A 144,179-nucleotide genomic window follows, 5' to 3' on the forward strand; every position below is an offset into this window, starting at 1 on the left:
AGCATCTTTCTTAGAGCTTATATCGAATTGTTCACTATGCGCTTCCTAAAATAAGACGCCACAGATGGGCTCCATGAACTTCATCTTCTGATCTCAGCAGCTGTTTACGAGAGTGTTTGTCACTGAGCACAGTGACAGGTGGCATTTGTAGACATCACCTTCATCCCAGAACCATGGGGGACATACACAGGGATGTTATGTGTCTGTGAAATATGTGTATACACACACACATAATGTGAATATATGTACACATTTACCTTGTATATGAGCATGTGCATGCAAGCATATTGGTATATATATATACACATAAAACAGTAGGTGCACATTTATATGCATATGTGTGAAAATATAATGCAATAAATATTAATGTTATGCATGAATATACATTGTATATGTGAATGTGTATATATACAGAAATAAGGGTTTACATATTATATGTAATATTTTCATGAATGCACAAGTGTATGGGAGGGTGTGGTATGCTTGTATGTGGTCTGTGGGTATGTGTGTTTTATGTGTGTGTGGTGTGGTGTGTGTGTATATGGTGAGGTGTGTATATTGTGTGATGTATGTGTAATGTGTGTATGTGGTGTGTGTATGTGTGGTATATGTGTGTTGTGTATATGTGGTGTGTGTGTGTGTGTGTGTGTGTGTGTGTGTGTGTGGTATATACTACTTCCCCATTCAGTGAGTTCTAGGCAACACTTAGGAATCTGTAAATTTGAAGGCTCCACACATGGTTCCTATTATCACCACTCAGGGGCTGATAAGTCCTGCTTTTTTTCCTTTAAGAAGAAACACAAGTCCATGGAGATGGTGCTTTGGTGAAGGCCACACAGCTGGCTGGGGGAGAGGCTGAGCCCAGCTGCCCTGATCCCAGCTCAAGGGGATTGTGGGAAGCCATGCATGTGACTTCAGTGCTCCCACAGCTGGATATCATACTGTCCTGCAGGCCCTTAGCTGGCCAGCTGTTGACTCCACAGTGAGAGCAAATGCTGCTGAGGGGCCCTGCATCGTCCGGGTGGCCTGAGTCCTACCTGATGCACCACTGCCCCGCCCCCAGGGCCAGGGGTAGGCTCAATGCCCTCCTTGGTGTGTGCACTCTCTGGGACATGTGCCCCATCTTCTTCGGATCCCAACCATGAACTGCAAAGGAGAGGGGCCGTAACAAGTGAGTCTCCCTTTTCTGAGGTCAGTTTGGTGCACAGTGGAGGAAGGCAGACTGAGGAGACGCCAAACACCACACACTGAGAGGTCTGAGAAGGGCTCCCTCAATAGTCCAGAAATAGCTTGCTTCTGTATCTGAGGTTAAGGGTAAGGGTCTGCCTGCCTGGCCTGCTGCTGGTGTTCCAAAGACCCATGCCAGAAGAGGGACGAGCAGGCTCACATGGATTTGAGCACCCAGAATGGCAACTCTGAATGCCAACTAAGTCTGTAGTGTCACCCCCACAAAGATCCTATCTTCTTAATTAGTTAACTGTAGTGAGAAAAGTACCTGGGTTCAATTATTGTCCCATTTTAATTTCATCAGTAAAAGTGTGTGGAGATGCATTTTCTCTATTGTTCCAGAAGGAATTGTATCAAGTCCTTGATTTTGCTTTCTGACCTACAACTCCTGACTCCTTCTCTGTGTACACACATGTGTGTATGTGGAATATGTGAGTGCTTTTGTTTATCTGTGTTTGCACATGTGTATGTGCAGAGGCATGAAAGTGTCCTCTCTGTGTCACTCTCTACCTTATTTATTTATTTATTTTCAAATTTTATGTGTATGGGTGTTTGCCTGCATGTATGTCTGTGCACCACAGGTGTGCAATGCCCACAGGGAATGGAGGAGGGTGTCCCCTGGAACTGGAGTTATGGGCTGTTTTGAGCCACCATGTGGGTGCTGGGAATTGAACCTGGGTCCTCTGAGAGAGCAGCCAGTGCTCTTACCTGCTGAGTCATCTCTCCAGTCACCCATATTTTTGAGACAGGGTCTCTCACTGAGTGGAGCTCACTGACTCAGCAAGAGCAGCTGTAGCCATGTCCGAGGCCTGTTGGATCCACCTGCCTCTGCCCCCCCCCCGCCCCCCAGCACTGGGAGTGTGCCACTCTACTATACCTGGCTCTTATGTGGGTGCTGGACATCTCCATTCAGATACGCACGCTCACTCACACAGTGAGCGCTTCCTTGACTCCATCTCCCTGGCCCTGCTCCTGGCTTCTGTAAAGCAAGTTTACAGATCTCCTCTTGGCTGTGGGTTCAGCCAGCTGGACTGCAGCATTAAGAGCTGGCAGAACAGAAACCATGACTCAGAGTTGATAGGACTTGAGACCACCTGATCCCCCAGACCTAAGACCTAAAACCGTAAGGGGACCAATGATCCAAAGGCTTCTGGGGCCACGAAGCTGCCATTATGGTAGAACAGTTCTCTTCGTAGGCCATTCTGGGCCCCCCCCCCCCCATGACCTGCTGTGTGGCAGCAGCCAGTTGACCTTAATGCACAGTGCTACATTCTACAGTTCCCAAATAACAGTATTCATTGGTCAATTATGTAGCCCATAGGTTTCCTGTCACCCCTCTCCCCCCCCACACACACACCTTCCTCATGACCATCGGAGTGGATCATGGTTGGCACCAGGAGTCAGGAGCTTCCCCCTGTTGCTCCCCTCATGACCAGCAGGCTGGCTCACAGCTGGCATCAGGAGTGAATAGCTTTAGAATCTCACCAGGTTTGGGGAACAGGTAAGAACTGGTTCCCCAGCTAGGGGAAAAACACAACAACTATTTTGGACTGAGCCACGTGAGCCCTACCTTGCTGGAGCTTGCAGGCTCCTTTGGAGGCTCCCAGACGGCTCTTAATTAATTGCTGGAGCCAAGTGGAGCAATCTGATGAGCACCTCCCCTCGCTGTTGCTAATCTGATCCAGCCGAGCAGGGGGAGGGGACAAAGCTGGCCCTGGATTGGGGATAAAGATGGAACAGACTGGGGCCTGAGGACTGAGTGGCCTGACCCTGAAGTTTGTGACAACATTTGGAATGGCCAACCTGTTGGCCAAGTACCTGACTCTTCCTCCCAAGCAGGGAAAGGCTTTCTCATAGATTGGAAAGGAGGGACCTGGAATCAAACTCCAGCTTTGCTCCTACCTAGCTCCTTGGATCGATAAACACTTTTAGTGCCATATTTTTTATACGCAAAGCAGACATAAAAATTCTACATCTCAGGACTACCAAGGAAACCAAGTAAGACATGGATGGTGATGTTCCAGGAGTCCAGGTCCTGCTCCAAAGGATGCTGATCAGTAGTTGGGTATGCTAGCATCCAGAGGCAGTGCTGACCCTGGGCCATGGGGAAGTCAAAGGAGAACTGTAGGCTGGACACACTTTCCTATGGACTGAACAAACTCTGGGTACCAGGGGCCGAGTGAAGCAGGGATGCTGGAGGGTGGAGCTGGGGCTATGAGCATCAGGTAGCGCATCCCTAAAGCATGCATGATAGTGAGCAGAGCCCAGCAGGGGCCATGGGTCCCCACAGGCATGGGACCCACCATCAGGCAATGAAGTGCCTCTCTTCCTCCTCTGTCTTTTCCTTCTTCTTTTCAACCTCTACTATACAAGCTTGTATTAACCATAATCTTGGTATCATGGCATCGTCTCGCCTTGACCCTCTTTTATTTAGTGATTTAGAAAAGAGATGAGAATAGTTATTTTATGAACCAAGCTGGACTTTCAAGTGCCCAAGACGGAGTTTTGTCAGTAGTGACCATTGGGAGAGGGCAGAGCCCATGGCGAAAGGCACCTACTTGGAGCCTCATACAGAGGTATCTGTGCTAAAGAGACAGTGAGGGGGTGGAGAGAGTGCCCAGGGGGGCTCTGTGGGATCTGAGAAGCGAGAAGCTTCAAAGGGTCAGTGTGATCAGGCCAGCTGTGCCTGCTAACTGGCAACTGCTACCGCTGGGCTCTTCCCTCCCACACGTGCCGGAGCCTGGGCTCTAGCTTCAAGCGTCGCAGGCCACAAAGAATAAATTTATTGTCAGCCACGAGCTTCCCCAGGCAGGCATTCCGAGGGGCAGGGTCACCTTAAGGATGCGGCCATGAACTATTAGGAACTAGGTTAGTATTTGTTTTGGCGTTATTGGCCAGAGTGAAATCTGGTGGGGAAGAGGGCTCCTAGGAGCCTGGCCCGGGTGATGATAGGGAGAGGGGCTTTGGTATCAGGAACCCTCTGAGACCTCCGTGCATCAGCCCTGCTGTTTCCTTGAATCCTTAATTGTCTTTCTTCTGTTGTCCCTATTCCCAGAGTAAGGACAAGTCCTGATGCTCTTTGGGCTTTGTGGGCTGGGCGCTGCTGTGGGTTGTCCCTTTTCAGACCTTTTGTGTTTTCTCATCAACTTCCCGTGGTAGCACATTTCAGAGGAACAGATCAGTGAGGCGTTCTGGGCTCTGCTAAGGTAGGGTGCAGGCACCAGTGTGAGGTCATTGCCTAACCACTGGCTGTGTTGGTGAGAGGAGAGGTGTGCTGCAACACCTGAGTCTGAAGCAGCAGCCAATGTCGCCAGCGTAAGCACACCATGGCAAATACTCAGTACCGACACCCAGCACTTCACAGAATCCCTGCAAATGTAACAGCGTGGACTGATGCTAACGAGCTTGCCTCTGGGGTAGGACCCCAGATGTATAGAACGTTCTGCACTTGAGTTTTCATCCCTCGGTTTGGGCAGATGTCACCCAGGCCCCAGTGCAAGGGTGGGCCAGATGCTAGGCTGTTCCTTTCCTCTGAATGACCCTGATCTGGGACAGGTTCATTGGGACCTTTACCCTCAAAAGTATGGCTCTCCTCTTGCAAATTATAAACCTTGACCTCTGGCCACATGTGGTGGTATATACCTGTAATTCCAGTACTTGGGAGGTAGAGGAAAGAGGGTCACTAGTTCAAAGTTAGCTTGAGATACATAGGGAGATCTTGTATCAAAAGAACAAAACAAAATTTACCTAAAACCCAAAAACACATAAAGAAAACAAGCAAACTGACAAAACCCCAAGAAAAAAGCAATAAAAAACATTTGATCTATTTTTGTATTGCTAGAACAACATATCAAAATATAAAGAAAAGAGGTTTAATTTGGTTCATAATGCTGGTGGCTGCATTGTTAATCCTGCATAGTATCAGTGTCTGGTAAGGATCCTCCTGCTGTACTGTAACACGGTGTAGAGGAAGCAGAAGGGAACTTGGTTGCATGCAGAAGGGGCCAAAACATCTGGGACAGCCTCACTCCATAAGGACTCACTCTCAGGAGACTCAACACAGCCTTGTAAGAACCACATCCATCTCTTCTGCAGGCAGAGGCCGCTTGACCTAATACCCTTCCTCCGGGTCCTACCTTTGAGAGGTTCTATGACCTTGAAACCATCACACTTGAGCTAAGACTTCTACCACATGAACCTTAGGGGATAGACCACATCTTGACCCTATCAGCCTGTGTGGGCCTTCCTTTGAGACCCAAAGGTCTATCTTGGGACCTAGGAGCGGTGAGCATGACTCTGCTTCCATATCCTATATTCTGTGGATCCCTTCCCATGACTGTGTGTGTGTGTGTGTGTGTGTGTGTGTGTGTGTGTGTGTGTGTGTGTCTTTAGGAACAAGGGAAGAGGGTTGGGGGGAGAATTGGAAAGAGCCGAGGGAGTGACTCCACCCCAGAAGGAGTCTGAATTTACTTTGTCTTTGTGTGTTTCTTGGTGGTGGTCTTAGTTTGCTTTCTACTGTTTTGATAAAACACCATGACCAAAAAGCAACTTCTTCTGGAGCAAAGGGTTTATATCATCAGAGAAGCCAAGGCAGGGACTCAAGGCAGTGGCTGAAACAGGGGTGGTGGGGGATGTCATTACTAGCTTGCTTTCCACAGATCGGTCAGCAACCTTTGGTACACAGCCTGCTCTGAGGTGGCACTGCACGGAGGGCTGGGCCCTCCCACATCAAACATAAGTCAGGGAAGTGCCCCCACAGACTTGCCTATAGGCCATTTTCTTAATGGAAGTTCTCTCTTCCACATGACTCTGGCTTGTGTCAAGTTGGCAAAAACAAAACAAAAACCAACCAGCACAGTGGCATGACATTGGTGTTGCATAAACATTTGTAGATACGATGCATAGCTACAATTATATCTTGCTGTTTAAATGAATATAAGGCATAGTCTCTGCCCTGATGGAGCTGTATAATGCAGAGAGAATAAAGAGACACCAAGTTGTGGTTCAGACATGATTTTTGAGTGCTTCCCAGAGGAGAGAGAGGATGACCTGGCTTAGGATGCTGAGAGTGCTCTTGGAGAAGACGGGATTGGTAGTAAGCCTTGAGGATGCTCCTTTTGGAATATCCCCAATAACAACTAATAGGAAACACACAATTCAGCATTGACAGCACACCTCAGGCTCACACAGTGCCAGAGGACTTCTTTCTGCTCTGTGCAGAGATGCCACCTGAAAGCAAGCTTGATGGATGAGTTCCCAAGACAACAGCTCTCCCAAGTGATCTACAGCTCACACTGGAGAATAATCACCTAAACCTGTGCTCGAGGAGAGAGATGCAGTGCCCACAAGATGTATGCAGACAGGTCGCTGTTGGCTGAGAGCTACTGGTGTGACTGGGAGGAGCCTGACATGCTTAACCAACAGACACATGAAGAAGATCAGGAAAATGCAAGTTGCCTGGTGCTGATGGTGTTATGGATCAGAGACCTAGAGAGGAAGAATATGAAGGGATTGCTGAGCAATGTCTTCCAGGCGCACCCATACCATAGCACCCTAATTCCACACGGACAGGGCTCCACCCTCCACCGCCCTCCTCACGGATATTCTACTTTGTTCTTTCCAGGGCTTGATGGTATAATCCATCACAGGGCTTCTTAGACTTCAGCCATTGGAGATTCTTTTTCATAGGTTTTTTTTTCTTTTTCAAGACAGGGTCTTACGTTGCTCAAGATGACCTTGAACTTCTCATTTCTTTGCTTTGACATCCTGCCTGCTGGAATTCCAGGCCTGTACCATTGTGCCTGGTTCACAAAATGCTGGAGATTGAACCCAGGGCTTCCAAAATGCTGGGCAAGCATTTTCCCAACTGAGCTATATCCCCATGCATAACTCCAGGTATATGGGTACATAGAATGGGCATACAAATAAAATAATTACTGATAATAAATCAGAGAGAAATTTACTTTAAAATAATTCTTTGATATACATATAATTTTACCATTTGTTAATAACGAAACCAATTTGCATACTATAGGTATTTCTGCTTGCCTAATCCAGTCCAACCCAAATGTATTAATTTGATAATTACACGCTGAGGAACAATCATAGCAAAAGAATAAATATTTTTGTTTCTCATAATTAGACCTTTGTGATTTCTTTAGGAGTAGAAAACTTTATATGTACAGTGAAAGCATTACAGTTTATAAGGCACAACTGTCTTGAAAGTCTTGAATCTGAGCCAAGATGTTTTAGGCTTTTTTTTTCTTTTTCTTTTCTTTTCTTTTTTTTCTTTCTTTTTCTTTTTCTTTTTCTTTTTGGTACTGTATGGAGTGCAGGCATGCAGAGAGGAGAGTTTTCAGAACCAGGGCTGAAGTGAAGTCACGCCATGCCACTCAGGCTAGCCAGCACCGCCACAGACACAGCGTGTTGTTATGTGTTGTTCGATTTTGAACTGAGTTTTGATTATTATATTTTCAGAAATCGTTAACTAGTGCCACTCTTGGTTTGTGACTCCACACGGGCTCATGACACCCAGTTTAAGACATTTTAACCTTTTGAACTGTGCAAACTGGAAATCTTGCTGCATGCTACTTAACATTCAGTTGCCATTTGTTCTTATTCACCTGTGTGTTTACTCATTTGCTGACTCATTTAAGCCGTGGGAGCTTGCTTCTCAGGAAGGCGGAACAGTGTACGGATCAAGAGCATGGGCCTGAGAAGACATCACTGGTGGGAGCCCTGTTCTGCTCTTCATTAGCTGGGTGACCAGGAGATAGCTGCACACGAGTTACTTAACTTCTCATAGGTTAATATGAAAATAATAACCATACTTACAATAGGACTGTTTTCAAGGTTAAATGTGATAGATAGTCCATGTAGAATGCTTCATAAAGGATTAGGACAGAGTTAGTGCTCAACATGTTCGCTGTTTATTACTGTGATTGCTCATGGCGGGGATGGGAAGTCATATAGCCTGTGCCTGTCTGATAGATGACAATGGGGAAGCTGGCCCACCTTCAGTTGCCTCTGCTGTGTTAGATCAGCCCAGAGACCCCTCCATACCTACTCCATGACTATTTCTAGGCTGGTGGAGCACAGGCAGGGCAGAGCCTGGGGTGGCTGGGAAGGAAGAATGGATGCCGTGTGACTGAGTGCCAGTTATTTCAGGCACCAGGCTAGGCATTCCGCAGGATACATACTTTTACAATAGCCCCATGAGACGGGCCTCATGTGTCCCATTCCTAGATGAAGGAAGTGACATCTTAGTGCAATGAACTGTGCCCGAAGTTCACACAGATGACATATGCCCGGCATGGACCCCCTCCTTCCCCAGATTTGATCTTACTGCAAAGCCTTCTGTGTTTCACCTACCATCCCCCAACTGAGTCATCTGATTTGAAGAAGTGAAGGGAGAAGAAGAGGGACGGTGTGGTCACGTCTCTAAGTTCACTGAGGTGGGCTGAAGGAGCCCTATTGAAGTGGAGGCCAAGGCAGGCCAACGTTTAACAGCCCTGGCTTGCTTAGCTCTCGGCTAACTTGGCTTTGTGCTCACGGCTGCATTTCCTAGAATGAGTCCCTGGTGCTTTCAGGGTCTCATTCTTCTCCCAGGTACAATGAGGGGCCTAATGTTACATACCTGTCCACCCTGAATGACCAAGTAAAGCATGGATGTGCTCTTCACTTATAAAACACTAGGGAATTTTAATTTGGTCTGAGTTGGATGATGAAGTCTGGGGTATGGAAGTGTCCTCATCCTTGAACCTAGCTCCACTATTCAAATCCATAGAAAAATGCATGTCACACTAGTGGTTTAGCCTGACATCCAGCCTCTGGTGAGGTAAGCCAGTGTATGTAATAAACACCCTTTATACATATGCACAGTTTGTGATTTCTGCTCCACAGAATCCTGGCTACTGATGCAGGCACAATGGCATTCCATCCCTGATAGAAGAGGTGGTCTGATGCAGGCGTGTACACTCTGTACTGATTTGGCGATTTGGCTAAGTCACTGTTGGGCACATAGTCTGTGGGCATCCATGCAACTCTGAGGAGAACCCTATGCCCTGAGGAACTGAGCCTTCTGCTCACAGCCTCCTGTCCTGAGTGACTTGCCTTGGAAGCCAGTCCTTCATCCTCAGTTAAATATTCCATCCCTGCCATCCTGATATCTCAACAATACCACAAGAGATACTAAGCTATTGCTACCCAAGGAAACTTCTGAACTCTCTATCCAAGAAATGGTGGCATACAGAATGTCTTGTTTTCAGCTGCTATGTTTTGGAGTAGTTTATTATAAGTAAAAAACATGTCTAAAACACATTCATTGCCTTATTTAAAAACACACCTTATTGTTCTGTTGCTGTGTTAAAAATTATATATTCTCAGGCCTAGAGAGATGGCTCCATAGATAAGAGTGGATTCTGTACTTGCAGAGACCCTGAGTTCAGTTCCCAACACCCATGTCATATGACTTACAACTGCCCGTACCTCCTGCCTCTGGCCCCGAACTCACTCTCTCTCTCTCTCTCTCTCTCTCTCTCTCTCTCTCTCTCTCTCTCTCTCTCACACACACACACACACACACACACACATACACACACACACACACACACATACTTAAAAATAAAATAAATTAAAAAATGGGTTTTTTAAAATCCTTTGTAGTTACTCTATATGGCACCATGAATCTTAGGTGTTCAAAGTCAATTAGAAATTTTCTCACTGCTGAGTAATGTAACAAGCACAGACACTTTACCACCATTAACTCCCCCCGCCCCCGCTTTTAAGGCAATTTTATCATATATTTTCATTTTTTCCTGGTTATTAAGTCCCACAAGAGACTTAATTCTTGACACCACAGTGCTTCCCATTGCCTTTCCTTGCTTCTTACACTGTATGTTTCTACATGGAATCATTTTTTTTTTATCATCAAAGATTATTTTTGTAGATGTTCTTCCTCGAAGATCTTTCAGTGACAAACTCTGTGACTTGCTTGAAACCACTTTTCTCGTGTCTTCCTTTAAAACTACATTTCACTGAGTGGAGTCTGAGTCTCAGTCACTTTCTGTCCTAACGTTGAAGAGAGCATTTGCTGCTATCTGCCTTCTACTCGCTCTGTTTAGAAATCATCTGTCCATGTTCTGATCATTCCTTCAAGGAGTGTTGTTTTTCTCTCTCTGGCTGATTTTAAGAGTTTCTCCTGATTTTCATTTCATTTCACTTTTAACCATAATCTTTAGGTGTGGCTTCCTTAGTATTTACCCTGATTGGTGCTCTTAGCAATTAATACAGCTGTATCTTAACTGCCGTCCATTAATTCCTTAGCAGTTAGCTCTTAGAACATTACTGTCTATTTCCTCTTTTCTTCTCCTGGAGTTTTATTCCATTTATAGAATCCATTATGCTCTTCACTTTACATATCTTATATCTATATGTAGCATTTTTAATTATATTTTGGTTTATCTATTCTTCTCCTGACTTGTCTTCTAGTCATAAATTGTCTTCTCAATATTTTATTTATTTATTTATTTATTTATTTATTTATTTATTTATTTATTTATGTGTGTGAATGTATGCTGATTGTGTGGGTGTCTGAGGAGGCCAGAAGAGGGTATCAGATCCTCCAGGGCTGGAGTTACAGGCAGTTGTGGGTTACCCAACATGGGTGCTAGGAGCAGCAAGTGCCCTTAACCACCGAGACATTTTTCCAGATCCAACTAATTCTTTCAGATGCTTTTTGTTTTAGATTAGATCTATTTATTAAGTTTGTAATTTTAGTTTAAATCTTTTTAGTTGTAAAACATGGGCTTTGTGCGTGGGTCCAGTACTCTGCCAAGTCTCAATAGTTAACTAATTTCTTAGACTTTTAAATCATATCCATTTCACAATTCATGTTGATAAATCCTGTGAGACCCTTCCTTTTTTTGGTTTTCTTTTAACTTGTTTAAATGTCTTGTTTGGGAATTTCATACATGCATGTAATGTGTTTTGATCAAATCTTCCAGCTGCCTCCTCCCTCCCTTCCTCTCTGTCTCCCTCCTTTCCATTCTAATATCACATGTTGTGTTCACTGGTTTTCTAAACCCACTGAGGCCAGTCAGTGCCACCTGGACCTGTGTGTGGCTGGGACTATCTGAGCATGGCTGTGCACCCCTGCAGGACACCAAGTCTCTGTCTCCCAGTAGTTGTCAACTACTAATAGCTCCTCAGATGTTGGTGAGACTTCTTGAAGCCCTTTCCCATCCATGCTGAGGTTTCTGCTGGACTGATCTTGTGTAGGTCTTATGCATGCAGTTCCAGCCATGGTGAGTTCATGTGTACTACAGTGTACAATGACCACACCTGGCAAATCCCCAGTGCTGGGGAGGCAGAGCCAAAGGATTGTGAATTCAAAGCCAACCTAAGTTACATAGTGAGAGTCTGCCACAAACAAGTAATAAATGAATGAATAAATTAATAAAAATCTATTTCAAAATTCACTATAGGATTTAAATACAAACTTTTGGCTAGCTTGAGTTTTTCCTACATGGACCAAGATCACCGTGGACCAAACAGGAAGACAGTGTGGAGAACAAAGAAATCAGGAAGCCCTCGGCTTAAATGATGCACTTACTGAAACCCTAAGTATGATTTAGGTTTTCAAAGGCCTTGTTCTAAGACATAGCTCAACAAGCCTGTTCTGAAATTAGCTATATGTTTGATTTGTGAAAACTATATTTTATAAGTTTTCTCCCTCCAGAGTTGTTGGGCTCCTGTGGTAGAGATCAATACACCTACTAGGACCAATTCTTAACACCTTCAAAAAGTGTGTGTGTGTGTGTGTGTGTGTGTGTGTGTGTGTGTGTGTGTGTGTAGTGTGCCTCCCCAGTGCTGGGACTACAGGTGTGTAGCATCACCACGCCTGGCCAAACGGTGAATTAAAAGATGTCGTCCAAAAGCGAAACTCAACAAAGCCCTGAGTAAACCTGGGAGGGCTGTGTCCATTCCACAGTGAAGCAGGGCAGGTTGGACCCCAGGCTACACATACCTTTAAGTCATTACATGAGCTTCTAGTCCAGGCAGCTCCTGCAGGAAAAACCATGCTCTGTGGGATCTTGCCTGTGTCCCGACGTTGGACGTTTTCTGTCGTCCACGAGACCAAACAGTTTTGAATGAAAACTACTTTACAAATCACACATATTCTGTCTCACTTGGACCTGTTCTTTTAAAATGCGGTGCTTTAAAGAGATGGCCCCCGGTCTTCTAATATGTTGGAAATGGAGCCGAATATTCTCCATTACAGGTACTTAGTTACCCAACTGCAGGATTCAGTGTGGAGACAGATTTGAAGGGACTAATAGAGCCCGCTGAGAGAGCCGCCCGCTAAGTGGTGAATACGGTATGTTTTAAACGGGTGACAAATCCACTGGCTGAGATGACTCTTTGATCTTGAAAAGGCTCGTAAACAGGGCAGTGTGCTTCAGCCTATATTTATGTATTCAAATATTGGGAGGGAAACCCAAGCAGAGTCTCAGGGCTGTAGGAGTTGGCGGTTTAGACAAAAAGAAGGGCAGTTACTTGGCCTTTGTACACACGAAGCAGGCGTTCTCCAATGAGCCAGGAGCTTGGAAGGCGTTTACTGTTTATGTGACACTTGAACCAACTATTGCACAGAGGTAGGACGTTTGTGAAGAGAAACACAGACAATGGAGGGCAAAAGGAAGAATGTTTTTGTTTCTGAGTTCCATCTGTGGTTGGTGTGGATATCATTTGCTTTGATGAGGGGCTTCTGACTGTCTCTTCGCTTCAGTGCCTCCCACATACACATACCCCCTACTTCTCCATTGACATCATGATCCACATCTGGACCTTTAATTTATGAATGGCTTGCTTATGGCCTCTTTCTCATGGAGCCACCAGAGCAGGGGCCTGGTGAGGCTTCGAGGGTAGTGGTTGTTAAGGACTCAGATATCTAGGTGACTCATCTGTAAATAGTTTCATGCTGGTGTTTTATCTTCTTCTAATGCAAAACGATCCAGTCTTTAAGAAGAAATATGCTCTACCTTGAGTGTAAGGGTCACAGATATCAAAACAGAAACCTCCGCAGTGTTGGCATCAGCCATGCTACCTTTTACCTGATTGCCACCGTGACCACAGGTGTGTATCAGTCACATGGCTGGTTGGCTGCTGAGGTTCCAAAGGAACTGAGGAGCAGAGAAAATTCAATGGGTCCAAATACAGCTTTTATCCCATTAGCACTTCATTTAAACCACGCTCTATGCATTATGATAAATGTGTAAATAACATGTGAGCAGAAAAGATCTCAGCCTGAGACAGGAAGCCAGAACAAATCCAGCGAAGGGCCGGGCTTGCTCTTTTATCAGGAGAACTCAGGAAGGTCCTCGGAGAAGAACAGTATGTCCGAGGGCAGCACCCCAGTGACCTACTTACTTCTCCCTCCTCTAAAGAGTATGGCCCTCTCCTCACCAGCACCTGGGGAAGGTGTGTCAAACATTCAACCCTTTGGAGAACACTCTAAAATGCTGATCACATTATAACACTGAGTAGCCTTATCATGACCTCAATTTTATGTCAACACCTGTGTGTATACACCCACAGATATGTTATCTAGTTCGTTTGTTTTGAGCTTCATATAGATGAAATTATACTCTAGGTATTCTGATAGTTACACACAATGGGCATCCATGTTCATCCCTATGTACTATTCCATGACAGGAATGCAACAACGTACTTATCCTTTCTTCAATCACTTCCAGCATTGAGGTGCTTGTGAATAGAAACTGTGAGCTTTTCCCCCAGTGGTGGAAATATTTGGACTTTGGACAAAGATGTGTTCATTTAGAAGTGATGCTACATGGTATCCCAGAGGTGGTTCCATTGACTTCTAGTCCCACGTGTGCTGCCAGAGGTGCGGCCATTCCTCATCCTCTGCGTTTCTTTACTGTGTTTCTTTTCAATTTCGTTCACATGTTTGTTATTTGTGGCAGATTGATACATAAACCCGTAAATTGAGTGACTGTTTGTTGCTGCTGTTTCTAAGTCTGGACTCCCGGAGATACACTGAGTAGTTGAAGGTGACAGATGACAAGTAGGAATGAGGCATTGGAAAGAACAAAAAAGAGGGGGGCAAGTTCCCCGAGCTATTCCAAACATCGGGCAGAAGGTGGGGGTGGGCGAGCACTGGAGGTACCACATGGGAGATTCCTGTGATAGCCCATTGCCTCCCCCAGCCATCCTGCCTTCTGTAGATGGTAGTAGTATAACATCCCGCAAAGCTCGTAGGAAGCTGGAAGGGCTCAAAATCCTAGACAGACCACTTCTCCCTCTGGTCAAAACTCCACGGACATAGGTTGCGGTCGTGACTCGTGTGAGTCAGCTAGGCTTAGGACTCTCTCTAGTGATGGGGAGCCTCATGCATATGGGAGACGTTTCGTTAGATGAACAAAGACATTGGCCATCCAGGGGTTGGAGGAGAGCTCTGCACAGACACTGTGCTGGGCTCTTCCTAATGCCATACCATCTTCATTCCTTGGGATGGGATGTTGGTGACCTAAGCATCACCCCTTTGTTTTAAGGAGGAGGATCAGGGAAGGGATAAAAGGTAAAGAATGGAGTGTGCACAGCGGCAACACATTTAAGAGAATTCCTGGAAGCGGCCACACCCTGATGCTTAGATAACACTGGCCAGAAACTCATCACGGGGAGCCATAAGGCAGAGGGAGGCCAGGACGTTTGGTCTTCCTTCCAAGCAGCCATGTGCCCAAGGGGAGGCTGTTGACGGAGGTAAACAGATATCAGACAGCTGGCAGTTGTAGGCCTCTGAAGTCGACTAACGGAAGAAAGGTGCAGATGTTTTAGCTGCACAGATCCCATTGCTTTGCAGGTTTGAACACGCAGGCCATTCTGTCTGACAACCAAGGCACAGCAGTCTTAGTGAAATCCTCTCTCTCTTCTCGACTATCAGCTAGTATAGAGAGGAGGTGGTGTCAGCCCTCAGGGCACTGCTGAGGGTCGGTGTACCTGGGAAATAAGGCCAAAGGAAAAGAAATTTTCTCACCTGTTAATATGGAAAGAGAAGTACAAAGAGGAGCGTGTAGGTTGCACCCTCAGAACTGACTTTGCACAGAATTAGCCCTAGGTCAGGGGAGGCCTTGTCGGGAGATGGGACAGTTTTCTCTCATGAGACCCAAGGCATGGCTCTCCATCAATATTCCCACTGAAGAGTCTTAACAGTTCTTGTTGGCCACTGTGCTTTCTACCTAGATGGAGCCTCTAGCATTGGATCTGGTTGACCTGGCAAAGAGCGTTTAGTCCAGTCTCCCTCTTTCCCTGGACCACTAGCCTGGGGTTGTGAGATAAACTTGTCTCTCCTCAGACTTCCATCCTAAGTGACAGCCACTTCATCACTCTGGTTGCCCACACTAAGGATTTAACCCATTGGCCAACCTTCTCTACTTTCAAAGTGAGTTCTGAATCCTACTTCCTACCTCCTCCAAGGGCAGCTTCGGACCACAGCAGCAAGGAACACAAAGCGTGGGATGGCGAAGGAACGAGGCTCAGAACGCATTCTTCCATAGAGTCCGCAGAAAGGGTTAACTTGATGGACACCTTGACTTAGACGTGTCATCTCAATGAATAAGTCTCTGTCGTGTGAAGCCATCTGGAGATACATCTGTCCCCGGGCATGTGATGTATTATCCATCAGTCTCTGTCTCATCATTAGGAGGGCAAAGATGTTCATGACCATCCCTCCTGTGGCTAGTGTGGTGATGGGCAGAGTAGACACCACAAATACCTCCTGGAAAAGAGAATAAAAATTGATTCTGCGGGGCCTGGTATGGAGGGCTCTCCCTCCCACTAACGCAGATGTTTTCTGTTGCCTCCTTTGTCTCCCCTGTTCACAGCGAGGGACTGTCTCATTTGTGGCAGAGGGGCTGCATTCCATTGCCAAAGAAGAATCTCGCTTCAGTGTCAGAGCCTGACATCATCCCGGGCTGCTGACAGGTCAGAGCCTCCCCAGGGGATCTTCTTAGGTTCTTCACTTCGGAGGTGTGTTTCCTGTCTCTGGGACTAGACTTAGGGAGGGTGAGAGTTACTCTAGGACATTATCTGGGATCTGCTCATGTTGGAATACCCCTTCACAGACACAGATCACCCCATAGACAGCTGCTGAGTGACTCAGTGGCATGCTCTCCCTGTGAGAGTCTTTCTAACACATCAGGCAAATGTGCCAACAGCCTCAGGTGCTTCCCGCCTCACAACAAAGTTACCCCACTTCCCACTTTTGTAGCTTTGTAAAAGGAGGCACAAAAGATACTTTGTAATTCTCCCCCAAGAACCCCAGGGAGCCTGTGGTGGATTCACAGTTGGATAGGGTGCAGTCTGTCTTGCTTTCTGATCGTCACAGATAGCAATGCTTAAAGAGCGACACAGAAGGAATCCACAGGGTGTGGTCAAATATATCTTTAGGAAGCAAGAAATTCAGGCAGAGTGTTGGAACAGTCCGCTCCTCTCTTTCCAACGCATCTTGCGATTCTTGTTTCCTTTCAACAGACTTAACCCTGTGAACTGCATTTAGCGTGGTATTTGCGTTTTCAGGACAGCCTGACTGATGGAGAGAGGTCCTTGGTGACAAAGGCAAGCCAGACAGTCAATCACCTCTGATTCAGTGGGTGGATAATCTACCCTGAACCCTGGAATTGGGAATGCTGAGATCACACTCCTTCCCAGGGGACTCTTCTTTGGAAAATCAAACAGGTGGCAAACAGAATACTTACACACTTGCATCAACTACATGGTACCTACTGTGTCCTTTTCAAGTGGGGAGTAATAGAAGGTGAAGCTCACAGGACTCTAAACAACCAGTCTCTGGTGTCCTGCTGTGGCCTTTGTTAGCTAATAGAAAGACAACGCCATTATGCATTCATCCTTGCGCCCTGTTCTACTTGCCTGAATGCATTTTGGGCCCCAATCCCCCCTCCCTGCGGATAGGATTGGATTAGACAAGTACTGTCATCTTTACCATATCTGTAGCAACCTCATTTCCCAGCTGGTCCACACACTAAGGCACTGGGAGTTAGGACGTTAACATTATGGTTTAAGAGAGAACACATTCAACCCATCATAGTGATTTGGCTACTTTCTCCCAAATGAACCCAGGGAGACACATCTCTGTGTGTCTGTTGTTGATCATGCTGCCTTGGACTATGGCTGAGGTAGCAACCTGAAGCCAGAATGCAATGTGAGGCCCCGGCATGGACTAGAGCAAAGCCTGGGCTTTGACAGGAATTTAAATCCTGAATTTGTAATTTTAACCTAGCACATTCAATGGCTCACATGACCTTGGTTGTCCTAGTCTGGGGCTCTGAGCAGCTGACCCGCTGGCCTGTGTGTGTATGTGTGCACACATAAGTATGTGCACATGGTATTGGACACAGCTCTGAGGATTGTCTCTTCAGACCTTCCAGATACATTTCTCCTCCTCCTTTAATTTCCTCTATTTTTTTTTTCATACAATATATTCTGGTCATGCCTCCCTCTCCCCTAACTCCTCCAAGATCTCTCTTCTCTCCTTTTTGACAGGGTCTCCCTGTGTAGTCCTGGCTGGTCTAGAACTCACTCTGTAGACCAGGGTGGCCTCAGATATACAGAGATCCACCTGCCTCTGCCTTCCATGTGCTGGATATTGATACAATTGTTCCTACCCTGACTGCTTCCATTATTTTTCATTTCCTCACCTCACATTTTCAGACACGTCCCCACAGGTGCACATGCAGAGAGCTTCAGGCTCAAGGTCAGCCTCACCATCTCCGGGATCCCTGGTTCCTAGGAAACGATGCTGCATTGGCTCATGCTCAAGTTCCATCCAGATCGCACACTCCCTGGTCAGCATAATGACCCCTGTCTGTCCGTGGAAAGCAAACGGCACTTATTAAAATCTTTCCCAGTGTCCTCAAGTTGAGCTTTATGAGTACTTAAACATTTTTTTTCATGCCTAACCATTGCCCCACCTGCTACACTTCGATGATTTGTTTATGTGTCTGTGGAACTGTCCGCAGTCTAATGTGTGGGTCTCCTGCACAATAGAAATGCAGGGTCTCTTATTACAAAGTTATTAGTAATTTCAAGATGGCAACAGAATAACCAGGTAAACATGTGGCTCCCCTATGAGTGCGGTCCTTACAGTTGACCTTGTCTCTGCCTGGTACACGGAGGTGGGCACCCTCAGGTCCTTGATGCTGCCTCTCAACAGACAGTGACCGAAGAAGTGAGTCAGCACAAGAATAAATTGATGAGAGACAGCCATTTTGCGAGAGACGGGGCGCTTGAACTGAGCCCTCCTCCTCAGTCACTAAGGTGAGAGGAAAACGTGGCGGTATGCAGTTATTTGTAATAACAAACAATCACACTTTGTGTGCATGTGAGACTGCTCATCTTCAAAAACACTTTCAAAACATTAATTAATCCTTACAAAAGCACCAATGAAACTGAAACCAAAAGGAGAATGTGAGGCATGCAGAGTTTAATTACCAATATTAAAATCTGGCACACAGCTAACACTCCTCCTAGTGGGACAGCCAAACACGTCCCATGCTGCCTCTCAGTCCAGAAAGTGTGGGGGCATGGGTCCTCATTTCTAATGTATCAGTGAAGAAGGAGGGGGGCTGTCTTTAGAGGGATCTGACTGTATGTGGGGTGTGTGTGCGTAGTGTGTGTGTGTGTGTGTGTGTGTGGTGTGTGTGGTGTGTGTATGTGTGTGGGTGTGTGGTGTGTGTGTGTGTGTGTGTGTGTGTGCAGGTGTGGTGTGGTGTGTGGTGTGTGTGTGTGTGTGTGTGTGTGTGTGTGTGTGTGTGTGTGTGTGTGTGCAGGTGTGGTGTGGTGTGTGGTGTGTGTGTGTGTGTGTGTGTGTGTGTGTGTGTGTGCAGGTGTGGTGTGGTGTGTGGTGTGTGTGTGTGTGTGTGTGTGTGTGTGTGTGGTGTGGTGTGCATGGGAGCCAATCATCTGAAGGAGGGTTGTACTCACTCACTTAACCTCTTACGTCCAGCTAAGGGTGGTCATGAGCAAAGGACGGGCTCATTTTGTGCAGAGATGTGACCAGTTCTGGGTAGTGATAAGTTCAAGCTCAGTCGTCAATTCTGAACCAGAATTTGTAAGATGCTAATAAACAGGGTGGGGTCTCTTGGAATCCGGAGCTGTATTTGGATACAGGAGAGGACTCTGTCTACATCACGGTGGTGTAGGAAGCTTGGACAGGACAAGGAGGGCTAGCAGGCACATTGGGACAGAGCAGTGCGTCTGCTCCCAGTGCGCTGAAGCAGGGGAGAGCATGTCTGTCCCCACTGAGCAGAGGGGCCTGCTGGTTCAGGCTCTCCTAGGGCACTCAGAAGGAGTTCTGTCTTCTGAAGGGAAGGGTGCTCAGCACCCCAGAGCGTAGGAGGCTGTGCACAGGGCTGCCCTTTAACTTCCTAGAGAAGGGACTTGTTGGCGACAACCAGGCAACAGAGGCCAACAGGGAGGTGGAGGTATCTCTGCCACCAGTTTATTTTGAAACCCTGGTGTGAAAACAGTGGTCCCTGGTCAACCCCATTCTTCTCATTGGAAGGCCCTGTTCCCTGTAACCCGGACTCCTCACCATACCCTGCCGGTGCCCCCAGGCAGCCAAGTCCCAGGCTACTCCTCACCACCCCTCCTCACTTAATTCCTGATGCTTTCTGTAGTCATCCCACAAACTCTTTAAGGCCAGTCACGGGTCTCACTGGTGGCAGATGTGCAATAGGCTTTCCAGAGCGGTTTGTGACAGGTTGGTCATCTGGGCCACGTAGAATCAGGACTGAAATGCTGATAACAGTTTGCATGGGGAAAGGGAAGAACTAGTCTTAGAAATTTCTCAGTCACCACCCAAGCCTGCCTTCCCCTGTTTGCATAAATGGAGGCAGAGGATGGTTAGAGGTCGGACACATATATTTTCCATGTCACGTTTGCAAATTCCAATTTTTTTTCCTTTTTCCATTGGTATGTATGACCATGGGTGTATGTATGTGTGTGTCGACCAAAGGACAACCTTGGTTACTGCTTTCCAGGTTTCTTCTACCTTCTGTTCTGTTTGAAACAGAGTCTCTCACCTAGCCCGGAACTTTGCCAAGTGTGCTAGGCTGGCTGGCCAGCAAGCCCCAGGGATCCGCCTGTTTCCATCCTCCAGCACCACACCCGTTTTTTTATGTGGGTTCTAGGAGTTGAAGTCAGGTGGTCCTCAGGCGTGTCCCAAGTGCTTTCCCAACAGAGCCATCTCTTTGCTAGCTCTTCTTGTGTGTTAAAGAGGAATTATAACAGGCCTCCCTACGCCCTCATACCTAAAGAACCCACCCTGGGTGCCTGGCTCCACTCCCCAGGCTGTTATGCCTTAGCAGTCAGGGCATGTTAGGAGTACTCGGGGAAGGGCCCAACCTTGAACCTGAAGTGATTTGTGGAAAGTGATTTGTTGCTGGCTTCGCTCGGCATTCATCTCAGAGACAGACGGAATCGATTTGCTAGGACCTGGGTGCTGGTCAGGTTGCTTATTTGCCATTCACACAGGTTTCAGCATCGGAGTCACAGAAGAAACAGCAGTACAAAGAAAGAGGACCCCAATGGCTTTGGGCCACCCTACACTGGCTGTGCACGGATCCCTCTGGAGAGGGGAGCTGGCTCACCCATTGAGTGCAGTGGCCAGTGGCAGTGGGATGCCTGCTTTCCGGGGCTCCCAAGAAGGGTTCCGAAACATTCTGTCTTAGCATGAGCTTTCAGACTTGGACCCGACAGGGCCCCTAAGGAGGTGTTCTGTATGCTACCACCAGGGATAAAGAGGCTCATGCCCTGGTTTCAGGATGCCTTGTACCCACACCTAACAACCGCCACTCGAGTGGGCAGCAGCTGGTGGCCGAAGGGCTGAATTTTCCGAGTTTTCCCCACACACGTGCTTTGCTGTCATTTCAATTAGGAAGTTTATTTATTTATTTTTTCCCATTGTTCTTTGTACATCCAGGGTAACAGGGACACCCAACAGTTCCTCCTTTCTTTCTTTTGCACATTCGTTTCTCCTAGAACATAAAGTGAACTTTAAAAAAAGTGGAGCCATGCTGTTTATTAGCTGTTTATAAAAGTGAATAAGAAGTTGCTTGTTCTTTTAAGTCTAAAATAAACAAGTGGAGAGAAGCATTTTTCTTCTACAATATTTAGCGAACGTAAGAAAAAGTCCTTAGAAACGCGCACAAAAAAGTGAAAGAAGTTATTACAGGCATTAACAGTATTTTATAATGAAGCTTGAAATCTATTTACATACATAAATACAATTGAGTTTATTGATACAACTTCTTCTGAAGGATAAAAAAAAAAAGGACAAATGATCAGCTTTGCCAATACTGACCTGGCAGAAAGAAAGAAGGCATCCCAACAAAGAACCAACCAACCAACCAACAAGTAACCAACCAACAAGTAACCAACCAACAGACCCAAATCCCCCAATAAATGTATACCGTAAACAAAAGGCGTCTTGTTCAGATGTGAAAAAAATATATTCTGAAATTGTTGTCAAACCATTTATTTTCATGTATAAAAGACCCTAAACATCGCATGCCTCCCCCCACAAACAAAATTAAAAGAACCCAAAAAACTATCAAAACCAGAAAAACCCTAGGACTGAGTGTTCCAGGGAAAAAGGTATTTTAAGAAAGAAATCTGCAGTCATCGAGTGCAGGCCATTGAGGGAAAACGTTAACCCTTGCCAGTCAGTCCGAGCATTTGTTAGCTACACAGGGCACTTGGGCGGCAGTGCGGCTACTCAGCCATGGACGGTGACTTTCTGAGGAGGATTCTGCTGCTGGATCTGGACAGCCAGCAGATCGAAAATGGCTGGCAACGCCTCTGTTCTGTTGGAAGTAACACATGAGCAAGAGAATGGCTGACTCACCATCTTCTTTATGCAAATGGAGAAGAACTGGACCATCTGTGTTCTGGACACTTGGTATGGGGTAGGGTGTGTGCGTGCGTGTGCGTGTGCGAGAGAGAGGGGAGGGGGGATATGCCTCCTAGAAAACATGCAGGAGGGGGAAGGTGGGGTTTGGAGGAGGGAGGAGAAAAGAGAGAAGAGAGATTGGAGGGCACAGACGGTGAGAAGAACAGAAGGAACCAAAGTGTGTGTTAAAATCATAAACAGGGGCTTGAATGAGCAGTAGAAATGGCTTATTCCAGTTTTCTTTCTGGACCAGTATTCCCAAACAGTTCCACTGATCTCAAAATTGTCTTATGGGTCTTACCTGAAGACAGTGAGTGAAGTCACCTTGAGGCACCTGAAGTCAGTGAATACAATTTCTCAGGAGAAAAATATGTGCCATATGGAATCTATCTCCAAGACAATGAGTGCCTGATTGATCTTTTTTTTTTTTTTTTTTCTGAAATGAGTAAATACTGTGTATGGTGGTAAGCATTTAGGAAGCCCTGAACGGCTAACCAGGCCATCTACAACAAAAGTGACAAGTTGTGATGCATGATTTCCAGGGCAAAGATTCGAAGTGTGAGATTATCTGGTTCTTCTCATAGGGCTAGAGTGCCTTCAGGTATCAGAATTAATATGAAAAAAAAATCTAATTCCTTTGTCTTTCCTTAGCATTTTCTTAGGCCAGATATGGCAACCTATGCTAAAAAGAACATCTACTTTTGGAGAAGTAAACTAATGGTCCTTTTCAGAAATTAAAATTTTATTTTTCTGGCAATTGAGGAAGCATAGCTGTACAACGTACTGTGGAATAAGTAGTGAAACTGAATGGTGGAGGAAGTTATGTCCTCTATGAAAATCTAGCCGAGTTTCTTCCGAGATCCCCTGGAGCTCTTCTCCAGATAGGAACAGCCTGACAGCACAGGCTGACCTCTTACCAAAGTGCTGCTGCTCCGTGTAAAACAAAGAATCAATATATAGATATATAGATATAGCTATAGATAACTCAAAAACAAGTTGTATCTTTTAAATAAGTCCAGCTGTTTTTGCTGCCTGCAGCCAAAGATCTAATCTGAATGCTTAAATTTATAAAATAATAATAATAAAAAAATCCAACACTGTTCTGAAGTCCTGCTTTCAAACTCTCTTCAGAATTGACCTGACATCATTTCAACTAATTTAAGAGGTACATTAAAAAAACAACCAGATCATTTTGAGCACACACTCGTCAAAATCAGCAGTTAGGATTTATAAGTTGCAGAACAACTGAATTTTGACCAAGCCCTCCACTACGACAATAAGGCCATTACAGTTACAGTGACCATGATTTACATGTGAACCGTACATAGCATGGACTGCAGAGACATGACGCTTAGCATGCTGGTGCACAGATAAAGTGCACACACCCCAAAGGTTGGGGGCTCAGCCTGGTGGAAGCAGCCCAGAGATGCAGCTGGTGAGTGAGCGGCTTCCGGTTAGCGTCCTGCAGGTTGACAGGGTATCTCTCACAACCAATCCCACTAAGGTAGGCAGGGAAACTAGCTCCCTCAGGCTTTGGGGGTACACTCTCTTAAAACAGCCACTGGGCCTCAAAGGCACCTGGTATTACCCCTTCTATTTGGATCTTTGGGGTGTAGCCACGAGTTTTGGTTTTCATCAAAGAACAGAAAGTATTAATGGGAGGAAATTAAAGATCACATTCACTCATTGGGGCCCAACAGCTTACCTCAGCTAGTCCTCTTATAAAGTTGCCTGAATCAGAAGGCCTTGGGGGCAAGCATACCTTCAGGCCAAAATAAAATCCTCCTCAGAGCTATACTCATTGGCACCTCTCTGAACCCTTTGGAGGACAGAATTTTACCTTTCTTTTAGAAGGGAAGGAGCCAGGTATGAGGCCCTTGGTTGAGTCTGGCAGAAAATTTTGTACTTCTCATCCTTGGAGTGACCCTCAGTGTCTAAAATCCAATTGAAAACATGGCTGCATTAGCTACCGACTTGTTTGAATAACATAAAAGGGAGTTTAATGTAAACAATATCTCTAGGTAACCAAGCAATCATGTAACCCATCCATGTTTTTCCAGCCATCTTCAATGCAATTACATTTAACTTTGGCCATTATAAAGAAAAATGTAGTACTTGATATTTTTTCTTAATATAAGTACATTTAAATAATTAAAAAAAGTATCAACACATATGTAAATGTTCAAACATCGAGATACATAAATATCTAGGGATTTCTTTGTGGAAATACAGTAGTTAAAAAATGACCCAAAACTGTAGCTGTCTCTTAAAAAAAAAAATGAAACAAAACAAAAAAACAAAACAAAAATCCCAGCTACAAGAAAGTTCAAAAGTTAAATAAAACGTACAGAGAAGAGAATTGTATTTCTTTCAGTTGGTCAAAGGCAGAAAGAAGCAAGCTCAAATCTATACATATTTAAAAATAACGACCACCCAGATGCAAACACACATTTTTTGCAATTGATAAGGTGTGGGAAAGAAAACTCCGACATAAGAAATAGATGCCAAACAGGATGAGCTACATCTTCCCCGCCCTGACCCAAAAAAAAAAAAAAAAAAAAAAAATCCCACACTCTTTGGAATAAACAACGTGGTTAAAAAGTGAAGTCAAGGGTATAAAATCTTTCTTTTATTCACAGCATTGCTAAATCAGAAGCATTCACAGTTTCCCTCCGGGAATCTTCCTGTTGGCCTCCGAGGGCCCTCCTGGCGGGGGTCTGTGCATGGACGGCAGGTGCAGCCGGCTCAGTCCCTCCTGGGGCGCTCAGTAGGGCCGCCACACCGCCTCCTCCAGGCGCGCGGGTGGCATGTTGGTGGGCGAGTTGCTGTGGCTGCCCTCGGTCTCCACCACGTCGCTCTGGCTGGGGAGGCTGGGGTTGAGCAGCGCGGCGCCAGTGGACGCGTTGGTGCAGGGCGGCAGGATGCGCGGGGGCGATCGCTCGCCTCCCACCATGGAGAACTGGTAGGAGCCGGCAGAAGCGCCGTAGTACAGGTGGTAGGAGGGCGAGCTGGTCTGGAAGGGCCCGGCCTGTGCCTGCGAGGAGCCTGGGTAGGGCGGCGGCAGGTAGGTGTGGTAGCGAGAGGCTGAGCTCATGGCCGACATGCCGATGCCGATGCCAGACGTGACGGGCGGAGAGTAGGTGAAGGCGCCGGGGTAGTGCATGCGCGGGTCTGAGATGGACGGCAGCGTGGGGAACTGGCGCGGGTCCCCGAAGGCTGTCAGGTCCGGGGCTGCTGTGGGTGGGTGGAAGAGATGGTGTCAGTCTGTGGTCTGAGAGGCAAAGGCTTCCCTTTCTGCCAGAGTGCTCCTGCCCAGGACACACAGGACTGCCCAGAGTGCTCCTGCCCATGGAGGGGGGGAATCACCAAGAGTGCTCCTGCCCAGGACACACAGGACTGCCCAGAGTGCTCCTGCCCATGGAGGGGGGGATCACCCAGATGGATATTTACCCAGAGTGCTGCTGCTTCCTAAGAAACACGGCTACTTGGCAAGAAGTGGGTTTCACCCAGCATGCTGTTATGACAGTGTGAGAACACATGGCCTGTGACATGAATCATGGCATGGTGTAGCCTGTGTATTGTATAAGTACCTAAATGCTACACACGCGCGGTGCTGCAATGTAATGTTTACAATATGTGTAAATGTTGGAGTCCCAGGTTGGCAAACAGTAGCCCATCAGTCAAAACTGGCTAGAGGGAATTTTGTGTGTCCCAGGAATTAAACATGGGTTTTACTTTTTTCATGGTTGTGAAACTGTAAAAACAAAACCACAAAATTGTTGTTCCTATTTTGATTTTTGAGACACTGCCTCAGTCTTCAGCACGGGGTGGCCCTGTGAATCAATCCTTCACCTGTGCTCCCACTACTATTAAGTGACCAGGACAACAGAGCTCTCAAAGTTAACCATTTCTCTTTGGCCCTTCACTGAAAAAAAAAAAAGCCTATCCTCTACTTATATTAAAATATTAACACTGATTAATATAATGGTAATACAATCAGTACATTGGCATAACAACATTAATATAACAATATATAATGAGATGACATTTCAGCAACTGAGGTAATGATGCACTTATATGTTACTAATAGACTATTAATATAACAACAGTGCTATGCCGCATACAGTATTCAGGTTGGACAATAGAAAAGTGTCATTTTTGTAGGCTCTGAACCCCTGAGGGTTGGCTAACTTCCTGTTATTGGACACGATGCACACTGTGGTAGTGACTGCAGATGTTGGTGATTGGCATATCCCTTGTCTCTTCATCTACCTTCTGATCTGTTCCAAATCTGCATGGCAATGGACACATGAGTTCATGTCTTTATCTAAGAGGAGCTTCACTGGCTTCTATTTTATTTTTGATTATGTTTATGCATGTTTGGATATATGCATGTGTGCATGCAGTCCCCACAGAGGCCGGAAGAGGGTGCCAAGTTCTCTGGAGCTGGAGTGACCCATGGTTGCCAGCCAACTTTCTTGAGAGCTGGGAATCAGACTCAGGTCCTCAGAAAGATCAGTGTGTGCTCTTAACCACCCAGCCATCTCTCCAGCTGCTGCTTTACTAGTTGAAAACACACACACACACACACACACACACACACACACACACACACACACACAAATGGATGTAAGAACTTGGTGTGTCAGCTTTTTGCACATGCTGGAATCTCCTTACAAGATTGGTTTTGTTGGGAATGATTTTACATTCATGCCATTGGACATTGGCTGTCCTCCCATGGTTCACCAGATCCCCCTGCATTTCGTTCATGTGCATGCTGCCTTTGATACAGACCGGGAATGAGGGCCAGCATGGTTCCCCTTGCAGACCAGTTTACCAAAAGTGGCCCTACCGGCATCCTTGCCCATCTTACTCCTTGAGACTTGTTTGGCAACATCTAGGTCCTTTACCCACTAGATGCCAGTAGTGTCCCCACCCCCACTGTGACATCCAAAAATATCCCCAGACATTGCCAAATTCCCTAAGAATGGGTGTAGGGGGATTCACACTTGCCCCCTGCCGAGAGCCACCACTGTGAATAGGAAGGTGTTTGTGCGTAGTTTGTGACCTTCAAAATGAGAGTCACCACACCCACAAGTCCCAAAGACTCCAACCAAACAGCAGAGGCAAGAACTGAACGTTCAGAATGTTAAATCGTCAAATTAACGTACAGACTGACTTTAAGCTCTGGTGGCATGTGGTCTGGGCCCTTTTGAGTCAAACCTGCCAGAGAGAAATGTGAGGGGAACTAAAAGCTTCCTTTGAAAGGAAAACTCCCGGGGTGGATTAATCTGGTTTTGGAAGGCATGGGCTGTGATCAACTTCCTTCTATTCCCAGCCTATTATTCCAGCTCGAGAGCTGGTTGGTGTTTGTGTTCTCTGTGTTTCTCCCTCTCCCTCAATAATCTTTTATTGCTCTAACACAATTTTACAAAAGGAACTCTTGTGTACCTTTGGGGTGAATGTGAGGGAAATGGACTCTTCATCAGAGAGGTAATTAGAGTTTATAGAAACAGCCCGAGTCTGCAGCAAATCCCTCTGCTAATGAGGAAACCACCAGTCTGACTTGCAAACAAACACCCCTGTTAATGTTTTCAAAGCCAGTCAGACATGTGGGCAGCGAGAAGGTTGTAATCGGACAGTGGTTCTGGGGGTGCCCTGGCTCAGCTGCCCTCTAGCGACTTCTACAGCCAGGCCACACCTCATTCCACAGGGCTCATCCCTGCCCCCTCGCTGGGGCCACTTGTGAGCAAGCTCTAAGTCACTTGTTTTGCTTACACAGAGAGCCGTGACATGTCTGAGAGTTAACAGGAAGTTTCACTCCATTTTTTCCCCCAGTTAGATTTATACAGTCTTGGGAGAAGCCGCGGTGGCAGGAGGGAGGGAGGGAGGGAGGGAGGGGGGCATTAGGCAAACACAATCCATTTGTTGTCATCTGGTGCAAAGCTCTGGACACAAACAAATGGCTCTGCCCACTATCCCTCTTGCTTCATCTGCCCTGAGACAAAAAGGTGAATCCACTGGAAAGAATGAATGAAAGGTCACCCTGTTTCACAGCCATGCCTGAACACGCTCTGCCAGTCCGTTCCAATCACTACACGGTAATGTGGGGATGGTACCAAGTTACTGGAATCCCGAGTGAGTCTGTGATTTGTCATGGGCATAAGCACAGGAGTGATGTTACAGTCTCAGCTGCTGGGGGCAGGGGCCACTGAAGATCTCAGATAACTAGTGGTGTCTTTGGACAGAAGGTCAAGTTCTCCCCCTCCCTCCATCCCTCCCTGTCTCATTTTTACCGTTTGTAATAAAAAAAAAGACTTAGGTCCTCTAGATATGTTCAAATTCAAGTGGTCTATTCAAATGCTTGCTTTCTTTCACAAATACGATGTTCGATTATGTGTTTGGGTATGTTGGTGTGTGTGTGTGTGTGTGTGTGTGTGTGTGTTAGTGCAGTGTGCTTATGGACACTGGAGGAAGAATTCAGATGCCCTGGAGCTGGAATTATGGGCAGCTGTGAGCCAGCTAATGTGGGGCCTGGGAACTGAACCCAGGGCCCCTGGAAGAGACGCAAATGCTCTAACCACTGAGCCATCTCTTCAGTTCCACCTGTTCTCATTTTGAAATCTGGCCTATCCTCTCTTATTCCAAATCACAGTCGCAGAACTTACCGATCCTCATACTGTGGCTCCTCTATCCTCTCGGCTGGCCTACCCCCACTTCAGTAGCAAACCTGACTGTCCTGCCCCTCCCCCATCCAGCTATTCATTGGGAAATTTTAAAAGTAGGAAGTCTGAGGATTAGAAGGTTCAGGTGTTTTCACTGGAAGCGTTTTGACGGTGCTAAATATCTGCCATGACAGAGCCAGTCTTGGCAGCTCCACGCCATGCCCCTCCCACTGCCCCCAAAGGATTAAACAACCTGAGCAGATAATGGCTGCCTTAAAAGGATCTTCTGCATGACTCAGATTAATGCACACTGTCTGTCGCCCTGGTTGGCAGCTAAACATTAATTAACAAAAAGAAAAGGGGGAAAAAGAAGAAGAAAAGAAAAAAAAGAAGAAAGGTAAACGTGACAGCTCCTTTCAGACAAGGTGTGGAGTCTGTCTGCAAGGGACAGACAGACAGCCCAAGTGTGCAGGAGAGGAAGGTTGGCTGGGGCTGAGGGTGGATGAAGAGGCAGGCACACAGAGTTGTTGATTGGAGCAATTAAAAGGTTCATCAGTCATGGAGCATGGAGCGGTCAAGTTTGAAAAGCCTTGGGCCCGGGGCCTCTTTCTTTCAAAGCTCCCAGCCTCCTGCCCCAGGCTTAGGACAGCACTCTCTGGGCCGGCAAGGCCTGCACTCAGGCCTTCATTTCTAGAGGGAGCTCTGCCAAGCTGAAGTTCACTCTCCAGTGCCTGGTCTCTGCCACCCACGAAAGCTTGCTTGTTATTCTCTGGTCTTCCCTACTGGGCAGCAGAGGTCACTTTGGGGCCCTGACATGGGTTCTCTGTCCCTCACATTCCTGTGCCAGAAAGCACCCTTCTTTCTAGCTTGTGTTGTTGAAGTCCACATCACTAGGAGCACAGCTGTGATTTGGATGTGTTACTTATTTTATTTTGGGTGACGGTGGCACTGATAGATTGCCCATACCACAGTGAATGACCCTACACCCATATGGTATGGTATATGGGCAGGGCTGACAGGACATAATTAATAAAAAATCAAATTATAAATTTTTAAAGGACATGAAGTTTTGAGGGAGATGCTACAGGGAGTGGAAGGGAGGGATGGGGGAGTGGATATGATCAAATGTATCACACTGATGTCTGTAATTCTCCAGGAGTAAATAAAAAGTAGTAAAAGCCACTCACTCTTACATGTGATCACTGGTCAGCTGGTCCTAGGTGCCCATTTTGGGTGGTGACCAAGCTAAAAGACTTACGTAATAAATCTCAAGGGACAGACCCACACTGGGGACATTTTCAAGGAAAACAGTAAGTGTTTTAGATGTAGGCTGTAGCCAGTGGACAGAGCAGTGTCACTGAGAGGAATGTGTGAAAGCTGACAGATGCTACTGGAATCAGACTGTCCCTGGGGGACAGGCTTTCACACACAGCCAGCTGAACAAATGCCATAATTCCTATGTTACCCTCCTAATTCCTTAGACCATCAGCTCCCATGGAAATGCTGGCACTGACGGCCTAAAGTCAGGTGAAAACTGAGTGAGTCAATGAAACGCCAAGGGCTGGTTGATGTTGAAGGTCCTCACTGCCACCAGCAGACACAAGTGGCAGTGTCTGGTGACATTTTGTGTGTGTGTGTGTGTGTGTGTGTGTGTGTGTGTGTGTGTATTCATTTATGAGTACCCTGTGAACAGGCACTTGTACATGTGTGTATAGAGACCAGAGGCCAGCCTTGGGTTTTGTTTCTCAGCAGTGGTCCAAACCTTTTTTTTTTTTTTTGAGGCAGGGCCTCTCCTTGGCCAAGAGCTCCCTGATTAAACTGTTCTGGATGCTCCCCTGTCTCTACGTCCCTAGTGCTGGGATTAGAAGCCTATACTTTACTTTTATACCTATGTTCTGGGGAATCATACTTGGTCCTCGTGTTTGAAAGGCAAGGAAGGGCTTTACCCACAGAGCCTTGGAGACATTTCTGAAGGGCAGGCTGGGGCATTTGTTACTGGCATCTAGAGGTCAAGGGCGCTTCTAACACAGGACAGCCCCCCCCCCTCCCAGTAAAACACGATGCAGCCCAAATGCCAGTACCACTGCTGGGCGAAGAAGACAGGCTATATTAGCCAGGTGAGTTGGGGGAGCCCTGATGGAGAAGCTGGCCCTCTGGTGGAACCTTAAGCAACCCGGTGGTTGTCTGGAAACAGTCTTTCACAACATTCAAGGTGGCAGTCCTGACTCCTCTGCCCTTCTGCCTGCCCCTCATCAGTTCTAATCAGCCTTCCAGAGCCCCAAAGCAAAACCCGCTCCCCTCCCCCAGCAAACACGCAAGTGCCTCCTAAGGGTGAAGCTCTCTGAAGTATTTCAGTTTGGTTCGGCTCCAATTTCAAAGCCCCAAACAGTAAGTTTCTTCTTTTGCCTTCAACAAAGGCATTTTTCCCTGTAACTCTGATTTCCCTGCCCAGGAGCGAAGGTAAGTGCCAAGCCCCAAGGGCTCATAGGTTAAATGACTAATATTTAATGAGCTCGTATTAACAACAATTATGCTAACCATGACACCTGAGCTTTCTACCTCGTTCCTAACCCTCAGTCTGAACAGCTCTTAGCTGGGAATGTTTATCTTGAGGCGTATTTGTTTTCTATTCCAATATGTACCCCATTGTGCTGTGCGCAGGAACTTCTGAAAATTCACCACGACTGGGAAGAGCAGCCATGGTCTAGAATTCAGCTGGGATGTTGACATCTTTGCCACAGGTATAAAATCCTTTAGCCACCAAACCTTCCCCAACAGACATGAGCAAACCCTAAATACTGAAGAGAAAGATTCAGACACTTCTGCCTCCTCATCAGTCATCTCTTAGCATGTCAAGAGAAATTAGTGCTCAGTATAGGATTCCTGCAGACGCAAGGGACTTTGCCTTTGAACCCTGTTCTGGTCTGTATCCGGCCACCTCCTTCCCTTGACTCTTCTGTTCTTCCAAAGCTTTCCCTCCAGCCCCACGGCAGATACGTTCTCTAGTGGCTTACTTGAAAGTCGACTGGAAAGTTCTGCCGAGAGGCTCGTCATGCCGCTGGCACGTCCAGGTGAGATGGGTGTTGCTGGGTGCACAGAAGAGGTGGTGATCGATCCCAGGTATTGGTAAGACTGATCATAGGACCATGGTGGGGACGGCTGGATCTGCCTCGCATCTGCAGAGAGACAGGGATGTTGAGAATAGACCGAGAGGGCTGGGGGTTTAATATGAAAGGGTCTTATAATGATCATTATTAACCATTATTTAGATAGGAACACATGGATGTACATAGCTTGTTCATTTGCATCTAATGGGCCTGGCAGAATCCAAGTATCTGATGGCCCTGTGGTACGACAACTGTCCTTAAAGAGGAGCAGTTCATGTTGGATTTGGGGAGAATTTTATTTGATAACTCTTCCTTCTATGTTTTCACATTAACATTGCAGGAAATTGTTTATACTGGACACTAGTAGTACACAATGACTTTGCATTCCAAACATAATACATTCAGCTTTGCCAATAATTATAATTACCACCACCAGAAACATTTTATAAACTTAGATGGTCACCTACATTCAGGAAACACAAAGAATACAAAGGGGATTTGGGGTATGAGGGAACCTTGCAAAATTATCCATGGGCTTCTAAATGTTTCCTACGTAAGCAAATACTATTCCCCTAAATGATCACAGAAACACTAGCAATGGTGATAATAAAGTGATAAAAGAAAACATATCCACAGGCACAAAAGCAGAGAGCAAAGCCCACTGGGAGTGAGCTGCTGTGACCAGGTCACAGGCCCACCAGCGGCTGCTCAGTCAAACCAGGCAGCATGGCGTCCTGAGGCTGGTGCGCTTTTGCTAGTTTGTTTGTTTTGTTCCTATTTGTTTTTCAAGACAGGGTCTCCCTACTCCCTCCTTCCCTCCTGCTGGTCCATTTCTTTCTTTTCTTGAAAACAAAAGAAAAACCTTGAAGATGTAAGTGCCACAAACCTGGTCGTTCCGGAACAAACACTGTAACTTGGAGTCTTTGGGATCTACTGGTAAAGAAAGCTCTTGGTTTCCTTCCACATGGTGGAGGATTTGAAGAGATGGCCCAGAAAAGGAGCCGATGCACATTCAACTTAGCAGACAGGGAGCGCTTCAACGCAGGTGCAGCCTTGTGCAATCTTACAGCTAACAGTGTAACAGGGCTGGAGGGGAGCAGAAACAACAGCTTGTCCTGCATCTCAAGTTACTTTTAAGTATCTTGCTCCAAGTCTGTGTGTGGGACAGAAGCCCATACACTCAAATATTTTCTACACAACATGCTTATATTCTCACTACATACACTTACCAAATGAACATATACTAATCAAATATTTTAATCACTTAAAAAGCAAACAAAGGAGGTTCTAGAATTGTCACAAAGGCCTCCAGGGTGTGAACTCTGGGGTAGCAATCCATGCCTTGTTGTGTAGACAGCCTAACACCCCTAGCCCCATGTCTAAAACCACACTAAGCATAAAGTGTTGTGCTATGATTCATGCTCTGTCATGTTTTACTGTAGTGAAAAAGTCATGCTAGACCTTTCTAAACTCATAATTAAGCCATGCAAACGTTGCGTAATATTTCACAGCCTTTTAAAAATATGCTTCGGTAAAATGACCTTTATGATTCCAGCCCAAGTTCTGTGCTTTTTCTTTTTCTTTTTTTAAAAACACAGGTTATAGATTTGGCGTCATCTTACTTTGCATCGTTCAGTGGGGACAGCTTTACAAACCCTGAAGCTATCAGCCAATCAGCCTTCATTTCTTCCATCACAAGGAACCTCCTGGGGTCCTTTGCCAATGGTGGGCCAGTAGGTGGTGGCGGTGAGCCTCTCCTTGCAATCTGGGTTGTTTCCAGTCTTTTGTATGAGCCCCCCCCCCCAAAAAAAAAACAAAAACAAAACAAAAAACCCCACCAAAACAAACAACACCAAAAAAACCCCAAACAACAACAACAACAACAACAACAAAACACCACCACCACCAAAACAAACAAAAATAAAAGAGCATGACAATACAGTGCCATTCTGTGTTTTATGTGAGAGCTCTCTCTCTCTCTCTCTCTCTCTCTCTCTCTCTCTCTCTCTCTCTCTCTCTCTCTCTCTCTGGCTCTGATGGGAGTAGAGGTAGGGCCAACATGAACACAAGAAAGCCAGAACTGAAATAGTCTTGTTGTTAGTTGCCTAGCAGGAAAAAAGTGAGCTCTAGGCCCATCTGTTTGGTGAGAGGTTCAGTAGGCCTGGATCAAACCTTCCTATGCCCCTCTGGAGTGAGATGGATGACCTCTAAAACCACCCAGTGGTGACAGGGTAGGGTCCCCACTCAAATAAATCTAACTCAGTACTGCATTTTTTAACTTATCTGTTGTAAGAGCCATGGAGGAATCAGGTAGGGTATGTGAGGTGAGGCGTGGTACTTATGATCATAACGGTGTGGATTCTGGAAAGGGCTAGAAGGGATTAAATGGGAGTTATCCAGAAAAGGCCACAGGCTGAGAGAGTCAGACGTTCTGCAAAGCCCAGGTGAAATATTCATTCTTGAAGGAGTCGCCTCTGGGAAGTCAATCCATCAAAGTGAACAAAAGTTTACTAAGCACATACCCTGTGCCAGGCTCGTGACAATGTGGTCAGTAACAGTGATGAGTAAGAGCTATATGGCCCCTGCCCCACTGGGACTACCAGGGAAAAGCTTCTAACTATGTAATGCTTCCTCCTGCACTTGTCCCACACTGAGTGTGGCTTCGTTCATGCATTCAAACAAACACTTGCATATTCATAGGCTGGTGAAATTATTCCCTGGCTCCTTCATTCATGTTTCCACAAACAGTTTCGCTTCACTAGGGCCCCTGTGTAGGGAATCACTAGGAAATGGTTTTATAGTCTCTGCCTTCTAAGAGCTGCAGCCACTGGAGGATCTAAAGGTTGTATAGAGACTGACTGCTAAATTTCATGTCTAATTTGGAGTTGCAGATGGCTATTTCCAAGGCAGAGGCAAGGAGAGTGATGATGTTTGGACATGCTGGTGTTCTGCTTTGGAGAGGACAGAAGTTAAACAATTTTGGGTTGAAATTTGCCTCTGCCATAAACTAGCTTCAGCAAATCTCATGTTCCTCTGTCTACCAAGGGTAATATGGAGGGATGAGCAAGCTACAGAGAGGAAGACATGTCACAATGTGTGCCCATCGAAAATGATCAAGGAGTCTGAGTGATTTCCATGATTGTATTGCTGAAGGAAATGCAATCCCACCAAGAGACTTAGCTGATGCTCAGCGGTAAGGCAACACACACTTGCACCCGGGTGGGGCCCAGGGGATACTGCTTCGCTTCGGGTTGAGGGTCTTGAGGAGAGAGAGAGAGAGAGAGAGAGAGAGAGAGAGAGAGAGAGAGAGAGAGAGAGAGACAGAGAGAGAGAGAGACAGAGAGAGAGACAGAGACACTCTGGATAGTAAATGGTGAATGAGTAAGGAAGCTGGAATTCTGTGATATAGAGAAAGCAGGAATTCAATATTTCAATCACTTCTTGCTTCTGTTTTTAAAAGTCTGAGATTAGAAAATTTAAACTTGAACCTTCGGTACACTGGTTGTGTTTGTTTTGTTTTTTCAGCACAAATGGTTTTAATGAGATCACATGACCAAAGCCACTTCAAATGATGGATAAGAGGAGCTCCCTTTCATGGTCCTGAACCCCACTCCCTTCCATTTGAAATGGAGGTCAGAGACAAGGGAGAAAGCAGGGAGACAGAACAAAGGTCCATGGCATATTTCAACAGAACACTTTTAAGGCAATAACATCAAAACGTCTTTATAGTCTATCATGACCCTATCAAATAAGTCATATCAGAGTAGCCTGCTTCTTCCACTTTCAGCACCAAAACTCCAAGAACTGAAGAGTTACCACCATTCTTGTCCTTAGAACAAGGAAACAGCCGAACAGAAAATCTGTGACCTTTCTGGATCTCCCAGGGAATTTAGCAGTAAAGAAGGCCTCCACCCCAAAGTCTTGGGAGGCAGGCAAGCATGGAAGACCACACCGAAGAAACAGAAGCTGATGGGAGCACATCATGGGGATGGCACATGTTGCTGAAAGCTGAATGTAGGCCGATATGAGAATATAAGTCTGGAGAGCTACAAGTCCTGCCCAGAAGGGACATGTTTGGGGTTCAGAAACTCCACTGGGTTCTCAGAGAATCCCATCTCACTACAGACTATTGATCGGAGAGCTGCAGAGATCATGGGAAGCTCAAAGACACAAGCAGGACAATAGCAAGGACACTGGAGGAGCTGGAGGCCTTTGTCAACTACAGCTTTGTAACCATTAAAACCAAACCAGCCCCTGCCTGCACGAACACAGAGAACTCACACCAGAGGTCTGTCTGTGCTGGTTCATGTTCTGGGTGCACATGCTCAGCTGTGAACAAATTACAAGATAGGGAAGAAATGTGTAGCCTAAAAAGACAAAGCAAGCCTTGTAAACAGACTCAGGTATGACACAAAATCTTGAATTACCAGAGAGGGAATTTAAAATGGAAATTGTTAAAAAAAAAAAAAAAAGCCTCAAAAGAAATTCTGGAAATGAAAAACACTGTAAGAGAAACAGGAAATATCTTATATTCTCTTTTGTTGACAAGCCATGGCTAAGGGAAGCCAGTGAACTTGAAGATATGTCAATACCAACTTGTCAAACTAAAAGGTAAGGAGGAAAAAAAAAAAGAGAAAATTAAGAAAGAAAACACCAGAAAACTGTGGGATTGTTTTAAAAGGTATAACACACATATAATTAGAATACAAGGAGAGCACACATCTGACATGAATGACTGAGACATTTTAACAAACTACAGAGCTGTGGAGCTGCAGCAGCGGAAAATCCATGTGAAGAAAAAATTCTTTAAATAGCGCGATGGAGGGAACATCTGTATAGAGAGAAAGAGGGATGAAAATGATGTCAGATTCCCTTCATAAACCATGCAAGCACAAAGGGACAAAGTGAAATCAAATGCTGGGATAAAAGTCACCAACCTAGAGTTTTACACCCAGCAAAATTAGTCCTCAAATGTGAGGGGAAAATCATTACCTTAGCTGATGAAACTGAAATTGAAGTCAATCATCACTCACAGACATGTTTAAAAGCCCTCAGACAGAAAGAAAATGACACAGACCAGCAACTTAGATCTACAGAGCAAAGGAGACCATCTTAGAAGGAAAAACTTAAAATGAAATCAATACTTTCTTTATTCATAATGGATCTGAAAGACAACCGTTAAAGGTGATAATAGCCACAGTCTATGGGACCATTACAATGTGGAGATCAGGAAATGAACAGGAGTCATGACAGGAAAGAAGTGATAGATAGGGTCAGAGAGGTGGCGTAGGCCACCAAACCCAACTGCGGGAGTTTGATCCTCAAGGTCCACATGGTAGAAGCAGAGAACCACTAACTCCTGCAAGTTGTCCTCAGACCTCCATACATACACTATAGCATGTACACACACACACACACACACACACACACACACACACACACACACACACACACGAGAGAGAGAGAGAGAGAGAGAGAGAGAGAGAGAAGCTAAATAAATAAACAAATAAAAATATTTAAAAAGTAACATATAACAATTAACAAACATTATTTGTGAACCTAGGTTTTAAGCTTTAGAACAATTACTAAAGCAAATTTTTAAAGATTTTATTTATGTATTTATTTAATGTGTAGAAGAGGGTGTCAGATTCTCCTGGGACTGGAGTCAGCAGAGGGCCCTGAGCCACCAGTGGGTGCTTGGAATCAAACCCAGGCCCACTGGAAGAGCAGCCAGTGCTTGTAGTCTCTGCCCCAGCCCTCTAGCCCCCAAAATCAATTTTTCAGAACTACACTTGATATGCAAATTGATGAGCTGAAATGAAATCATAGAAAATGTTACAGGGAGAGGAGACAGAAAAGCAGGGGCGGGGCGAAGACCCTTGTGCAGCCGACATAAAAGTCAAACCACGGCAGACAATAATCCAGCTCCATCTATGAACAGTTTAGATGGGAATTGTCTAAATCTACCACAGAAGTTGTTGGAACAAGCTACAAATAAAACTTAACTACCTGACACAAATGGCTCATTTAAATACAGACTCAGGTTAAGCGTGAAGGGGCGGAGAGAAATTATGCTAACATCGGTTCAGAGGAAGCCCAACTTGCTGTATTCGTTTTATACAAAGCCAATTGAAGATGGAGATTTTCAAGGATAAGAGATGAGTTACATGACAATAATATGGCAAACTAATAATACGTATTCCTTAACAGGTGCCCCGTGAACAAAGGGTGTCGAGAGGCACCTGAGGCAAAAATCAATGAAACACGAGGAAGAGCAGGCAAATCCATGATACGGTGGAAACTTGAGCATCCCTCTTCCAGTCACTGATACATCATGCAAGCAAAAATCCAGACGCCACAGCTGCCCTGACAGTACCAACTTGACCTAAGTAACACCTATAGACTACTCCACTCTTCGGAAGCCCACACAGAGCGCTCACTAAGACAGGAAACATTGGGGCCGTGAAATACTACTCGATCTTAAAGGCATCATCATGCAAAGTGTTTTCTTAGGCCACAGGACTTAAACTAAAATCAAACAACCCCTTCCCTTCAAACAAAACAAATCAAATCAAAAAGCAGTAACAGAAAGACTGTTGGGAAATCTTCAAAAACTTGGAGATAATTTGTAAATGCCAGGAGGACCAAATCAGAGATCTCAAAAGATTTATAATACTTGTCACTTAATGAAAATAAAAACAAACAACATTTAGGGAACAGAGTGAAAGCAGCGTTGAAGGAGACATTTCTAGTACTGGAAACATATTTGAAAGGAAAGATTCAAAATCAATAATTAAAGCTTATGAAAAGAGAGAGGTCCAGAGAACATGCTCTGGACCCAAGGCAAAGCCAAGTGTCGATTTTGTGTAAAGATCGACTACAGACGTCAGAAGAGGGAACACTACGGCTTTGACAATCCAAAGCCCATCAGTTCATCCTTGTGCCCTCTCCGGCCAAGGGAAGGACAGGCAGGGACATCCTGCCTTATTCAGATGAACCCTTGGTGGCCTGGCACCTGACTTCACAGCCTGGGTTTCCCATGACACTAAAGGAGCTGGGGTCACTTCCCAGCACCCGGGTCAGGTTGACAGGGTTCCATGACTCCGCTGTTGTCAGCACCCCTTTCCTTGACTGCTTGGCGGGCATGGCTCAAACAACAGATCTTTTTGGCCACCTTTGATCACTACAAATAAACAGTGGGCCATCCACTCGGGGACTACCTACTTTTTAAAGAGCAAAAACTGCCCCGTGAACATACAGACTCAAGGGGCCCATTCTGGACTTTTCCTTAGAAGACTTCCCCCTCTTTTTGCAAGGATGAAGGCAGAGTCATTCATTTGCAGGGTGCCCTCCCAATGCACCTCGGTCATGGGTAGCTGGTGTAATGCCCCCATGGATGCCTCAGAGCACACAACAGGATGTGAGTCAGGACTCAGGGATGTGAGTCAGTTTCCAGGGTGATGTGTCAGGGCGAGCCCCAGGGGAGGCTTGCATCTTCTCATCTGGGACCCTTGTGAAGAAAGACCCAGGCTACCTTGTTGTATATGGAAGAAGTGGTGCCCCCACATGCTTGGCAACTACCCCCCACCCAAATTGTGCAATGCCAGCTTTTACAGCCCTGGCATTGAACAGGTGACTCTTTCTGAAAGGCTATTTCCCTGAAGTATCTAGTGTTTTTGAGAAGCAGTGTTTCTTCTGGCTTCTGTGGTGGACATTAAATCCCAGCAGCACCAGATGTCAGAACAGCAGTTACCCTAGAACTGCCACCCCAACCCCCCAGGTAGCCAGCATTGGATTAGCACCGCCTCAGCATTATCAGTGAAACCCCATGATAACATGAGTCAGTTCCCACCAGCTCTGGGTTCTGGAAGAAAAGGGGGGTTGTGAAAGAGCCCTGGGATTTGCCAAGCATTTGTCTCCCACTGGCTGCAGACGCTTTGGTTAGTCATGTGCGGCTCAGCTGCAGTCACTGTTCCAGCTTTGAAGGGAAGCTTCCACAGAGCCAGGACAGAGACCTGCTTGGGTATGCTGTTCCAAAGGCCTTCAGGGTCTGGAGGGACCCGTTCTCCTGACATCCATGGCCCAGGAGGTGACAGGCTGTCTGGGAAAGGGAAGGCACTGTGTGGCTTCATCTCTGCTACCCCTGCATCCTGTACCCAAATTCCTCACTCCACCCAGGGAGACTTTGTGACTTTGAGGTCAGGATGCTACTCCTAACCCTGGTGGCTCACCCCAGAATCCTTTTCCTCTCAAACCTCTGTTTCCTCATCTTTTAAAATGGGGTGGGGGGGTGTAACCAGACTCACCTGCCTCACAGGTGTGAGAGTTAATTAATGTTTGTGGTACAGCTTTGAGATCCACAGATGAAAGGTTCTCTATAAATGCAAAGTGCTGTTCCTCATTAGAACTGCCAGACAGTTCCCAGGGGAAATAGTTCAGCCCTCACCACGAGGCCGCTCCCCTCGGCCAGATCAGTCTGAGACACGTCTGGAAAGGGCTCTGTATTTAGGCAGAGGCCTCCCTGTGCAAGGGTTCAGGGATAAGTCACCAGCTTCTAGAAAAGACAGTGTTTTCATAACATGTCTCATTCTCTTTTGGCACCATCTCTGTGGACAGAGAGTGGCCTTTGGTGTCCAGAGGATAGAGGGACTGTGGTTCTGAGGGCACCCGAGGCCCTGTCTGGTTTCTGAGGCATCCTTTCCTACAGATAACTAATTTCAGTGAATGTTGTTGTAGAAGCGTATCCCCCCATAAATGCCTCACCTGCAAGGACCGTCTACACCCCTGCTTTCTACACCTTCCTTCTGTGAGCCTCCTGCTCAATTCTCTTTCCTTCTCTTCTTCCTCCTCCAGTGCAGTCTGGAAAAGCTGAGGTGAAGATGTCTTTCAGGCCCCCAGCCCCGAGTGGCCCTTCTCCAGAGTCTCAGTCCTCTTTACTCCTTCCTCGAGTGGGGTGAGGGAGAATTTCGGTGTCAGGGGTTAGAGGTCCCTTTGCAACTTGGGGCCCAGCCGTGGGTATGAAGTGAGAAGACTCTCACTCAGAACAGAAGTTGTTGACGCCTCATGTGGGAAGCTATAAACAAGGGAACATCGTACTTCCCGGGGCTGCTCACAGAGTAGAATGTTCTGGGCAATGTCCACAGTAGCACACGCTGCACATTTGACTCCTGTGGCTCTGGTTAGATGTTAGAAGCGGCTTCCGGCTGGCTGTGAAAGACTGCTTGTTCTGTCCAGTGTCTGCTCTCTGCTCCTGGTGGGTCTACAGGCCACTCCCAGAGAAGTACCCACTGTGTCTTCTACTGAAAACTAGATGCGGTCAGAGCTGTCCCCTGGGCAGATCACATGAAGTAACATGATTGAGAGTTTATGAGGTCCTCACAATGCCTTAGGGTAGCAGTTCTCAACCTTCTGGTCACAAGCCCCATAGGGGTCACACAGTAGATACCCTGCACACAGATATTTACACTAGTGTTCATAACAGTAGGGAAATTACAGTTGTGAAGTAGCAATGAAATAATGTTATGGTTGGGGGTCACCACAGCATGAGGAACTGTATTAAAGGGCCACAGCATTAGGAAAAGGCCTTAGAATGATTGCAGGCACCAAGAAAGGATCAGCCATTTTCTTTGGAACTGTTGCAGAGGGGGTGGATGATGGACCCGCTACACACATGTTGTCAGCACATGTGAATTTGTGATTCCAGAGTGTAGCCTAGACTGAAGCCTGGACCTCTCCAGACTCTGTCATGCCATTGGTAGCCTTGTTTCCTCTGGGAATCACTGTTACCTCTGTCATCCCATGACCAGGGTCCTGATGCATTCTCCTTGGATCTTAAGTAGAGATTGCACATTACATAGCAGAATCTCAGGAGAAATTCAGATTCCTGGGGACAGAAGAGTCAAAACCATATCCTCTAGAATAATCCCACAAACAAAGCAGAAGGTGCTTAGCTGTGTTATGGTCTGTGCAGGCCCCAAGCATCTCTAGGATTTGGGTGCCTCACCTCTGTGCTGTCCCCTACCCCCAACCAACAATGCTCGGGCAACCATAGAGCAAAGGCATGACTTTCAGGTCTTAGCGATTGGGATGGAGACCCTCATTGGCCGGTTTCTCACTGTGTTGAGGCACCGTGTTACTCCCTGGGGACATTTCCCCCACCTGCAAAGAGGGCTGATTGCCTCAGTCTGTGAGGTCACTGGAAGGGTGAAACGGGACCTTGGATGTTACTGTCAATTCAGTTACTTGTACCAAGAGACAAGGTAATGGTGTCCAGAGTGAGGACTGCTTGGCCGGTGCCCAGCAGAGATTCAGCCACACGGCTGCTGCTCACGCAGCAGAGGACAGCCAGGCCCCAGGGGGCGACCAGGAACGAGACTTGCCTCAGCCAGCCAGAGTTCCAGGGTGCAAACTGTGGTTTCCATAAGGATGTGTGTGTGGTTCTGGTGGCTGAGTGCCAGCACCGAAACACAGTGCAAGTCCCTCCTCATGGGCCAAGGCTCCAGAGGGAGTCCGTCAGCACTCCGGCAGCAGAGGCTCATGGCAGGGTGGCACAGTCCCTGCCAGGACACAGGATCTGAAAGCTGAATTGCAAGTCAAAGATTCATTGTTCTTTGTCTCCTGAGGTGTGAGTCATGTCAAAGGGTTGTTCCTTAAGAGCTTTCATTCCACACTCCCAACTCACAGAAGAACATTCCGACACAGGAAAACAGAAAAAAAATTCCCAAAGATCAAGTACCTAGCCCCCTTTGAGAAATGCTTGCAAGAGAAATCCAGTCAGTGCCTGGCCCCATGTTTTCCTCATGCTTTGTGTGGGGGGTGGGCGTAGGGTGGCAGTTCAGGTCTGGTCTTACAAGACTGTTCTCCTCCTGTCTTAACCTGGCTGCTGTCAGTTTTCCCTTTTCGACATACCAGACTTGGGCTCTTAGAACCAATTCCCTGAAGCAAAGCCAGGAGAGTTGTGGATTGGGAGTGGGGTGCTCTCTCTCTTTTGTCCATTGTCTAGCCTGGCTATGCACAGGTCTCTCTCCCTGTATTAATGGAGTCTGCTAAGTCCAGGATCTGTGTGATGAGCAAGATGAACCCTGCATGGTTCCTGGCTGTTCTTGTCTAAATTGTTCCAACACATCCATCCTTTCACAAAACCTGTCCTGTCTGTACGGTCTAACGGACATTGAACACGACACTTCCGTTTGGTCCTCTGTGGCCTCTCACTATGCTAGAAATAGTGGTGAATCTGAGAAACATATTCACATTATGTAAGGGAGGGTCTTGTCCTCCAGCTGGAGACATGTAACCCTCACATACCTTACCATCCCTCCTGCTGGTGGCCTCAAACAGACTGGGGATGTGTGGCTAGAATCCCAGAACTGACTTTCATTCTTGAACTATGATGACCCATCCTATGGATCCCCCAACTCTAGCCCATTTTCCACAGACGGGTCTTCTGGGGGAGTGGTGCTTATTGCTTATCATAAACACAAGGCTCCTCCTCCACACCCGGCGAATGTTCTCAGAAAAAAGCTCTGTGTCAGAGACTGCTAAATTACTCAGATACTCACCATCAAGAATAGGGTTGGGAAGAGGAGGCTGAGCACCCCCCCCCCCCCCCCATTGCACATTTCTGTTCTAGCTCTGGGTTGTTTAGGGTTACTGAATGTCTTTACTTTACTATCAACTGCCAAGGCACCAGCCAATTCTTGCTTCTCAGCTGCCCGGATGTAATCCCTCTTTCCTTTTCATGGGAGAACCACATGAGGGGGACTTGCTCATTTATGTTTGCGGGCCCTTTTGCACACCCCAAGTAATTGACCTTGATGTGAACTAATTGGGATTGCAATAGATTAATAAGGCGGGTTGGTGGGGTGGAGTCTACCAGGCAGAGGATACCTTTGAAGATAAGAGCCATGCACGCTTTCATAAACTAATCCCTGGTGCTCTGAACAAAGGACATAAACTAATAAAGGCCGACTCATCTGGGGGCAATCTCCACTCACAGAGGAATTCCACCCTGTGCTCTGATTCAGAAAGGCAAACGGAAATCTGCCAGAATTCTTTTAAACTCTAACACAGATCTCAATAAAGGAAAAAAAAAAAGACACATACCATACAGAGGAAAACTCTTGGTAATAAGCAGAACTCTGATGATCTAAAGATTCACAGCCTCATTTATTGACTTAGGGAGAGTAAATGGCATTTCAAATACAACCTTCATACTTGAATAGCTGAGGTCACCCTGAGAAAGATGATGCCAGGCTGAGCCCAGCAGTGGGAAACCTCCCTCCAGAGAGCGCCTTTGATTTACAAGGTCAAGGCAGCACTTCACACAGGAGCGATAGGTCTTTTAGCGACTTGGCCGCAGATGGAAGAAAAGGAATGTACAGGTTGAGATAGCAGGCTGTCCCCGAACAGTTGCTTGCACGAAGGGAATGGCCAGTGGGGGACGGAGGAGCCAGAGCTCTACAGATGCCCACTGACTTCCCTTTGTTACACACATTGACATCTTGTATGTAGGGACTAAATACTTAGGGTGCTCCCAGGCTGGTGTCAACCAGCAGCGAACCCTCCTCTGGAGAATTTTTAGCCATGATGGGAGACAGGCTTGATTAAAGTCAGGAGAGGGAGAGGCATTTAGTGGATGGAGACCGGGGGTGCTGCTTGGTATCTGGGAGTGCCTGAGAGGGTCCCATAACGGAAATGGCTCAGCTCCCAAAGTCAAGGGTAACTAAAATATCAAGGGAAATCTGACCCGGAGAAGGCCAGACTGATGCGGTAGTTTGGCCAACTTCAACGACGAGGCAGAAAAGGTGACTTGTAGAGGCTGCTCTGACTGTGGGGGATGGAAATTAGCACTGTGGCCTGGGTGGAATACACATGAACTGAGGGGTAGAAGGTGGGGGCAGCTGTGGTTGGTGAGGCTCCACCCACACTGGAGTGTGGAGCAACTCTTTTCTCAGTCCCAGGGCTGTTACCCAGACTTGGCTCTGGCTGAGTCTAGCCCTGGAGGGAGCCACAGGTGTAAATGAGGGACAAGATTGCTTCTGAGTCGACCTCTGGCTTTGCCACCTTGGAAGGAACAGGCCAGCACTTGCCTCTTCCGGGCTTCCTGGGCATGAGTCAAATGATGCAGATTACTGTCAACCGTTCTGAGGTCTCATTCTCAAGTCTCATGGGATGATGGAGCAGAAAGCAGCCCCAGAGATTCCCTGTGCCAGCTCCAACTCAGAGAACGCTCAAGACCCCACAGAACGCTTCTGTCCCCTACAGAAGGTTGGTGGTAGGGCCAAGGCAGATCTCCTGCTTAACTGTGGACTGTCACTTCCAGAAGACTGTTTTCTCACAGGAAACCATCCCTCCTTCTATCTAGGCATCGTATACCGGCAAACTGGAAAGGCTTAAACTTCAAAAACTAAACAAGTAACTGCCAAGTATGGTGGGATGGGCACTGAGAAAGGATAGCTCTTCTTGGTCACAGACCTGGGGCTAGTCAAAGCTTTTGACTTCCCTCAGAATTCTCTCTTACATTTGTATTTCCTTTTGTACCCTGGAAGCAAACCCAGACCTCAAATAAAAGTTGGTATCTGTTGCTATCATAATTCACAAACCATCCAAAATCAAGGACAGGACAGGAAGCGACCACCCTAGGGTAGTCACAGGGAGGAGCCAGGCTTCCTAACACAGGGGACAGCAGCCACCGTCACCCTTTGCCTTTTCTTCTAATGGCTTTAAGCTGCCCAGCACTGCGCTGACTTGAAACCCTTTTATAGCAAGTGCCATATTCTTTCTGTTCACATCACTTAAAATAATGAGTTAGCTGCTCTTGTATTAGTCTGTCTTTCAAGTGGATTAGATTCACAGGCTCGTTCCCCTCGTCTCGCAAGCTTTGGCCTGGCTGTCTGAACCTCCAGATTAGACTGATGAGCACAGGCCAGACAGCAATGAAACGCAATTACCTAGGCAAACTTTTGAAGGATTTGAGCCCTGGGGCACAGGCTGTTTACCAGAGACTGAAAGCACCGTTTGTACTGAGCAGGACCAGTTGCTGTGGTCGCTTGGATCCTGCCTGCCACTGGACTCCAGGCAGGATTTCTGGGGGCTGATAACATCAGCCCCTGTCCGCACCTCAGCACCTCAGGGTCTTTCTGTTTTTCAACAGGAAGACGCAGGCACCAACAAAGGCCTATTATAATATTTCCCTTTGTGTTTGCTGACTCTCTCTCATTGGCTTAGTAGGTTTTTTCCTTTCTTTCTTCTTTCTCTATGTATTGTGTACCATCTTGAGGGAAAAAATCCAGAAGTCATCCTATGGCTGACTGACTCTAACTTGGTTCTTTGGAGGTGAACAGCCTTTCTAAAAAACATGAACTTCCTGTCTTCTTAAAACAACAACAACAACAACATGCACACACATACACACACACATCCCAGCAACAACAACCACCACACACACACACACACACACACACACACACACACACACACACACATCCCAGCAACAACAACCACCACACACACACACACACACACACACAACCACACACACACACACATCCCAGCAACAACCACCACACACACACACACACACACACACACACACACACAACCAGACACACACACACACAACCACACACACACACACATCCCAGCAACAACAACCACCACACACACACACACACACACACACACAACCACACACACACACACATCCCAGCAACAACAACCACCACACACACACACACACACACAACCACACACACACACACATCCCAGCAACAACAACCAACACACACACACACACACACACACACACACAACCACACAACCACACACACACACACACAACCAAACACACACACACACACAAACACACACACACACACTCACCAGCTCATCCAAAGCACTTTCTCCTTGATTTGAACAAAAGAGTTTCCAAGAACACCCAGGGAAGGTGTGTCCCAAAGGGGACGAGGGGGCCAGAGGGCTTCCTCTGCGGGGGGGCCACAGGCTGACATTGTTTCCCACAGATGCTGGGTAGGAACACAGCTAGAAGAGCACTGTCCTGATCAGAGGAAGGAGAATGTGAGGGAGAGGCCAAGGTGTGTGTGGGGGTCCCTGGCTTCCCAGGTTGGTGGGAGACAAACAGTAATGTCACCAGAATGTGGGGGTGGGGCCCTGAAGGCCCCCCCCCGACTTAGAAATGGGTCAATTATCTTCAAAGAAAAGATTTCCTGTAGCTCAGACTGGCCTTGAACTTGTTATGTAACTGAGAACTATGTAGCTTAGAGTGAGCATAAACTTCTGATCCTCCTGCCTCCACCTGAATGCTGGGATCACAGATGTGCTGGGGATCAAATCTAGGGCTTGCCCATGCTAAGCCAGTGCTCTCCCATCTGAGCTACAGCCTTATCCCTGGAAAGGGGCTTTATTAGGTTGGAAAGGCAAGAGGGATAGAGAGCTAAAGAAAACGTTTCGGAGGATGGATTTGAAGAAGAGTCGAGGAATGTGGTCTGGGAAGGAAGCAACAGGCAGACACACCTGAAGGGCAGGAAGCAGGAGCCAGGCTGCAGTGGTGTGGTAGGGGCTGGCATCCCTAGGAAGTTGTGGGTAAATAAAACATCTTATTTCAGGGTCTAGGTCTCTAATTAAGCATGCAAAGCAGGTTCAAGTATGTGAAAGGCTGCACTGGGTGAGGCAGAGCTGCCTGCAGAGGAGGAAAGACAGGGAAGGGAGAGAGGAGTATTCAGTGTGTTGCAGGAGAACTCCATGGGTTGCCGGGGTGGTGTGGAGGGGTGGGGGAGGTATCCAAGAATGTCTTGGCCTTTGCGAACACAGCCACGGAAAGTCATGGACCAGAACATCACGAGACAACGGGACTTGACATTCTCCTCCTCGCATTTTTCCCTGCCTGGGCCTCTGAAATGGGTTCCGACCTACAAATGGTCTACTTAGACTTGTATACCTCAGATCGACAAAATGCTTCTATAAAGACTGCCGCTGGCTTCCTGAGACCCAGAGAAGTGGGAGAGAGGATTCAAGGCCACTTAGAACTCAGCTGACCCTTCCGCGGGTCTCAGAGCCCAGATGTATGTGTGCGGGTGGTGCTGGATCACATGGAGCCCCTCCTCCTGCTAGCAGACCACCATCTTTGACTGCCCTGCAGCACACACAGAAGGACATCTGACACTGAGAGGGACTGTCAGGGTTATCTAGGAGGTTGGGAGAGGATTCAGTTTGGTCCTTGGGGAGAAGATGTCCTAAAGGATGGGGCACATGAGGTATGCTGAAGAATGGGAGGGTATGCGGAAGTGGTGGGGACCGGACGGAGATAGGGCTGGCCACAGGTATTCGCTGGCCAGAGAGGAAGGCAAGGAAGAAGCAAGCAGCCCATATGCACCTAGTGCCTCTTCTCCTCCCTGCCCCCTGCTTGAGTGTGAGCCATTCCAGAGCCTGGGTGGGCTAGGGAGCAATGGAGAGCCCCTTCTGGCCTGGAACACCACAGGGAGGTGCTGCTTGAGATGGGACCTAAAACAGGCAGTGGACACAGACTCTGGAGGCCAAGACTTTGGCCTTCAACTGGCTTGAAAAGGCAGGAATGGCTTCCTCAGCCATGGCCTTCTCAAGGTTACATGGTCCGACAAAGTCGGCCCAGTCGGTGGCACAGGACTGAGAGAGGTTTATAACAGTCCCTGGACACCCTGAATGCAAGGGCGCCAATGGGAAGCCACAGCTCTTCACTCAGGGTGACCCACAGAGTCACAAAGGCGGAATGCACATTGAGGTCAGAGGCCTCACTATCCCTGTACACTTTGAAAAGCTGCCCCCCTGGGATGCCCATGGATGTCCACCCGTATAAAGATGCAAAGGTGGCTGAATTAACAGTGATTCAGGCTACAAAAAAGATGAGCCCAACTTCAAGTCTTGTGAGTGAGTCCTCCGTCACCAATGAATTAAACAGTGTTTGTATTCCCCTGTAGTGCCTCCAAGGAGGGATTCCAGAGATGGGCTTCCTTTGTAAGTGAGTTCTTTGTAGCTCTAAGAAGGTTGGCCACAGGTACCTAATCCTGGGTAGGTCACTGGGAGACTGGTGAGTCCCCAAGGCATGGTGGCTACCTGTGGGACAACCACCAAGGGTTCCTATATGGCCTCCATACAGTGGGCTCTTAAGTCACAGAATGTCTGGGACAATTGCATAACCCTTGCTTTGTGCCTATGCCCTGTCTAATTCTATGAGAATGCGTCTGTGACTGATTGACTAATACACCTTCAGAGACATCAGCCTTGACGGTGTCAACCTGGACCTGGAAGAGTCTCTACCTGTACCTATTGCCATCAGAGCCTTGTGGAAGCTGGCTTTGCAGCATTCATGCCTATGACCACCTCAGTTCTGTTGACCTTGAGGGACAGGCTAGCTGAACTGGAATGTGGTGGTCCTGTGTCTTATCAGTGAGTGATTACAGGGCTGGGGGAGAAGATTCCCTGTCACTTCTGTCCCTCACTCGTGTCAGCAGAGGACAGGAGGGGGGGTGGGGACATAGCCATGAGAAGGGGGATGGGCTCAGGTTCCAGCACTGGGTGGGCAGGCTAAAGGTTACACACACTCCTTCTTCACGCTGCCTCTCTATTGGGCTGCAGGTCTCACCACGGCTAGAAATTGACTGTCTAAGAGGCCTCTCTCTCCTTAAGCAGTAGGTTGTTTTTCATAAGAGGGCTGCTGTTGGTATTATTATTTGTTAGCTTCTAAATATAAAGAAAAATTTATAAAATGGGAGGGGAACAGGAGTGGGCAGGGTTCGGGGGGGGTGCAGGGGAGAAAAGGCTCTAAGCATCAGTCAGCTGATCCCAATATTTCCCTTGGCTTCTGCAGTCCCCTCCCCCCTCCCCACAACCCCTCCTACAAGTTCTGAATGTGAAAAATAAGCAGCCTGGGCTGGGGATGCGTCTAACAAGGCCCTCATTGTCCTAGACAGGTGTGAGATTGGACTTGATCTGGGGCCAACACCTCCAGCACCAGAGCCAGCCATGTACGCTGCAAGCGTGCACCAACCCTCCAGTAATGCCTCTGCAGCCAGCCAGAGACTCAACAATTTAAGGCTTAACAGGCAGAACATAAATCAGAGGAGGATGGACCAGCCGACCGGCAGCTTCTTGGGCAGGTGCCTGCAGACTGTCTGCAGATCAGACCCTGCCTGTTTGGGTTATTTGAGACTTTTTTTTTTTTAAATATAATATAAAGATGAGAAACTGGGTGGAGCTGTGTGCACAGGCACACTGGGGTTTGCCCTATCTTGTCCCAACAGCCCCTCGTTTGCCTGAATGGTGTTTTGAAGGGACTTCTCAGGACGGTTCCCTGTGTTACTTCCAAACACTAGGAACGTGTTCCAGCCTTCGAGTCAGGAGAGATGGGAGAGGAAGCCAAACACCACTTGGATAACAGTGTGTGCCACCCGAGGTAAGTCACTTGACCCCTCCAGGCTCCCGTTGCTCATCTATTTAAGGAACAGGCTGGCCATACCATTTTGACTTCTATGACACACTCATCATCTCTGACAAGTTCAAAGTCTCCATAAGTCTACCCAAATCAGGTGAAATCACTAGGGGTGGGAGACGAGTTCACTGGATGCTAGGGTCGGGAGAGATCCTTTGCATTTCCCAGCATACCCTTCATTGAGCTAATCTTATCTTCTTCAGAGGCTTGTGTTTCTCAGACTGTGGAGGAGGCAAGCCCAGAGTGCAAGTCCCTTGGGAGTTCGGTCATGACTTGTCAAGAGCATGCTCCGTGGGTGGTGAAGGTGGAGACGACAAGCCTTCAGGGCTAATTAGTGAAGGGAGTCGAGTCCCCATTCTCCTTTAAAACCTGGTTAACCATTAACTAAATATCATTTGAGAGCCAGGATGCTGGAGTCTCCTTCTCTCTCAGTTAAGGAAGGGAGCCAAAAGTTACCCATCAATGCAGGACCCTGCTCCCTGGCATCTAAGGGAAGATGGTGGCTGGTCTTTAGAAACTCCAGGGCAGCGACTGACCCAGTCATTCAAGACCTGACTCTGAATTCATGGACAAAGACTTGGCTGTCACAGGGGCACCTCTGGACCCAGCTCCCAGGTCCCTCCCTCTCATGGTTATTATTCAGTCTTCTGGTTGGCAGCAGCATTCTGAACTGGACTGAGGGGACTGTCACTCAGCACCTCCCGCCCCTCCCAGCCCAGGGCCTGCCAGAGTGGTGGCGTTCCCACAGCTGTGGCCCTGTCACCCCACACACCTGTTTGCTGTCCTCTGCTTGGCCTGACAGCCTGGGCCACAGGCGAGAGCAGGCTTAAAGGGCGGGGCTTCCAGTGCTGGACTGGGCAGAGGGAGGAATTTATTTAAAATCACACAGGGAGATGAAGCCTCCTCGTTCAAAAGAAATCCTTTTGTAGATGGTTCGTGAAAAACACAGAAGAGCCAGGCCATTCACACAGAGTGAATCTGTCTAATTCATGAGCGAGCAAAGGGAAGGGGGAGGGGCACCCCCTGCCCACTGCCCACGTGGGCCCTAGGGTTCAGGAAGTGACCTGTCAGCTTGCTGCAGCTGTTTGTAGGACTGGGAACCTCTGGTGGGACTGAAGAGGATGAGAAAGACTGTACCTTTATTCATAAAAGAAAAAAAAAATCTCTATTTTAAGAATAGAATTCAACATTAAGAAAAGAAGAAAAAGGATCATAAGAAACTAAATCCTACCCTCTCCCTGAGCCAAAAACACATTTCAGGAAAAGGCTGAGAAAGGCTGAGCAAGCATTGGGGGAATGAGCTGTTCCCATAGGGCAGGCTTAACTACAGGAGGACGAGCTGGTGCTGGGAGATTTCAGCTATAGATGGAGCCCACAGTGGAAAGTCTCTGGGCCTTCAGGGTGTTGGGAGGGGGGGGGGAAGAGGCCCTAGGCAAAGAAGTTTAAGAGTCCTTTCAACGTAGATATTTTATATTCTCATATGGCCTTGTGGGATAGTCACCATGGATTGTACCATCTGAGTCCATCCAAGGAACCGAAACTCAAAGCACATTCCCTTCTCTTCTCTCCAAAGCTAGCACTGCTTCTGAGGACTATGGGGAAGGGAAAGTCATTATCTCGGAGTGGCTGCGGCCCTCATGGGGCAGCACTGGTGTGAAATACCCAGACATCCATCCACCAGAGCCAGCAGACAGTTGTAGTAGTATGAGAGTTACTGGAGGACAGGAGCTGTTCTTAAGAATTCCAAGCACCCTGAGTGCCGTGGTCAGCACATCCCAAGAACCTGTCTTGACCTCAGAGAAGGGTTTGCGCAGGACTGAGAGGGAAGACTTAACTGTGCCATGTGCTGGGCATCCGACACTCTATGTGTGTTGATTCAGTCTTCAGGAGCATCCCATGAGTCAGTCACCATGACCCAAGTGCTTCCTGCAAGGTCCTATGTCGAGGAAGGGCACAATGTGGGGTTTGGATCCCAAAGCATCAGGACCTGCATTAGGCTTCTCCAAGGAGCCCTTCGTTTGTTCTGGGTCCCCTCTGATGGCCAGGGATGAAGATTGGTTCTTTGCTGGCCAATGCGATGGATGGACAGAGGAGTTGGCATTTTGCCTTGCCATCTCCAAGATCTGGTGTCCCTCAGAGGATGTCAAGAATAGCCAGGAAGAAAGTTTGACAGTAAGAACAGACTCTCTGTGGCAGTGACCCTCAACCTTCGGGTTGCGACCCCTTTGGAGTCACCTAAGACCATCAGGAAATATGGATATTTACGATTCATAACAGTAGCAAAAATCCAATTATTAATAACAATGAAATGATGTTATGGTTGGGGGGCGGGTTACCACACCATGAGGAACTGAATTATACCACACCATGAGGAGGGTCACAGCATCCGGAAGGTTGAGAACCCACTGCTCTATAGTCTCTTCCCTCCCCCAGGGCGTGAAAGAATCAAATGAGGAAATCTGGAAAAGAAGCTGGATCAGAAATAACAAGGTTTCCTTCCCCTTCCACCTGAACTGGTTATCCATAATTTTACACAAATTCAATTTCAAAGTCATGCTTTGTAATTTATGGAAAATCATATTAAATTAGACAGATCTATGTCTGTGCAATGACTTCTCTCATTTAGTAACATATGGTGGCTCAGAGCCTCTCAAGGCTTGACCACACAGCAAAAAGTACTCCCCCAAACCATCTGTCAATCAGAAGCAGCAACGTGGGGGCTCCAGGGCGTCTGTCAGTTTCTCTGAAAGCATTAGGGGTGACTGTAATTCCTTCAAGATACCGTATTCAGGATTACAAAATGCTTAGGACCAACAAATGACTCACTTGCATGACAAGGAGGCCTAGGACTTGTGGAAAACAGTGCCAGAGGCAGGAAGGTGTTCAGTCAGCCAAGTGCTTGCCTCACAAGCGTGAGGTCCCAGGTTGATCTCAAGAACCCATATAAAAAGCAGGGTGCGGCAGCACACAACTGTAATATCAGCCATGGTGACATGGGAAGTAGAGAGAAGAGGAACCCTGGAGTTTGCTGGTCTTCTAGCCTAACCTATTTGGCAAAGTTCCAGGCTAATAAGAGACCCTGTCTCCAGCAAATGTGGCAGTTATTTGAGGAACAATGTCTGAGGCCATCCTCTGACTTTTGTACGCACGTGTGTGTGCATATGCCTGCCTGCTCATATGCATCCTACGAGAAAGGCATACACAGAGAGAGGAGGGGAGGGGAGAGAGAGAACAGTTTTGGTAATGTGGAAACAAGGAGCAGACCGAATTGAACCTTCTAGATCTGCAGTTCTCAACATGTGGGTCTCAACCCCTTTGGAGAGTTGAAGGACCCTTTCATAGGCATCTCCTAAGACCATCTACATATCAGATATTTGCATTATGGTTCATAACAGTAGCAAAATTACAGTTAGGAAGTAGCAACGAAGATAATTCTATGGTTGAGGGTCACCACAATGTCAGGAACTGTATTAAAGGGTCGCAGCATCAGGAAGGTTGAGAACCACTGTGAGGTTTCCTCTGTCTGTGACCTAAGCCAGAGTGCTGGTGATGGGTAGTCACTGGCCTACCACTCCCAATCCATTCTATCAATATAAACTGAGATCACTTTCTTATCACCTTCCTTATGATAGTCTCGTTGCCTCAACTACTCTGGTAATCATCAAGCTGCAGATGTGGTCACAAACCCATGGTGCAGTTTTAAAATCGAGGGTGGAGGTGCAGTAGGATCAAGCCTGAAAAGCTCTGGGCTCATTCTTAAGATTCTATCCTTGCTGGAAAACCCACAGAAGGACATCCTCCAACTTGGGCAATTCGGGTTGGTTTGTAGAGTAGGCAGTTTACGGCGAAATACAGACGAAGATGAATTGACCTTCAGATGAGACATCTAAATAAACCACTGAGTGGGCAGAAAGGCCAAGGCAAGCCCTTGAGCCTGGGCTGACTTTTACAGATATTTTAATAACTTTATCATTCTATAATTTGCCATCTGATATGTGCGGAGAGATGTGCTAATGGAGAGAGAGTGGCCACAGCAGCGTGGTCGTCCCCTGAGACTTCATAAAGCAACCGAGTTCTCTCCCTGTGTATGAGCGGCAACTCCAAGGAGTGCAGTTCAACAGCCTCCACAGCTCTTGTTCTCTTTCTACCTCAAGACGCTCTCTGAAAACCACCGGAGAAACCCGTACACCACACAAAGAGGACAAGGCAAAGATTTAGCTCTGCACCTCGGATCTGGCTTTGGAATTACTCACAGGGAATGTGGGAAGCTACAGGAAGAAGATTCCTGCCGAAGCGGGAGTGGAGAATTTAAGAAGCTAGAGACTGTCCTAATGGGTGAGCCACTGGCTCACAGATCTTCCCTGGGGAAGTTCTGCTTTGATTCCACCAAAGGTGTCTCTCCTCATCCCCAGAGCAGAGGGATTCTATCACATCCTTTACCACACTCCCAGGACTGCCTGGTCACCAGAGTGCCCACATCTTGATATGCATATCTGTGTTAAATCCTGGAACCGCAAATTCAGTGACCCAAGTCAAACTGTGTGAAAGAATTAAGATATTGCGGAGTAACCAGTGACAGACCTGGTGTCCTCATGTCTTCCCATAGCTGTTGGACGACATGGAACGTGCATCCCTCTCCTACCCACATGACTCCCTCTTAGAGGAAAAGCCTGGAGTTTTGTATTTAAAATGAATACCCACCCTTCCAAAACCAGGAGGTCATGATCCATGGAGGTCAGAATTGGACAGTGATGGTTCAAATCTTGCAAATATATCTCAAAGATTCCAAACCTTGTACATGCCTAGAGGGAAATACCAAGTAATATTGATGCCCAGGGCTGCAGCATTTCAACCTGCGTCAGAGAAACAGGTCCCCTCTGGCCAGCCTCTCTTACCAATGGCTTAGTGGTTCATCCTAGCACTGGGACCATGGTTCTGTTTGCTCCCGAAATGCTTCTACTTTTAAAATGGTAAGCACTGCTCAAAGGAGCCTGGATGGGCTGGAAGGCAGCCTGAAGACCCCCCATCACCTGGTAACAGAAATCAATAGGACAAGGAAGTAACCTGGTCCCTGCCCCCCTTCTTTCTTACTCTGTTCCCAGGCGTGCATAGAGGCAGACCATACACATGACTGATCAGTGTTTGTTTTTAGGGTGAGTCCTATTCTATTTTTCTCATTATTAGTTTGTCCTATTGACTGTGGCTCATAACTGAATCACTAGCATTGACACACAAAATGTCCTGCCAGAAAGGGATTATGGGAGGAAAGTCTATGGAGAGATGCGAGGTTTGTCAGTGACGATCAGTACTTGCAGGCTCTCTGTGATCCCTACCTTTAATCTCCTTAACAATTGACCGTTCTGTTGCTCTGCAGGCTTTTGTTTAATAAAAATATCAAAAGTCTGTGTGGGGCCAGGAAGTGTGGAAACAGGATAGAAACCAGGCACTAGGTAGCTGCTGGCTAGAAGGTAAGCGACACCCCATGCCTCAGTCCATAGTCCCTGAGAGCTAGAGGGAAAGACAGAGCGCTGAAGCCTCTCATGTCATATGTGTTCAAGAAAAACCACAATCCCCAAACTGGAGCGGGCCTGCGCTCACCAAGTCCACCACTGGGAGAACTCCTCGGTGACCAGGCTGTGGTTCACTTCAGCTTTACACCAGTCTCTTGGGCCAGACTTCTGAGAAACTTCGTAGGACTTCACAGTTACAGTCAAAAACTCTGTCTTAAACCTCCAAACTTGAAAGGCTACCTGCAAGTGATTGGTGACTCGGCCGATGAAAGACTCACACTAAATCAGTGTCCCTTTGGAATGGGTGTCTAGTTGACAATACCCTGTGCTGAAACCGCTTTGTTGCTTCAAAACAACAGGGACATGCCTGGCTCTGGCCTGCCTTTGTCTGGGAAGGCAAATTCTTGAGCCCATCCCACCTGGCTGGCTTTGGTCTTCCTGGCATTTTTTGTTTCTCTGCTCCCTGCTGTTTACATGGTCACTGGATTTTGGAGGCTAGAGTAGGAGGACCCACGTCTCCCGCATTCTGATCTGGAAAAGCCTCTCTTCTCCACCACAGTAGAGCCTTTGGTTCCATCTGTATAATGCTGTGAAATAGCTGATCTTGTCTAGAGAAAAGAAAACGTGCTCTCCTGCCTGGGAAATGAAAGGATCATGACCCTGGGCCCCAGAAACTGAAGGGCTGAGATGCCAGTGTCCAGATGAAAAGACTGGGCATGAGCTCATATTTACCTGGATAGCAGGTCTGCTCTGGGGGACGGATGGGGACACTCTTATTGGACTCACCCAAATCCACTGGCTAAAGTTCTGGTAACATCTGTACTTTGGTGTTGATCTAAGGCACTGAATGGTGGCATCAGGAAAGACAGGGCCATATTCCAACCCCCAGATTGTGACCAGAATCTCATTTGGAAAGGGGAGGTCTTTTATATATGTAATGGGGTGAAGGACCTTAACCCCCTCATGAATGACTTGAGTCTAAATCCAATGACACCTGACCTTTTAAGAAGCAGAGGGAGAGGGCTGGAGAGATGATTCAGCGGTCAAGAGCACTGGCTGCTCTTCCAGAGAACCTGGGTTCAATTCCCAGCTAACAACGGCCTGTAACTCCCAGATCTGACACTCTTACACAGACATGCCGGTAGAACACTAATGTGAATGAGAAAAATATGAGTAAATTCTCTTTTTAAAAAGGAAGAAGCAGAGGGAAAGACAGAACAGAGAAGGTCAGGTAAAGAAGAGAACAGAGTGGAGAGACACAGCCATGAGCCAAGGAGTGCCCAGAGCTGGAAAGGATTAGAGGAGGCAGGAAGACCCTCCTCGTGGGCCCTCAGTGGAAGGGCCATCTCGTGTTGCCTTAATGTTGGAGCTTGTAGCCTCCAGTTTTGAGAGAATAAATTCTCATTATTCAAAGTCACGAAGTTTGTGGTCCATGTGTTGTGCCAGTCACAGAAAACTAGCAGACTCAGTATTGTTGACAGAGCTCGCAATAGTGATCACTCACCGAGGACATTCCCTGTGCTATGTTTCTGAGTCCTGAAGACCGACGAGAACCATTCTTGTTTTGTCGGCGGTAAGACTGACTATAAGAGGTTAGACTTCTTGCTAACAGTCCTGGAGTGCATGCAGTCACCAGGTTGTGCCAGTTTGTGGCCCTGCTCCTCCTCCTGAGCAGCTGAGAACTTGGGCCTTTCAAAGCCTCAGCTATTTAATGACACTATTGAGTCAGTGCACAAATGACCACTTTGTAAAGTCCCAAGGACACCGTTTAATGTACCTGTGTGCAGCCTGCAAGGTTTATTAGCGTCAGGGAGAGTTTAAAAATCTTAGCAGCCCTAGAAGGAACATTCGATCATTGAGACCAAGACCCAGAGTAAATTCTTTCCCTTGCAATCAGGAAAGGTGTCCACCAGGGACTAGCAGGATCTTGAGAATATGGGCAGACCTCTTTGAGCAACAGTCAGGAAACAATTTGGAAACCAGGTCCTATTAAACTGTGGTTTTGGATTACAATGATGGTGTCAGTTTAAGTGGTAAGTGATTCTCTGAAGGGCTGATTAAGTATTTGGGGGCAAGGTCAATACATAACACATCAAGGTCATGCACACTGTACTGTTTTAGGGACCAGTGGTGCTGTACCTGTGCCTGCCCTTAAGGTGACAGGCTGTGTTAGCCACCTCATGCTCAAGAGCCAAGGGGCCCAGGTGGAGAGGACAGCAAGGCCAGCTGGCTTTCCCCCTCCCCCTTCTCCCTTCCTCTTCCTCCCTTCCCTTCCTTCTGTCTCCCTGCCACCCTTCTTTCTTTTTTCTTCAGTGTCTACAGTAGAGTTAGTTCTCTAGTTTGAATTTTTGCACTTTCTTTAGACTTAGAGTTTGTGTTGTATCAGCTAAGAATATGCAGGTGGCTGAGGGGTCATCAGCTCCTGCCTTAGAGCAATTCCTTTTCTATGAACTTGGCCTTCTCATCCTTCCTGGCCACTGCGGGGTGAGGGAGCAGGAGCCAGCACCCAGCATGTGACATGGGCTCCCTATTCTGCACTCATCTTCAGAGTTTTCTTCCACTCATTTCTTCATCATGTTTCTCCCCATTTCCCTGTCTATTTGTGAGAACATCTGGTTCAGGCATGTTGTCCATGTACAGTTCTGATGCTACAGCTCTTCACGTCTTGATGCCTGCTGTAGACAGGAGTTATTTTGAAGGAAAAGTCTCTTCATGCAATAAGCAGGTTGTATGAGTTGATTTCTAGTACTTGGAATTCTTTACGGTGTGTACATGACATGGCCATTCATAGTTTACCACGGAAATCAACAGGCTCATCCCATGTTGATTTGAAAGGCACATGTACATGACAAAGGTACGTGTGTGAGAGAGGGCTGGGGGCGGGGGAACAGAGACAGAGAGAAAAAGATCAACTCTGAGCAGTTGCATGCTTTGTCCAGGGTCGGAAGGGTTCCAGGTTCCCTTCTCAATCTGTTTATGCTAGCTCTGCTGTGATGAGTGGTGGTGGCAGGCAGGACAGGAGGCACCCTGGCCTCTCACATCCTCTTCTGCCATTGCTCTGTGGACCCAGGAGTTTGCCCCTTCTTTGGGAAGGTGGAAATGCTTCCTTCCTTTTGCTCATTCTGGGGATGGAGAGAATTGGACTGACATGGTAACCCTACCTCTCAGAACCACAGACAGTAGCAGAATATAATGTTTCCAAAGGGATTTTGAAGGAGCCTAACCAGTAAGACAATCCATTCGAAAACAGGAAATCTGGGGGCAATGTGGGAGCATATGGCCTTCCTTGGCTATGTGGAACTTCCAAACTAGGGCATCTCATCCACTCTCATGTAGGCTGGTTAGATGGTACTTGGGAAGAAAGCCTTAGTTGGAAATGGCCACACAAGACAGACTCATACACACAGGAGGTAGTTACTCCAAGAAAGTGTAGAGTGGCTGGAGGTTCTCTTACCCCACTATCCCTTGTCCACACATTCCCCTTCAGAGGATGCTCAGAATTTCAGTATTCTAATTGGCTGTCTTTTCTCCCCATCTTTAAAGATAAAGTACCCCCAAAAGATGAGTTAGTGAGGTACCCAACACAGAGCCTGATGTTATTATTAACATCAATACCAGCATCAACTTCCAATTTCAACGGAACACATTCAATCCAGGTCTTCTATGTGAGTGGCTTGTCCAACACCTCTCCATGCCTGTCTGTCTGTCCCCAAGCCAGGAGCCCAGTTCATCCTTCCACACTACCTTACTCCACACAACCCTACTGCATGTGCCTTCAGAAAAGTCTGGATTTGAGTTCAAGTTCATCACTTACAATGCCGGAAGTGGTGGGAAATCTTTAACCCCTGAGCTGAGAGTTCTGTGGTTCTGTCCATAAACCACACCATAGGTTTGCAGAGAGAAAAGAACAGGGGAAGTCTGAGCTATGTCCAGATACTTCACTGTGAATCTGCTTTATAGCAAGAGGCTGAGCATGCTGGTCTGCTAACTATCTGGTTTGCAGGGTTTCTGCCTGGGTGTCTTTACACCTCATCCTCATCTCCAGAAAGGCAGACCCATGCCACCTTCACAATGGCTCATTGGTAAACCGGAATCTAAGACTTAAAATGACTCACTTGGGTTGCCCAGAGCCATCCTTGAGTGGGAGGTATGAGGGAGCAGGCATCATGACCCCAGAACTCTGTAATCTGTTCCATCCCCTGCTGTAAAAGGAACACAGAAAAGGCCTGGAACCTGGCAGGAGGCATTAACAATGGTGTTCTGACTTGCGTAAACATGCAGCCATGACAAAATGGCTTTCTGTTCCATTTGTAGACCTGCTCAAATAGGAAGTTGAAATTAACCTCAGCTCCTTCAAAGTTAAAACCACAACAAATAAACAGTGGTTTGGTGGCATGGCAACATGCCCCCTCTCCATCTGAATCCCATTGCAGATCACTAGAGATGTCTATTTGGTCGGATAAGGAAAGGTGATATTCCATACCCATGATCCTCTGCTGGAAGAGTCTAACCTGGGGTGGCTCCAGCCTGACAATCCCCTGCCTCTCCATAGACCCCCTGGCAGTCAATGGCATCTCTGTAAAGCTGGAAATCATTCCCGTGTCTGTGCAGTGCTGAGAAACACAGCCCTGACTACTTCTGGGATCATTTTCTTAAAACTGTGATTGCCATTTAAGAGAGCCAGGAGCCCATGCTGTATTGCTTAAATAGACATGAGTACTCTAAGGCTAAGCCCAGGCATTAACTGTCTTTAATGCCAGGAGAACTTGGCTGTTACATTATCTCTGTTAATGTTTGAATTGGGGGGGGGGATCATTTAAGTGTCTACTCAAAACTAGATTTATATAAAATAGCATTTTCTCATAGGAAAAAAGAGAGAGGAGAGGAAGGGGGAGAAGAAGGAGAGGGGAGAGAAACAGGCTGGGGATGGAGAGAACACAATACAGTGAAACAGTTTTACATGCTATATCTTGAACACAGTTCTGAAACTGTGTCTGCCATGGGCCAAGTAAATCAAATTCATATACTGGAGGGGGAAGTAAACATCCACAAGACAGTCCACACATCTTTTGTGAGCAGCAATCAGGCCCCTAGGACACTCTAAGATCAAGTTATGATGCAGAGAGCCACAGACCTCCACCACCTGTCCATGGCCATGCCTCCCATGCTCCAGGGGGCGGCTCCAAAGGCTCGGGATGCTCCGAGCACCCCACCGCCACCCTCTACTTTTCTAGGGAATGGGCACAGAAGAGGCCAGACTTCCAACGCAGGCAGAGGCGACAATTTGAATTTACTCCCACATGACTGGTTTTGCACTGGCTTTAAAAACCCTTTCTAGTTTGGGTTTGGCTTTTAGCAAGCAAAAGGCAAATCTCCTTCCGAGCTCACAAGCGGCTAGTGCAGTGACAAGAGGCTAAGAGAACAGAGCTTTCTCCTCGGGTTTTTACACATGGACTTCCAGAGAAGGCGTGCATGAGCCTAATTGATGGTTAACACAGGACAGAACAGACCATCCATCTCACTAAAGTGCCATCTGCCCCAATTCACCACAGAACTGCACTGGGTGTTCTTTGGATTTGTGGGGCCTTTTCCTAAACACCTAAAATGATTTGTTCCATTCTTACGAAAGAGAGGTTTACTGGACAGTGGTGCTGACAGGGTCCCATGTGTCTTAGGTTGTCCTCAAACTAGCTATACAGCCAAGGCTGGCCTTGAATCTTGATCCTGCTGCCTACACCTTCCCAGCGCCGTGAGAGCTGGCCTATACCGCCATGCCTGGGGGCACAGGCTTTCTATTTTACACTCTGGGAAGTGTGAGCGTTTGTGAGCCCTGCATGGAGAGGAAGCACATCTTTGCTTTCTGTGAAAGGCAGAGTCTCACTTCTGCTGCTGGCCCTCAGCCCCTTTCTCCAGACGGGCTGCCTCTTTTCCTTTGGGTTGACTAAGCCCGCATCTCTGTGGAAGGAGTATTACCCTAAGTGTATCATATACAGCTGTGTCCCACCTGGCAGAGAAAACTGCCTGTCAGTTATTATAATGGTATCACTGAGCAAACAGCCTCCAACGTCAGCGGCTCTACTGCGGAAGTGCCCTGTGAGTACTATCTAACTTGTCACTGAGGGTTTGTGCAGCGATGGCCTCTTATGGGGTTGTGCAGTTATTGTATTTTACAGCGCTTTTGCAGTTGGTGACTGTCCCCCCACCCATCGCGTGCGCCCCCGGAGTGAACGGAACCCACAGTACTGACCTGAAAATACTATGCTTGATACAGCCACACACACATACCTCCTTTTCCCTCATATTTTGAAAAGAACAGATATTAGATGCAAACTCCACACATAATCTGAAGGCAACAAGAACTTGAAAATCCCTCACCTTTACCTTGCTGGTTGTGTATATATGTGTGTGTTTATACATACATACACACAGACATACATACAATTGTATGTACGGCTTTAAGACTAAAGGTAGGTAAGAAAACAACATACTAGAAACCAACACTTAAAAAAATACCCTCATCTGTTTATATACAGGTGGCTCTTTGTATCTACAGGCTCTGTAGCTAAAGATTGAACGGATGGTGGGTTGGCAATACAGTTTTTGTTTGAAAATGTACACATACTGAAAATGTATTTTTGTTTTGAACCCCTAAATAATATAGTTCACTGATGGTCACCATAGCATCTACAGTGTACTGGATGACAGCAGCAATGAGGAATGACCTAGAGCCTCCAGGGGGATGTACACAGGCTCACGCAAGTACCTGGACATATTATATAAGGGGCTTGGGCATCTGTGGACTTGGGTACCTGGAACTGATACTCCACAGGTACCAAGGGACACATGTCATTCCCACTTCCGCATACGGATGGGTGTCCATAGTGCCCGCCCTCCACGCTCAGCAGCCACACGCACGTCTCGGTCTACAGATACTCAGTAGGTGAACGCTGGGGCGGGGTGGGCTCTGTGTCTAGGACTCCAGTGAGGACAGAGGGCAGTGGGCTTCATGGGGTACTTACCCTGCATCTGACTTTGAGGCTGAGGGTTAAAGGCAGTAGAGTGGTTCAAGGAGGCCCGAGGGTTGGGCGTGGGGGCTGGGTGGTGCGGGCTGACCCTCATGGCCGTGCGCCGCAGCTGCTCCAGTTCACTGAGCCGCTCGGAAAAGGACAAACTCCCCGGCTTGGTTTCATCTAGTTTCTGCCGATGTCCTAATGTAGGGACCGGGAGGGGAGGGGGGAGGAGGAGAGGGAGGGAAGAGATCAGAAAACGCATTGTGGAGGGGGGCTTTTCTTATCTTTTCCCTCCCTCTCCCTTCACCCCCAAGGTGAACTTGTTGGGAATTGCCCTTTGGGCTGGTGGCCTGTGGGACCCAGGGCCATTCTTTCCATGGCAGCTTGAGGGAGGCTCCTTCATCACCCTGGCCCCTGGGTGTTCGTTAGTCTGGGACTCAGCATGCATCCGGCTGTCTGCACACACCTCAGTTGCTCGGAAAAGAAAGATACTAGGGAGTGCAGCTGAAGAGGGTGGCCTGGGAAAGAAGCCCGTTGCTTGTTGGCTGTTGGCCACAGGCTGAGAGCTGAACCATGGCAGCCAAGATAGGTGGCCTCCCCTGGGGCCAGGAACGCCCTGACTTCTTGCAAACCTGACCAGAAGCAGGTCTGAGAGGTACCAGAGTGGGCCCTGGAACTCAGCAGCATGCCCCTTCAACAGGAAATCGGGTGCAGCTGCAAACCCACAGCCTAGAAGGGAGATTTCCTGTTACATGCAGGCAGGCACGGGGCAGCCCTGTCAGGCCCTACTCTCCCAGGTCCCTTCCTCCTTCATACAGGCTCCTCAGAAGCGTCCTTTCTTCTCTGAAGCCCACTCCCTGGACATATCCCCAAGAGGGAACATGCAGAAAGATGCAGCCTCTTCCTAGTGGACCAGGCCCCTTGGAGCCCAGAGGGCGTGGCCAGCAGGCCTGCTGAGCTTCCCCCCCACGGAGGTGTGGGGGGGCGCCTGAGGAGTGAAAGCAGGGTGGAAAGATATCTGTGTGGGAGGTAGATGTCCCTATTACCAGGAAACAGGAAGCAAGGACATTCACATGGGCCAGCCAGGAGGCCTGGGCCTCCAGCTTTTCCTGGTTATCCCTTCCAAATTGTCATTAAACTAGAGATTGTAGCAGAGTCCAGCCCCCCCACATAGAAACACAGTCCCAGGGGACTTGGGAAATCCATTCCTCTTTTAAAGAGGCCAGCTCACCCTCAAGGTTTGTTTGACTGGAACCCTTGACTGAGATACAACTCTCCCATCAGTGGTCACACAGCCTCAGAATAAGACAGGAGAAGCCACTGGCTTCTGCCCATAGCAGACGCTGCTTCTGGTATCCCTTCCCAGCCAGAAGCTAGACAGAGGACCCTGGATACCATTCCCCCAGCACAGGGTAGGAGCAAGGCTGTGAATGGTCACCCCCCTGCCCACCCCCCAGTTCCCAATTGCTACAATTATAAAATTAAGCTGTAGAAGTCGTGTTATGGTTTCAAATCCCCGTGGCTTGCCGTTTCTTCCTGCTGCGGGCCCCCTTGGCACCGCGGACACGGTCTCAAATTCCAGGCCAGAAAAAGGGCCTACTATATTGCAGTGATTTTTATCACTAACAAGACCTGTTTGGCTCCGAATGGAGGGAAACTGCCTAAGCATAATATTTGTGTAGTTCACACGCAATGTTCCCGCTTTCCACGTATCACCATGGCAAATCTGGACTGTCATTCAGAGCTGCAGCTCACAACACTCAAATACAAACACCCTGAGTCACGCAGGCTCAGCCAGCGCACATGTGAGAGGCCTCTCAGAGGCTGAGTATTTTAAGCTCTGTGGACAAAAGAGGCCAAGTCCCCGGGCCGCCTCCTTCATCCTTTTACCAGCAGAAGTACAAACACTTCTTTTTCTGGAACCTTCTACTTCAGTCAGCCACAGTACATGTAATTTGGTGTGCAGCCTTCTTCGGCTCTTCCCTCCTCTTGTGGCTGCGACAAGAGTCCCAATCCTCACCACACTGAAAAACCTCGAGCTTTCTCACAGAGAAACAACCCCAGCTCCAGAGCCATTTTCAAGCATGATGCGGCCCCTTTTAAGTGCTTATCATGGCCAGTCAAGGAAAGAGAATGGTAGGAAACATGACTCTGGAGAACTGTGTGGCCTAAGAAAGAATGCGGGCCAACAAGGGCTTCCGGCAGGGTTTGCCCATGTTTCATCTTCACATTCCTAAGGCACCCAGTGGCTTTTTTTTTTTTTTGGAAAACACTGTGAAGGACAGTGTGTGGATGATAGATAGATAGATAGATAGATAGATAGATAGATAGATATTCATTCTGAATTCAGAGTATCCAGTGTTCTGGTGTTTCTGGCCAGCCTTTGATGGGGGGCTGTTGGAGTATCTGCCTCTGTAAACTTGGGGACATAGTCACTGAGAACCCAAATAGGGATAAGCCATTTGGGACAAGCCACTTTGTGGCCAACACATGTGACATTATTTATTTTTATTTCTCTCCCCTCATTACTCGATGGTTTAAAAAAAGTTCTAATATGTGAGCTGTTTTTGTACCAGCCGACACCTGCCAAAATTGTAGTCATTTACAGAGATTAACTGATGACTGTCTCCTTCGGCAGGAATGCCCAGGCACAGCTCTCAGGGCTGCTGCCTAAGCCCTGACAGTCTCCGCTGGGTCTAATGCTCGGGACTTGGGAATAGTTCATTCCACACTCTCTCCAAGTGCATTCTGGGAGTCTGTAGGAGAGGTGCTATCTGTGAAGAAACTTGACCCCCATGTTCACAGGGTGTTAGCGAGTTACAACACCAGGCCACTTGTGAAATGAAAGGCATCTTCAAGTTCAAGGTGTGGTCCTGATGCATTTAGAATCGAGAGGGCCAGGAACACCTATTCTCTCTTGTAACCATCAGGCTTTGTGTGCCAAGCAGCAATATTTTCATGTAATGTAGGAGCTTCCGAAAGAAATGTTCAGGCTGGGGGAAAATGAATGCTTTATATCTCCAGTTTCCTGGATCTGCGTGCTATTAAAATATCAATTTGCCCCCTGAATTTTAAATACAGAAGCATAGAAAATGCCCAGTATGAAATCCACTCTTCACTCTTACTGATTACTGGGCCCTGGAGGGAAGCAGGGAATTCAATACTGCATCAAACCACTGTAGGAGTGTGCAGACCTAAACCTATACATGCTGGTAGCCTGGTTTTTTTGAGTTCACAGGGAGCCAATTGTGAAAGTTTCCAGAGTGGGCCTTCAAGCTGTGGCTACCTCAAGACTATGTATGGGTGCATCTTACTGATATTCACACAGAGATAAAAGAGACCCACAAATCTTCTGTTATTACTTTTACATTTTTTTTTTGGAGAAAATGCTCCTCAAAATGTTATTATACATGCAGAGTCATAGAAAACAACAAAAATGGAAAAAAATACATAATATACAGAATAAAGCAAACAAGTACCATTTGGCACATTTGTTTCTTCCTAAGCAGATCTCTGTAGTTCTCTAAGGTGGCTGCCTAAATCAGAGCATGCCTAAATGTTACCATATTTTATGGCAATTGTTGCCTTCCTTCTGTTAAAACTGAGTGGAATAAGCATGCAGAGCTCGATAAATCTCAGCTGCCTTTCCCAGGATGTCACTGTGGTCTGTGGCTGTAACTAGGATACAGCATATGATCCTCTATCAAAGGCAACCAAGTTAAATTGCCACCTTTTCCTGGAAACGTTTGATTAGCCAGTCAATACCTTAGCTCATGCTTCTGATAGGAGCTTACTGGGGTTCTTGATGGATTACATGGCATATATTTAAAGTCTTGTTATGGTGATCAGATGGGAAAAGTCTATGCAAAATGACAACACTGAAAATTCCCCCCCTCTCCCTCCCTCTGTCTGTCTCTCAGTGTATATGTGTCTCTGTGTGTAAATTGTTGTTCTCCTAAAAGGAAAGGTGAATCTTATACATTCACCTTTAAAATGCCATTTGCATTTCTGAAAATATCTTTCAGTCAATCCAATCAATGCTAGCTACATGATCTGGGTATAAAAGCCATATTCTGTTTTTGATTAGCTGCAGTTTTATGACTGGGAATAAGAAAATGAGGTAGAGCAAACAGCACGCCTTCTTTGTGTCATGGTCAGTGGCTAACTTCTAGGGTCACCAGGATTTTAAAGTGGTGGTACTGCACGCAATGGTGGAACTGTCGTGCAGGTAGCCAGACAGGCCTTCTGACCAGCAAACCAACCATCTCCCAGCTAATTTAAATGTTGAGAAATACTGTCTAATATTGCATATTAATCACATATTACAAAGCACCAGGGATCTTGCTCAGTGAGAGACCACTTACTAGTGTTCACAAGGCCCTGAGTTTCATCTCTAGCACTGTAAAAAGTGAAAGAAAAGAAAAATTTCCAGTTTAGCAAACATTTAAATTAATTCACATACTATACACGAGATATGTAATGATATTGTCAAATATATGCTACTATAGATCCTAATGCATTTTATAGATGTATGTTTTTATTGTCCAGTGGTATATGAACATAGATAGTTTCATCCCCCCTTAATCTCCTCTCATGTTATTATGCTAAGAGAACACGATTGCTACACTGAAGATCTAGAGAAGGGACAGAGAAATCTGTCATGTGTTTTAAATGACAGCTGACAAGCCAAGTTCAGAGAGGTTATGTCATGTAGCCCATATCACACAGCCAGATGGAGGAAGAGACTGGGTCCATAGACATCCCCAGTTCCCCAAGACTTCCAACTCACACCCAGAACTCCTAGAATTGTAAATTTGGTTTTGATGGCCCCATCCCTGCCTAAGTGAAGTAATACAAGTGATACACAGTCCAACTGAGTCTGGATCACAGGCCACAAGAGGCCTGGGCTTCTCCACTCTGCCTTTGTCCCACTTCCGCCCTCCAGTTTGCCCAAAGAATGAGGAGGGCCAGGGTAGAACGGTGGTCTGCAGCCAGCTGCCGGCTCTCCACTTGTGGAGCAGGTATCAGAACCACCTGAGGTTCTTTCTGCTGCTGGTGTTGCTGGTGTCGGGTGTATGTGTGAGAGAAGGGAGGAGGGGCTCCCCTGACGGGCCTGTGAACTTCCTGCGAGCACCACTATTCTCTTCTCTTACAGGCTTCTGATTTGCTGTGGGCTGGGGGAATAAAATCCCATTACAGTCTGCTCTCAGTATCTCTGGGATGTTGATTGCCTGAGTCTGGTAGATTTCCAAGCCTGTGCTTTTCAAGCTCTTGATCTGAATGGCCTACATTGATACCTAGAGCCCATGCCCATCTTCCTTTCAATAGTCTCTAGGCGATCGCCAATACCTAAACAAATACAAATGATGGGAAGACTTTTTAACGTTGTATCTTTGGGGGAATGACAAGAAGAAAAGTCTTCGTGCTTAATACAGATGCATGTTTCTTAAAAGAACATTTTTCATCCACTGTTGCATAAATTAGCATATGTAGAGCTCATGGATACTAAGGCTGTAGTCTAAGCTCAGGACACTTGGTGATGGATGATGGCCTTGTTTGGTATGAAAACTGCTGGTCCTTTGGTTTATTTTAAAAAGTTCTTCAACATATACAGAGAAACTCTTCCCTGATGATGGCCATGAGCAATCATCTTCCACCATGGCTAGATAGCTTGGGTTAGAACACTGGTTCTCAACCGTCCGAATGCTGTGACCTTCAATACAGTTCCTCATGCTGCTCTGACCCCCAACCATAACATTATTTTCATTGCTGTATTTTTGCTACTGTTATGAACAGCAATGCAATTTTTTTGAGGTAGAGGGTTGCCAGAGGGTCACGACCTACAGGTTGAGACCCCTGTGTTAAATGCTTGAGGAAGAAGCAGCTCCTGCCTTGCCATAAGAGGGAATGTAAGAACAGCAGGGATGGTCACGTGGAGCTTATACTATTCTCGAAGTGCAGCAGGTAAGTCCTGAGTGCCCCTGAGGACCAGGGTGTTAATGTAGCACAATAATCCTTCTCCCCCTGAGAGGCAGCCTGGCACCAGGAGACATCACTGCCTGTCTGGCATGCCCCATTGCCCATTCTAAGTCTGTGCTTCCTGCAAACTCCGCTTCGGGCAGAGTAAGTCTCTTCATTGCTCCGGCTCCTTATCTGAAAGCCTGGAATTAAAGGACTAAGGTGGATTACTCCCAGGGGCTCTAAAAGCACCCATGGCAATTACATCTGCTGCCATTATCTACTCAGCCAGGTCTTGTTGGATGACTCCAAGCATGGTGTTTCTTCACAACTTCATGGGATGCCATGACTCAGTTTTCGTAGTTTCTTTCAGGCAGACACCTTTCAGGCAGGTCTTTAGAGCCTGTCCCCAGTCTGACCATTAAGATGGTCTTTAGAGATCTCCCTCTCATATGTGTGTGTGTGTGTGTGTACACATGTACTTGCACAACAGATTACCATGTAACCCATGCTTGCCTTGAACTCACTATGTAGCAGAAGATGACTTGAATTCCTGCTCCTCCTGCTTCACATTCCCGAGTATTGGGTGACATGTGCATACCACCACACCAGGTTTATACACCGCTGGGAACTGAACCCTGGGCTTCATGCATGCTAAGCAAGAACTCTCCATTGAGCTCTGGCTCAGCTCCTGGCTTCTTCCACAGCACCATTGTGTCCCTGTGGTGTGTCTGTGCCCACTGATCCCTAAGGCCATGGAGATGCAATGTTGCTTCCTGTCTGAGTACCTAAGGTGTCCATCACACACTCAGCTGGGCTAAATGCCAGCTAACAACCAGCGAACTCAACAGAGAGAAGCCCGGAACTTTCACAACCAGCGCCACCCACCCTTCAGCCCCTAGACTAGAGGAAAGTAGAGTTCATTTGGGGCAAAAAAATCAAGAACTGAAGTGTGACCACTAGGAAACTACCTGTTGAGGCAGATTATCAGACCAAACAGGGGAGCATCCTGAAGAACTGTCCTGTTAGAGTTTAATCACTCAGCAAAACCCATTCACTTTTCCTTTCTTCACACTGAAAAGCAAGGCAAGTCCCTTGTGCAGAGCTGGGTGTAGCTCCCTGGCATGAGCCAGCAGAAGTGGCTGATGCCTTTTCTCTGTAGTGAGTACCACACACAGATGCATACACCACACATGCATATACCACGTACTTATACCATGTGCACTGTATGCATCTATATACACACCTGCACAATGCATGCCTACATATTTCTATCAACTCATATATTCACCATGCCTGTATACAGTACATACTCCTATCACATCATACATATCTGTCACATACAAACACATATAATCTGTTTATATATATATATATATATATATATATATATATATATATATATATATCACATGTCTACCACATAATACATACAATAGCACATATATGTTATATATATATGTGTATATTCCATGTGTATATGTGTATATTCCATATCACACATACATATACACATAACACAGTACATATATACATGTTCTATATATGCACTATATACATTACATGCAATATTATACATATATAAACACACACACCTTCACACAGACACAAAGTATCCTGTGATCCACACATGGAGCAGTAAAACTAGCAGAGGCCAAGTTGAAAGAAAGAGCTAACACAGTCACAAGTCACAGGCTGACAGGGCCTCCCTCCCTCCCTCCCTGAGACCCAGGACTCCTCCCTCCCTCCCTGAGACCCAGGACTCCTCCCTCCCTGAGACCCAGGACTCCTCCCTCCCTGAGACCCCAGGACTCCTCCCTCCCTCCCTCCCTGAGACCCAGGACTCCTCTCTCCCTCCCTGAGACCCAGGACTCCTCCCTCCCTCCCTGAGACCCAGGACTCCTCTCTCCCTCCCTGAGATCCCAGGACTCCTCTCTCCCTCCCTGAGATCCCAGGACTCCTCCCCCCACCCAGCTCTCAGGATTCAGGGGACAAAAAGCAGCAGCAGGGATCATTGTCCATTCCAGGCTCAGAGGAACAGACTTCAGGTGTGGTGGCTCCTATTGGTCCTGGTGTCCTGGAGCTTCCAGAGAGCAGAGCAAAGGCCTCTGCTGTCACCCTCCATCACCTCCTGCTCTGTCTGGTGACTAAGGGGGTAATTGAAGCTTAGAGGAGAAGCTGTCTGGTTATCTTGTGCCTTTGACCAGAAGTGGTCCTCTGTGGGGGTGGCCGGCAGGGGCAGCCTTATGGGAGGGGTGCAGGGAATTCACACGCAGGACTGTCTCCTCTGTCGGCCTATAATCCCAAGTGTTATCAGCTCTCCTTAATGTATTGTCTCGGGACCCCTCCTTAAAGTATAATTAAAAAGCAGCCTGATGTAACTGTCCATGTCTGTCTACCAGAGTAGCTCTGACCCGACAGACTTCAGGAAAGGCGGCCACAGAAGACTAAGTCTGGGCTCCCAGGCAAAGGCAGCATTGGGAGAGGAATATGGACTCTAAAATGTGCCTCAAGAGTCTGACCTGGCTTTGGACTTGTGGCCTTCAGCAGGGTTAGTCCCGGGATGCACAGGCCTGAGAGGAAGGAGACAACATCCCAGAGGCCCCCACCTCTGTCTCCATGCTTGGTGCATGGCCTGAGCAACTCTGCGTCTCCCACTTCTCTGAGGGAGCTGCCCTTCCTCTCCTGTCCCAACAGTGGCTGCCTGTGATCAGCAGTGGTGCTGAGCATGTGTGCACAAACCCAGATAAACTGAGGCCCTTTCAAGGCTGAGTGGTGTCTCTGTAGAACCTGGCTGCACAAGTCAGTGAGTGGATGTCCTTTCTCTGGGATCCTGTCAGCAGCATCAACAATGATCTCTGCCCCTCTGTGCTGAGGGAAAGGGGTAAAGAAATTCTCTCTGGCTAGCCCAAGAACTACCCAGCAGTAGTGCCCTGGGATTGCTCAATCCCTAGACCTGAAGAGAAGAATTGCCAACTGGTGTTCTAGGCTGGCCTCAAGGAAGTGGCCAAAGAGCCAGCACATAGCCAGATGCTAGGTAGAGTTCTCTAGGAAGAAAACCAACAGTTCCCCCTTGTCTTTTGACAAATCACTGGCTTTATGTCACAGTTCCAGAAAAGGCTATTTTTCAAGTTGTTTAGAGATTGCCGCCAAGTTTCAGCCACTGTGGACAGATGGACACACATACAAACAAAGAGAGAGAGAGAGACAGAGACAGAGGCAGAGAGAGAGAGAGAGAGACAGAGAGAGAGACAGAGAGAGACAGAGACAGAGAGAGACAGACAGAGAGAGAGAAATGAAGACAGAGAAGCAGCTACCAGCCAGGAAGGGGTGAGTGAGCAGAATCCTGTCTACCAGTCACCCCAAGTATCCATCAACAAGTGGCCATGTACCTGTCCAGAACAGTAAGGAAAATGTCGGTTCTGTATTGGCCTGGTGACATGGGAAGAGAAAGTTCTAATCATTACAAGACCCCAGCACCCCCATTTGCCCTGCGGCCACTGCATCTCAGGGAAGGACGAGGGAGAAGTATGGCTACCTCCCTAGCAACCCTGGGCAACATTCTCCCTCTGAGCCTTTCCCAGACTTGACAGTGGAGGGTCAGGGTCTCGTCCCTGGTCACCTAGGGACTCCCTTATTGGAAGTTGGTCTGGTGGGACTCAGCTCCTCTCTCTTTGTCTTCAGTGACAAAAACCACTTTTAAAATGAGCTTTTGGGCCCTTCCTCTTTAACTGCCTCCCTTCCGAACACTCCAGTGTGACGGGACAGACTTCGGAGCCCAGCTAGAGAGCCCCAGAACTGGGCTGACTGCACTGTGGTCTTTTCCCAGCCTGATGGGGCCCCGCCCCACTCCCTTCCTGTTCTCTCCCACCCCCAGCTACTTCTGCTTCCTTCATTTTCTCTACAGCTGCGGCTGAGATATAGTAAGGCTACTGTACGGGACTTTGAAAGCAGGGCTGCGCAGGGCTTTCCAGACTCCACACAAGCCGGCTATTCTCCGCCTTGTTTTCTTTGGCTTCAGGTGAGGCTGTTCCGAATGAGTCAAACAGTATTAACTTTCAATAGGGAAGTGGTGTGGTCAACCAAAGCTGTTTGTGGCTAGATTGTGAAGATAGGTCGGGCAGGTAATGAGGAACAGCCCAGAATACGTGAGGAGGCGGAGCGAGGCAGCTCCGACGCTCAGCAACGCTCTGGCAATTAAGTCAACAGAACTCACACCACCATCTTTTTATTTTATTATTATTTTTTTTCAGTTGGCTGAGGAATTAACGCCAAGGTCTCTGACCGGGCAGCTTTGGGAAGTTGGGCATTAGGTTTGGACAATTGAGCACTTTGTGGGTTTAGGGATTTTTTTTCCTTTCTTCTTTTTTTCTGATGCTGCCAAAGTCATGGGAAATATGGTTTTGATGGTTTCCCCTACTTCAGCCGCTCCACTCTGCATGGGCCTTTCTTCATGCCTCTTTGCAGCAGCCTGGGGTGGGTGAACTGCCTCCCTCGACCCTACCGCTTCTTGCTCCCCACTTGCCCCCCCCCCCCCCCCGCTACTCCCAACGTCCACCTCTTCGCTATCTCCCCTTATGGACACAATCATTAGGGCAGGTCTCAACCTGTCTCCTGCTGGAGGCTGGAAGACAATGCTTTGCAAGTTCAAGTGCTCCTGGGAATAAACCCCGCTTTCAGGGGCTCTTTAGTACCTCAGTCCTCACTACACTCCCTCCCCACTCTGTAGATGAGAAAATCAAGGTTCCAGGAGCAGCTAAGGCAGGCAGCAGGTCTGAGGACCGTCCACTGGGCACTGCCGCTGCTGAGGGCCCAGGAGCAGTGCAGAGGACAGCCCTGCCCTCTAGACTCCGGTTGCAACGGTTCCTAGCTCTTTCTCCCTGCACTCTGCCACTTATTTATTTTGAGAATGGCTCAGTCACCCTCAGGACAGAAACGATTCTCTGATCCTGCCCCAGCCAGTATGTCAACAGATGGACGGGGGGGGGGGGGGGGGGGGGGCAGTGGCCACCAGAGCCTCATCACTAAGGAGCTGCTGTTTTTGAAACAGGCATTGAGTATAGAGTATACCATTTCACCTCCCTGAAACTGAATCTCAGACAAATGCCATCTAAGGAAGCCGCAGCCACAGTCACAGCCACACACACACATAGACACACACACACACACAGAGCCACAGACACACATATAGCCACACACATACCAAAGCCACACACATACAAACACACACACACACACATTGCCACAGACAGACACGCACACACACAACCACACACACACACACACACACACACACACACACACACACACAAACAAAGCCACAGCCAAACACAGCCCCCGCCCCCAGACACACAGACACATGGAATATGGACTCAGAAACGGCAGCCTGCACTACGTGAGAGCTATAGAAGAAAACTCGTTGGTTTTGGAAAAGAAAATAAATTAAAATAAAACTCTGAACTGTCGATCAAAGTTACATCATCTGTATCTCAGTGTCTTAACGAGCTTACAGACGGAGGCAAACGGCAGAGGTGAGCTTTCTAAAGCACAGGTCCACAGTGGCGGCCGGTTTAAATGCCAGTTTTCCCTGTGTTCTCACCAGTCTGAAAAGATAAGATGAGGTGGAGCCTATCTTTCAGGCTACAGAAGTTTCTGCAGTTACCAGCACTCATTGCTCTTATAGAGGACCAAAGTTAGGTTCCCAGCACCATTAGGGCAGCTCAGATCCAATGACCTCTTCTGGCCTCCAGGGCATCAGGCATGCATGTGGTACACATACATTCACGCAGGCAAAACATTCATACACAGAATATAAAACAAGTAAACCTAAACAAAACAAAACTATCTTTAAGAAAGTAATCATTATTTTCCTTATGCTCCCTGAGTGTCTTGTGCGATACCTGTAGAACAGTAATGGAGGTTTCCAGGTGTGTGTGTGTGTGTGTGTGTGTGTGTGTGTGTGTGTGTGTGTGTTTGTTTGTTTTTGCGGCTACCTCATTCACATCTACTGTATTTCCATTACTAAGCCACGCTTTGATATATACCATTTCAAACAAGGCAAAGCCCTGTACAGCAGAGAGAGCTCACTTGATACTCATAGAGGATCTGGTAGACTCTCTAGATGCTAGGAGCTTTGGCTGGTCACAGCCACGTGGGCGGTTAATGTTCTGCTGAGAACTGGAGCCTCACATGACACAACCTTTATCTGGAAACACTGTCCTGTTGGCTGAAGACAGGGAGTGTGGACTTCCCAAGGCGGTGCCTGGAAAAGGCCCGGGTTTGTGGGAGAACCAGTGCTTCTGGATTCACGGCGACCACCAGGCAGAGAAGGAGAAAGGGCTCTTCAGTGTCATGTCCCAAGGGACCAACTTGCCAGGCTTCCCCCTGCCCCCATTTTAAAATAACTTGGCATTGGTACATAGTTGGCACCCATTGGAGCAGAATTCCACGTGATTCCTTGTTAAATAAACCGTTGGGGGATGAAGGAGAGCGGCCGCCTGTATTCTTGGCATGTGCTTTTACTGTTTAGAGGACACCTCTGTGCAGGGCTATGTGAGGCACCCTGGTGTGCATGTTTCCACTTGTCCAAGATGGGGGTTTTATAACGGCCTTGTCCGCAGGGGAGGCAGAGTCAGGCAGCTCGCCTCAGAGCCTCCATTCCCATCTTATCTATCTCATTTAATTCTCCCATCTCTTTGGAAGGTGGACATCTGGAAGACCCTTCTACAGGAGAGAAACTGAGGCACACAGCCAGGAAGTAACAGAGGGAAGACCTGAAGCCAGTCTGGTCTGGCTCTGGTTCCCTCTGCCACTTCCTGTGGAGACCTCTGACTCTGTTCTGAAACGCTGGGCCATACCCAATGAGCAATGTTAGGCAAAGAGAAAACTGACCCTCTGCATGCTTCTCCTAGCTTTTGTAAAATGAATGCATCAGAATTACCATGAAACCACTCACAGGTGAGTGAGAATGAGATACCTGGAAAAAAAAATCCAAAAAGGGCCTTAAAGTCATCCTGCACTTAAGAAGGGACTTACTTCAAGTGTTTACATTTTTGCCTCAGATGACCAGAATATGACTTACCAGCCGGAGCGAACCAAAATGAAAACAAGACCCAGCAAATGAAATAGCCAGTGTTCGACATTTCAGTGGAGGCAAGCACACTGAACTTTTTCAATAACAGTGTGGGCTTTAGTCAATACTTGCTTTAATGGAACCTGGGCATATGGAATTCCTAGGAGCACGAAATTAATGTATCGCCATTAACTTACTTCATAAGGGTCTGGGGAGTTACAGATTAATTCCACTGTGCTACTTTAAGGGAGGCTGGGGGTGGGGGAGCCCACAGGAAAAACACTTCCTTTTGGGTACTTAGATATTTTTTAACCTTGGCTTTCACTTGTGGGCACAGATTGAGAAAGTTTGATACTTATAGCAAGTTTTCCCAGGAAAGCCTTCAATACACTGAACTCGATGAAAAGTGACCTGTGAAGAAGGCGCTTGGCACCCGAGTAAAAGCCAGTGCTTTCATGGCTCGTGACAGCTGCAACACACGCTGATAGATTATACCTAATTTACCTCTTTCCTAATGGCACCATTTAATCCTGTCATAGCCCCAAAGCAGGCTGCCTTACAAAATGTTTTCAGATGCAAAACACATGAAAAGAAGAGGCAGACTCAAATCAGCTCCAGTGATCCCAAATGAGGAGATGGGAATTACTTATTTAATCAGAATTTTGGAGGAAAAATCCGTGTGTGTGTGTGTGTGTGTGTGTGTGTGTGTGTGTGTGTGTGTGTACGTACACTGACAGTCTTTGAGACACTGTGTATCAGCCTTTTACTAATGGCCTTTCCCAGCTACACAGCTTACAGGAAAACCCAAGCCCTTGGGAAAACTCAAGAGTTCGTTCAAAGTGGAGAGGGGAAAGTGCTAAGGCCATGAAAAAATGGCAGTTGCCCTTGGAAAGGGGAGAGGTAGATGTGTTACAATGCACTCTGACCACCACGGTGGCGGCATGGGCTGCCAGCCACAGACCTTCAACAAGCTGCCGGCCACTTGTCTCCCAGGAGAAATGCATAAAAGCAGAGTGTTCCAGAGGATGGGCTGCAACATCCAGCTAGCTGGAGGAGGAGGAGTGCTTTCTGTCTGTCTGTCTGTCTGTCTGTCTGTCTGTCTGTCCGTGTGTGTGTGTGTGTGTGTGTGTGTGTGTGTGTGTGTGTGTGTGTCTCTCTCTCTCTCTCTCTCTCACACTCTCACACACACACACACACACACACACACACACACACACACACACGGGGTGGAGGTGCTCACCAGACACTTGCTTTAACTTCAGACAGTCAAAAGGGTGGCTAGCTGCTTCCTGTGTGTGCAGAACTTGGGTGTGGCTAGATATTACAGGCATCCTCACGTGATAAGCCCAATACAGTCAGCCTCCATCTCTGTGGTTGATACACTCTTGGATTCAACCAACTTCAGGCTGAAATACTTGAGGAGGAAAAGATGTGTCTATAGGAATGTGTATAGACTTCCCTTGTAACTCAGTCTAACAATTATTCATGCCATCCTGTATGAGTATTTCAGTAACCCAGAGATGACTGACAGTCTACAGGAAGACTCACATAAGTTATCTACAGACAATCTGCCATTTGATAGCAGGGGCTGGAGCACCCTGTGGCAGAATCTGTATCTGAGGTTTTGGTTCCTGGAACAAGTCCCCTAGGGGCAGCAAGGGCAGACAGTGCCAAGGTCCTCTCATTTTCCAGAACAATGTGAGATTCTTCATCAACTGTATTGTGCACACACTGAGAAGGGCCCAAGGGTTAGATCTTGGGTATGAGGCAGATCTCTGCTTCTATGCTACTGGGACAGAATTTGTCCTTAATTTTTTCACAAAATACAACATTTGGGGACAAGTTTATGGAACCATGAGGGACTTAGGAACAGTGCCCGGAATATTTTAAGGGGTCATAATATGCCAGAAAAGAATTTACTGGGCCTAAATACAAAACAAAAGCTGAAATAAAAAAAATCAAAATGCATAAATGTTTAATCACATCTCAAAAAATGTAACATTAAGGCAACTTCATGAATTTTTAAATTTAGGATTCACAAATCCCCTTTTTTTTTCCTAGAGTTTTTGAATTTTCCAGAAGAGTTCAAGACTAACTACGGATAATAGCTGACATCTTCTGAATGCTTATTGTGGCCCAGGAAAGGTTCTCAGGGGGTCCATGGAGGTAGTCTATCATTCAGCCTCTTGGCCCCATGATACTAAATGGCCATTGTCCCTGTTGGACAGATAGCCAGATATCAACACCCCAAAGTTAGTTAGGGCAAACATGGGAGTCTCAGCTCCTACTCATTGTCTCAAGCTGAATGGCAGAGACATAAGGGCTGCAGGACATTGTTATTGTAGCTAGAGAATCTCATGACAATGACAGAGCCCTTTCAAAAATGGAGAGAGAGAGACAGAGTCAGACAGAGAGGGAGAGAGAGAGAGAGAGAGAGAGAGAGAGAGAGAGAGAGAGAGAGAGAGAGAGAACTAATGTAGAAGCCATTGTTGATGGGATGGAGGATGGTGATGTGTGGTTGGTGGCTTGGGGGTGGTGGCCTCTAAGGGGCCCCATTTGTGAGGAAGCCATATATCTATTTTGCTGACAATATTTTGTTACCCCTTTGAGTGAGAACTAATTTAGAGATTATCTCGTCTCATTGCCTAGTTCGACCCAAGAGGAAACCGAGGACTAAAGTACTTAAGATAATTGCCCAAGTTCACACCCACAGGTCTGATGGCGCCAGGGCAAAAGCTGAGGTCCCGGAGTTAAGGATCCCAAAATCTTTGTACACATTTTAAGATTAAGGAACGGAAGCCTCCCTGTAGACAGTATTATGTTATTATTATTCTTTTTAGCACTTCATACAGTCAGTTCTAACAAGGACTGCACATTAGCCTAGACCTCTGCCTCCCTGGTGTGGCATTCTCAAGAGCAATACAGCTTTCAGTGATCTGATTGGAGAGACACCTTCAAAGAAATGGCTTTCATTCATCACCGGTTCCTTCTTGCTCCTTTTTCCCTGAACCAGACTGCGAAGGTGTCCTGACCGTGCCTTTGCATTTCCACTTCCACTTGGAAAGACCCTGCTTCAGGGGGCAGGTGCCACCTAAACCTTAGACTTCTGTGCAGAAGCAGGGCATGGACCAAGAACTCACCCGAGTACTGTCAAGGTCGACCGTTGTCTATCTGGGGAGTGTCAAGGTGGATTACCGCTGTTCCCAGAGTCAGACGCATGTTCCCTTCTGAATCCGCTCACATCCCCTTTGCCCCGGGGATGCTTGGTCTGAATTTGAGAGTCAGGGAAACCTTGATGCTCACAGACTCTCCTAGGCCTAGTTTCATATTACTAAAATAATACACAGGAAGCGATTCTAAGATTTGTTGGAAACACGTAGGCGTGGTTATTATTAATGCTTTTGAGAACCGCCTTTCTAAGTCTCCAGGTAGTAAGAGAGATTAGCAGAATGGGGGGCAGAATACCAGGGTGAAGCCCCCCTCCAGAACCCCTGTTTGCCTGAGATGCCTTCAGAGTGGGAAAGCAGATACAGCATGCTCCCCTTTGGCCCTCTGACTTCCTTCTGCTCTACATCCAGGTTGGAAGGAAGGAAAAACTGACTTCATTTTCCTTCATGTACCAGGACTATAGCTTGACCTGATATACATGTCTGGTATTTGAACACTCCTAAACTGAGAGGAAATACATCATGTTGGTGACCAGGGAGGCGCACTTGGCACAATTCCCTGTGGGCACAATGACAGTCCTAAGAGCACATACTACTAAGTGTCCAAGCTTTATGTGGCACCCTTTGCTAAAGGGGGATCCCCATTAAGACACCTGCCCTGGAAGCTGCTTTGGTCACTGTATTAATATTTTCTGGGAGAGCTACAGATTCTCCTTGATTTACACTCTATTGATGCCAGGTCCCCAAGCAGACCTCAGTGACATGCACAGCCAATTGTTGGCACATGTGGCAGTGGGCAGCATCTGTGCATTGGGAACTGCCTGGGAAGTAGGTGGGTAACTCACTACACCTACTTAAAGGAAGACTGACTCCCTTCAGTCAAAATGGCAAAGACAGCTGCAAAGCTACAGGGCTTCGATCTCCAAGAAAACCATGCCTAGTCACACCCACATTGATAAGCTCTCCTTATCAAAGAAACAGGAATCACAATACAATGAGGCTCAAATACTATCATCATTCTCAGAAGCAGACATTGGGTGTCCTTGGAGCCCAACATCTGGATTCCTCAGCTTCTATTCTGGTTGGCTAGATGAGTGACCTTGGATCCGTTTCTTAATTAGCTTTTGCTTCAACTACCTTGCCTGTTTCTTCCAAGATTTTATAAATGAATATGCCTGCAGCACTTTGAATGGTGCTGGGCAGATGATGATTACTACATAATGTCAGTCATCATAGTTACTGGCTCTTCTTACAAAGAGAAAAGAATGTTTTGAAAAAGATCTACATTGTTTTGAATCATAAGAAAAAGCCATAAACACTCATATGACACTGTTCTAACAATCTTGATTTTAAGTCCATTGTCACCATAAACTTACAGATATCCTTCATACATTTTGCTTTTTCACTTGAAAATACTGGTCAAATATCAAGAGTCTGCTTAACCTATATGTATGCATACACATGCATGTTAAATACTTTTGTTATTTCCCTTCAAAATCAAAGAAGAAATACATATTCATGAGGTTGGGAATACAGTTCAGCTAGTAAGGTGTTTGTTGCCCAAGTGTCAGGAACTGAATTTGGATCCCAGCATCGATGTATAAAAGCTAGCCTTGGCAGTGGAAGCCCGCAACCCCAGCACTGGTGAGTAGAGACAGAAGAACTGGACAGACTCCCCAGCAGCCAGTCTAGCCAGAATTGTAAGTTCAGTAAACCTGGTAGACTCTGGGTTCAGTGAGAGACCCCGACTCAAACAAAAGGGTGGATGGAGAGCATTGGAGGAAGACACATGACATCGACCTCTGACCTCCATGTGGGAGCACACGTGGGTACACGTACACAAACATTCATATCCCACATCTCACACACACACAAGCATGCACACACACTTATAGCCACATGATGAGGTCAACAAAGTTCTCTAAAAAGCAGTTGATTGACAAAGAGGCCCTTCAGTTGACCTGTTCTCAGGGTGATTTCATCTAGAAGAGATTAGTCGGTGAGACTGGCCTCCTGACGGTTTCAGGGATGGTTCCACCTTGCTCTCATCACTGAGTCTCAGAGCTCCAACACTGACTGCTAAGGGCAACCCTACAGCTGGGCAGACGCTGTCCCAGACACAGCATTTGTTTCTTGACCTTTTTGAATTGTAATGGAGTCTTATTCCACATATCACAGGGACCTGGCCCAATAATAAAGACTGCTCCAGCCTCATCTCCAGGATGGATCCAATACATCAGACCACTGACCTCCACTCTCCTAACCGCCTCAGCAAAATGTCTCCTGTCACACCAAACCAAGACATGCATTTAAATCACAGCATGGACTATGTATGTAGAGAATGTATCTTGAAACACATATTCTCATATCTTAGCATTCCCATGGTTTCCTAAATTACAGACACAGGGGTTGATTGAAAGCTAGAGTTTTCCATTAAGTTTCTAGAACTATCAAAGCTACAGAAAACAACTCTTAAAATTCCTTTTGTGAAAAACTCTTTTATGGGGCAGGGAGAGCTGGGGAGTGCTCAGTCAGTAAAGTGCATGACACCCCAATATGGAGACTCACATTCCCATCTATCCTACCCATGAAAATCGCCGGGTGAGGCGGTATGCATGCAGGAGTAACCCCAGTGCTGGAGGATGGAGACCTGCAGATCCCTGATGCTTACAGGCCAGCTAACACAGCTGAGTAGATGAGCTACAGGTTCAAGGAGAGACCTTGTCTCAAACAGCAAGGCAGAGATCAGAAGAGGATGGTGGCTGATGTTGACCTCTGACCTCTGCACACACATACCACGACCATCATCCTTTTAACATATCTTCTATTCTGAAACTATCTTTCAGCATGTTAACAAGCCATTAAATGCTCGGCTTACTCACTGAAAACAAACACCTGCTGGCACTCTTTCTCCCTGGGGAATTTAATTCCACTATGCTCACTAATGTCTGTATGGGCTGGAGATGCAGACGCATCCCATGGAATGTGTGAAGAGCAAGTTTTGACTTACTCAGGTTACTGAAAAATGACCACCTGAACTACAAAAAGGCTGGTGACTCTCTGGGGACACAGTCTACCACAGTTTTAGTCCGACCATGTCAGCACTGAGGTTAGTTATCATGTACATTTGCTTTACAGCCTCAGAGCTGGGTCCCACATGAGAAATCATAAGTGCCAGCCCCACGTTTCCCATACAGGATTCCAAAGCCAGGAGAAAGGGTTCCTAGGACATGAAGTGCAGACAGCTCGGCATGGATGGAACTGACGGACTAATGGATGGACAAACGGGCAGCTGTGTGGGTGGATAACAGTCCAAGATCCGACAACAGTGAGAAATCTTCCTTCTCCCTCGGGCTTCATCCTATTTAAACCTGGACAGGTGGCTAAGAAGACAGAGTATGAGATGTGGTGGCACAGGCCTTTTAACTCCAGCACTCAAGGAGTTCGAAGCCAGCCTGGTTCATGTAGCAAGGTCTAGGCTGACCAGGACTAGCTGAGCAAGAGCCTGTCTCAACTCAAAAGACTAAATAAACAACTAGAAAGAGAATGGTAAAATTATCCACTAATGGCCCACACTTGCTTTTGGAGTTGGCTTTTGTTCTAGAAGCTTCTTGCGAAATGGAAGACTGCCTACCTGGGGCTACAAGAGCTCTTTATGACATACTTAGCCCTACTTCTCCCTTTCACTCTTCCCTTGACATCAAATCCCACCTGAGAAGAAAGGCTGGGTACAGAGGGGGCTCTAGGACCCTCCTCCCAGTGACGTGTATTCTCATAACTTATAGAATAGCAGAGATGGCAAACTCTTTATCTGAACACTTGATCCTTAGGGTGGGCAGCTGTACTGATATGCGGGCCATTTCTGTTCTCCGTACCATATGTTTTTTAGGTTCTGAGTGCACTGAATTTCTATGACTGCAGGAAAGGATACCATAGCCACAGTGACCACTGGATAGCCATAGAGAGTCACATGCCCAAGGGCTACTACCTCAGAGCCCAGAGCATCTGCCACTTTAGCAAGGTTGCCTATTGAGGATCACACCCCAGGGGCCTACTTCAGATGCCCAATGGAACTACCATATTGGAAAGGTCACCTGGAGCAGACAAGGGAAGGAAGCACCACTGGGATCCCTGACATTTCCTAAGCTCATGCCCTGCACCAGGCACATGGCATCATTTAGTGAAGTCTTGTGAAGATGCCATCATTGTTACATATGTTGTATGTATAAAGATGAAACTGGAGTTCCAGGAGGTCCTGAAACTTCCTGAAGGCTGAAGAATTCTAAGGGTCACGTTCTTAAGGGCTTCATTCTTAACACCTAACCTCTTTCACCATAGCTTCTGGGAGCAGGATGGACCCCACTTTTCAACACCCCAAACTCTGAGGGTATCATTTCCCAGGGACACTTGGCATGGTTTGGAGACAAGCTGGTGTCCATCCAGGGCTCATCTGCCTATAGTCTTGGAACTCTAGTCCAACCTCAGCTCCTGGGCCAGGGTGTGGTCCTGGAAGACTGTCACTTCCGTGTTTACTCGAGGGTAGTCATTAAGTCACTGTGAAGACATCTTTCCTTCAGACTAAACAACCCTACTTCCTTTTTAAACACTTTGCTCACAGGAGCTCTCCTCCGAGACCATCTTTTTATATTTACTGGTTCCTCCCGCCCTCTTCTCTAGAATAAGACCTGAGTTGGGGAAGAAGAAAGGACTGTTTTCACCTCTGACCTTAGCAAATTAACACTGGCATGGATGGTCAGCCTCCTCTTCCAGTCCACTCTGACCTCTGGATCTGTTGTTGCATCCTGTATGTGGCCAGTCTTCTCTCCACTGTTTGTTTCTCATCCCACTGAACTTTGCTGTACGCTTGAGGGTCTATCCCTTGGCCCCACAAAGCCCCAAGCTGTTCTGAACTCATTTGAATTGGCCTAATTTCCCTTTGAGGTCCAAAACAAAGCTTTACAAAACCCAGGACCCAGAAACAACCTTTGAGAAGTGAGAGGTTGACAAGGACACCCCTTCTGTCTGCAGGGGCCTGGCATCCCTTGAGGAGAGACACTGAAGCTGCAGACAGGTTCGTAAGACCCAGCGGGTCTTTGAGTACACCAGCCCAGAGAGTTACTGGCCCCAAAGGGGCCCACTTACTTCGGGGTTCTCGCGGGCCGTCCACTGTGATTTTGATGGCTCTATGGTAGGTGGCGACTTGTGGGGGGTTCGTAAAGACGGTGATGGTCAGAGTGAAGCTCTTGCCTGGAAAGACACAAAACAGAACAGGACAGAGTGAGGGCTGGTCTGAGCATCTACCCACTGCGTTCGTTAATCTAGGCTCTCCAGCCCCCAAAGTGGGAGGCGACAGAGCCGCGGCAGGAGGATGTGTTCTCCTGGTAGTCCTATGGGTCTGGCTTTGTCTCCAATCTGGAATGGACACAGTGGGTTCACTAGGTGTGACACACTGCCTAGTTATGTGGCTTTAATTCAATCATTAATTAACAACAGGATCAGGAGAGATCAGAATTTACGCCCACATCAGGACTTTGGGACTTGCCAGCTGGGATTCCTAGCCATCTACTCCCACCCTTTGTCCTCCCATCCCTACTGTCTTCTCTGGGTAGTTATAAAATCCAGGCCAAGAAGGAGGAGGAGGAGGAGGAGAAGGACGAGGAGGAGGAGGAGCAGCAGCAGCAGCAGCAGCAGCTACCCCCATACTTCCCTTCTATCTCTGTACTTCTGAGGATTAGAAAAGATTGACTTTCTAGGTCTAGGCTGAGGGTAGCTCAGAGGGTACAGTGGTTGTCTAGCAAGCAGGAAGTCCTGGGTTCTATGCCAGCATAGCATAAACTGGATGCAATGCTGCACATCTGTAATCCCAGCACCCAGGTAATGGAGGCAGGAGGATCAGAAGTTCAAAGTCTCCCTCGGCTACACAGGAAGTTTGAAGTTAGCTTGGGCTACGTGAGACTCTGTCTCAAAACAAATAAATCAACCAAGATTGAATGCCTAAGTGTGAAGACATGCTAAATTAGAAAATATTCTCTGTAATATTAGAAGTTGATGGTTGATATTAAATACCATTCATAAATACCAGATGACTAGATGTTACACAAACACTAATTGGGTAGGGCAGAGCAACGGTATGCAGCCAGCAAACTGAGGTTTAAACACATTGTTCATACAAAAGTGTGCCTGGCTTCTGGGCCGGTGGTGGCGCACGCCTTTAATCCCAGCACTCAGGAGGCAGAGGCAGGTGGATCTCTGTGAGTTCAAGGCCGGCCTAGGCTACAAAGTGAGTTCCAGAAAAGGCACAAAGCTACACAGAGAAACCCTGTCTCCAAAAAAAAAAAAAAAAATTCCCCCCAAAAAAAAGAAAGAAAGAAAAAGAAAGAAAGAAAGAAAAATACAAAAGTGTGCCTGGCTCTCTCTGTAATACTTAAATACTGTAATAACGTCTCTGTGAAAGGTCAGCTCAGAGTTCAATCAAATACATTACTTCTTGGTCTCATGGCTTCAGGGAATGGATTCTGAGTTTGAATTCCCACTGCTTTACCCTGATAAGCCACAATATCTAGACTTCTCTGTTGCTCAGTGTTCTTACCTGAAAAATGGGTAGAGGCAATTTTCCAAATGTATACAGTTTTGGACTGAGGGAAGAGTAAGTGAGGTGAAGCATTACAACAGTGTCTGTCCCTAGTGTCCAAAGGCTCTATGTCCATGTGTTCCCTCTACTTCTCAGAGCCCTGAATGGAATCCTAGTATTTGGCTGAGAGTGATATTAAGTCTTCTACCTGCATATTAATTCTTCAGTTAATACAATTTCACCTGTTACTCACTTAGTATCAACGAAATGCAAACAGAAGGGAGACAAACCATGCCCGTTGGCTCCGAAAGGCACTGGCTACTTTAAAACCCATCTGACCTGCCCACCCTCCTTAGGAGGAACATACTGTTTCCAGCTGACTTATGTGTTTTAATGTGGGTCAACGCCACTGAGAAATTCCCCAGGATACAACCTAAGGCCATCAAGAATTGAATGTTCTTGAGAATACAACCTATGACCACAGAAAGCTGAACTCCTAATCCTAAAAAGTGTTCCCTAATAATCCTGGAGTGTCTGTCTGTAATCTATCTGCTGAAGTCTGTGTCAAAAAGAACAACAGGGCAGGTAAGGCTAGTGATGGAGCCCATTTTGCATCACGAGTGGCCCAAGGGAGCAGACAGAAGCGGTTTTTAGGAACTGGGGTTCTATGGCACATGAGGCTTTGTTACCTAAATTCCTCCTACCTCCTCAGTCAGCCTCCTCCCCACAGAGAATGCTGCCAGGCTCTGGGGATTTGTCATCATCAGATAGCTGCAAATATCATCAGGGGATATTACAAGGGGTTCTCTGCTTTAGCATCTAGATGACTCTTGGAGAGACGGTCAACAGAAGCCCAGGGTGGGCATGCTGAGAATGGTGTGCTGATGTGGAGGTCTGAGGGAGCTGCCCATCATTCTCCCTCATTTTCAACTGTATAAAGGGTCACATGGCCTGCTGCTGTGAGCAAAGCTCACAGTGGGCCATCCTTCCTCAACAAGAACCCACTATGGGCTACCCCTTGTATCATCAACATGGAATCTTAGAGTCAGCTTCCAGAATCTTCTCCCTAGAATCTTAAGGCCCATGAGCTCAGCTCTTGAGCTAGGCCTTTGGGTCTCTGAGGTTTCTGTACCAACTAATACTTTTCCAGCCCCCATCCTCAGGTTCACTTGCTTGGGTCTTCCCATCTTCAAAGCCCATCCAGTTGCTGCTGACCTGCTTCTCAGGTGACCTTCCCTGAGGATGAGTGTGCTTGCGATCATTTCAGAGAGGCCCCAGACATCACTCTTCCCCTGGATTAACTGAAATGTTTGCTTTGACAGCATTTGTGACTGTCCAAACTTAAAGTGCCTGAGGGCAGGGACCACTTCCCCAAAGCCTATTACTATCCTTCAGCAGTATGAAAGGAGGAGAGCAGCGAGGCTTAGGGGCAGCAGAAGATAGTGACGTGAGGGGGCTAGAAGGGAAAAGTAGCTTGAAGACACCCGCCATGGTGACACAGCTTAGTTCTGGGCTGGCCTTGTGTGTGTGTGTGTGTGTGTGTGTGTGTTGTGTGTGTGTGTGTGTGTGTGTGTGTGTGTGTGTGTGAGAGAGAGAGAGAGAGAGAGAGAGAGAGAGAGAGAGAGAGAGAGAGAGAGAGAGATTCTTTCACGTTTTTGCCTCCCTTGGTCCCAGGTCAAGGGATATTTGTGGTGTGACTCATAGCTCTCTGACACTGTCTTCTGAGCCTGAGGCAGTAGGATGCCTGCTTGTAGCTCCCCGACTGCTTCCTTCTCAGTTCGAGGCTGTGGGATGCCTGGAGCATCTAAAGTTCTCTGATAGTGGCTTCCGAGCCACAGGTTCAGCCACAGTTGCCTGAAGTGTGTATTGTAGCTCCCTGATGAGGTCATCTGAGCCTGTGACTATCCAGCATGGTGTCCCATGAACAGACCCATGTGGTCCATGTCCTGTGTTGCTTACAGCTTCCGAACTGCAAAGACCTCAAGGAACATTGAGTTCAAGCAACCTTGGGGCTGATGCAATACAGTACTACGGTTTAATGCACTCAGATTCCTTCTCTCGTTTTTTTCTGGAGCCACAAGGCCAAGATGGAGGTTCTGTGGGACTGCTCCCTGCACTGGGGGTGGCCGGCTCCCTCCTTCTCCTCCTGACTTCCTTCAATTGCCAGCAGCATCGACCTGTAGGAATGTGTGCTCTCTGACTCCATCTCTGAATGGTACCTTCCTATATAGAGTATAGCTCTTGATTCTCCCTATGCTTAGAAGGCCATCATGCTAAGACTTAGAAAGCTAAAGTTATGTTCTCAAAATCACTCAGTTTCGGTTGGCAAGATGGCTTGGTGGGTATTTGCTGCCAAGCTGGACAACCTAAGTTTCATTCTTGGGATCTACACAATTGAAGAAGAGAACTAATTCTCACACGTTATCCTCTGACCTCCATCTTCCATAGATATGCCCTAACACACACACACACACACACACACACACACACACACACACACACACACTCCAAAACAATTAATCAACTAACTTAAACACAGAGAAATGAATCCTAAGCTTTACAGTCAACAACCTCTGTGTTTCTGTCACTGGTGTCAAAAGTGTCCATCTGTGCCAAATCTAAACTCAGGAGCCTTCATTCACCCCCTCCCACCATCCCCCAAAGTGAAAAGTGCCCCTGTGATTCTAATGCACAAACTGTTTTAGGCAGCTGCCCATGAACCTGGGTCGGGGCTCAGTGGCAGTCTCCTGGAGGGCACTGGGACTTTCTGAAGGTGAAAGCTTGTGAGAAATCCCAGGTAACTAGAGTAGCTGACTTAAGAAAGGAATTCAGCTGCAGTGGAAGGTGGCAAGATCATTGCTCATCTCCATGACTCTTACTACTTTATGCTCATCCGTTTATGTGCAGATACAGGAGTTTCCACTTAGTGATGGCTCCCAGGTAGGGAGAGTTCACATCAGTAAAGCAACTCCCCTGGGAGGAGATATACTGTGTTTATCCTCTCAATGGGCTCTGGTTACAGCTGGTGTGTGGTGACAGGTCAATTGTGGGTGTCATCCCTCAAATACTGCCCATCTTGTTATTTAGACGGGGTTTCTCACTGACCTGGAACTTGTGGATTCACCTAGCCGGCTGACCAGTGAACCCTAGGGATGTGCCTGTCTCCACATCCTTCCCGGGATGGATCTCAGGTCCTCATGCTTGTGAAGCAGACATTTCACCACCTGAGCCATCTCCCCATCCCTGGTGAGAGCTTTGAGTACAACAAGGACATCTGCTTACTATCTGTAGACCATGGTGACCTTTTTCTCACAGGTGAGTGTGACATTTTTCCCCTGGGTGAAAACCTGAGCTCCATTCTTTTGGATTTCTTCCAGCTGGCCCTGGCACGTCATTGACAACGGCCCCCAGGTAGCCAGAAGCACATCTGAGGGTGCTCTGAATTGCAGGAACCATGTGCTCTGCTCTCTACCCACCCAGGCCCGGGGTTGCTCAGACAAGGCCCTGCTTGGCCAGCACCTGCAGACGTGGGAGCTGCAGCCTCAAGCGCACATGTGTTATTAGCCAAATTCCCTTATTAAAATGACCTATGGGCTTGGTATTTTAAGTGCGTGGGCGTGGAGAGGGAAAGACTTTCAAGTGTTTTTCTCAGCAAGCTGCAGCCAGAAGAGGAAGGACTCAGAGAGGACCAGAGCAGCAACAAAACACTAGCCTTCCTGGGCTCTTCAGGACCAAGGGGAGGCAACGGGGAGGGCCTTAGCTCATGTTCCAGTGTGCTGCCTTCCCAGAAGCCCTCTTGGCCCAGGTCACAGATAACCCTGGGCTGATCTCAGGCACCGCTTGGAGGCAGAGGTTTTTGGCACTAGAGGGACAAGCTATAAGTCACAGATGCCCTGAATGTGAGTCACATGCCCAGTGGGAGGTGCTAGGGAGAGAGAGAAGCATTAGAATCTTCACTGCTCCTGGTACTGGATGCAGCAGGGCATGAGCTCCAGTGTGTGGCTATGACTAGGGAGGGGAGCTGTGTGATAGAGTAACGTGAGGGCTGAATGAGGAAGAGGACAGACCAGTCAGACAGAAAGGCCCAGAGAAGAAGGGGCTGCAGTCTGGACTCGCACTCCAAGCATCAAGAGACAAAGCTCGCTCATAAGGCTCCAGGAAATACCCAGGGAGAGGCCGAAGTGTGGCTGCTCGGCCAGTGTTGGAATCACACCTGTTGCCTGTGCGATTGCGGGCGAGTTTCTTAATCTCTCAGGGCCCTAGTTTTTTCTTCTGCAAAACAGAAGGTAGTAACAGCCCTTCTGTCTCAGAGTCTTCTCATGTAAGCTAAAGGAAAAAAGGAATATGTGGGCGGGGCAACCAGCAAAGTCTTGGTAAAAGTGACAAAGACATCGGGGCCCCAGAGATCCTGTGAGGAGGGGTTAGGATGAGACAACCAGACACCTGATTGTGGGCAGGACCTGTGGAAACAGAGGAACGTTTAACAGGTGACAGAGTTGGTGCTTGGACTGACTTCAACTTGAATTTAAAGTTCAGGGCTGTGCCACGGGCTGGCAACCTTTCTTAAGGCAGGACTGTGAGTGGCTGATCCGCTATAGAAACAAGCCAAGACAGCAACATGTGGCGTCTCCCTCGACGCCAGGCTGTCCATCCACGGGGCAGAACAAAATACGAATGGCTTTATTTAGTCAGAAAGGTCACGGGGTGAGCCTTCCTGGACACTCGCTGCTGTGATGTGGCATGCTTTCCAAGGCCAGGAAGTTCCAGGGCCTCAGGGAAGGGCTCACTGGTGAACAGGGGCAGTTCTGAGGTCTAAGAAAGCCTTGGCTAGACTCTGTCTCTCTGTCCAGCCTGAGACACACTGTGCTTCTCCTCACATCTAGCAAATGACTGGACCACAGGGTCAAGACACTATAAAGTTGTGTTCCGCCTTCCTCAGGAGGGCTGAGGCCGGAAGTGGAGAGTAAGCAAGACTATGGATGGCTAGAGAGCATGTCCTGCCAGGTTCTAAACACCATACATTCCAGCCGGACCCTCTCCCCCAAGCCAGCTGGAGCCAGGGGTGGCCCTCTGTCTCTTGCTGGGAGCATGCAGCCCTTTCTTGGTCTGTGGGTGCCTGTCCCACTCCATCGTCCCTCAGTGGACTGTAAGTCATTCTCCTTGGTGTAGGTTGGGACGCATGAGTCATCTTCTCCTTTTGGGGACTGTTTCTGGGGATGTGAAACTTGCCCTTTGTCACGAAAATGAAGATCACACATACAAAGGATATTCTGCCCGGGGATGTGGGGTGGCCATTTTCCTCAAGCTGTAGCCATAACACCCCATCCACGTGTGTAAGGCTTTCTCTACTTAAAGCACCCAAGAACATGTGAAGGGAAATATTTTTTTTTAAACTTTGCATTTGAAAAATCAAGGCAGCCAGGAAGGTCCTCACAAATTCAGGAAATCCCCGAAGATTCTCAAAGGCTGCAGGGAGAGTTCCCCTTGGACGACAGATTATGTTGTATCTAATTCTGGCCACAAATAACTGAGCATTGAAATGGGTGCACCCAGGCCAGCAAGACGGCTCAGTGAGTGAAGGCCTGCTGCCAAGCCCAGCCACCTGAGTTCAATCCCTGGAACCCACAAGTTGTCCTCTAACCTCCATACATAAGTACATGAACACATATGCACGTGCGTGTACACACACACACACACACACACACACACACACACACACACGGGGGACTTGGTTTTAAAGGAAACAAATGCCAAATGCTCCCTCAGATTCCGGGGACGACTTCCATGTTAACAATGTCATTCTCTGTGTGCTCAAAGCATTTTACCTCTGGCTTTCCCACAGAGGCTCCCGACAGCCAACACTCAGGCCTGTCTCCCTTCCTCTTTCTTTTTCCGCTGTGGTGTGTTGACAACAGAGCTGCATAATTAATTTATTTAGGGACTTGTGAGCAGGGCACAAATCATGAGACGTGTGTGGAGTCTCCTGGCTCCTCTAAGCTGAACTGGAGGATGTCTGTGTGTATATCTTATCTTGTGCAAAGAGCCCCTGTGTCCAGCTGGCCGGATTCAGCCCCATCTATGTCCATGCAGGCACAATGCAGGTCAGAGTTCCCTACTCCTGGCACAAGTTCAAGCCTCCAGAGCCTAACTGAAAAACATGAAATACAGAACTCAGTCTTCCCTAGAAATAACCTTTGCCTGGTTATGTGGAGTGACCAGACACTTGAGAAAGAGCCATCTACTTGGAAAATAGGAACGCTACATCTTACGCTGAAGTTCTCTGGAAGTGAGTCAGTAGAGTTCAGGGGCTTGAATCATATCTGTGTTTTCTGTTCCAGTGTTATTTAAAAAGAAAAAAAAAGGGCTGATGGGATAGGGAGATGGCTTGGAAGGTGAGCCACCATGTGGCGCCAGCATGAAGACCTGAGTTCGGATCTCCGGCACTCATGCAAAAAGCCAGTGGGCAACAGGCACCTATAACCTATTCCTGGGGGTTGATACAAGTGGATTTTAGGACCTTGCCAGGTGAAACAGTGCTCTGGGTTCAGTGAGAGACCTTGGCTCAAAAAAATATAAGTGGTAGAGAAATTTGGATACCAGTCTCTGGCTTCCCCACACACCTGCACATACATGTACACACACACACACACACACACACACACACACACACACACACAAATAAAGTGAATCAATGAGTTCTGCTGAGTCCCAGTGTAGCAGCTGCATCTGCTTGGAAAGCCTGGCTGTACTTTGGGTTCTGGGTTAAGTACAGCCAGAGGAAAGAAATGGATGGGCAAAGCTCTCCTTCGCTGGGCACGCAGGAAGTCCTGCCTCTCTGTCTCTGAGGGTCCAGCCTGCCACAGTTTAAACCTACCTGGCAAAGATAATGCATCTTTGTGTGAAGTAAATATTGCAAAAGAAACAAGCGTGCAAGCTGCTTGTACCCAAATGCTGCACCGATGTTGTTTTTTAGTAAGTATGAGAACGTCTACGGATTTTCGTCTATCTTACGAAAGGTTCTAGAACTGGATTTAACACTTTATATCACTTGACATCCCCCAACCTCAAGGCATCAAGATAGTCCCTGGGGGCTGTTTTCTTTCCCCAAGTTACATGTTTCCTTCAGTCTTATTTATTCATTTGGAATCCGAGCCCCACATGATCTCAGATGACGAGCCAGACAGGGACGAGATTCTCTTTAGGCTAAGGCCACATGCGTTCTGTCCTTCCATCCAGAGAGACAAACCCAGATTCCCCAGGCTCTGCTGGTCTGGCTTGTGTAGTCCAGCCAAGGGCCACACAGGGGAAAAGCCCAAAGTGACTTCCCAGGGCTGCCTGACTCATCACCCTCCATGTACCTGTGGCCTAGAGCCTCACACACAGCCCGGCACAAACCTCCTGCACCATATGTGGGAGCGGCAGGGAGGCTGGGGTCTGGGTGTGGACATTCAGAAGAGAAGGCAGCGGTGGCCCTGGGGTCCCCAGTTTCTGCTCACCGGCTTCTTGAGCCTCTGCTGTGATGAAGGGAGGAAGGGCAGGTGGATGCTGGAGGCCAGCCTGAGCTAACATCCCCTGGCAGTGACAGTACTAAATAGAGGTGTTTGCAAGCTCTCCATGCACAGACCCGAGGGTGCGTGAGAGGAGAAACGTGCCAGGTTGGTCTCTCAGTACCCCAGTACCCTCCAAACGCCTTCCCTGCTTCTCACACTGCATTCTAAGTTTGTTGAGTATGTGTGTCTGGGGATGCAGTTCTCTGCTGAGAACCTGTTGGCAGTTGGCCATGTCACTGGCATCAGACCCAGTGCCCAGGGTGGATGTCAAGGCCCTTACAACATCCTCATCCAACTCTCCTCAAGGTCCTCCAGAGCAGACTACCCTCGTATCTCTTAGTTCTTCAGCAGGCTGGGTGCCCCCCCCAAGCCCCCAACACAGGCATGCTCTGTTGCCTCCCATAGGTGTCAACAGAGATGACAAGCCCTCGGCCTTTCACTAGGTTGTGTACATTTGCTCCTGCTGCTCCTGTCCTTTGACACAGAGACGTCCACTCAGAACAGTGAGGGCATGCTTCACTGTCACCCCTCATGAACCCCTGACCTTGATAACGAACTGCTCTTCAGCTGACTCATGACTCTCCCGTGCTAGCCTAATGGCTGACACCATACACAATACATATGCGATGAATCAATGAATAAAGGCTGAGACAGGAGGATCACTGTGAATTCCAGGCCAGCCTGGGCTAACAGTGCTGCTCTGTGCCAAAAAAAAAAAAAAAAAAAAAAAGAAAGAAAGAATGAATGAATGAATGCTCTCTATAAATGACTTCATGGGACAAGATAAGTAAGCAAACAGATGTAACAAGGAGAAATGGACAGGATATGTCTAACACAGTGCTCCCAAAAACGATTATTTTATGACTGTCATGCATGCACTTATTGGTGAATATTTATGAAGCTCTATTGTGTCCCAGACACCTTCATTTTGCCAGTCCTTAGAAGAACAAAGGGATAAGAGTCTCTGTCACAGAGGAGGGGCAGTGAGAGAGGGTGCCACCCTCTAACTTCCTGATTCCACAGGCTGCTCCTGCCATCTCCTCCTTCCTTCCCACAATTCCCACTCCAGGAGGAAGAGCCACCATACCTGGTCTTTGGAGTCTCCTCATCAGGGTACCATCTCATTTTTATCATCCTAACACTGTGAGGCCCAGACGAAAGGCATTGCCATGTCTATTACACAGGAGGAAAAACCAAGGCCTGTACCTCTCGGGGAGTCCTGACCACTCCTCAGACATCCTCACATTGTCTTCCGAAGACCCCGCAGAATCATTCTCAATAGATACGTGTTTCTGTGTGAGGAACCGTAAGTGAGGCTCAGTGGCTTTAGTGTAATCCAGAGCCCAGGAATTTGGCCAGAATGCAAGACAAGAGCATAGTCAGAGGCTGCTGCAAGCAACAGATTAAATCAACTCTCTGGGTTCCCTGTGGCCACCAGAGAAAACCCACGTGTGACTTTTCACTTGCAGTTTATTAAAACGCTGAGATAAGAACAGCTTCTGGGGAACAGCAGGATGGCCTGGGGCACCGTCCAAAGCAAGCGTGGGTCACACAGACACAAAACTCCCCGAAGCTTGGGTGGAGACAGCAGTTACCACTCAGGAAGAATGCGCTGGTGCTGGGTGCCAGCATGCACAGCTCTGCTACGGACAAAGGGATTATTCTGCCTCATTGTCAAAATGCAGTGTTTATTGTTAAAATACACTTGGGAATTAAAAGGGGCATGTATGAATCATAAATATTTGCATGCTATTAATGTTTGGACAAAAGAGTTGGACAGGCTAAGTTGGGAGAACTCCTTTTCCCATGAAAAACAGTGCTTCGAATTACAGTCCATATTTAATTTCATCTCTTCCATTGCTAATCTGAAATCCCAGTGCCTGCTGGGCATAACCCTTTCAGGCCCTCAGAGCTCAGGGAGGAAGGGGAGGCCAGGAAGCTTGCCCAAAAATCTACCAGGAGCAACAAGAGATGGGCCTCTCGCTGACCTACTGAAGCCAGCTGCTGCACTCTGCTTGCAATTGCCACTGTCTCTTGCAGGGACACTGTCCCTGAAGGGACCTGACCCAGGTTTGAGGCTTCACCCAGGTTTTTCTCATCTAGGGAAAGCAAAACCTGCATTTTATCTCAAGTAATCAATCCTCACTGCACCTCCTCCTCTCTTTGGACAAAAGGGGAATAGATCTCAGATAGACACATACCTTTAAGTTGTTTTCAACTTCCCCACCCTCAGGGGAAGGCTTGACAATGTCTGCAGATATTTCAGATAGTCACTTCTAAGAAGGTGGGGGAGGGCTTCATCGGTATGCTGTCAAATATTCAACAGTGCATATCACAGCCACTCCCGTATTTTCCCCTGAATACCCCCAAAAGGGAATGGGTGGCTCTAAGAGTCAATGGGGACCTACGATCTGCTCTCAGTTAAGAAGCTGGTAAAACCCATCGCCCATAGTGAAAACAGTCCTGTTAGAGGCATTCACTGGCGGGGATTTAAGGAGTGGGTGACTACATGTCACACAGGGACCGCAGGGATCAGATGACATCAATGGGCAAAGCTGGATTTTTGGTTTTGGGGACACTCCTCAGGGCTTCTGGATACATTCTTATTTATTTATTCCCCCACTCCCACCCCAAGGCATGGTCTCTTTAGACCAGCCTGGTCTGGAACTCAACATCTAACCAAGGATGACCTTGAACTTCTGATCCTCCTGCCTCCACTTTTATCTTCATTGTGAATGTCACAGATTTAAAGTTTCATACATTTTCAAGGAAGGTAAAGAGTGTGAGGGAGGAGGGGCAAGAGAGATACTTAACTTTTGAGAGTGGTGGGCAGCCAGGTCAGGGTTTCCCCCATGTTGGTATAATTTAAGTTTTAGAATTGGTCTTTTCTGGGGGGTGGGCAGTCTGTACATAATAGGGTGTTTAGCAGATCTCTGGCCTCAATCCCTGGGTGCTATGGACCACTCCCCCAGCCCAGTATGTGACAGTCAAAAGTATCTGCAGACCTCATCAAATGTCCCCTAGGGGTCCAAACACATCCCAGCTGTGAACCACCAAGTAAGAGACTCACCAAAACTGATCACCTACACAGGCCATAGAGTGAAGGGGACCTGCCCCCTGGGTAGCAGTTTGAAGGATGAAAGTGGGGACCTTTATTGTAAGTTCTTGAGATGTCATTTAAAAAGACAAACAGCTTTCTCAATGATCCTGGTTCAGATAGCTCCTGCATAGAAAAATGAGAGATGCCGAACACAGTCCATATGATGCCAAACATACTCCATACAATGCTGAACAACTCCAAGCAATGTTGAACACACTCCATACACTGCTGAACACATCCCATACAATGCGGAACACACCCCATACAATGCCGAACACACACACACTCCATACAATGCCAAACATATTCCATACAATGCGGAACACACCCCATACAATGCCGAACAAACACACACTCCATACAATGCCAAACATATTCCATACAATGCTGAACATACTCCATAGGATGTCAAGCACAGTCCATACAATGACACACTCCATCCAAAGCTGAACACACTCCATACAATGCTGAACACACTCCATAGAATGCCAAATATACTCCATACAATGCCAAACACACTCCATACAATGCCAAACACACTCCATACAATGCCAAACACACTCTGTACAATGCTGAACATACCGAATACAAAGATTTCAAATAGAAATACAGAAAAATGTCTGTGAAGATCCATGACCAATACTATGAACAAATGCTGTGAGCTGAATCCTATGCACGCCATCCACTGTGAATGGAGCCTTTTGAACTCTCAAGGGCCCCTCCCTACTTGCCTGTCCATGAAGATCTGATAAGGAGGCAGATGAACACTAGACAGTTCCTTCCTTTGCATAAGGTGACTTGATCAGAGACACACACTTCCCTAGAGGACACTGCCCTCCCCCCCCATTCACTGGACCTGGGCTTCCTGGGGTCATGTGTTCAGGAGAAAGTATGGTTAGGCCCATGTGTTCATTAGGAAGGTCTTAAGTCTCTAAAAGCAGGGAGTACGCCAAGTCGGAAAATAAGCTTCAAATTCACTTACATCCTCTATGAGCAAAGCAGAGGTTAAGTGGCTCCTGAGTGACTATTTCCTCCTTTGCTGAGGAAGCCGAAGGAAACGCACTGGGACTCTGGAGTTATAGCATAAGCCTCTCGCAGGCGGCTGCTGGGATTTCTTTACACTCTATGGACCCATGCAGCCTGGCATCCTGGTTGGAGTAAGTTCAGGCATAGCAAATGGAGTTCCAATATAGGCTAATAGAGGCTGGGCAGTGAGCTGGAATCCCAAAGCAGTGCAGTGCAAAACTGAATGTTAACTCCATTCTCCACACAGCCCCCGAACACGAGATTCACAGCGGACCCAGCCATGGAGGACAGGCATTGCCTGAAACTCACTAATGGGTGTTTATAAATACAGGCAGAATGTGAGTAGCTTACAGGCAGCTGGCACACGGGGACATTTTCACAGACAGACAGCTCATTAATTCTAGTTAATTGCTTGACTGGGGCCTCACATGAGAAGATGTTATCAGCATGGATGGACTCAATCTTCAAGAACATTTTGGTCCAAGAAGTCTCTCAATGGAAGTATAGACACATGACTATATACCCCCTGGATAAGGGCCCCCAACAGGGCCTGCAAACTGCACACCACTCTACATTTACATTAGAGTAAGCCCCACGTCCATGGGTCCCACATTCGTGGATTGAAGGAATCATAGATGACAGACACGTGGGGAAAAACCCATTTGTACTGAGCCTGTGGACTTTTATTTTCTTCTCATTATTATTCCCTAAACAATAGCATGGCAACTACTTATGTGTAAGTGATATTCTATTAGCCATCGTAAGTAATCTAGACATGATGTGAGTTATATTAGAGGGTGTGTGGGGTTCTTTACAAAGGTTTCCCCATTCTGTACAAATGGCTGGAGCAACTGCAGATGTCTGGATGGGAGGGAGCGGATTCTGGACCAGTCTTCCATAGACACCAGGGGTAACTACACACAGTCATCATTCTTAACTATCCCTTGCTGCTCTCAGCTCATTTTTATAGTCATCAGCAGGAAGGCAAAACTCCACAGACATTACACCATCTCTCTGCTTCAACAAGTAAGTTTCCTTAAAAAAAATTCCTGAAAGACAGAATATATTCTTCCATAACTAGCCTCCTCCACCCTCTCCCTTGTACCTCACCAACCAGCACGCATGCACACACACACACACACACACACACACACACACACACACACACACACACACGCATGCTGAGTGGCTAGCTGGATCACTGTTTAGGTCTATGGCGAGGTCCTAACAGGAAGCTCTACAAGTCACTCAACCATTATTTCTCTCCAAGGCACTTTCTGATCGATGGTCTTCAGTCCTGACCAAAAGGAGCTGGCTCACCAAAGGACAGCCCTTCTGCTGAGGAAGGGCGGAGGGCGGCTCCGTACAAGGGCAGCTTCTGCCCCACAACTGAAAAATCCTATTCATGCAAATAACCTCAACCAAGAAGGGCTGTGTGACACCATCCTTGATGCTTGGCACTTTGTGAAACCCACCCACAAGGAAAGTCTGGTAGAGTGGAGCATGACACCATTGCTTTCCAGCAGGGACAGCGTGCGGTGAGCTGCTCCTGCCTCTTACTAAGGTTCTGGCCACGCCAGGCTTTAAGCCGGACAGGGAGAAGCTTGCTTGAGGAAAATGTCACTAACTCTTTTATTGTCAAATATAAAAGAGGAGGGAAGCCTGGTCCTGGTCCGACAGGTCACATTCTACATCAGTTCTGGGTGAAGCTCCTGGCCTGCCAGGACAGGAAGTATTCGCTGGGGCCAGCAGAGGCTTGTTTTCTAAGAGGCCCTGCCCTGGTTTTGTTTAGTTTTGTTGGATTTTATCTGTTTTTTATTTTTGTTTTGCTGTTTATCCCTATGTGTTCACGGCTAAATCTGAAGAAAACAGATTTTACTAGATGTGCTACTATAAACAGTAGACGGAAAACCAGAAAGAAAAAGGGAGAAAATGAACGTTTGAATGGCACACAAGTCACATGGTTTCTTTCTATTTACTCTCTCGGAGACCCAACTGCCATGTCTATCGCTTACCCAGAATGCTCTCCACGGAACATCTCTGGGGCTGGCAGTTGGATTTTTCCTTCTTCTAGTAAATGAATTTGCCATCAAATAAAGAATGATGTGGCTCCTGTAACATCGTGAGTCACTAAGACCAACTCTCGGTAAAAGCCACTACAGAAAGACACCCCTCCCTGTTCGGAGTCTAAGTACAGCTTTTCCTTCCCTAACTGTGTCTCCACCAGAGGCTTCTGCTGAGCTGAGAGACAGCCTCCCCGTGCTGCACCCTGAATCATGCGGAAGGGAATGAAATTGTCACAAGGAACGACATCACACAAATATGAAAGAGCCCAGCTTGTGACAGCATAAATATTATGTCTGGGAAGACATCCCCAGCAAGAGTCTAGGAAGGAATTTCACTTCAGAAAAGCACTATTTTCAAAATGGGCAAGTTCCGAGCTGCCAGGAGGTCAGCGTAAACAGCAGATTCCATCGAGAAGTGAAACCCTTTCCTGACAGACCACAGGACACTTGGCTTCTTGGGCCCTGAGTGTCACTGCAGGTAGGGCGGATGACACTCCTGAAGAGACCTACTGTCAATGACAGAATGGCCTCCAGTCCTGCATAAGTGATTACATCCACTCATATACCTAGTGGTTTACCAAAGGCCTGGATTGGCATTTTGAATTGATCTACTTTCCTAACCCTACCAATCAGGCCCCCAGTCTACGGATGTCACTGTCATCAAAACATCAAAACAACAGAAGGGCGCCAGAAAATGTCCACCTTGTGGTTCCCTTGGTTATTTATTTTCTGGGTATTTGGTACTACTCTGGCGCTCCACAGTTCCAGCTCAAAGCCATGTTCCAAATTTGCACATTTTGGCACCCACACATCCCTGAAGATCTATGAGCAAACTCCAGAAACTTTACGCTGCACACAGAAACCTTTTGCACTTCTTCCGTTCTTGGGGAAAGTCTTTCAGCGGATTTTCAGAACTATCTATGACATCTCCCAAAGATTAAAAGTCACATTCTCAGAACAAATGGAACCCGGCCATTGTTTCCCTCATTACAACACAGCTATGGGTATCTTTGGTAGCTGGGTGCTTTGGTTTTCTGTGAAATCATTGAAGCTATACTCTCTGACCGGTCAGTTCATTGGTAGCTAATAAAATACTCTAGTAGGGAAGAAACATTTGCAGACATCACTGCTAAAGTTTCTTAAATGTCTGTCACCTCACGCTGTGGGGAGCTTTCTTGTCATCAGAACATACTGATTGCAGTTATAGACAGAAAAACAAAACAAAACAAAACAAAAAACCGCTCAGTTAATTAACCTTATGAAAGAGTTCTTGTTGACTCTGAACTTGGAAGTGACTGAAAGTCTCAGGCCCTGCGATTAAAACAATTGTCCTGAATAACCACTTGTGTGCCTTCCTATTCTCTGGACTTCAGTGAGTCTCCCTGGATTCCCTCTTCTCTCCCCGACCCCTACCCCAAAAGCAGCTCTCTCTTTGGTGAAGGCTGTCACTCAATATGCAGATCAGGAGTCAAAGGGAGACACATTCCTGGCTGAGATACTTGGAGGAGATCTAGACTACCCAGAGTGCAGGGGGAAGCCAGGGGCAGGGGAAGCCTGAGCTGCCTAGGCCTTCACCAGTGTTCACAGGGGCCTGCAGGCAGCCAGGCCTTAGAAGCCAGACAGGCAGGTTCTCCCAGTCACAGGCTGAACCCGAGGTTAGGAGCTGTGGCCCTGGCCATCAGCCAGCACCAGACAGATCCATTTCTTGGAAGAGAGAAAAATCCTTCCTTGGGTGGCTCTTGTAGTCTCTGGGAGGGTCACAATCCCCAGAGTCTGGCATCTGGAACAAGAAAGGGAGCACCCTTACACTTCCTCTCTACCTTCCTTCCACACTGAGCACCCAGGCCCCGTGGAGAATCCATCATTGACTGCACTCAAAACTGACCTTAAGATGTGCGCAGGGATGAAAAGCCAAAACCTTCTGGGTTAGTCTGTGAATGTCAAGGGCATATTTTTAGGCACATTTAAAAAAAAGGCAGAAAATGAAATAGGTTGAGTCTTACGATCGCTTAATAAAACATAATGAAACTTTTAAAGGATAAAGCTCAGCCAGGGAGATTTGGACTAATTTTGTTAGAATTAGTGAGAGCATCTATTCCCTTTCTAATGGGAAGCAACCTGTGAGAGGGAGGAGGGGGGTAGAGGGGAGAGAGGAGGGAGAAAAAGAGAGAGGGAGAGAGAGAGGGAGAGAGAGAGACAGACAGAGAGAGAGAGACAGAGAGACAGAGACAGAGACAGAGAGAGAGACAGAGAGAGAGACAGAGAGGGTGGAATGTCCAGCAAGCTTTGATGACCACGAAAAAGCAAAATAAAATTATATTTTGTGACTACAAAGTGAAAATATGAGATAAAACCGTGTTCAGTCTTCTGACAGCTTATTTGTCTTATATTATTGACATAAAAATTTAAACCGTAAAATCTCAAGACCAACGTTATATACGGTAACCGTAACTGGGTCAAATGGTCAATTAATGCTCCTGAGTTTTAATTACTCTCTATCAGGCATGGAGTGGGGAGCCTGTTCCAATCAATTATAATCCTTTTTGTGCATCTGATTAACTTTTCCATTCCAGGGTCTGAGAAGACAGCCTGGCCTTGGGTGCTGCTGTTTTCCTTTGGGGGTTTATGCAAACTCAAGTGCACACAGGCACGAATCAGGTAGCAGAATGCAAACAGTCCACACCTTGGGGAAACAGTCCGCCGTTCCTCAGGTAAACACCAGCACCTATTAGTCACCCACTCAAAACAGAGATGGCCAAAGAGAGATGGGGGACCAGCCCTCAGCAGCACAAAAGTAAGCATGCTGCTTTCAAAGCTCCATTCCTCGTCATCTCCATCACCTTTCTGTGACGACTGTCAGAAACCACCCTGCAGCTCCCTAATGGAAACTGTCACTGGAATGGGCCATTAAACAATCTCCAAAACTTCCATAGCCAAACAGGACGGAAAGACCCACCTAGATGCCGAGGAGCACAACCACACTTTCTCTGGCAACCAAGGGATACTCAGCTAGCCATTCCTAAAAGTGGCAATTCCTAAGAACTGATGGAGTTCATTGCTAGGCAGGTGGGGAGGCCTGGTTGTGGGTCGTTATTTCTTCTCGGCTTCCCACCCACTCTGTCCGCAACTCATCTGAACCCTTCACAGTGTTTTCTGAACACACGCCTCTGAACCATAATGCGAATTCCATTTGCTGAAAGGCAGACTTTCAATATAACAAGTGAGCCCACTTAATGACATGGGCTCTCCCAGCATCCCTCAGGCTCTCAATAAGTGGAGAGACTTTTCTTTGAATCACCCTATTATTAGCATAGTAGTGTGAACATGCAGTTTCAATCAGATTATATGTTTTTTATTTTTCTCTAGGTGTGATTTCATTATGAAAATGCCCTGGACATCTAGGCTCACCAGCACAACACCCCAGACACACATACACTTACCCTCTCCCCTCTTCCACTGAGAACCGATTTTCGTCCACAGGAGTGATGGCCCCTCTGCCTGGCCTTTTCTAGACTTGCCAGTCTGCTTGTTTTGTTTTGTTTGCTTGGCTCTGGGGACCAAGCAGAGGGCCCTGAGTATGCTAGGCTAGTGCTCTGCCATTGAGCCGCAGACTCCACTAGCCCCTTCCTGCTTCTTTCCTAACGCAAGAACCTTATTGTTCCTTCGCATGTATCCTGTCTTTTGGTTAAGCGAGAAGCAGCTTTGACGGCCAAGCTTATTCACTTCGACATTACAAAAGTGAAACTTTAGACCGAGTCCCCTTGCTCTTCAACCTTCCCTACTTGTCGATCTTTGTAAAATACGCTTTAGGTCCCAGACACAAAGAGACACTGCAAGAAAGATAATCGGCAAATGGGGAAGTCCTCAGAACCAAGGTTCCAACACTCGCTGCTCCAACACTTTGGAAGTTGGCTAAGGGTGAGGGACAGTCAAACTGCACATCCACCTGAGCTAAGGGAATAGTTTCTTTGAATAATCCAGTCTCTAACATGATTAACATCTAAATGTTAAGTGAGCCCCACTTCTCACCAAATAATAATAAATACATCATGAAGGTCACACTGTTCTCGACTGTACTAATAGGATTCCATTTTTATCCCAGGAATGTAAGCTTGCTTAAAACCATATCACAGACTGTAAGGATTTCCCCCAAATTATTGATGTGAGCAGTTGAAACCCTGTCGCTTGTTGTAGAAAGTACAGATACCATCTGCTCAAGGCTCTCAGTGTTCAGATTGCCCAATAGTGAACTCTCATTACATAATCTCACTTCTCATTGTGGTGAGGCTCACTTTTCTCGTTTCAGAAAAATGGTGAAGTGTTTTATGGAAATTTGCAATTCATGCCCAGCAGTGGTGGCGCACGCCTTTAATCCCAGCACTTGAGAGGCAGAGGCAGGTGGATCTCTGTGAGTTCGAGGCCAGCCTAGTCTACAGAGCTAGTTTTAGGACAGCCAGAGCTACACAGGGAAACCCTGTCTTGAACCCCTCCCCCACAAAAAAAAGAATTCATTCATGTATTATGTGTTCCGAGTCAGTCTTAAGCCAATTTAGTTATCAAACATGATAATAAAAAAAAAATGAGACTCTTGCAGAAGTATTAAATTATATCAAAGTTTGATGCGGCATCAATAATAAGAAACTACTACTGGCTGGAAAAACCTGGGTTTGCTCCCAGGTAAATACTCAGCATTTCAAGTTCATCCGTGATGGTTACGCACCTCTACCGCTCCGGCCGACAAACCTGAGGTCATTGAATCTTGCCACCTGGTTCTTCATGGCCGCTGTGGCGTTCCTCAGCTCTGCCGAGTAGTTTTCATCGTTGCCCGCCATGACGGTGACCAGAGTGCCATCCGGAACGTCCCCCAGAGCCACCACCTGGACATCAGCCAAGGGACAAAGGCAGACATCAGAGCTGCCATAGGGACACTTCTATGTCATTTGCGCGGCAATCGCTCTTAAATTAAAAAAAAGCTTAACGACACTTTCTGGTTCTTAGGAGAATCATCATAACCTGAGCATCATAACAGAAAGACTTGCTGTTCATTCCACAATGCCTAGATGGATGTAGATTTTCAAGTGAGGAAGGCACCGACAAAATTAAATGACTAAGGTCACACAACACAGTAGGATCAAGACAAAAGGGAACAGGGACTCTGAAAAGCTACTGATTCTCATCAATATAGTCACCCCTTAAGACATATTTGAAAGACAGAAAGTCTTATGTGGTAGGTTTATAATCTAATCCACCTTTAAAAAAAAGATACATTTTATTATTTTGAACTAAGTAGATGTGGGTGTACGTGTGCATATGAGTGTAAGTGCCACAGAGCCCGGAGACATCGGAACACCCTGTAACTGGAAGTATAGGCAGATGTGAGCCACCTGACACGGGTGCTGGAACCAGAAGCCGTCCCCTGCAGCAGTCTGGTGTGTCCTTAACTACTGAGCAATCTCTCCAACCCCATCTTTACTCGCTTGGGCCTCTGTTGGTGTTCCTAGCAGGATCTGGACTTAGGAACTTCAACTTAGTTCTGCTAAATTTAAATTTGACTTTTGCTACTGATTGTTTTTTTTGTTTTTGTTTTTTGTTTTTTGTTTTTTGTTTTTTGTTTTTTGTTTTTTGTTTTTTGTTTTTTTTGAGACAGGGTCTCCCATAGCCCAGGGTGGTCTCAAGCTCATTGTCTGATGGATGACCTCGAACCCCTGATCTTCCTGTCTCCGACCTGCAAGCTACAGGTACGTGTGCCATCATGTACGCAGCCTCCAATGACTCTGGAAGGGATTTAAACTGCCCATTCGAAGCTAATCTCTGGTATCTCTTTCCTCTGTTGGAGTCTCATTAGCAGTGAACTCTGGCACTCAAGGAGAAAAACCAGAAATGTGCCATTTATTCTAAAAGAGATGACTTCAGAACAAAGGGAGTCTCAATAATCATTCTCAAATCAAAGGTGAAACCAGGCTGCATTTTCACATCTGTGAGCCCCAGCATACATTAACTGTGTTCTGAGGTATTTCTTTACTGCCATGGAGAAGGTAAGGGCTTATTATATTTTGAAGACAATTGGTAGATAAACATATTTCATATCCGGAAAAAAAAAGCAGCAATTTTAAATTAAAGTACTTTGAAGTACATGCCTTGAAAATGCTCCACCAAGTATCATCCATCACTTGGCTGCTGTTTGATTCTTTTAATTTTATTTTAGAGCTAGGGTCTCACTAGGTAGCCTAGGATGGCCTTGAACTCACATCCTCTTGTCTTCACTGTGAGGCCAGGGCTTACAGGCATGTACCGCCAAGCCGGCGTCTGACTGCAGCAGCGATTTTAAGTTTTGACTTGATTACGGCTTACATCTGCTTTGTTCCAGTTTCAAAGTGGCCATGGAATTCAAACCAAAATGCCTCAAGTTCAGTTTTGTTTTTTCAATCATTTCTGACATACATGGTCAGTCTGTGGTGAGATTTTTGTTATTTATCCTGATATCATGGTCATTGTTAGGTGGATGTTCTCAAGTTGGTAGCAGTAAAGCACTTCTCAATATATTGCTACTGTGTTTTCATTTTTTTGCATACTAGTTGATACATAGATTATTGCAGGAATATTTCTCTGTCCGTATGTATGTAAATAAGGATGCCACAGATTCGCTGATCGAATACCAATATCCAATCCCTCTGCTCGGCATCCTCACTGCACTTAATCATGTCCCTTTCTGCTGTCCTTTCCCTGCAGATGACTATCTGGGTGATTTTTACTCTTTGTGGCCGCTCCATCTCTAGGTTCTAAAGAACATGCCAGGAAATGACTCCAGCTGCCCGGGGAAGTGGACAGATGAGACCCCAGGACATCACCAGGACACTTTGCTCTGGGTACTGGGTAAGTATCTCGTCAGCTCTTTAATTTCATCTGTTTTTACCAACTTGCTTTGTGAGACAAGGACAGAGTCTCTTGCCTCTTTTAACCCTTTCATTCCAATTGTTGGACATGTTTTCTACAAAGGAGATTTAAAAACATTTATTCTCTAAGCAGTCTGTAATTAGATGTTTATATCCCACCACAAGTGTTTGATGGCCTTTAATTAAGATTAGTAATATGACAACTCTTTTGTTTCAAAGAAGACCATTGCAATAAATCCCCCTGATCATTATTAACCTTTCTTTCTACTACAAAATTCTACTATAAATTCTGCTGGTTTTAGTCTCTTTATTTTTTCTCTGTTTTCACTTCCCCCTCCCTGCACAATCAGCTCACAGTGTTGAAATGTCGTCCATGAAGACGCTTCACTTCCTCACCCTCATCTCACTGTGGAGAGCTAGGCTTTTCTAGTTCAATTCAACACCCACCGGGTACCCAGGGTACCGGATCTACCACTGGGCTTCCACACTGAACCCCTTACCGTTGGGGCCCATATCTCTTAAGAGGTTAAAATAAATACATCCTGTTCCACAAGTGCCTGAAGGCATGCTGAGTCACGGCTCTCCTCCTGCTGTGTCTCAGTGTACCTCAGTTTACCACTATGGCTCCAGTGCTGCTACCTCATTAGTGGGGGGCCAACCCAGGAGGCCCTCATGGATAGATGCAGACAGTACGAAAGGACCAGGGTGGCTAACTAGGAAAAGGCTGTTGATGCTGGAATTCAAAAGTCTAAAAATCAGGATTTTAAATTTCATCACTCTCATTTTTAAAGGAAGTGGGAATGGGGAATCTGGGGACTCAGTTATTACTTCTTTGACTTTTTGGTTTATCTCCCAAGAGTTTTGGTGGTGAAGGGCAGGAGACAAATTAAATCCAGAGACATTTAACACTATATTTCATGCAATGACAAGTATACTTAGGTTAGGTTAAATTATTTTTAGAGTTAAAATTAAGATGTCTTCCAATTTGATACAGATTTTGTCATTGAGAAGTGATATAAAAAGAATGAGAAAAAAAATCTAACTTCAAACAGAAATAAAAGCAGTGTCTGCAATAAAAAGCTATAAACAATAGGTAAGGGAAGACAAACATTTACATTCAGCACAGACCAAACAGACAAGAAGGGACTTGCTGGCCAGAGATAGCCCATATTTTGTTGAACTTCTGTGTTCTCCAAGTATCAGGAAGTTGGGCAAAATATCAGCTCTCCTCTCTGCTGTAAGGGCTTCCCAGTACTGTTCTTGGCTAGTGTTCATAATCAGAAACCAGCATTTTCCAACAATTTTATAGGTTGAAATTACAGTTATATTTATGGCAAATTCCTTGATCTTCTAGAGTTTCAAAGAAGGCTAGGGCATAGAACATAGAACTCATCTGAGATGGCATTCATTGCATAGCTAGGGACCATGATCTTCCTGCCAGAAACATTATTTACTCCCTTTTAAAAAAAATTGAAAAACATCTCACATCAGCACCCAAGGTCTCTGGACTCCCTGCTGAAGGCATGTTCATGCTCTGTGTACCAGGGCCTGAACAAACTGTACCATTACAGTCTTACAAAATCTGTTGCAAGTCACCTGAACAACTTTGCTGGCTGCTTCTATGAATACTGCGTTGTACATAGCAGACTTCACAATTTCTCATCTGGGAAATTGTTTCTTGTGGGCTAAGATAAATGGTTTGGAGTTGGAAAGCGGTGTAGAGGAGAACCAATGAGGATGATTTAAAACTATTTTTGAGAGAATTTGTGAATTTAAATCTCTTGATATGAAGACTAAAGCAGAGGACTTAACAAAATTCCAGAAGATTCCCGAAGATGCTCCTCCACTAGGGGTGGGTGGGTTCTATCACCACGTCACGTAATTTGGTTTTTATCTTGGAGAATAAGGTAATTCCTGTAGGATTAACCTCTAACGAGGTTCCTGAGCCTTAATTCCTATCCAAAATGTAGAGAAACATTTTTGGTAGGAGCTGGTACAGATGGGGGGCTAGGGATCCAGAGAACACGCAGCTAGGATGCTGGTCTGTTTAGAAGCACAGCTTCCTCTTAAGCTCAACCTTTAAGTTTCTTCTCCCTCTGAAAATCCTGTCTACTGTCTCAGTTCAGCAGGGTGCTGAGCTCCTGGAAGTGGCCTCTCTCTGTGGGACGGAGTGGTGACAGATATTAATCGAGTGGTCTGATTTTTCTGCTACCCTGTCCTTTCCCCCAAGCTCTCTCAAGAGACCCACTTGAACCTTTCACGTGTGCTGTATACACCTTGACCTTCGTCATAGCCACCGGCTGTCACTCAGGAAAACAAACCGAGATCCTTTTAGAAGTGGGTTTTCCAAAATCATTTATGAAAAGGGAAGCTCTATGGCTGTGATTATTTTTGTTTAAAAGGAATTTTCCGCGGTGTGAAAAAGCAGTATGTACGGTCTTTTCATTCTTTTAAAAGAAAACAAATATTTCCATGTGGTAGCTCAAGACTTTGCATTGCTTCAACTCCTGAGGACAATTTTAAAAAAATCAATCATTTAGTGTCTTGATAAACTGGAGTTCCCTCACAGTAAAAACAGCAGCTGGGAAAAGACCCCCCAAGGAAGGCCCAAGTCCCTTTAGTTCTGCTCTGTGGGGAACCTACCTTAAATGGTCCTTTGTTGACTATACAAAGCCTGATTTCTCTCTGACAGTGACCTCAGGGCTCAGCTCAGTCAGGTTCCCTCTCATGGTCAGCAGAAGACACCACCAACTATCCTTGTTTTTCTAAAGGAATCAGGATGGCTTTCCAAATAACTGGAACGTGGGTAAAGCCAAGGGCCTTGCCTACCTTCGGACCCCAATCCTACCCCTACCCTTTAAAAGTTGCTTTCAAAAACTGTTGAAGGCGACATTTCTATTTCTGTAATTTTTAAAATGCAGACCGTGTTTTTAGTGTTAAAAAAAAGAATTTGGACAGCACTTTTCAAAAAGTGAGGGTTATTCGTTGTAATTAGATCAAGGTCCAGCTGAGGCCCGGAACTACGGAAAAGCTTAAATTAAGTTAATCTCCCTCCTAAAGGGGACAATTTCTTCATCTTAAAAAAAAAAAAAAAAGGCAATTTCTCTTTACAGCTTGGACCTGCCTCCTTCATCAGCCTTTTAAAAGAACAGGACTTAACACTGCCTTTGTGCTTTTCAGCTGCACTTTAAAACCGAAGACCAAAGAAGAGAATTTAAATTCTCAAGCTCCCTGCCAGAGTAGTAGGGTGGTTGTTTTAAAAACGCCTGGGGTTGTTTATACATCCCTTCTGAAGGCCAAGGTTTAGAGGCAACTGAAAGCCAGGGCAAGATCAGGGTGAAAAGCTACCCGATGGAAGTGAGCTGTCCATCTGAAGTAGCTGGGTCGACACTGCCCCCTCCTCTAACAGAAAAGCCGCCGAATTGGACCTTCCCAGGTGTCAGAAGACACCTCAGCACCTTTCTTGCCCGGGGCTCAATTTTCTGGAGGGTTCCAGGAAAAGCAACAGGATTTGCTACTTGCGGCTTCTGGCAGGAACAGGCGACAGGCTCGAAAAACTCCTCGGAACTTTGGCAGACTTAACTACGCCTGCAGTGGACTTTGGACATTCTGATGTCTATAGGGCGGTTAAAAAAAAAAAAAAAAAAAGGCGCGCTGGAGGCGGGGGTATCCCCCTGGCTCTTTCCCTCGTTGGTTTACTTTTACTGACCAGAAGGTATTAAAGTCTCTCTCTCTCTCTCTCTCTCTCTCTCTCTCTCTCTCTCTCTCTCTTTCCCGAAGCCTTCATTTGAGAGACACAAAATGGTCTGGGTGTTCATCCGGAGGTCCGAGAAGCTTAGGAAGGAAGACGGACTTGTCTGCCCCAAGGTTTTAACTTTTCCTAGTTCGTAGCAAAGGTAAGGCCCTTGGTAGATGTTCTGGGATTATCCTGACTTTTTCTTTAAACTCCTCTTGGATGCCTCTAGGGCTGGCTAAAGTGGGTCCCTCCCGAGGGTCGCCACGGCAACGCAGCATCCCCCCCACATCCCAAACTCAGTGAGAAGGACCAGAAGCTTCCACAGGCAGCACAGCACCCCTGTCTAGATGCCGCTCGGCCTCTGCCCTCTAGGCTCCCTCTGGGCATCGGCCGGCCTTCTCCCGATCCTCCCACCACCCTCTCCAGGCCCGAGTACCTTGAAAGCGATGGGCAGGGTCTTGTTGCAGCGCCAGTGAGTGGGCAGCACGGAGCAGAGGAAGTTGGGGCTGTCGGTGCGCACCAGCTCTCCGGGGTGGTCAGCTAGTACCTCCACCATGCTGCGGTCGCCGCTCCTCAGCTTGCTGGCCAGGGAGGCGCCGGCGTCCGGGGCGCCCAGCGGCAGCGCCTCGCTCATCTTGCCGGGGCTCAGCGCGGTGGAAGGCGGCGTGAAGCGGCGGCTTGTGCTGGCATCTACGGGGATACGCATCACAACAAGCCGATTGAGTAAGAACCCTGAAAACAGCTCCTACTAGACGGCAACACGGGCGCGGATCTTCTGCAAGCAGCTCCCGGGAGACCAACATACAAGTTCAGGAGACTTATCACTACCGGAGGGTTGTGGGGGAGGAGGGAGGCTAAATTACCAACAGTCCCGAACTGAGTTCTAGTTACTCCGATCGGCCTCACACCCAAGCAGGGCTAACAACAACTGGCCGATTAGTGCATTAAAGAGTGGGCAACCAGAATCCAAAGTCAAATGCCCAAAGGAGGCTCGCTTTCAAAGTTGAAGTTCAATCTTTGGCTATTACAAACGGTCCCGGAGGCAAAATTCCCGTACACGTCTTAAAATATTTATGCGCAGAACAAAAAATGAACAGCAAAAGCTAGATTTGGAAGTTCCAGCCCGTCGGTTTGCTTTTCCTTCTTGCAGATCAGTTTTGTTTAAAGTCCCAACAAAATACAAAACTTAGGAGTGTCTTCCATACACGGGCGCCCCTCTTATCATGAAAAACTCACTTCGATTCTCTAAAGCAAGAGCCGCAACTTTAAAAGATTGTGCTAGTAATGTATGTGCTCGTATATATAAATATATACATATGATCTACTTCATAAAATATTTACAATACAATCTGTAGAGAATTTAAACACAACAGAAATCCATTAATGTTCGCTGAAGGTTTTTTTTTTTTTTTTTTAAGTAGCCTTGAAAATCAGCTTCAGTAGTTCAAAGGCTGGGGTAGAATCACTTGTCATTACTCAATAAATTCTGGACAAATGGTCAGTGCAGAAAATTTAGCTTTACAGAGACCTCTATCTAATCAGGGGAAAAAAAAAAAGCCAAACTCGATGACGCTCAGGCTAGAGCTTCCCACATCTGAGGACTCGGGTTTGGGAACGTTGGTTAAGTTTGTGGCTGATCCTGTGGTTTGGTGGGAGTTGAGCCGAAGTTGGGTCACACAGGCAGAGGCGCACTGTTCGGAAGCCAGCCACTGTCTACATTGGTTGAGTGAGTCAGCCCAGACTAGCAGTAGCAAGACGATCTTCCTCCAACGTCGTCGCCCGGCGCTGCCTGGCTGGTTTTTCTGCTGGGGCGCACAAATACCCACGAGCGAGCGAACACCGTGTAACCGCAGCAGGTGGAGCGGGCCCGGGAGGAAACGCCGCAGACCGGGAGGCTCGAGTTACACGCGCTCGCGCTCACTCCCACGCACCCTGCCACGCACACGCAACTTCACGGCACTCCCGGAACCCCAGAACACTTTCTCCCGCAGTTGTCAAAGAGAAACAATCGGAGAAAAGTTCACAGCCAGCAAAGAAGTTGAAACATCCAAGCCTAGAGGAAAGCCAGTTCATTCAAAAGTGAGAAAGGAAAAATAAAAAAAATTAAAAAAAAATAAATAAAAAAGAAAGGAAAGGAAAACAGGGAGGTCCAACGCAGATCGAGGAGGAGCCGCAAAGAGGGTGACTTTCTTGCGTCCCCCGGAGCTCAGGATGGAAGTGGCAGCCGCAGGGCCGGGCAGCGTGGTGCCCTGGCTGGGTCCGGCCGCGGGGCGCCCGTCCTGCCCGCGCCCGCTGGCTCTATGAATGAGAGTGCCTGGAAATGAACGTGCTTTTACTGTAAGGCCGGCCGGAGGAATTCCATTCCCTCAGCTCGTTTGCATAGGGGCGAGCGGCGGCCAATCACAGGCCTTTCCGGTCTCAGCCTGGGCGCGGCCCGCCGCCGCGCTCCTGGAATTGGCCCGCGCGCCCCCGCGCGCTACTGTACGCAACCCTGCCCGGGACTCGGTGGCAGCCCTTGCTCCCGCACCCACGCCGACCCACGCACATCCACGCACACGCTGCCACGCTTGTCCGAAGCCAGGCCCCGGTGCAGACCCCACTAAGCCCGGCAGCCACGCGCCGGGGTGGTACTGCTGCACTCACGCTGGGTGTGTTTGCAGGGCGCAGCGGCGCCACCCGCGGCCAAGGTCCCGGAGACCCTGCAACAGGAATCGAAAAGCCGGTCGCGCATAGGGAGCGGGAGCTGTGCCCGGAGAAGCCCGAGGCCTGGAGGCCTTGGGAAGGAGACGCCCTGCGAGCCCTGGACTCGTAGCTGCCATCCCGAGGCTCTGGGGGACCAGGGCTGGCGTCCCGGAACGGTCCCCAGCCAGCGGTGCACTGCAGTCCGTGGGCCAAGCCTCCATGTCCCGCGAGGACAGGGTGGGCTTCGGCCTCAAGAGGGCCGGAAGGCTGATGGGTGGGTGGGAGAGGCCCTGAGCGCCTCCCCCCAGTCTGGCTGGTAGCTCAGGCGAAGTGGCACCGAGTCATTTAAATAAGATCAGTCGCTGCTCCGCCGCAGGAGTTTGGGGTTTTTAAGCATCCTCTCCTTGGTAGAGTTACTTTATTTAGTGTCTTTTCTCTGCTGCTGGCTGCGGCTTGATTACGCAGCGCGCGGCGTTCTGAGTGTGCGCAGCGGCCAAAGAGGAGTTAGTTTTCTAACCAAGGCCGCAGAGAACCCTAGACTGCAAAGAAAGTTGAAAGTATCCGGGGTAGAGGAGGGAGGCCACCCCGATCGCCTGAGCCCTCAGCCACCCTCCAGCTCCAGGGGAAGGCCGAAGCTTTCCTCCAGTCGCTGATCCCACTTGGCTTGCGCACTGTGGGGGCTCTCCCCACCCCACCCCCGTGTCCGTCCCCATGGCGCTGAGGGCATTTTCGCGGAGCTTTAAGGGTCTGGGTCCTGCCTGGAGCGTGGCCCACTGCTGTCCCCAGCCGGAGCAGCTGTCCTGTGTCTCCCGTGGGTCCCTTCGTTCTCCAGGGCCTTGTTTTCTCCGGGACTTCTCACCACCCAGAACGTGGAGCCCGTTACTCTTCACATCTGACCCGAACCCCTTCACTTCCATTCTGTGCTCGGGTCCCCGGCTGGTCTCTGCGTGTGTCCTCCCTCCTCACGCATCCGCGCGGCCGGGGCTCGGTGGAGAAGGACGAGGCTGTGGCGGTCCTGGCACGGAGGCCTGGCCTGGGCTTTAGGGCCGCTTCTTTTGCCCCAGGCGGGTGGAAGCTGGCGGCATGGAACCCTGGGCAGGACACGGCGGAGCTCGGGGCGGACGCCAGGGGGCAGCAGCGGCCCTTGTTCGGCGGCCTGGGACGCGGAACTGGGTACTGGGCACGCCCCGGCGGACAGACGGGCGGCGCGGGGATCTGTCCCACCCGGAGGCCTTCGGAGCGGTGGGGTGGAGGGGGGAGGGCTTGTGAGTTTGGGAACAAACGGTAACCAATGGCCGCCAGAACACACCTGAGCGCCTCCATCGCTCAGAGGTGGAAGCCAGGCTAGCCGGCGTGAGAATCCCCCCTTCAGGGGACTGTCACGATCCGCCCCAATCCGGGTCTCTTCCCGTTGCAACTTCTTTGCCTGAGCTCTGTCTTACGCTAGTTCTGGACCATGAGTTCTCCAGGTGTGCAGCGAGCTCCAGCAAAAGCTTTTCAAGTGGCCTTATCGTCCCCAGCCTTCTGCGTTTTCCCAAGTGGGCCTTTCCTGTCCAACACTAGAATCGGGCCAGCACGGGCAAGCTCAGTACTTCCCATGTGTTTTTTTGGGGGGGGGGGGTCCGGAGCTTTGAGAAGACACAAATTCTCTGTGCTTTTCTTTTATAATTATTTCCAAAGAAGTCCCATTTCAGGTGTCAACTCTCTGAATGTCCCCTAACACGCCACCTTGCCTGAGTGATGCTGGATGCTGCGGTCGGTCGCCACCCAGCAGCCTACCTTCCCCTGCCGGGGGCCACAACTTCCTAGTGTCCAGGCTTGGAGGTGCCGGCTCTACTGGTGAGTTTGTGGCCAGTGGAAGCTAGACTCCCCTCAAGTGCGTTTTCTAAGAAGCTACGTCAGATCCTAGTGCTCCCGGGGGCCCCGGGCAAGCGCATCCCCAGGGGGCACACAGAGACAGGGAGTGTGGCCAGGACAAGAGGCCCTTGACTCCAGGGGAAAAGTTGACTCTGGGTTTTCTGCCTTTCGAAGAGTTAAAAGGAAACGCCTCAGAGTCAGACCTCCTGCTTCAAACCCCAAACCTGCATGGGTTTCGGGTTGTCTCCCTGGCCGAAGTCAGAGCAACACGCGCACCGAGTTTAGCTTTCAAGGTCAGCACAGCTGAGTTAAATAAATTCGAACCCCGACCGACAATAATGATACAGCAACGAAAGCTTCCAAAGCCGTCCTCGGGGACATCCCCGGACCTGCCGTGGGTTGTCAGTGCGCCACCCTGCGCGCATGTGAAAACCAGAAACAAACAAAACCAGTGCCCCTCTCCTTACGGAGGAACAAGGCACTCCCTGCGCGAAGCTGGGGTTGAACCTCCCGGCGTCTAGGAGGCTCAGCCCTCAGGGCTTCGCGCGTCCTGGAGTCCTGTGGCCGGAGAGGGAAAGCACGAATTCCTTCCCACCCAGAGCGCTCACTTCAACAACAATCAACACTTTCCCTCACTCGCCTCACCAAGAGCTGAAGGAAAGGCTACAACTTTCACTTCCAGGCTCCCCTACAGTGACATTAAAATTTACATGAGGAAAAAAAAAAAAAAAAACAGCAAGGGAAAGATTTGCTTAAACTGCTACTGTGTGACAGTCTAACAACTTTGTTGCACCGGGGAAATTTAAAAGTGTCCATAACAGGATTGGAAGTTTCTGCAGTGAATTTAGAAAGTGATATTTGGTTTAATGGGAAGCAATCATTTCAATGAAGAACAGGGCGGTGTGTTGACTTATTTTTTCCTACGTCTTTGGGTGATTCGCTAATTGTAAGTGGTCGCAGAAAACCAAAGGTTTTGCGTGTCTGTTCTAGGAAATCATCTCCAAAATAAAATGTGCTTAACAGCAATTCTCTCTTAAGTCAAAATTACCCCTCCATTGTAATACTCTATTGTCCAAATCAGATTCTAAACGTGTACCAGTTCTAAAAGGATTGTTTATTTCTCTTTCTCCCTCCCTCTCTCTCTTTCTTTTTTCTTCCTTCCTTCCTTTTTTATTATTTATTTATTTTTTTTATAAATTAGAGATCGTATCCTACTATAAGTGCTGCACTGGTGTAGAATCTCTACACTGATACACAGGCATGGAGCGATTCCGGTGACTAGCAATTGCTGTAACCAGCGACCTGCTCTCCACACAGTCTGGCTTCCAACACTGGAACTTAATTACACTTTCCTCCCTGCTGAGGCACCTGCGTGACTGTTGCACTTTGCACACTTGTTTACTAAGAGGACCAAACAAACCCTGAAGTCCTGTACTGCAGACTCTCCAGATGTTCCTCTGCTGTGCTGTGGACAGTGTGAGATCCCTTAACTCCAACTTTGGAAACTCTTTGTGGACCTTACAAGGAGCAAACTGAAAATCTCTCTCTTTTTTCCTCACAAAATACAGGGCGCTTAGTAAACATTTTACCCTCATAAAAAATTTGCATCACCACTGCTCTAACAAATGTAATAAACTCTGTCATAGCTGATAGAAGCCAAGCCATATTTTTTCAGAGAGTCATATAGTCATTTAATAACAGCAGAATGTGTAAATGGTGAACGCCACAGAGCTGAAGGTATCATTTAAGATTTCATTGGGGTATTTTATGTGGTATAACAGCTACAATGTGGATAGCTCCTTTTAAGTATTTTTGCATCAGCAAAAAAGCTTTAATTATTTGGCAAAATGATATTATAAATTATATAGAAACACATCAATAGAAAATCATACATATACGAATGTATATTTCATTAAGATATATAACTTGGAACCTAACATACCATGAGCCTCTCTAGAAGGTAACCCCATGAATAAACTGAAAGTTACTGAGTTTTTATTCTAATTACAATAAAATGCCAAGTTTAGAGAACAGAATCTCTACAGAATTATTTTTCCTATTTCATTGCTTGCCATATTTCTTAGCATGGTCCAAATATATCCAGTATATTTGGCACAAAAATAAAACCAAATAGGTGAACTGTGATCTGTCTAGCATGCAGTTCTATGTGTTTTATACCCATGCTGGATTTGAATGCTGAATCTCTGTGTCTTAGATGCTCCTTTCTCAGCTGTACGCATGAACACATGTGAATTATTTACTAAAGCTTTGGGGATGACTCAGACCTCCAGGTGAGATTAAAACCAAATCCCAGCTTAATACAAAATGTTTTCAAATCAGTAACATGATAGAGGCTAAGCACAAGAGGTAGCAATCCATTGAAAGCAATTTATTTCCTTAAAGCAAGTGTTTATCTAAATAAACAACTTGGAATACATCTTCTAAAAGAAACAAGCTGGTGCTTCCATGTTCCAATTGCTTCCCTTTAGTGATAGGGTATTTCAGAAACTTTCTATCTCTTGGTGATAGCTTCCCTGCCCTTTCCTGTTAGGAGAGCAGTCTGTTTACATGGAAACCACTAATTCTTGAAGGGACACAGTCTCAAACATCCTTGGGAATCATTATCATATGCTAATTTCCCAGGATGAAGCATTTTCTGCATTCTGTTGCATCTAAGGTATTGGGAAGCCCACTGAGAAAGTCCTGTGAACCCGCTCTCTTCCCCTTGTGTATTCACACTTAATGTGAGTTGGAGATTACCCCTCAGCCTTGCACACTGACAGTGGTCAGCACCAAGTGACAGGGGTGGGGGTGGGGAATATGGTTTCAAACCTTAGGATCCGAGAAGCCCCACTCTACAACAGTATAAGATGGCTTAAAAACAATGTTGCAAAGAAAAACAGAGCTAATTATTCCAGATTTCCAGACGCTGTTTAAATAGGCAGGATGACAAGATTCGCAGCTCCCTACTCATATATTTTTGCCAAAGCAAAAGAGCAAATAAAATAATAAGGCTTCTGTAGGACTGTCCTCTAATGAAAGATTGAATAACTTAAATATATACGGCCTCCAAGGAGCATCCTTAAAATAGTTTTAAAAGATCATAGTTTACAAGTACATAAAATATCTCTGTAAAAAAATTTTTTTAAACAGAGTAGGGGCAGAATAATTTGCTCTAATTATTAGTGATAAGGTAAGAAATAATAAAGGAAGCTGAAAAAAAGCAAGGTTGGTTCTAACAGGCAAGGGTTGGGCCTAAGAGATCCACACAGCAAGACTGAGCAGCCCAGGTAGGTTTATCCAGAGACCTAGTGCAACCAAACTCCAGAACAGTCTCACGAACCAGGAGACACCTTCCATTGTCAGGTCGAGAAACTGGAAAGGCAGAATAGAAAACAGGTGTTTGTGTATACACTTAATACTTCAAAATTCTTAGAGAAAAGCCAAAGCTCTTTTTATTCTAAAAACCATGGCAAAGGTGACTGGGTTGTGAGAGGTCTGTGTGTCACAGTTGAGAACTCCCTTAGCTCCTGTGACATCAGCCTGGAGGACACAGGGAAGTCAGCTGACCTCAGGGAAGCCCTGAACTGATGGACCCCCAGAACTGTGAAGGGCTCTCCAGCTCCAGGAGCTAGGTAAGGCGCTACCCTGGAGCAGGGAGAGGGCAGAGGCTATGTGCTCATAGGTGGGAGCTGGACTTCCCTGCTTTGTCTGTCATGCTCTCCTGTCCTTCCCCACTGCATGCCATCATAGGCCAGGCAGTGAGTACAGAGTACAGCACCCCCCCCCCCCCCGTTAATCCTTGGAATGCCACTGTCACTTCCATTTTACAGATGAGGAGTCTTCTTTTTGGAGACCTTAGGAAACTTGCCTGTGGACAGGCACATGCACACTCACACTTGCATGCACACACACTCACACTTGTGCACACTCACTCACACACGTGCATTCACAAACATACAGCTCATGCACATACACACACACACACACACACACGCAGAGGCACACACATTTGTACTCACACACAAGCATACACACATGTGAATGAGTTTACACATATGCACAGATGTGCACACATACATGTAAGTAAAAACATACATTCACAGGTACACACACACACACACACACACACACACACACACACACACACATACACACACACGTCCACAGGCATGGGTCAGCTCTGTTTCTTCATAGGTACAATTGGTAGAGTTGGGATCTGATCTTCCACCTCTTTCCTCATGTCATATCTTCATTAGAAAATATCTCAGAAATTCTTCACTGTATAAATCTTAAATGTGTAGCATTCCTTCCCTGAAGTCATTTCTTGTTATCCAGAGTCTGGACATGCAAGAGCTATTTGGTTGAGAGGTTTTAAAATCCTTTACAGATTTTTAGTCTTTTCTGACTCCTAGTCTTTCCAAATGGCACCTCTGAGACCCCTCCAGAGTACGATGCGTTTGATTTTCTTCCTTCAGCCTTCCTGTAATGGCCCTTGTGCGTCAGCCAAGGTTCTGGGCTCCTTGGTGACAGAGAACAAATAACAGGTAGCAAAGGGGACCATGGCTACTGACAAGCACATGTGCAGTCCAGATAACAAGAGGAAAGGGCCTGGGAAGTAGGGGCCAGCACCACCAGGGGGCTCAGAAGACTGTTCCTAATTCAGGTGATACGTGGTAACCCTTAGAAGGTGGGTGGAGTCCTAGACTTTCCAAGCCCTGGTGGAGGGAGGTGGAATGAGGTGGGAGAAGGCCGTCCAGGGAGGACGATCATAGAGAGCCACAGGAGGAGAAAATCGTGTGGATCAGGTCATTGTGCCAGTTCCTGTAGAGACAGGGTGTAGGTTTGAGGTCAGCTCCTGGAGGGTGAGGTGTGGCAGCCCACTGAAAGAGTGTAGATGACCAGGGAGCAGACAGACATGGAGCCAGGAATTATAGGACATGGAATCCTGATGGTAGAAATTAATATGTGAGCAATAATATGTGGGAATAAGGGATGAAGGGAAGAGAGGGAGGAGCTAGCTGATTTGCCCCAGTCTCTGAGCATCAGTAGCAGGGTAGGATGATGTTAGAAGTGGGCACTGGGATTTAATTTTGGATATTTGAGTTGGGATCACATGAGCAGTCATACAATGTCTACAGTATCTTCCAAAAGCACAGAGAACATGCTTGCACAGGAGGAGAGCACTAAGGATGGACAGATCAAGTAAGTGGAGGGTTGGGTTGGACCAAGGGGCTGAGCTAGCAAGAGGAAGACGAAGAAGGTCTAGACACCACAAGAAGGCAGGAGTTTGCATAAGAACATCATATTCTGAAGGTCCTAGAGCAGCCATGGGGAAGAGCTCTGAAAGACAGCCTTGAGTTTTATCTACAGAGAGAAGTCAGTGATGACCTTGACTAAGAGAGATTCGTTTTAGCAGGAGCAGCGGCACCAGAAGGGCAGCATAGAGGTGATTGTGGTTCCAGGAAGGGAGGCGGGGCTTCAGGAGAAGAGAAGGGACTTGGTGGGTTGACAGGAGAGAATGACCAGTGTCAAGATGTGTGTGTGTGTGTGTGTGTGTGTGTGTGTGTGTGTGTGTGTGTGTGTAAGAGAGGGGAGGGGACAGGAAGAAACCCACACTGGCCGTGTGCATTTCCTGCACCTCAAGCCAGATGCTGCCTCTACCATGGCAGTTACTCCCAGGCTCTGGATTTGAACCCGGGGACTTTCCTTTGGCTTTATTTCCTTTGTTACTAAGGCCTCCTCTGAGCTGCCTTGCCTGCTCTCTTTTCTCTCTCCATTGCTCCCATCCAGAGCTCATCCTCTGACCTCTCATCAGATTTCTTGTGACTATCTCTTAACAAGGGGTTCCCACAGCATTTCCAGACCACGCTCCTCACTGGCTTCTGCTAGCCTCGCTCCTCTGCACATCTGGACCCAGGGCACACTTTCAGCTCAGTCTCACAGGACTAACAGTCACCCTGCCCATCCTCATCATGGGGGGATATCCAGATCTCTTTGCTCAGACTAGAGTCTCTCTCCTGGATCACCCACGTACTTCATCACGGTCTCCATGTCGCCTGGCTGACCTTTGAACTATACTTGGTGTCTTGGCTATTAGAATGATGGAGGGTGGGGTTGCTAAGAGGCCGCCTTCCCCGGGCTTCAGGTTTCTATGTGGAACAACATTCCTCAGTATGCAATCGCTGGCCCCTTTCCACACCCACATTCATCCTCTACCATGAAAGATTCAATTACCGAGCCAGCAACTCAGGAAGCAGGAACGAGGTATATGGGGAAGAATCCTAAAACAGAGCCCCAAGACTGTCTATTCCAATAACCAGGACAGTGAGTGAGACAAGCTTGTGTGAACTGGCGGTGGAACATGGAATAGAGGGATATTCGCTTGTAGTTAAGGCTGCTAATCAGTTGGTGTGGAGTCAGCCAGCAGAGATGATCCTAGCTGGTAGAGCGGAGACTGTTAAAAATGGCTGAGGTTTTCTGCCTGGGGCTGGAGCGAAGCCAGCCATTGCTCTAAGAGCTAAAGAAGACCATGTACAAGAATGGCAGAGCAGGCCTGAGGTCCCCAGCCTCGCTCTGGCAGCCAGCCAGGGAGGAAGCAGGGCCTGCCACTCTTCAAGTTTGTGGAACTACCTTCTACCAGCCACCTGCATGAACTTGGAGGGACACTGCCTCCTAAAGCCTCAGGATAAGGCTCAGCTTGGCCCACTTCTTGATGGAGAGCCCAGGGGGATAAGAATGCTGACTTACAGTGCCATGAGCTAATAACTGGGTATCCATCAAACTGAGGCGTTCAGACTTGGGGGTTGACAGCAGTGGACAACAGACACACTGACCGTCAGTCCTCTGGTTAGGCTGGAGGACATGCCTGAGTGAGCAAGTGTGCCCACTCTGGGCACCGGTGGTAGGAAGCTACACAGCAAGCTACGTTCTCCACAAAGTCCTGCTAGTGGCAAGCTTGCTGTTGGAGTCTCATGCTTCATCTGCCGTACAGTTGGTTCTGAGCCCCTGGGAGCGGGCGTCGTTTTTATTGAGTCCCTACAAAGCCACTATGTAATAATTTTATCCTCCTCTCTGTCATTTTCACCCCCCCGCCCCTGATACTTTTGCATGCACACATGACCCTTGGATGTTTGGACACCTTACCAGAGAGGCTGTCTAACTCTTTTGGGTACTGCTGCACAAACTGAATGTGATGGGAAACCCAAGGGCTCTCATCAACTAGAGATTCTGATGCAGCAGGTCTGGGGAGAGACCCAAGACTTCATTTCCAACAAGCTTCCAGTGATGCCACTGTGGCTGCTGGCCCAAGGCCCACACACCCAGGGTTGACAAGGTCCCTGGAAGCTGTTGGGTCTCCAATGAAAATTGTGTCCAGAATAGTCTTTTAGACAGACTAAGGAAGTTGTTTTGTTTGTTTGTTTGTTTTTGGTTTTGGGTTTTTGTTTGTTTGTTTGTTTTTGGTTTTTTGAGACAGGGTTTCTCTGTGTGGCTTTGTGCCTTTCCTGGAACTCACTTGGTAGCCCAGGCTGGCCTCAAACTCACAGAGATCCGCCTGGCTCTGCCTCCCGAGTGCTGGGATTAGAGGAGTGCACCACCACCACCTGGCTGGAAGTATTTTACAGATACCATTACAAAATACGAATTCATAATAAGTCATCTCAGATCAGGCTCTTTAAGCTATTGTCAATGGGCTGAACATGTGTCTGCTTCAGAATTCCTCTGCTAGAGCCCTAATCCCCAGTGAGATCATAAGAAGTGGGGCTTTCGGAAGGTGAATAGGTGAGGACCGGGCCATGAAGGTGGAACTTATGTGACTTTCTCTTGCTGGGTGTGGTGGTGCACACCTTTAATCTCAGCATTGGGACAGCAGAAGTAGGCATATCTCTGTGAAGTTGAGGCCAGCCTGGTCTATATGGTCCAGGCTAGACAGGGCTTTAAAGTGAGATTCTGTCTCCAAATTCTCTCTCTCTCTCTCTCTCTCTCTCTCTCTCTCTCTCTCTCTCTCTCTCTCTCCCTCCCCAGTTCGCTAGCTTCCAGAACTGTCAGAAATGAACCTTCTCTGTCTTGGTCCCAGGTCTATGGACTTTTGTTCCAGCAGCCTGAACTTCCTGCGATAGCTGTGATCACTCCTGTTAGTCCTCTCCTCTGTTTGCAAAGCCACGGAGCCATGCTGCTCTATCTGGCCCACACCAAGTACACACTAAGCCAAATCACCCCTTCACCCTTCAAATGGGGGAAGTAAGATTCAGTAACAGGCCAGTCTTGAACCCATGCAGTTTGGAGGGGGGGCTGTTATAACCAGAGACTAAGATGCACAACGGCCCATATTGTAATACTGCCAAGCACATTTCTTAAGAAAATCCCAACAAGTTGTATGTCCTCTCTCCCCTCTCTTTCTCCTCCTATCTTCCTTCTGCTCCATTTCTCCCCTCCTCTGCCCCTGCTCCTGCTCTTAATCCTCCTTCTCTTCACACTCTTTTAGGCAGGGTCTTACATGGCCTCAGCTTACTGTATGTATGCTCTGGGAGATAAAGCAGGGATGTAAACAGAAGCGAGCTTATCACTCACTGCTAGAACTTTCAGAAGATGTCTCTAGGACACAGCAGCAGCCCTGAACTGATCACCTGGGCCATGGAACCTCGCAGGCATGCACCACTGTGCCCTGTAGCAGCGTATATAAACCGGATGGGACTTACTTCTCATTCTGCAGAAATAGAATGCACACACGAGATGTAGGATTTTCCAATAGCCAGTATTGTTTTTTTGTTTTGTTTTTATTTTATTTTATTTTATTTTATTTTATTTTATTTTAATTTTGTAAGCCAACAGGTGGCATTAACGAAAACACCCGTTACTTAATAAGTAATTGATCCATTGGTATACGTGTGTAAGGATGTGTCCCAGCTTGTGCGGAGGTCAGGGAGCAGCTTGCGGGAGTAACGTCCACTTCTCCTCCTCCACCCCATGGGGCCTGGAGTTCAAGCTCAAGTCTCCAGGCTTTCAAGCTTGGCAGCAAGCACCTTTGCCTGCTGAAGCATTTTGCCAGCCCGACATGAACATTCATAATGGTTTATTTAACCCAGCCTATTCAAAACATCGAATAAACCTGTTGTCAATATAAGATGAGGTATTTTCTGTTTTCTTTTTTTATATTGCATCTTCAAAAGTCTATGTGCCTACAGCACATCTCAGTCTGGCCCACCTGCCTGGCAGTGTCCAGCAGCTGCTTGTGACTGGTGACGACTATATCAGTTGGTGCCACTTAATACCCAATCAGTGATGACCAGCAGCTCTGACACTCTCTATTGAAGCCCTAGGGAGCCCATTTCTTCCTTGGCTTGGATTTCTCTCTCTGAAAATACAGTTTGTATTGTTTTGTTTTATCGATGAGTAATTTTCTGAAACAGTCCTACACTGTAGCCCAAGCTAGCCTCTGACTAGCCCAAGCTACTTCTTCTGGCCCAGCCTCCTGAGCACTGAGCTTCCCATCTTGGCTACATTGTCACATGGTTGAGTCAAGGGCAGAAGAATACACACAGCGACCGCTGCAGGAGGGCTGCTCTTACTGTCAGCTCACACATTGCGCAGCTATAGCCAGCCATGAGTTAATCGCCTGCATTCTCCATTGTTCCTCACTGTCCGCTAGCTAGGATGGCTGAGTCTGTAAGACAAAGCTTTGGCCCCTTAGCACTCTGACATCCCAGGAAACATATAGCTAGTTTTCTATAACATTTGTGGGCTGGATTATTTTTTAAAATAAAAAAAAATATTTTATGTGTATGGGTATTTTGTCCACATGTATGTCTGTGCACCATATGCATGCAGTGCACCCAAAAGCCAGAGGAGGAGGTTGGATCCCCTGGAACTGGAGTTACGGATGGTTGAGAGCTGCCTTGTGGGTGCTGGGAAATGAACTTGGGTCCTCTGTAACTGAGCCATGTCTCCAGTGCCTGTGGGCTGCATTCCTAAACACCAGATAAGACCGGGCACTCTGTTTATCATATGTCATGATTTTAAAATTGCTGGTGCTCCCTTTCAAGTAGGAATTCCCACAAGTGTGCTCCTCTGGGAATACAGCATGAAGTCTTCCAAATTGCCACCTGTTAGGAAGTGTTAGTTCACACCCATCCAAGCTTCATGTCAGTGTGGCAGTTTCTTAGTGTGTGGCGGAGGCTTTGTAGCACCATGGTGCCTGCACTCTACCTTATATATCCTGAACTTTCCTTGAGACCTACTAGCAAGGATCTCAAGTCTTTCTGGAAACAACTTCTTCTTCTTCTTCTCCTTCTCCTTCTCCTTCTCCTTCTCCTTCTCTTCTTCTCCTTCTCCTTCTTCTTCTTCTTCTCCTCCTCCTCCTCCTCCTCCTCCTCCTCCTCCTCCTCCTCCTTCTCCTCCTCCTCCTTCTTCTTCTTTGTCTTCTCCTCCTTCTTCTTCTCTCCTCCTCCTCCTCCTCATCCTTTTCCTCCTCCTCCTCCTTCTTCTTCTTTGTCTTCTCCTCCTTCTTCTTCTCTCCTCCTCCTCCTCCTCCTCATCCTTTTCCTCCTCCTTCTCCTTGTTCTTTCTCTCTCTCTCCCTCCCTCCCGACCCCTGGCAACTATCCTGCCACAGTATGAGGATCAGAGTTAGGATTTCCAGACAAACATAAATGCCTGGAGGGTGTGGTGGTCTCACTGTCATCTAGCATTTTGGAGGCAGACAAGAAATCCATGGGGCAAGCCATCTAGTCTAGTCTAGACTAGACTAGACTAGACTAGACTAGACTAGACTAACGAGTATTGGATTCAACTGAGCTTCCGTGAATAAAGATGCATAATGATCAAGGAAGAGACCTGATGTCACCCCCTCCCACACACACTCACGCACACCTGCACAGATATCTTCCCATACATGTGGACAGAGACACATGTGCTCACACACACCATATATACATGCACACACACACAAACACACACACACACACACACACACACACACACACACACACACACACACACAAAACCATAATTAAGTGACAAGCAAGTCACACTGAATTTCTGTGCCTTCTGGAAGATGACACAAATGCATTGCTCTGTTCTATATGTTACCAATCAGTTGGGACTACAGGGGACCGAGTCATAATGGGGTGTTACCATAATAATTTATCAGTGACTAACATGTTAAATATATTATAACTTAGTATATTAAAATTACCTTTTTCCTTAATTCTTTTTTCCCCATGTCAACTGATATAGTAAGGCTTCACTACACATTATATTCAAAATAGTAACTTAAAATAATAATGTTGAGGCAGAGAAGATGGTTCTCACTGTGGTGGGTAAAGGCAACTGCTTGCAAGCCTGACAGCCTAAGTTTGATCCCCGGGACCCACAGAGTGGAGGGAGAGAACCAACTCTCCCAAGCCGACCTCTACAAGTGCATGGTGACATGTGAATGCCCCCCAGATAAATAAATAGATACATAAATAAAAATGTAAATGTAATAATACTGTGTACTAACAGCTAGTCCGTTAATCTCTAGCATAAGCGCTGAACTCTCTTGCTATTTTGTTACCACCATTAATTAGTACCTCCGACTGGTGCCCTTTGCACTCAAGGGACCTTTTCTACTGCTGGCCTCCTGTAACTGAGGCAGAACTTCTCACCAACAGCAGAGGTCATTAGGAAGGGGGGCATTGGCAGCTGAGACAGTGTTGGAGCTGAGCTCCCTATCTGCTCGAGAGGAGACAGAGGGAGGGAGGCTCCACCCGAGGGCTCCTAAGCGGCTCAGCTAACACTGCTTCAGCAATGTCTGCCTTATACAATTCTCTGAGCCGTAAGACAGGCGGTGCAGACTTTCATGCTAATACTTCTGCTTTATAATCGGAAAACAGACATTTGGATTTGAATTTTAATTCTTATTTTATATGCATGTGGGTGTGACCTCGTGTGAGCCTGTGCATGTGCATGCAGTTCCTCCAGAGGGTGGAAGAGTCTACTGGGTCCCCTGGAACTGGAGTCACAGGTGGTGGTGAGCTGTCTGACATGGGTGCTGGGATGGGGACTTGAGTCTTCTGCAGGAGCAGCCATCATTGCTAACCACTGAGTCATCTCTCCTGTTTAAAAACAGTTTAATAGGAAATAGCAGTTAAAACCATCACTGACCTGTTTACATGTGGGGTTACAGAGTTGTCATATTCCATATAAACTTTAATTTCATAGCTATGTAGTAAAATATAGCTGAAAAAGTCATCAATTCTCATGTCTAATATATATGCCTACATATTTTCATTTTAAAAACTTATAAAATAACTTTCATATTTCATATGATATTTTCCTATTTCAGATAATAAATACTTAACAAGAAGGAAATGATCACACTCTTGTGGCTCATGCAACCTACCCTGGAGGGAGTAAATGTTTCTGAGGACAGTTCTTATAAAACACAATCTTCTTTCATCAGTAAAGCAATGGTATAGTCAGAATTAAACTTAAAAAAAAAAAAAAATTGTTTCAGGTTCGTCCAGAACACTGCTGCCCTCTAAATCTCTCTTGTAGAATACAAGAGAGAATTTTATGGCCTTCCCTGAGAGAGCACACAGCAGGGATCCTATGCAGCATCCCTGAGAGAGCACACAGCAGGGATCCTATGCAGCATCCCTGAGAGAGCACACAGCAGGGATCCTATGGAGCATCCCTGAGAGAGCACACAGCAGGGGTCCTATGAAGTTTCCTGAGAGAGCACACAGCAGGAATCCTATGGAGCATCCTGAGACGAGCACATAGCATGGATCCCTATGGAGCTCCCTGAGAGAGCACACAGCATGGGATCCGATGCAGCGATCTCTGAGGAAGGCACCACAGCATGGATCCTATGGAGCATCCCCTGAGAGAGCACACAGCAGGGATCCTATGGAGCATCCCTGAGAGAGCACACAGCAGGGATCCTATGGACTTCCCTGAGAGAGCACACAGCATGGATCCTATGGAGCATCCCTGAGAGAGCACACAGCATGGATCCTATGGAGCATCCCTGAGAGAGCACACAGCATGGATCCTATGGAGCATCCCTGAGAGAGCACACAGCAGGGATCCTATGGGACTTCCCTGAGAGAGCACACAGCAGGGATCCTATGGAGCTCAGCTTCTCCAGAGAAAACAAAAAGCAAAGGGAATGGCCAATGAAGACAAGCATTACCGAGAGCAGATATCATCTGGCAGCTATGCTCACTTACATCACAGGCACAATGAAAACAATCCACAGAAAGAAGCTCAAAGTAATTAAAAATGGTGAAAACCCAAAAATAACACTTGAAGAATTTTGCACTTTTTTTTTTTTCCAGAGTAGGTAGGTTTTTAAAAATAGCTACAGCCAAGCAACAGATGTTTGCCCACACATAACCACAAATGACCCCAAACTGTATTCAAGCTCACTTCTGGTGTGACCATTGGCCAAGCAGAACCCAGATGTTTCGCTGCTCTCTCATGGTCTTTTTTCTTTTCACATTTGTGTAATTGCTTTAGCAATTTAAATGCACACGAAGATGGCCACTTTGAGGGGTAGTTATGCACATGGACCACTGGCTTAGCCTAGCACTTTTGAATAAGTTTTAAGAGGGATTTGAAACAAGGTGGTTATAGAAATGTGGATTTTAAGTTTTTAACTTTTTTCAATTTTTATTTTTTAGCATTTGACTCTAAGCCGTTCCGTAATTGTCAAACTCTTGATTAGGAGCATCTCATACGTCAGGGGAAAATATTCTAGAGGAAGTCACCCTGTTCTTACTGTGTGCTGCTAGAGGGTCTGTCTCACACAGCTCATGCTGGGCTCCTGGTCCTCTTGCCTCTGCCTTTCAAGTCTTTTTTCTTAGAGTGGAAATTGTGTAGTTTATAAAATGGGAACAGTATTGTTTAGTCAAAACTCTCTTATAGTGGAAGTCACCCAATTCCTCTCAGACGCAAAGAAGAGGGCTCTTTATCACACATGGGAGGGAGATCCCACTTTAGACCCCACTAGGCTATGACTGATGGCTGAATGACAGAACTGAACAATGACATGAAGCAGAAGGGCCCCTGAGGAGACTCCCTCCTTATACTAACATGGCTCACAGGGGAGTCCACCTCTTTTCTTTTTGCCTCTGGCATATACAGGATGGCAGTTTTCATCCCATGACTGAAAATGTGCCCCTTTCCTCTACCTTGCCCAATCAGAGTGGAAAGGAACTAAGACTCCAGGTTAAAACCACTCCTTTCTAAGAAGGAAATAAACTTGCTTATGTGTGACCCATTTTTCTGACCTGATGCCCACTGGTCTGATGGATAATACTCCCCTTAACGCCTGTCTTCTGTGTATATTGCTCTGTATAAATAAAATGCTGATTGGCCATTAGCCAGGCAGGAAGTATAAGCGGGACAAGCAGGGAAGAGAATTCTGGGAACAGGAAGCCTGAGTCAGGAGATGCTACCAGCCACCACCATGAGTACCAACATGTAAGATACTGGTAAGCCACGAGCCATGTGGCAAGGTATAGATTTATAGAAATGGGCTAATTCAAGATGTAAGAACTAGATAGCTAGAATCCTGAGCCATTCGGCCAAACAGTTTAAATAATATAAGAGTCTGTGTGTTTATTTTATAGGTGGGCTGCGGGACTGCCGGGGCTTGGCAGGAGCTGGAGAGAAAAACTCCAGCTACAGTGAAGACAGATCCCAAGGTGAGGGGACAAAATAAAAGCCCCATGAGTCAGGATGTACCTCTCTGCTACTGTCTTTCTGTGCAGAAGTGTTCTCAGCTGGACATGGTGGCCAACTCTGGGAATCCCAACACTTGGGAGTCTGAGGCAAGAGGATGACGTAGAGTTTGAGGCCAACCCTAGTTACCAAGGGAGAGTCCCATCTCACCAAACCAAACATCAACAAAAGAATTTTCTAGAACACTTATGAGGAACCCTCAGAAATTCAGATACATACTAGAAGGTTGTATCAAGGCAACAACCCAAAGCATACAGACTCCCCATGGGATAGAGAATGCACATGGACCCCTGTGGGATAGAGAATGCACACACGGACCCCTGTGGGATAGAGAATGCACACGGACCCCTGTGGGATAGAGAATGCACATGGACCCCTGTGGGTAGAGAATGCACACGGACCCCTGTGGGTAGAGAATGCACATGGACCCCTGTTGGGTAGAGAATGCACACGGACCCCTGTTGGGTAGAGAATGCACACGGACCCCTGTGGGATAGAGAATGCACACGGACCCCTGTGGGTAGAGAATGCACACGGACCCCTGTGGGTAGAGAATGCACACGGACCCCTGTTGGGTAGAGAATGCACACGGACCCCTGTTGGGTAGAGAATGCACACGGACCCCTGTGGGATAGAGAATGCACACGGACCCCTGTGGGTAGAGAATGCACACAGGGACCCCTGTGGGATAGAGAATGCACACACGGACCCCTGTGGGATAGAGAATGCACACGGACCCCTGTGGGTAGAGAATGCACACGGACCCCTGTTGGGTAGAGAATGCACACGGACCCCTGTTGGGTAGAGAATGCACACGGACCCCTGTGGGATAGAGAATGCACATGGACCCCTGTGGGTAGAGAATGCACACAGGGACCCCTGTGGGATAGAGAATGCACACGGACCCCTGTGGGATAGAGAATGCACACGGACCCCTGTTGGGTAGAGAATGCACACGGACCCCTGTTGGGTAGAGAATGCACACGGACCCCTGTGGGATAGAGAATGCACACGGACCCCTGTGGGTAGAGAATGCACATGGACCCCTGTTGGGTAGAGAATGCACACGGACCCCTGTGGGATAGAGAACAGGAGGTAAAAACCAGGGCCCCCTTCTTGGTTTTCACCAAGTTTGCACCAGCAGAGCAAGGGGAACCAAGAGCCTTGGTAGATGTCTAGAAAGTGCTGGGTCACTCAAAGCTCATCAAGGAAAAAATCCACCCCTCCTGCCCCCTGCAGAAGCTAAAAATAAAAGCAGACAGACAATCTTTGCATTGTGTGCATTTTAAAAACATCAGTCTTCAGATTTCTTGTTCTAGAAGTTTCTTAGAGACCACCTGCTAGAAGGATTACTTTGCTTTTTGGGGCCACCCCCTTCTGTAGGGGCTGTGAGAATAGACCCACTCTGGCTGTGCGGCTAAGGAAATGAGCTGTTTAAACAGCACAGAACCCAGCGAGCTGGATAAATATTTCAGCGACTTTTCCAGAATGGTACTTAAGGAGCAGAGCCCATCTCCACTTGGGTTTGAGCCCATGGCCTCATGGTTTAAATATAAAATGCATTACAGCTCTTTATTTAGAGGCCATATGCCATTTTTAGGGAGCAGCCCCAACTCTACTTCTGACTCTAGAGGGAGGGCAGGGCGGAAAGGTGTCTCGGGACTGTCATTAGGATTCATTATTTATTAGGTTTGGATGGTGGAGTCAAACCCAGCCAGGAGGGTTAGTGCCCCTTCGGTGAAAAACTCAATTCTAAGGACAGGGACTTCCGAATATGTGACCTTTGGAGGATCCTGACCACGTGAGGAACCCAGAACAGGTCAGGGCTCCAAAGCTTCAGGGTGGAGAAAAGAGGGGGACTTCAATTTTGGAAACCAACCCTGGGTTTGCTGCCACAGGGTGAACTCTTTCAGTGAAGAAGAGGAGAAAGAAGAAACTCCACGCAGGGACCAAATGCTTCCCGGGAGTCACGGCCAGTTTTGCTTCCCTAAAGATTTCTCTTCCATGTCGGGAATCATGGCAAATGATGTTTGGCTGCTGGTCACTACTCCAAGACATCTGAAACCCTCTGACCCAGAGGGAAGTTTGTCTGAGAAGCCGCTCTGTCCATGAGTTCCATGGCTACATGTGGTAACACTGTGTGTGGCTCTTGGTGGGCTCCCTAGCTTCTCCGTACCTCACTTTCCGCCATGGTCAAGTCTAAAATCATGCCACACTCTCATGGTGTAAAGAAGACCAAACTGAGTTGTAACTGATGGAGCGCTGGCAAATGCTAAGGTTGGTCGCCCAAAGTAAAGGATGGTTGTGAAGTGTGACAGAATCAGGTGGCTCCAATGGCCACCTTCCTGTGGAAGACAGCTCTGTTTTCCTTGAGACAGATGCTTGGTATAATTTGTGCATTGTTTTAGACAGCAAGGGGGCTCCAACAAATGAGTTGACTCTCCCCAGCTCCCTCACAGTGCAGACCCAGGACCCTCCCTCTGCGAAGGGGTGTCTCACGCTCCTCTATAGCCTTGTGCCTCTTCCATCAGCCATTTGCAACTTCCCTAAAGTCAGGAGGGTCTTGTGAAATTTGATCTAAAAGGATTTTAGAAGTTATGTCTGAAAAGCTCAAAGGGGTGTCTTCTCTTTCAAAGTAGTTTCCTAACAGCAATCCCATAAATTTAACTCCCCAAGAAGTTCCAGGAACCAAGGACCTCATCTCTGCAAGAACACATATGAATTTTTGAAATTCTTGAGATGTAGTATAATAAGACGGCAAAAGGAATTGACATTAATCTTCTTAGGATCTCAACTAAATTTTTAAAAACTTATTTCTTTATTTTAATAGTTAAAAGCAGAAAAAGGAAGCCTACTCAATGAGGCTACGTTGGACAGGGAGACAAAGAAACCATCTCCCTGAACAAAATGTCCATCTTCCAGGACATTATTTTAAGTAGCTTTGGAGGGGAAGGAGAAAGGACAGTCTTTTCTTTAATGACCTAAGCTGATATAAATAAATATATAAAGAAAGGAAAGAAAGACACCCAGAATATCTTTGTTTTTCCCTGGGAGAAGTATCTTAGCACAGAGCGGGCTGCTCCAGTGAGGGTGTTGCTCAATGTTGTGTTACAACACTATTCTAACTGTCACTGAGGGCCTGGATGCAGCCTTGCATCAACTCCCCTGCAAGGTGTTTCCTGGACTTTGCAGACAGGAGCTGGGGGAGGTGCAGCTCTTCGTGTGAAGGCAGATAATGCCTTCTGCTCCCCCAGCTATCTTCCCATGCTCGCCCCGTAGATAACACAGTCTCACTGCCCAAGCTCCACTTTCCCAATTTGTAGATCTATATTGATGAAGCCTTTGTGTGTTTTATCAGACACAGTTTTATCATCCCTCTCCAAACGCCCTCTGTCAGTCTTTGAACTTTTGCATATTTATCAACTGGGACCGATGATTGCAAAGATGCAAAAGCTTATCTTTAATTCTAAAGAAAGAGGAACCAAGCCCTGGATCTCTCTGCTAGAACAGATCTTTGGGGGCTGGTGTGTGTGTGTGTGTGTGTGTGTGTGTGTGTGTGTGTGTGTGTGTGTTGTGTGCTTGCACATATGCATGTGTGTTTGCAGTTGCACATGGGCATATGTGGACAGAGGAAGATGGAGAGTTTTGTTAATTACCTTTGGTGTGGTAGAGTGACCTATACAGACATCTTATGCAGTTTGTCTTCCCATGTCCTGGGCACCTTGTCGTGGATTGCTCTCCAGGCCCCAGAGCAGGTGGCTGAGCTCATGCCAAGACTCTCTGTGCACAATAAGGAGTCCTGCATAAGACCTGCTTTGCCCTCATTTAGATCAGGAATCTCAAACTGAGTATCAGTTCGGTCCTTGAGTGAAGAATTTATCTCCTGTCTTAATGTGGGAAAAGACTGAACCTTTCAATTTATAACCTCATCTCTTTCTTTTTTTTCTACATTTCTCCTCCTCTTCCTCCTTCTTTCTCCCCCCCCCCCATCTCTCTCATTCATCTATCAAATTCTACTCTGCAACTGTAAAAAAATCAGACTAGGAAGGAGGGGATGTGGGGACAGATTAGGAGGATGAGGCCCCTCCCCGAGTTGGGCACAGAGGCTCCTGTGACTTTATCAACAGTATCATAGTGGGTGGGAGGGTGGGGGAGGAGTAAGAAAAAACGCCACTTTGTAGACCTGGAGGGAGTTGTAGAAGGAAGTCCCCACCCCAGAGTCCAAGTTCCTCCAGTCTCCGGCTCCAGCAGGGAGATCTACCCATGGCCTGAAGGTGGTCTGATAACAGGACTGGGATGACCTTCAGAGTCCTGAGTCCTCTCATCAAATGGTCTCTGCTAGTATCTCTCCTCTTCCTTCCTCCTCCTCCTCTTCCCTTCTCTTTTTCTTTCATTTATCATCACCTGCCTGGCTGCAAGGGAGCCCCTGCAGCTTTGGGGGGTGGGGGGTAGCTGTAGAGCAGCCTGGCCACCAAAACAAGCCAACACATTTACTCTTAATCAAATCAAGAATTTCAGAAACTGCTGAGGTTCCCTTTTCCCAGTCCGCCATGTTTCCTGGCTCGGCTCTTCCCTCTGCTGCCCTTGACCTGCTGTCCTAGCAACAGCCTAATCTTAGTCCCACGGTGGCCCCTGTTGTGTGGCCTGGAGCACATTGATCTTCCCACCTTTCCCAGCACTATGGGGACTCTCAAGACTCCCAGGGCTTGGTTTCCTTATTCTGATAATTTCCAGATCAAATCTGTATCAATGGAGATAATTTCAGAACTTTGTGATAACCATTTTTCTCTCAGAGAATTCATTCAGGCTTCTGGGGACCAGGGACAAACAAAGTGGCCTTCAGTCCAGAACTCCACAGTGAATGATAAATGCAGAAACTGAAGCTGCTACTGCTCTGGGTCCTCTTTGTCACCAGCCCTAGGTGTGTATGTGCGTGCGTGCGTGCGTGCGTGCGTGCGTGCGTGCGTGTGTGTGTGTGTGTGTGTGTGTGTGTGTATGACAGGGACAGAGACAGAGACAGGGAGGGACTTCCCTTCCTTGGGGGGGCCTGTAGCCTTCAGAGAAGGTCTGTAAGCCTGCCGTATAGAGTCTGGACCCTGCCTGCTGAGTGGCCACCAGCCTCAGCCTTCACTCTGGCCCTAGCTTGTCCCTTCATCACACGGTTATCAACTCCTAACGCTCATATTGATGTTTTATGTAGAGACAGCTTGGTTTCGCCCTACAAGATCTGTCACAAGGGCACACAGAGCTTTGATCAGAGCTCTTTGGGGACAGTCGGAGCTGCTGGACAAGAGGATCAGGTCACATCTTGATCCAGGCTTATGAGCTCTCGCGGTAGAGCAGGACCTGTAGATGCTGGCTGGCTAACATTGTTTATGACAACAAGTATTCAACTGCATTTGTGGGACCTTGTAAGAACCAGGGATATCAATGAGAAGAGCTACAGGGTCTATCCTTGGAGGAACCTGAACCAGATCCCTCGCCCCTGACAGGTTTAGGAATCCTGCTTCCCTGAGACAGAGAGGGAGATCTGCCAAGGCTATTCCCCTAACGTGGCTGGACTTGTGTGTGGAGAGAGGAATGGCCTGCCATTGGCTCATGCTGGAGGTTACAGTTGGCAGGAAAGAGATGCTCTTCTTCCCACCCACCCCATGGGGCTGTTGTCTTCTCAGCCTCGTTCTGCTTGATCTCCCTGACAGATTCTGCCCAACCTCACTGCAGTCACAGGGTCAGAATAAAGGAAACTGGACATGGCTCTCCTCGAGGCAGATTCCCAGTGTTTTCTGGGCATACAGAATCCCAGGCTCCTTAGAAAGCTGGCCCAGCTACCACTTGACATAGACACCACTGTTTGCTCAGCTTACTTTGCCCTGGTCCTTATTCTGCCCTCAGATACACTAATCTTGTCCTGCCTCAGGACCTCTGGCCATCCCTTCTTGGGCCGGGGCCGCTTCCCCCAACCTCCTAGTTTTTGTCAGGGCTGCTCAGCTGTCATCTGGTAAAGGTATGGGATGAAACTATCTCACTTCTTAGCCCTGCTATCCAGTCACTGGACTCAGTCCCATGATTACATTCGTCTTATGTAATTACGATGTGCTGTCTGATCCCGACCTCAGACTGAAGGAATGGCTGTCTCTAGGGGTTTAGTCATTAAGGGGGAAAACAAAAGCCAGTCTCCGCCTGTCTCTGCTGCTAGTTCTGCTGTCACTGAAGGACCCTGAATCCACCAGCTCTCCGCGTCCTGCTCTCTTGGGGCCTCCAGGACTTTGGAGGTTGGGGAGGTCAACAGTATAAGGAACACCCTGAGACCACATCTGCATTTTAGGCACTGTGGTAACCACTAGTGGCCAGCGGTGACCTCTTTTCCACATGCATGCCTTATTTAAGAAAATGTATGAGTTTTCTCTTTGGCAAACATTTTTGGCGAAACAAAAACCAAGTGAATGGAGCAAGAATGGCATCTCACCTCCATTGCTTCATTTGTCTTTGGGGCAGAGGTGGAGCTGGGTAGGGATGGCTTTTGGGTATTTGAGGAAGCCCTGTACAAACCAGGGTGTAAAGGGTGGTACTTCCTTCCTCTTGGTGGGGCTTCATCCTGGGTCCTCTCTATCATTGGCTCTGACAGAGTAAAGCTCAATTTCCCACGGGGCTCTGTAATCATCTAAGGGTGCCTATAGAGCACGCTGCCACATTTGGGAAAGCTCTGGATGCTGCACACCGAGTGACCACCATCCTCAGCCCGTGCCCTCTTGGCCAAGACTGGGCCCTGGGTGGCCTTGTCCTTGAATCCTTGATTCCTAACGCTTATATTGCAGCAGTGAGTCTTTTCTCTGAGGCCATTGCCCTGGAAAGGAGCAGTCCTGCAGGGCTCTGAGGCAGGCCACTCTGCTGAGAATGAAGGAGAGCACTGTCGTGGGAGCAGATCGGCTGTGGACCAGCTGTGCCACTTGCAACCTCAAGATGAGAGTAGCCTGTCTGAGGACAGCACCAAGCAGAGTTGGCTGACCCCTGCTTCCACCACACATGCCTCTTAATCCTTGCCACTTCTCTGTTGTTATTGTTATTACTATTATTTCTTCTGTCATTCACATTTATACTATTTTTCCCCAGGGACCCATGACAGCACGGGTGTTCTGTACAACCCTCCAGCACTGGGTTTCAGTGGGGGGCAGGCGTGGGGACCCTTTCCATCATATCCTTTAATAATTCAAGTGGCAGCATTGTAGCACTACTCTTAACTGCTTCTTAAAAGTAATTAATTGATTTTCTGACATATCAGTTAACAATGTATTACTCTGACACAAAGTTGTGTTTCAGCTCTTGATTGGAATAGAGTGCTGTATGGATTAAATTCAGCTCAGGGTTTAGCTTAGGAGAGACTAAAAATATGCCTCTATAAAAAGAAAGGCTTTTTACATGGAGTGTTGTCTAAAAATCTAAACCATACGCTCTTTCCGGGACTGTCAATGGGATGATGTATAGGTTCGAGTCTTTGTGACTGTTCAGGCTTGGAACATTCAAGAGGCATGGGATAACCTACTGGGGTTCAATATGCTCTGTGGTCTAGAGGAAAAGTCACCCAGGCTGTGCGGAGGGCAATAGGAGGCTCCCCATCCAAACATGGCTTGCTGAGGGCACTGGAAAGAAGGTGGTAACGTTTCTGTCCTAGGTGTGGTTGTCTATCGGCAGCTAGGTCCTTTTCTATAGCTGAGATACCCACTCGCTGTTGGCCTGTGGTGGGAATCTCACCCACAGGGAGGATTCCGCTCCATTATGTAGATGCTCTGAATGTTCCCATTCAGACCAATGTTTTGAGTGGCTTGTCTTGGGTCATGTGGTACAGGATGTGGGCAGTAAGGATGTCGTGATACCTTGGCCCCTACAGAGATGCATGAGACAAACTTCTTCAGTGAGGGAGGTAGCATATCCACGTGGAACTCACCATGTTTATTTAAATACACACTGGAAATTCCTGATGGATCCATTAGTGCATTTCTTCCTCACTGTGGACGGTGGAGAGCCCACATATGTTACTCAGGCTCTGGCACACGGCTCTAGCCAATCTTCTCTTGGTGTGTGGTTAAAATGGGTGAAGAAAGAATAGTACAGGGAGCCCAGCTCCCCCCTTATCCCCCTTTTGGTGACAGGGCCGGTGTTCAGGACCCAGTCTGTGTCTTTGTGTGGCATGTGTTACAGGCTCAGCTCTGGCTCAGCTGTGTCTCACACAGGGGAGCCAGAGCTGAGCACAGAGCGGTCAAAGATCCTGAGTGTGAAAGCCTCAAGTCTCAGCAGGAGACCCAGCTGAATGGCGCTGCGATCCTGGCATCCTGTCTTGCCTGTGTCCCACTTCTTTCTGACGTGTCAGGATTGATCCTTTACTCAAGAAGGCAGTCCGTCATTGAACACATTCCTTCAAATGTCAGCACTTCCAAAGAGACCTGGTCTAAAGCTAGGGGCCATGGATGGTGACACAAACCCATTGGAGGCGGACACCAGAGTGGGTGGAGGTCTGCTTGCTCTGTGTATCTCACTGGCTGGCCATTCAGTCTGTTTCTTCAGTTCCAGAAGGAGACCCATGATTCCTAACTCATCACACTACTATGACGACTAGATGACACAGCTGTGGGGTAGCATCTAGAACACACTTACTCTTCTCAGTTGCTCAATTAAGGGTCGTGATCTACTGTATTTCTCTTGTGCAAGCACCAGAAGAATGATAAACCACACTGCTGAAAAATATTACAATACAACATTGTCCATAATATGCTGGTTTGCTTTTTCAATATTTGAGAACATTTTAAGTTCTAAGATTTATTAGGAAGGACCTTAGTGGGAAGAGTAATGAGCAGGTAGGGAGGAAAGAGTGCCTTTAGGGAGGTGGAGGAAGGGCCTGACAAGTGAGGACAGGCTCAGAGCAGGGCGCCTCTGAGACCGCTCCTCAACTTTCCTTGAATGAATGTATCTCTCTTACACCTTGCTATTCTGAACCTATGAGGGCAGCGAAGACTCCTGGTCCTCCAAGATGGCTTTTTTAGATGTGCCACAAAGGAGGAGAGCACTTGGAGGATGCTCAGAGATGTATCCCATGCAAATATAAACTGTCCTCACTGCTATGAAGAAGACTGCTTTGATCCTGTTTATTGCTATGTTTGTACTTCCTTGACCAAATGGACTCGTTTCAGAACTCCCCCAGAAAACAAATCCTGTGGACTCTATTTGCCTAGGCTAGCCTTGCTTCTCTGAGACAAGAGAACAAAAGTTAATATTATAAAAGTCTGTAAAAAATAAACGAGAATTCTTTGGGGTCTGAAGTGCGGGATGTCGGCAACTCCTTCTCATCTTAATTTTTGGAAAGAAAAAGCTTCTATCCTGAAATATGGTCGACTTTACTCCTTAAAAGCATGGCGAGAAAGCTCAAAACTTCAGATTCTGAAAGTTATTCAAGAGTAGGAGAGGATTTCTTTTCTCGCTTTCTCTCTCTCTTTTTGTAGGGTGTGGGGAAGAGACATGAATTATTTACCATGCCTCTAGAGATGGGAGAAAGCTTTAAGATTTTGCTGAAGTCTTTGATTGATTTTCTGACACAACAGTGAGAGGAAACCAGAGGGCCCAGCGGCGTCGCAGACACCCGATCTGCAGTTAGATGCAGAGATGCAGCTCAGCGGCAGTGCGTTTGCATGTCTAGGACAGGAAAGGAGGTGATCTCTGCTGCTGTCTAATTAACACACTCGATAAAGCGTTTGAAGAAATCATCGAAGGCATTGTACAGTCAATTAACATAGAACAAGCATTCCCCTTACACTAAGTCCTATCCTGGACATCCATCTTGGGTAGAGAGAGGGGTAAGAATTTGATGAGGCATCTTGCCCTTTAACAGCTGTGCAGTTAAATGTTCAAAAGTTAAGATGGCAGGTTGATTTCTAAGGGACTCAACAAATGTGCTCAGAAGCTGTAAACCAAGATTACGGGGGCCTGGGATAGGAGAGTAGTGGGTCCATCTAGGAGGGCTGGGAAAGCTTAGAGGAGGAGACAGGTGGATGGAGTCTGGGGTAAGTGTAGGGTTTAGATATTTGAAAAAGGAAAGGCGTGTAGAACAGGTCACGTGGTACAGCAAGTCAAGGAAGAGGGAGCGTTCAGGGTTGTCACAGAATGGTGCACTCGGGAACCAGCTGCAGCACACACTGGCCTGAGGGAGAGAGAGCCCATCCAGGGTGAACATCGGACGAGGCACTGGCTTTTGGAGAGAGCAGTATTTTCAAGTTGTCAGAGTCTGAGTGGGTCCTATATGAGTCGGATCTCCTTGAACGCTCCTCACAGCCACTGGGGAGAGGCACTATGGATGGTCTCGTTTCACACAGATGTACAGGGCCAGACTCAAAGTCCCCCACCAGTAACGCAGCTGAAGCAAGCAGGAGCAAGGACTGGCAGGTGCAAGACAGATGCTGGGGACCCAGGTCATTTCCATTCCAGTATGCCTGAGGCGTCATAACTCAGCCCGAGTAACTAAGGGGTTTGGTGACCTCTTTCCCAAGGACAGGTGGACATCATTTAGGGTTTTGAATGACACAACGCATGAATGCTTGTACTTCAGGAAGAGCCTGAGGCAGCAGGTGGGAAGGATGAGAGAGCAGAGATGGAAGGCCCCGAGTCAACCAGGAGGTTTGGGGACAGCTGGGTGAGGGACTGTAGTAGCCATGGGGACAGAAGGTAGACAGAGAAGACCAGGTAGAAATGAATCCTCAGAGTCTCGAAACTGGACATAGGGGTGGGTTAGTATACTGGTGAAGACATTCTGGTGCTTAGCCTGGGTGACCGGGGACTGAGACAGAAAGCCCACATTAGAAATCATGCAAGCTTTTAGCTCAATTACAAGAATTGGGACTTTACATTAGCATGCTACATCTTGGTTCCGAATGCACGGCTACTTGATTATTAGCCCATAAAAAGAGATGTTAGGTAGAGCTGGAATTCTAAATCAAGTCAGGGATGTTCCTGCAGGGAGGAACATTTAATGTAGTGACATCATCTCCCGATTCCTCTCACTTTTGGCAGGGATACTTCAGAGGAGATAGATGGCTGAAAGGTGGGTAGGGGAAGAGAAGAAATGAGAGATGGAGGGCATTAGCTAGCTTTTCTGGATTCTCCAGTCTTCATACAACTACCACAGTGTAGGTAGAGCTTGGTAGCTACCCAAGACCAGCCAGTTGTCATCCCTGGAACTTGGAGTTGATTTGTAAGATGGCTCACCTTGACCCCGGATGCATTAACAGAAGTCTGAGGCACTGTTTTAAAGCTGCTGGCTTCTACCCAAGCCACGAGCCTCTGTGATCGCCAGGACTATCAGAGGCATCCCTGGATATTAATTCAAGTTCTTCCCCTGATGCTCATGGCATGGGGATGCTGATGGTACGATGACACTTCCCACCTTAAAAATGTCCTGAGGACACTTCCTAACATGTGCTCACAAAAAAACTGTCCTCTGACTTTGAATCTAAATGGTCCAGCTGGTTCCAGCCTTGCCAAATTCACACTGGCTGTGTGTGTGAAGCAATTGCTCCCAGTTGTGAGGCGTATGTGGAAGGGTCTGTGCTTAAGAGGTCATTGAAAAACAAAATCTTAACTTATACCCAAGGATCTCATTAGTGAGCTTGATTCTATTCTTTGTTGAGATGTGTTGACTTTCTAAGTAGGAGGGCTGTACTGTATAGATCTTTTTACAAACTTCTAAACTACAAAATAAGATGCATAAAATTCGGAAGTGAAATTGAGATAGAATTAGTATATGTCAGACACCATCATAATTTACCAAGTAATCATAAATGAATACAAGTTCCTTTCACGTTCTACCCATTGCTGGGAGTAAGCTTTATTAGTATGCAGGTTTAGCAGATGGGGAAGCTGAGGCACACAAGTGTCCATAAACTTGCCCAACGTCATACTGCACAATGGGTAGAGCTGGGATTAGAACCCAGGCAGTTCGGTTCCTGAATGTGTGTTCCTAGTCGGTATCCTAAACTGCTTTCCTTGATTCCAAAACCTATCAATCCTTGGCAAAGGACAGCAAGTTCAATCTATGAGGTGGCAGAGAGAAAGGAATTCTGGGAGGAAAGGATCTAATCTAGTGATGAATGGAAACCTAGGCAAGAAACTTATGATTTCATTTTCAGCTGAGCCAGGCTGCCAGGGAACAGATAAGGGACCCATCCAGCTTATTGGACTTCCTGGCATAGGGATATATGGCATTATTTATAGAGTTCTTCAGGGACCCCTCTTCTCTGCTCACAAGGCATCATTGGCCCGTCTTCTGCTTCAGTATGTTGGGTGGGCTCCCTTCTTGGAGTCCTGGTTCTTCAACAAACACCTGGCCCCTTCTCCACAGACCCCCCTCTTCAGTGAGCAGTGATGATGGACCAGATTAGCACAGAGATAAAAAGACTACCTTCTTCAATGTAAGTGGCCCCCTTACAGAACTGACACAAGATTAGATCTAGGAAGTGGCAGGTATTTTGGTAACTGATGCTTGAAAATTGAGCATATGAGATTCGGGTCTATGCACAAACAAAGCCAATTTTAGAAAATACTAGAAAAAGATAATTTCAGATGAACCATCTTAGGTCTGAGTCTAATTGAGAAGGAAGCATGTGCATATTATATTAGTGTGTGTGGGGGACACCAGTAAGTAGGTTCATTCATTCATTCATTCATTAATTCATTCAATTTTCACTCATACACACACACACACACACACACACACACACACACACACACACACACACACATTTAATGGCTAATTGTTGAACAGAGATCATTGGAAGACCCTATTTTGGCTCTTTGACTAGCAAACTGAAACAAACCAACAAAGAAACAAAAAACAGCAAAAACCTTCCAGAAGTCCACATTCAGAGCTCAGATGGAGAATGAACTCAAGCCCATGTTTGATGACCAGATGTCACAAAAATAATCACTAGCAAAGAAAAAAATGTTCTCCACCTTCAACATCTTGGTTCACACCGTTTTCCCTGCAGTATTGGGGAATCTCAACTATTTTCTTTCAAAACTGTATTTTAGCATCTACGTCACTTTTGCGGTCTCACCCCCACCCCGTTAATAAATGTTTATTTTGATGTTTTCTCATGCTATAACCAAATCCTTTCTCAAGACCCCAGGCTGTCTTCCACCTGATGGTAAATGGTGGGCAAGTCTCTAGAAACAAGGGTTACTCTGTCCTGTCCCTGGATGATAGGATGAAGCAAGCAGCAAAACCCCGAGGCTCCCGGCACCACCCATGAGAAGCAGCTTCCAACCAGACACACTAAGATGTTTGCCAACTTCTGACCACACTGAACAGCAAGGAAAACAAAACCCTTTATAAGGATTTCTCCCTTTGTACCTCATATTTCAGTGGAGGCATTATCTTCCCAGGCACACCTGGCTGTGTTCTTTGGGTGACTTTTTGGATAAAGTCTTCACACTTGAAATTCTTATGGCTCCTTCAGCTTCTAATCCCTGTGTTCCTCTGTGACAGTGTGTTCCGTGTATTCTCTATTTTGTGTGAATAGCAAGGCCTCTATAAATATTACCTTCTGCTCCCTCTCACTTTAATAATGGTAAACCATACCTAACATAACATTTCCATCTTAACCACTGTTAACTACACAGTTCCATGGGTAGGTTCTATGACTATGCTATTCTGTGACCATTGCCACCATCTATTTCCAGAACACTCTTATTTTAACTGGAACAGTACAATATTTGAACAACTCCAAACATCTCCCTTTTGCTCATCTTCGGTAATCCACCTGCTCTCTGTCTCTGTGGCCTCATTACCTTCTGGACCTTCATGAAGTGGAATCCTATAGTGATGCCTTCTTGAGACTGGCCTCTTCTGGGTCCATCTGTGCTGTGGAGTATATCTGAATTTACCTTCTTTCATGTATGTGTGCATGTGTATAAGTGTGCTTCTGATGATGTTTATGCATGTTTTGTGTGGGTGTGTGTATATGTGGGCATGTGGATGAGGGAGAGTATATACATGCATGTGTGTTTGAATGTATGAGTGTGGGGGTCAGAGGTTAACCTTTGATGTCATTCCTCTGGAGCCATCCATCTTTTTTTTTTTTTAAATGAGTTCCAGAGAAGATACCCAATTTGTTGTTTATGGTTAACAGCTGGTAATTGGCATGTTGATGACATGACGCATACAATGACACCCAGATTCAGAGGGTCATTGCCCACGGACTATCCAACGGTCCTGTTTATGTACCACCCCTTTGTGCTTTACTTTCTCTCCCTAACATGATACATTGAGGTCCTTGATGATCTAAAAGACGGGGTGCCCCTGGCTGTTAGGACAGGTGGCTGTGTAGCTTATACCCGGAAGGAAAAGACAAGACTCTCAGGCGCTGGGGGCTGCTGATTCTCTTTCATCTTGTGCAACAGCAGAGACGTGACATCTATATTTAAGCTGCACCCTGTAAGAGGTGGGCTGCCGCTGTCCGTTAGCCCTGTGGTTTCCATTTCTTTCCAGTTCGCACTTGAGCTTGTGAAGCTATTACAGAAGCGATGAACTGTGTTCTGCTTGTCCCTGGTGACAGTTGTGTCCATTTTAAAGTTGTGATGTCATGAAAATGGGAGGCACATTTCCAGGGTCAGAACTTGATCTCTAATTATAGTTGCCACTAAAAAAAAAAAAAAAAAAAAAATCCCAACCCCAAACCCCAAAACCCGGTTTTTAATTTTGTGAAGCTGAGATATCCCATGGGAAACCAAAATGCCCTAATGTG

General features: G+C 47.2%; 1 protein-coding gene and 1 long non-coding RNA gene across 2 annotated transcripts; one reads left to right on the forward strand and one right to left on the reverse strand.

Annotated features, from left to right (window-relative positions):
• Positions 1–24,816: 24,816 nt before the first annotated feature.
• Positions 24,817–110,898, reverse strand: Runx1 (RUNX family transcription factor 1). Its single transcript, XM_036203188.1, has 6 exons — positions 110,565–110,898; positions 104,220–104,376; positions 84,329–84,433; positions 62,999–63,187; positions 31,896–32,057; positions 24,817–25,450 (listed from the first exon to the last, which is right to left on the reverse strand). Exons 1-6 carry the CDS (start codon positions 110,832–110,834, stop codon positions 24,981–24,983), a joined length of 1,353 nt encoding a protein of 450 aa, XP_036059081.1. The 5' UTR covers positions 110,835–110,898; the 3' UTR covers positions 24,817–24,980.
• Positions 25,128–32,056, forward strand: LOC118593723. The gene is made up of 3 exons (XR_004946296.1): positions 25,128–25,178; positions 31,543–31,622; positions 31,852–32,056. It is a non-coding gene; the product is annotated as an uncharacterized LOC118593723 (long non-coding RNA).
• Positions 110,899–144,179: the final 33,281 nt, after the last annotated feature.

The sequence above is a fragment of the Onychomys torridus genome, chromosome 12 (assembly GCF_903995425.1).
Source record: "Onychomys torridus chromosome 12, mOncTor1.1, whole genome shotgun sequence".
Classification (NCBI taxonomy): domain Eukaryota; kingdom Metazoa; phylum Chordata; class Mammalia; order Rodentia; family Cricetidae; genus Onychomys; species Onychomys torridus.

What these genes read in the sequence shown, in the direction of transcription:
- Runx1 (XM_036203188.1), bottom strand. Translation starts at nt 110,834, where the DNA reads ATGCGTATCCCCGTAGATGCCAGCACAAGCCGCCGCTTCACGCCGCCT. An exon ending in GCCTCAAAGTCAGATGCAGG is followed by an intron (nt 32,058 to 62,998) that starts GTAAGTACCCCA and finishes GTCTCTCTGCAG; the next exon opens with ATGCGAGGCAGATCCAGCCG. An exon ending in ACTTTCCAGTCGACTTTCAA is followed by an intron (nt 25,451 to 31,895) that starts GTAAGCCACTAG and finishes ACCCACCCACAG; the next exon opens with CAGCCCCGGACCTGACAGCC.